The sequence below is a fragment of the Rissa tridactyla genome, chromosome 4, assembly GCF_028500815.1.
Source record: "Rissa tridactyla isolate bRisTri1 chromosome 4, bRisTri1.patW.cur.20221130, whole genome shotgun sequence".
NCBI lineage: Eukaryota > Metazoa > Chordata > Aves > Charadriiformes > Laridae > Rissa > Rissa tridactyla.
This window is the reverse complement of record NC_071469.1, coordinates 88,351,144-88,490,091: the sequence shown is the minus strand read 5'-3', so window position 1 is coordinate 88,490,091 and position 138,948 is coordinate 88,351,144. Positions and strand designations below refer to the sequence as shown.

The following is a 138,948-nucleotide window of genomic DNA, read 5'->3' as shown; positions in this document are numbered from 1 at the left end:
TGCAAGAATAGTGATTCTAAAAGTCACGGAAAGCTTCTTTACCTGATTGTTTTCACATCAGGCAAGATGAGGCAAATAGCGAGCAATTAACAAAATGTTTGCAGAAAACTGAAATAAAAATAATAAAAACGTCCCTGCTTTAGCTCGGTTTTCCAGGCAAGTGAGGGAATACAATGAAGAATTTTTGTTCGCTGGCTCAAAAATCAGAACTGGAAAGCAGAAGTGAGCTAATATTCATGGAATAAAAAATATGAGTGTTTCTTTCAAAGTTTAAAAATTAATTTCAGTGTGATACACCTGAAAATAATCTGCTTTTGGAAACGAGGGTGTTTGTAGTATATCAAATAAAATATCTCTCTTGGATTTTTTTTTTCCTGTGGTCACATTGTTTAAAAGCTTTTTAATTTATGTTGTTGTTCTGGCAAAAAAAAGATGAAATTGATGAAAAATTATGGCTGACAATGCAAGTTGGAATGAATAACTACAGATATATGTTGATTTTAGCCGTTGATTTTGAATGGCAATAAATCTTGAATTCTACCAGCCCAACTTATGGGAGGCTTTCAGCGCAGTCAACCACAAAATGCAGTTGAACCACTCACATAACATAATTAGAGCAGATGCTGGTATAACATGCAACTGCTGTTCACGCGTTATTGTGTGAAATCCTGCCTTTCCTGTTTATTTGGGGTTTGTTTTTTTTTTTTCTTCCCCCACTAATACTGAGACAGCTTTTAGAAACGCTCCATTAAAAGCTGGGAAGGACCGTGCTATTTTTTCCCAGGAGCAGCCCGGGACAATTTTGTGACTCTGTGCATGTGTGTGATCTGTTCTGTGCAGCGTATTTTAAAAAAGGAAAGGAAATTTTTTGCTGGGGATGAGGGACATATAAGTGGGCAGCATCAGGAACACCGAGAAGCATTGTGATTGAATACAGATTGCACTGAGAAATACAGGTTTCATAAGTTTCTAACCTGCGAATGGGCCTGGCATTTGCTGCTTTTCTACCATTCCCTTCCCAAACATTTCTGTTTTGATGGGTTGAACTGTAAACTAAGCTGCGCAGAGGGCTGGAAACTCCTTTTCCAGTATCTTATGTAGCAGAATGGGGCCCCGGTCTTGGTTGAGAGATCGTCAGTACTGTGATTTAAATAAAAAGTAAACAGAATGAACATAAGTTGGGGAGGGGTTCATAAATTCATCTCACTGAATACAGAGTGGGGTGTTTTTCGCTTTTTTTTCTTCTGGATTTGTTGCAAATGGTTTGAAATGAAGCTCTCCAGCTGACAGAATATCCTTCAGCGTTAGCTATTTAAAAACTTTCCCTGAAATGGAGTGAAATAAGTTTGTTATTTATGAAGTTCATCTCACAAGTTCCCAATTTGGTGAAAACAGTTTTATTTTGCTTCACATTTAAAACCTGCAAATAGCTGAGTTAATTTAACTAAAATGAGCGTTCTCAAGATGACCCGTAAAGAGGAAAAAAAAATCCGACCCAACCGTACTTTAATCTAGAAACCATTAATGCCTTCTTGACACATGTATTATTGTAGGGCTCAGAAAAAATAAACAGTTTATGTAGAAGATTAAGAGACAGTTTGGATTTTGCTTTTGACATATCTTGTCTCCAAATCTTAGCTGAGGATTTATTAGAACACTATCATGTCAAAGCTACCTCATTTATATGATAACACATCTGTAATGTTTTACAAGTGCAGCAGTCCTCGTTCAGAATGTTGCTTTTTAAGTCCTAAATTACAGTACCTGGAGAGGTATGCATAATTATAGTGCATGTTAGCAAATGATAGGATGCATTTTCCCCTAGGCTCTCTGCATTAATCATCGGCAGAGTGGGTGCAATAAAATCATAATTGCTTCTTCAAAAGTTATAATCTAACTTATACAACTTTAAGTTAGTTGTATGGCAATATGATATCGACTGTCATGTAGCAAGCCCGTTTCCTTCATTTCCTTAAAATTAAGGCAGTGTTGCTCGGTGGTGAACTGTAATTAGCATCATTTTCATTTACAGATTTCGGTTTTAGATCCTGAGTGAGTGCAGGATGGTGTAAGCTCTGAGCTTGATGAAACGATGCTGATTTACATGCGCCAAGGGCGTCTGGGCTGATCTCTGCTTATTTGTTAGGCGGCTTGCCGTCACCCGGGTGGATGATTAACCTCTTCTGTCTCCTTAACTAGCAATTGTATCTGCAGAAAAGACCGCGTTAAGGAAAGGCGTTATTTTACATAAGAATCCTGGTTAGCATTCTTTTGCTGAAATATTTGCTTCGAGAGAGGAAGAGGAGCGGGAGGGTTCTGCTGGCGAGGGCTGCGGGAGGTCGGGCACCCTCCGTCGCCAGCGCCTGCTCAGGTAGCTTCCCGGTGTCAGCACTGACGACGGTTTGACCTCACCGTGATTCAGTTCAGAGATTTAAACTGGCAGGCAACTGAGTCCCGCCCCCTCTCCTCCGTTGAATAGTTTTGTGCTAGTTTTGCTTCCTGAATTCCCTCATTTTCTTGTCAGATGAACGCCAGTGACCCTGTGTGAGGCTGGGTAATAGGTGAGCGTAGGATGGAATCATTTAAAGATACTTACATTAACTGTCATAAACCCAAGCCTACAATCAAAGATCAAAGCAAACCTTTAATTATTTAGGAAACATCACTGATTTAATCAATACGTTTTACAAAAACAAATGTTTAACTCTAATTCATCACCTCTTAAGCTGATACATATGCACGCACACATGGATGCATGACATGCATATGTACACACTCACACACGTGTGTGTATGTATATATATAAAAATGTATATATATATACACACATAAAATCAAGTTTTTGTTCTTTGAAGGTTGGCCAACTTTTCGGTGTGGTTGCAACAGCTGTGTATAAAGGCATGTCCACAGGGCCTGTTGCAGAGTATGTGTTCCCAAAGGACTTCGGGAGGGTAATGGATGTGATAACAAAGCAAGTTTTTTCAGCTTTGCACAATCTTATTCCTTAAGATCAGGTCTGTAAATTAAGATCTAAACCTACGTATTGAAGGCTGGATCCTGCAAGTGAGGCATTCTGGCTCCAGTCCAATAAAGCACTTAAATATGTGTCTTAACATTAGGTGCATGACTTGTTATGGTATGACTTCAAAGGGACTTCTTTTGCTTAAAATTAAGCACATGCTTAAACACTAAGTTATATATTTGAATGAGCCACTGCCGGAGAGCTCAGCATCTTGTTTCTTCACTGAGTGTGTATAATCATAAAGAAAAAAAACAACCCCAAAACACAAGCCTCCGCCTTTTCTAAATAGTATTTCCATTGTTGTTCTGCGCCTGATTTGCACGGAAGCGTGGAAGCTCACGCGTCTTCCCAGACCTCTAAACACCCGGAGGAAGGTGCTCAACGTGGCAGGAGTTGTAACATGGAGGTCAGTGGAGGAGCTCCCTGCCCATCGCTGCTCTCAGCACTAGCAGTCTCCTGCCGAACGTCTCGTTCACAGCCTCTCCCTTGGCCGTGGGCAGAGGGAGCCGAGGCTGTGGCGATCCCTCCCGACATCCAGAGATGCCGTCGGTACGTGAAGGCATATCCCCAAGTTGCAAGGTACATGCAAGTTACACTCAACCACCGCTTACGTCCAGTTTTGCCCTTCTGCAGTTCTGGTTCATTAGCATGGCAATTACGTACTGTAATACTTAATTTGCATGAGATTAAGCTGCACACTTGTAAAATGCATTCTGTTGCTAAACAGCCTCATACCTTAAAAGGGTTTAGAAGCATCCAAAAAGAATGTGTTTCACAGCAATTGAAATATTTGCTGAAATGCAGAAAATTGGAAAAGTTATTCTCTGCAGTTCACCATCTTGTTCAGTTTTTGAAGGAAACTGTCCTTGAAGATGCAAGGCTTTTATGCCAGAAATACAAAATACAATAAATAGAAAGCCCGGTAATATCCTACTAATCGGGGCATCTTCACTTAATTTTATAAAGCTTTTAAGTCTCTTGGAGATGTGTTTCACTCTGACTTGCTGGTGTTAATAACCAGTGCTATTAAGCAACCAAATTTCTCAAAGTTAAAAATAGTCTTTCGTTAGCTAACACGTGCCATGCAGTTGTGCATCTAAGCACCATGTACAGTTTGGGGGAAACTAATCTTAAAAAAAAAAAAAAGATGTTGACATCATTTTTGCAGGCTGTAAAATCAGTGTTAAATTATTTTAAAATGCACCCCAAGTCACAGCAAGCTGCTGTGTATCAGGGCACACTGCCTCCTCCAAAACCATGCTTATCTTTAAATTTTCCTTTCGTAAACAGTTGGCAAATATGACATCAATTTAAGCTATAATGACCACATTTAATTTTCATTTTAAATTTATTCTGTTACTATATATTGGTATCCCGGTGGATGCCAAGTCAGCCAGCCACAGGTCTGTTTCTCATTTATGCGTTGAACTTCTTTAGGTTAGACATGCTCAAGAGTCCTGGTTTAATGCATAACCCTAATTATAACTTAGAATTAAGCTACTGCTGACTGCAGCATTTTAGGCAGGGGAATCAAAGAATGTATCTAATGAAAAAAACACAACTCCACCCCTCACTAGAGCCTTATCTTTATACGTTTTTTTATGTTACTTTTTTTTTTTTTTTAGATTGAGTGCATAATACGGCTATAAAACAGCAGTTTAGATAATATAGTCAGCCTGTCAGTTTATATATGTCTACTCTGAGCTTAAGGGTTTTCTCTTTACTTTGAATTGGGCCTCACTTCTTATTAAAATGCTCCAAGCTTTTAAGAGATTGTAGTATCACAGACCAGTGATAGCTCAACATACTAATATATCATTATGTTGGACCTCTATCTGTGCCCTATAAAATTGCATTACTGTTTAAGCTGGTTGAAGTATTTTTGCAAAATGTTTGGGTTTTGATGAGAAATGCCTTTTCAGCCACGTACAACTTTGATGAGGAAATTCCTAGAGTGTTCTGATAAAATTGGCTTTGGTTTTTTTATGGCAAAACTTTAAAAATCCAATTCAGAACGCTGTTCGATGAAGATAGAAATACTGGGTTTCCCCTACATTTTTATAGGAAGTGAGGTATTTTTAAGGGCAAGCTCTTGTGGTCATTTCAAACTTGTCTGAATTTCACATATTGGATTGAATTGGTGGTAACTCAATGGACGGGAAAGGTAGCGTGGTGTCGTCTGGGTCTTTACTCCCAGAACAAATCTGTTCGTATTAATAGAAGCAGGTTTTTAGAGGGGGAGATGATTAATTCCGAGCTGACGAGCCATGCTCCATGGGTCAGAAGGAAATGTAGCCTGGGGAGATGCCACAGTCATGAAAAGTAAGACCAAGAAGAAGACTGATGAGCTGGGAGGAGCATCGTGCTCCAGTGGGACTCCAGGAGAGTGTTACTAAAGCTCGAGTGAATAGCTGAGATCAGAGCAGCACCACGCAGGGACAGCCTGTATTAATTTGCACAAAGCCAAAACCTTCAGTGTGAGATGGGGAGCAAGTGAAAGTCATGGCAAGGTACCTTTGAGCACCAGCTTCTCCGCCTTCCCTTTTCTAACGGTGCTGTTGGGCCAGGGAATCGCTCTCCTGCTCTCCAGGAATGCTTGGAGACACTGCGCCTAATTCTGCTCATTTTCACTGGCTTCACACGAGGGTGACACCTCCATTTCCTTAGAATTAGCCCAGCCATGTGCTGGGCTGCGTGCTCGGAGATGACGATCCTTTGCCACTGAAATATGAGACTATGGGGTTTCATTCCTATAATGGTTCTTACGCTTGACTGCCGTCCGTAGGAGGCTAGTCAGTAAGAGTTATATGCTGCATGATAAAATACTAATGTTTTTCTTCTTTGGGAGCAGCAAAATGAAAAAATTCTGGGTTTGTACTAACATTCCACTTGTTCTGCGTGGGCATTCAGCTGGACTGCCAGGAGCCGGTAACGTTTACGGTCCTGGTGTAAATGAAAGCAGACAGAAGCGATGGAGGAGCAGGCTGCGCCAGCGTGGGGGCTTGTCCACGCACAATAGTAGCATCAGTTCAGCTGCAAAATCCATTTAGCTAAACCAGTGTCTGTCTCTGATTGGACACACTTAAATTGGTTTGTAACCAGCTTACATCGAATTAGTTTAAATCAGGAAGTTACCATAATGGCTGCATCAACCAGTAATTGTCTAATTTTTGTATAAGATGGTTGCAAACCAGTAGCTTTTCCTTTGTGTCGGCTTTTGCACTGCTTTAGATTAAAAAACTGTTAAACCAGTGCAACTTTTGTGTGTAGGCCAGCCCTGAAGCCCCAAGTTCGTGTGAGCTGGGACGGGGAGCGCGCGGGGCTCTGTGATGGCTGTGTGCCGCAGCACGTTCGCTTGAAACTAGTGAAAAAGAAGACGACAGACGCTGTAAAGCACGAATGGGACACAAGGCGCTCATTTTCCAAAACAGTTTATTGCTCTGTATGATGGAAAAATATGAGGTAAGGAAGTTCTGAACTCCTAGCTGTGACCCGGGGGGGTTTAATGAGCCGCCTTCACAAGCAGGGAGAGGTCAAAGACGAGCTGTCCGAGAGCTGCCCCCAGCCAGCACCGTTCGTGTTGCGCTGCGCGACCCGGAGCAGCCGTGAGCCTCCTCTAGGTTGAATCAAAGGATAATGACACCCAGCAGGCAGTGAGGCCAGCGAGACGTATTCCATCTCTCGAGCTGCTCGGGATGGAGCTGGAACAGGAAATGCTGCTTTTAATATATGTTAATGGCAGTGCAGAGGTGTTTTGGAAAGGCGAGACCCTCTGGACGGCAAAAGCAGGCGGCTTGAAAGCGTGACATTGTGGAAACGAAGGCAACAGGAGAATGACACCGCAAGCGGGGTTATCTCAACATTTCTGCAACTAAAAATGGTCTAAATTGTTTTCCAAAATGAGCTTTTGCAGAGCAGAGAGAAAGCCTCTGATTTCAAGAGTTCCTAAAATACTTTTGGAATGAAACTCTCTGAAATGTTCTGTGGGTGTCGATCGCTGGAGTGCTCAGTAGTACTCAAGCTCTGAGTTCACACCATTAAAGCTTTGTCGACAGTACTGAAAGCAGCCCTCTAACACACTGAAGCAAGCTCAAGAGGCTGTATTTATGTTCTCAGGCTGACTTTAGGGCTGTCGCTGGCAAGTTGTCAATAAAAGAACTTATTAGGCAGGGAGACAGCTTGGAATGGAGAGTTGTTTCAGCAGTTCGCTTATGAATGGGACACAAAGGTGAACAGAATGAACTTTCTGCTCGTTTAGCAAACAGCAATACACCGGAGCATTTCTATCAAGGTAACTCTGTTCTGGATGCCCAGCAGTAGATGTGCCAGATAGCTTTTTCCTGAGAAATGCTCCTTCTCCAGTTCTGCGAGTATATCTGGTAGAAACTATTTTATCCTGTAAGAAATAGAAGGGGAAATTGCTTTTCTGTTCTTCCCTCTTACTTTTTTTGAGCATGTGGAAGAGCAAGGCAGTACTAGTTTCTCAGCAATAGAAAATGTAACGATGCATTTCCCCTGAGTGAAGCTTCTGGACATTTTCATACTTCATAGAAGTGGGTTGAGATGCCGTGGTGAGGAGTATTGTACCCACCAGATAATCCTACTGGACCTGAGAGGAATGCCCTTTGGAATAACACTTCTGTTAAAGAGTAACTTGCAGAGAAATAGAAATAGCTGTGAGAAACAGTGCAAATCTGATGGCCAAAGGAAGAGCAGTGCTTGGAGAAAGGAGCAGTCTACTTTTGTAAGAAATGTATTTCTTGAAGTATGCAAACCGTCCTTAAAGACTGACGTGGTCCAAGTGAAAACCATGTGAAATAGAAAATGAGTAGAGGAACGAACGGACCCCTAAGGGCTCTGACTGAAACCTAAATCACAATTTGTGGGAATCTTTCCTTCACTCCAGGTGGTTACGTGTTGGGCTAAGAGGAACTTTAATGATAAACCAAAGATGTGGAACTGGCTTACCACTTTTCATGTTGTGGCTCAACCCAAGGTATAGCTACAGCACCTGATATATATGTGTGTGGTACCCTATCTGCAAGAGATGGATGGCTTTCCAGAAGCCCACTTAATGTAAATTTTAGTCAACCCACGGCTCTGAGAAGGACAGCAGATCTGATTATAGACATACAGTTTCTGGATCACGGTTGTGGTGCTTTGTTTTGTTTCACATTTTGCTAACACCAGTGGGGAGTCACCCCTCCTCGGTTCATACTAGCAGTGGTCTTGGCCTTTTTTGTTTGCAGCAGGAGGGCTGGTTGCCAACGTGCAGTTCTGAAGTCACATTTTCACTTGCATTCTGGGCAATACCTCCCACATTTTGGACTCTGCAGTACTCAGTGTAAATGGTTCCTTAGAGCTACTTTGGCAGCCAAAAAGAGCAATATTGTATTTAATTTCTGGCACTGCCACTTGCTGAATTGTCGACACAGCTGTAGCAGACCTCCAGGTCTGGATATATCTGGCTAAAGCAGAAGATTGCTACGTATCCTGATTGGACTCCATGTAACCCATGCCACTCAAGATCTGATCTGGGGAAGCCAAGCAGAAATGCGACTCCTCTCTGCCAAAGGCATTTCAGCAATGAATTCAACGTTGTTCTGGAGGAAAGGGGGGACAGAGGTGAATTCCTGGAGAAATTAGCCTTTGCAAGGCATGATGCCTTCTTCCAGTAGGGTCTACCAGAAAGCTCTGCTGTGTACAAGCCGAAGTTTTATTTTTTTATAACACCATCTGCAACTTTTGAGGAATAAAACCATCCCTGCCCCCAGCAACACATTTCTGCTTCCCCCTTGGGTCAGACACTAGTGTTCATGCAGCTGGGTAGTGTGATATATCAGGGGACTGATGTGGTTGAGATCTAATTGTGCATTTTTTAAATTTTTTTTTTTTTACTGTGCACAAAGGTAGTGGTGTGAACATGTTGGAGGCCTGGGAACCACTTGTTTCAGCAGCAGTAACCCTTGTTCACCTTGGCTTGGATCATATCCCTACCACAACATTAATAACCTAGCACGGTCAAAGAAAGAAAGAAATATGAAAAAGTACAGGGCATGTTTGCTATCAAGCTTCAACTTTTCCTCTCCTAGCGTTGCCACCATGGTAGTCGATCTAATTTGTGTCCAAAATGAGCATTTGAGAATTCATCTTCTAGGCAGAAAGGGCCACCGCTTTCAAGACCATTTTCTGCCCCTAGAAGCCATCCAGGATAATTTATGCTGGTCCTCCATAAATTCAACCAGACAGGAGAAATCCCTTGAACACAGGAGTCTCCAGGAAGAATGTGTCCCTTGGCTTAGCTCGGCATGGATGGTGGCAGGCACTGTAATATACTGATGCTGACACTGACAAAAGTTCCTTAGAAGTCTGCTTCAGACTACAGTGCAGCCCATGCAAGAAAACTGTTGCTGGTTTAAAAAGTACTGCGCCGTTGGCAGTGGGTCCAAGCCAGTTAAGCTCCGTCATCTTGCTGCGATAAAGGAAGAAGATGGAGCTCCAGTCCGTGCTGGGCTCCATTTCCTACAACATCCAAACGCTTCGAGGTTCCCAGAGCGAAGTGTCTCGCAGGGTGCTGCTGGGATAAAGTTCCCTGAAGACCAAGCCAAGCGGTCACAGGAAGATGTTGGTGGGGTTGACTTGGGGCAGCAAAGCTGTTGGAGCTGAAGCGTGCTGGAAGCAGAGCAGTGACCTACGTGGGGCCACCTGTCTGACATCCACCAGGAACAAGCAGGCTGAGAGAGTCCAGCGAGCCAGCCTGCTGTTACAGGGGATGATTTTGTCCTTTGGCCCAGACTACGGTGTATTAATGTTTTTCTTTCCTGTGTTGAGAAGCGACACCAACACCGACCGTAAATTGCACTGCAGAACACCCTCGGCCTCATGAATCATCTGCTGTAATGCTTCAGGAATGGACAGGCAAGAGAGGTACTGCATGAAACGGGCATTTCTTGTGTTGTTCCCATACTTCCCGGCATACTCTGCCATGTGAATCTGCCCTCCCGAAATCCATAAAACCCGCAAGCAGGCTCTCAAACATTTAATTTGAAAGATCTCTGTTTAAATCGTTTTTGACTTGTGCCAGGGCAAGCCTGTCCTCCAGTTAATTATGTTCTAAGCACACAAAGAGAGCTAGTGAAAACAGTCGCTTCATAACCATTTTCTTTCTGTAAACTCAGAGTACTTAGATCTGCATCATTTAGTCATAATAGAGCCATATGCATGCAGCTTAACTTTTCTGGAAACCAAAATTAGCTAGAAGACGTTTTGGCCTATGTCTGAAATGCTTGTGTAGGGGGAAAAGTGCTTTGAGCGCTCCAAATGGGTACGAGCTCCCAGACCTTGGAGGAGTGGAGAAAAATTCATGTCAGGAACGTTCCCCACCTCTGCACTGGCCACACTGCAACAAATACGTCCTCGATGCAATTTTCAAGTGAAGTTTCCTGCCTGGTGGGGTGGTTAAGTAGCACAAAGAAGCTAAAAGAGGGATAAGCTGCTGGATGTAGGGCAAAGATTAATCTCGGTTTTGGGCAGTTTTTGGGATGGGTATGCCTGGTCTAGGGAAAGTTATTTTAGCTGTTTCAACATGACTCTAAAATAGAGCAGAGGAACATTTCTTTATGAGACATTTGTATATTTTGCACATGTTTGGAAAAAAAAAATAATAGCCTTAATAACATTCAGACCTATTTACCTAACTAGGCAGTGCTTTAATTTGCGTGTCGGTTTAGATATATCGCTGGGTACCTTGAGAACTCTGTCTAAGGCACATGCCCCAGTCGTTGTCTTAAAAATGAGTAGTGAACAGCCACAGGAATGATTACATGCAGAGGAGATGGCTGTAGCACACCCACCAGAAGCTGCAGGGCTTGGTGCTGAGCTTGCAGTCGTGTCTTGCCAGCGGGACTTCGCAGCAGTCACAGCGGCTTTATTCCGCTGGGAGCAGCGTCTGAGTCAATCCAGCCTCTTCTGCTGCTCTTTGATACCCAGCAGTGCTTCTCTGCCAGAATCCCAACCCATGGAGAGAGAGAGGATGGTGAAACCATAGGGCATTCCAAAAAGTTCCTAAAAAGCTTTGGATAAGCTTAAGGAAACAGTGTAATAATCTCTTGATAGATATCTTGCTACCACCCCGCTTTCCTGTATTAAAGATGTCAAAACTTGCTGAGAAAACCTTTAAGAGAATTTACCAATATGGCTTTAGTTTCCAAAATACTAGTTACTAACAGGGCAGATACTCTTGAGTGTTACATGGATGAAACTATTAATTAAAGGTCACTTACAGAACTCTCTGTGGCTACAGAATTGCAACACAAATTTGCAGAGGAAATAAACATTAAAGGCTGCAGCCCATCTTGCAGCCAGCTGTTGGCCACCAGCTGAATACTCCCTCGCAGGGATAATGCGGAACATACCTTGGTCAGAATAAAAGGCATATTTTTGGGATCCCCTCATTTGGGTGGGATTCTACTAATTTTTACAGTAATTCTTTGCCCAGCTCTCAGTTCAAGAGACTTAATGAATTTTCCTCTGGCCAATGTGGCTTTTTGTCATCCAAGCAGCCTCCAGCCTGCGCGGCTGAGCCGGTCCTGCCAGAGGCAGGGATTCCTGTACGCGGCCGGTCACACGCAGCTCTGGCACGGGGGACCGGTGACAACCGAGGCTCCTTTAAATGAAGAAGGGAAAAGGAGTGAGTGGAGGACGGGAGGATGAGGAGGGAGAGGAAGTCGGTGAGAGAGGAAGGGAGAGTAAAGCCAGGGAAGGGAAGCTGTTTGCAAATGCATTTATCCCTTCTCAGGAAGTTCGTTCTAGGAGCAGCCCCAGAAGGTAGTGCTGGTAACTGATGCTACCTGGGCCAGGTCTCACTCGCTGTCTTGCTGACATGGATCAGGAAATTAAACCCCCTCTCTCTTGCCAGTGCTCCTGAATATCGATTCCTAATTCCACAACCTGGCCATTATTTGAAACTAAAGCTTGCCGCAAAGGAGAGTGTTAAAACACAGGTCAAGGACAAGCTTGCCCTCCATGCCTGCAGCAACTTACCAAGTGCTTTGTGAAAGCCAGTTTGCCATGAATGGATGGGGGGAAAAAAATAAAGCATATTCAGCATGAATAAAACATGACAGTGATGTGCTAGCAAGCTGTGATCTATTTTGACTGTGATAACAGTGTAAACCTCAATGGGTGAGGACAAGAGCACGGTGCTCTGAAACCATGAAGTCAGCTTAACGTGACCACGGTCCACTCGAACCTCTCTGTCCCTCCTGCCGGTGCCCTGTGATGTGCTGTGACTGTGATGTGCATCCAGAGAGAGCGAAGTGACACATGAGCATGGCGTGACAGCAGTGCCAGAAAAGATTTGGTGCTTGCCGTTCGCGGCCAGTTAGCCGTGTGAATGCAGAATGTATGGGGCAGTTTGTAAAGAGCTGGTAGGAATCATTTGTATGAATGGTTTTGACTGAAGAGCATTTGGGTTTGAATATACGATAGAGATTCGTGCTGTAGCAAGCCTCGGTAAACATTCAGTTGCCACAGCTGTTGGCTGGAAGATTCACCTTATTTAAAGCGCTTTCTGATATTTGATGCTGCCCTTTTTTGTCTTCGCTTAATACCGTGCAACACTGACGGATTATTAACCGAGCTACGTATGAAGATCGATATAATATAAAGATCAACGTGTCCTTGAGTTTAGTGCACATAATTTTATAGGGAAGTGCTTTTTCCCCTCTCCATTTGGCTTGATTATTCAAGAGTTCTTTAACCACTACAACAGAATCCTTTTCAGAAGAAGAGCGTTTTTCTTTCACCCTAGTTGCTATGAGAACATGAATCATCTCTTTAGCACAATAGCAACAACTGTAGTGCTTAAGTGCATCCACTGATTTTTTACTGTTTGTTCTTTGCTCTCAACAAGATAAGCTGTTGTTATTTCTTTCTTCTTGAACAAGCATAACATGATTGCTGAAGTAGTAGGAATAATTGGACCAAATAGTGAGGCGGTTAATGTAAACAGAAAGAATTCATCTCTTTCAAGTACAGTAAATTGTCCTCCAAAAATATGGAAATCTTGTCTATTTCTTGTTGTGCCCTAGAGCAAATTTTGTTGAGTTTGTTGTCACATCATTATTTTCGGACTCTGTGAAATTGCTAATGAGGAACAGGCTGCTTTCATTGGAATAGTTGTGTGTGTTTAAGGCTGTGATGAGATGGATATAGACCGGGGCTGAATCGCTGGCACAGGAAAGGTTAATGTTCTCCTTGAACTAAACATCTACCACAGGTGCCAGTTATCACCAAAATTGTTGCCAGGGAGCCCGGTTGTGGGCGGGTGGCTCTGGCTACAGCTGCAGTGAATTAGCTCCTGAGAAAGAGGGTATAAACCCTGTAATCTGCTCTCTGAGGCTTTTTTTGGTAGCTGCCATGGGAGTGAGTTCTGCAGTGGAGGAAGAAGATATCAAGAACTATTTTGCTGGATCATTAAGACCCTGAGCTGTTGCTTTAGATGACCTGCTTTTGGAAATTGTAAGCATGCTTTTCAATTTCTTGAGTAACCTTCCTCTGAGAGGGAGGATTTTTGACTGCACTTGGTATATTCATTTTAGGCTACTCTTTTGTTTGCTCTGTACCCGCTGTTAAAGGCAGTATTTTCACAACATTAAGTCAGCTTGAGCAAATGGCTTCTCTGGAGAAGGATTGTACAAAAACAAAGGGTGATGGACTTGTTTTGACAGTCTCTTGGTGTTTGCTAACCATCGCCTGCCTCCCCAAAGCCTTCCTTTGCACCTCCTAGTCTTTAACTCCAAAGGTGTTTGTGGAAAGCAACGTTGTTTGTAGATGAAAGAGGTGGGTATCTGTGTCAAGTGGAAGAGAAATGTGTTCTAGATGGGATGAGACAAGAGGTTGTGAGAAGTTTGTGAAAGCACTTAAATGATTTGAGGCCAGTGGCTCTTGCTGCAACTTGTGTGCCTGACTTAAAGATGCTTCTGTTCAGTCCTTGTTTGGCACCTGTGGTTCATAAAATATATGGCCCCTTTTAAAGACAGGAATAAATGCTATGCAAATATGTCTAGACAGGTGAGATGGCTGGTGATCAGTTGAGACAATTTTCCCAACAGCCCTCTCAAATTTTAATTATTTATAGATCTCTAAGTACATACTAGGCACTTCTGTAGCCCAGGTGAATTAGAATGGAAAAAATGAAAGCTTATATTCAACCAGTGTTTTCAACAGTATCAAATTATTATGCCAATAAAAAGTGTATAATCTCTTCAAGACCAAACAGGCGTTTGATGTGCTGATTCTGATTTGGAAAAAAAAAAAAGCTGAATGATTGTTATCTGGTACTTGTAGCTTTGAATAGATAAAAGCAATGGCCCAGACCTTGGTTAAAGTAAATTAATATAACTCCATTGACTTCAGGGAAGCAGCGTGGATTTATACCAAGTGATGAATCTGTTCTTACTGCTTGATAAAAATCTAGAGATTAGGCTTCTTCATCAATTTTTGTCTAAGAACTAAAGAAGAAAAAGATAATGGGGCTACAAGTAGGGATATGATTCAGTGTTATTTTGATCTTAAACTTCTAACCTCAGGGGAAAGAGGTCTGAATACTTGGCATGGATCTTCCTTAAGTTTGATGAACGGCTTTACCATTGTATTTAATTGTTTCCAGCTAGTATTATACTGAACTAAACTAAGATTATATGCAATTAAGCAAAAGAAGAGTATTGTTCAGAGTGCCTCATTAATTTGTATTATGTTGTTAATGTAGGGTAATCCACTAACATTACTTAAACATAAAAATACCTAGGTAATCTGGTAGACCACACTAAGCTTGTAATCACTCTTTTTTGGATGCTTCCTGAAAATAACTAGGACCTGATTAAGCTATTTTTATATGTTGTGTTTTTTTATGGGGAAAAAAAAAAATAATCTTGAGGCTCCCATTGCCTCAACAGCAAGAAGACAGCAGAAGCTCTAATGCATAGGCAAGCAGTGATATTAATGGAAATAAAATATATCAAGAAATAGTCCGTATTTGGTAGCAAAACCAATTTCTTGGCGTTGACTTGATTTTGATGGCTTAGTCATAATTTGTGAAAGTTGACCTCAAAGAGGTGTAGAATCATGAGGAGATTTATAGAGAATCTAGTGAAATGTGGCACTGTTACTCTTGACTGATTATGAATCACAATCTACTGTCAGGGATGTGGGTATCTTTTTTTCTGGGATTTGGTGAAAACTAGGTTTTGGGAACTAGGTAATTGCTTTGAGTGTGGGCCTTGTTATGTCTCATCAAAATGAGCAGTGAAACTCCAGCTAGTTTCTAAGGAAGCGGGTCTGATCTTGATGGTCCTCTTTGCAGGCAAATTCCTTGGGGCAGGTCACGTTTTATGCAGTTGTATGAAAATTTGGGTAGGCAAAGATTATGTCACAAAGCTCTGATAACCTTTCCTTATGGCAAATGAAGATCAGTGGCTGACTGCAACAAAAGGTATTTTAAGAAAATTGTGAAGTCCTGCAACCACTTTGTTTCATAAATACATAGTGCCTCCCATCATTGAAGACCCATTTTCAAAAACTTCTCTTTAAAATTAGCCATTAAGAACGTTGTTTCGGGCCTAAACCGTATTTGAGTGGATATTAACTGCCAGTGATGACCGATTTTTTTTTTTCCAAGAGCTCTGTTTTAAATTATGGGCATATTATAACTTACCTAATGCGTAGTTTATATATCTGAATCATTAATAAAACAAATATCTTAATGCTTGTTTGAAATCTTAAATGCAATCTAGAAATATTATTATTTAGCCTATTTTCCAGTTAGTATTATCTCTTTATACTTGAATACCCATTATAGCGTTCCTGAGGGCTGATGCGAAGACCTTTAATGCAAGGAATGGCTTCAATAGGAGTGGGCCTTGGACTGAGATGTTTGGGTTTTTTTTTCTAGGTCCTTCGTGTCCCTTGTGCAAATTGATGGGGAAGCTCCCCAGCGGCACAAGAACAAGTTCCTAAGCCAGCAGGGCTGTTGGAGCCTTCAGGACATAGGTTCAAGCTCCAAGATATGTGGCTTGAACCTGCTTTTCCCTGGGAGGCTTGCTTGGCTGTTTAAGTACTTTGGGCGGAGGCAAAAGGTGGAGGAGTGATGTTTCTTTACTTCCTGACTCTGCAGTGCTTTTGCCAGGGGGTGCAGCCCCTTGATTCACAGAGCACAGCACTCCAACCATGTGAGGCTGCGGAAGCATCTTCTCCGGTCCTTCAGATGCCTACGCATGTGGAGTTCATTGCACGTGGCTCTCATGTGATATCACTGAGCAAGGGAGATATAAAATGTCTTAAAGGCTCCAGCTGTTATAAAAATAAATCTTCCTGATTCTGATTCAAGTGAAACTTAAACACTAACATAAGCTCGCTATCAGCAGGGTCTTAATTTGATTTTTCTTTATTTTTTTTCTTTCAGACTTTTAAAAGATGTGTTCACCTTTAAAATCTCCACATAATAACGGAGAACTGGTTTTCCCACCCCTTGCACACTGCATCATTGAGACATAAAATATGTTTCTGGCCATCTGAGTATAATAAGGAGGCAGCTGTACAGCTCACTTTGGTTGTTTATACCTATTTGGGCCCAGACCTGTTGCAGTGTCCTCTGGATGAACCTTTCTCATCTCGGACCCTGCAATTTGATGTCTGCTCCAAGCATTGGTTAAAGACCAAGTTTCAGCAGTTCGTTTACTCTGTGTGAATTTTAGTAGATTTAAATCATCACCTTTCTGGTGAAACATGCCAGTTTGAGGCTTGGAGATCTTGTGGCTTTGTTTTAAATAATATTTGGGGCTGGGCTTCAGCCTTTGGCTTTGAAACCTGTCAGTATGTTGCATAGACTTGTGAAGTAGATCAGTACAATTTATGTTATCATAAACCATTGCACATGGGATTTTTTGAAAGAACCAAGAGAATTACAGATATATATAGTGTATGTGTATATGTACAAGCACAATGAGGTGAAGTGTCTCTAATTGTTTGAATTGGTAGTAGTTCATTTAAATGGCTTTCATGTACCCCCAGCTAGTTTTTTATTCTAGTTTAGCCGTCAGTCCTTCCAATTCCAGAACTGGGGAGGGGATTTTTGTCCTGCTCCAGATCTCATGCTAATGTGTTTCTGATGAGTGTGCATCCCGTGCAGTGCCTTCAACTGTAATTAATTAATGGATGTTCACGTAGCAATTCTTTTTGCTGTGAAACTGATCCCTACCAAACTGTCTAGATCTTATGCGAGGCTCCTTTTCCTCTTAAAACTGAAAGTCACCTTCATCCAGTGTGGAAACTGGTCTAGGTACTCAGCCCTTTTCTTTTTTCTTTTTTTTTCTTAGCGTTTGCTTTGAGAGGGTCAGAATTACCCCTCACTGGGATTACAGCGTGACAACCTGGGGAGTTCTGCTGGAGGAATATTTTGAGGTATGTGGAATTACTATGAGAGGTTTGCCACTGACCATGTCACTTTGTATGCAGCGTATCCAGCAAAAACATTCATATGCTGAAATAACTGTGAACTTACAGGATGTTAACGTGGGATAACTGTAGCTTTTCTGTGCTACAGTCGGGCTTTTAAATTTTTATTCTGCATACAAGCCCCCATATACATGCATAGCACATAACTTAAACCATGTTATCACTACTACACAAGCTAGTGCTGTAAAAATGCAACCAAAGCTAAATTTAAATACATGTGTAAGTGCGAAGCACTCAGCTTCTGTAACAAAGGTAAAACTGGGCTCCTGTGATAAAGATATATGTCCTTAATTTAGCCTGAGAAATTGCCAAACTCATTGTGTTGATGGTATGACCTAAACTAATCTTCTGTCCAGATTTTCAAAGATGAAAAAAATTCAGAAAACTAATCTAGTGCAATGCTGATAGCATATGATGGTTGAGAGGTTGTAACATTATTTTAAAATATTATAATGCAGCTGATGTGGGATTTTCTGTAGTGCAACATCAGTTGTCTGTTATTTGCTTCAGACTGTATTTACATGGGAGAATAACACTACAAAAAACTCAGCAGGTCTGTTAATACTCAAGGTGCAGGTTATCATAAATGCTGGTAATGTTTTTCTATTCCTAGGGTGTTTTTTTCCTGTTATTACAAGGTTTTATGAAATATATAAGATATGTGGCAACACAAAACATAATGTAACCTGGTATTTTCCTTGTTTGATGCTGCTTTTCATTTCCCCAAATCAAACGGGAGTGCTACAAGGTGCCCAGGCCCTTTAATATTGTTATATACAGTCTGCATAAACAGAGTAAGCTCCAGAGCACACCGTATGCCCACCTTACATCTACATAAAGCAAATTAAACACACATCAAAACGAACACTTCAGGGCAAAGAGCCCTGGAAGAGAAGCCTGGTCTCTTGGTAAAGAAGCTGAACTCAGTCTAAATTCACTGGTTCTAAAAACATCCCTTTTTCTTGGAGGGTTTTTAGGTCTGAATGCTTAGGTCTTCTATGCTCAGGAGTTGCCTCTGGCTGGTCTTCCCATGGTTGAGGAAGGGATTTGTTACTGAGGAACAGTCTGAGAAACTAATGGCTAGAGGGGCTGAAACCGTCCTGCTTTGAAGCAGGAAAAACCTTGAGGCGTTGACACTATGGACAAGAGGGTTTTTTGTTTCCTTGAGTATAATTTCTCTTGCTTTGAGAACCTGGGCTACAGCTCCTGTTGTCAAGGCTGTTTTTCATTTTTTGTGTAAAGGACTTTTTTTTTTGTATTATCTACCTAGTAACTCTGGCCAAATATTTACATCTCCCCATAAATGTGCTATATAGAGAAGCTGAAAAGAAAGTTCTTCCAGGCCTGGGAATCTTATGATAGAGATATAAAATCTAACAGGCCAGATAAGTGTGGTGGTGGGAGAATGGAAGAATGAAATGGCAGTAGGAGTGATAGAGTATCAGAGTGGAAATACAAGTTTCATTCTCAGTCCCTGCCTATAGGATATCTTGGACAAGTTTCCAGTACTGAAATCTCTTGACTATCATCCAAAACCGGGCCACAATTGATTGCTGTAGTTTCCAGACTCATCCTGCATGCATCATAAGAAACCAAACTACTGAGTTATTTTAAAATAATAGTATAGCATTTGCAAGATTCCCAATTTTCCCAAATTGCATTGTGGGTGAACCACAAGAGATGCATCTTACAGGACCACAGTCTGCTCCAGCAAACCTGGAGATACTCCACTAACTCGAATGGAAAATTCAAAGGATCCAGAAACTTTGATTTTTTTTTTTCCTTTTTAAACTCTGGACTGTTCTATTAAAATGGTAAAGAATTAGAAAAATATTTCTAGTTAATGTGTTGATTGAGAACATGTTAGGGAGATGGAAGACTGAAAGGCAAGCAATAGCCTGTTTTGCAGGCAGGGTATTTTGTACAGCTTAAATATCTGCCACTAAAAAGTTGTCATTCAGCAATGGTTACCACAGCATCAACAACTGAAATACCACAGCTGGTATAGGAAATATAATAACTAGTTGTCACAGGAGTTTCAGGGTAGGAAATAAGCGTCCTGTCTCCAAGGATAGACTTTTCAATGCCTATTTTCATAGGCAAGGTTCATCTTTGTACTGATACTGACTCCAGATGTTGCTTCCAGCAGGGCATAGCAAAGCAGAATCCAATGGGGAAAGTAGGCAAATGAGTTATGATATAAAGCACTTTTGTTCGGACTTACTCTGGAACGAGATGGGCATGTGATGGAGTCCCTGTTATTGCAGTCTTTCACTCAAGCTTGGACACCTTTAAAAAAAGTTGTGTTCCCATGTTTTTAGGCTTTGGTCATCCCAATTCAATAGTCGGAAGGATCCTTCTGACCTTGGATGGTTATCTTCTGCCTGTTGGGGTGGGTTTTGTTAGCAATTGTGTATCATACAAGAGTTCCTTAATAAATCAGTAAGTAGGAGCTTGATCTAGTCAGGTTTCTAATGGCTCTACATGCTCAGTGAATTAAATTTCAATTCACCAGGCCAGTGAAGTTATCTGAAAATGTTCCCCATCTGTGTGTCAAATTAACACACCCCTTGTAATAAACACTTATCTTTTCGCAGGTCAAATTATTCAAATATTACTCCAAACAGAAGAAAGTTCATTTAACTTCCTTTTTCTTATCACCCAACTTTTACTGCCAGGAACAAAAGAAAAAAAAAAAACCACCAACAACAAAAACCAACCCAAAGAACACAGACAAAACCCCCCACGCCACTCATCTGAGACTATCAAAATCCCATACCTTGAAAACAGATGGAATAAGGATATGGTACACACAACTATGACAGTGCAGTAGAAGGGTAGCATTTAAGAAAGCCTGCCCAAATGGAGAAGAGAAGTTTTCTATTCTGTGCTGAGTTTCAAGGATCCTTTTTTTACTTTTTAATCTTTGCAGTTTTGTTTCCTTCTGAGAAGGCAGAAGTTCAATTACTTGGTCCCCCAACTTTGTTCCAGGATACTGGCGGTCTGAAATACTTTAATACAGAATAACAACTCTACCGCTGCAGCTAGGATTTAACCACCTACGTTACACCCTACCAAAATCTAATACAAACCAATTGTGGCCTAGTGTCTAATTTCCACAGCTGTAAAGATAAAGATTCAAAGGAATGTTTCCTGGATTGCACCAACGAGAGGTCAAAATCCCTTCCTCAGGATTGCTACAATAATTAGATTCAGATTCTTTTTCCTGTGGCTGAAAGGAGACCTCCGGCTATCTAACTTCACATTCTGTTGTAAGGCTTCTAATAAAATGTTTTACTCTCAAAGTGTGTTAGATGTTAAAATTCCCAACAATAGCCACAAAATATGGCTCCTATGCTGAGCTTAATTGAATCTGGTTATTTATTATGCAACATAAAACACTTATTATATGGGATGTGTTCAAGAACCTCTCCGTTTACCATATGTTTTCAAAAGTGCTTTACACAGTGCAAATTGAAAAGATAAATCTGAGGAGTGAAGCCACCAAGGGTCAGGTAGTCCAACCTGAGTTTTTGGAGCCCACCATGGACTAATCCCTCTTGAGATGCCTCGGATGCCTGCTGCTTGTGTTGGGCTGTCCTTTTTCTTCCTCCCAAATTGTCTGTGTCCCTTCTGCAGTTTTTTTTTATCTGGTTTTTACAGAGTTTGTCGAGTATAACCACCCAGATTTCATTCACTTGCACATGATTTCCCATTTCTTCCCTCTCCTGTTTTCTTGGTTGTCTGTTATGAAATGTTACAGTCAGTGCTGTCCTGGCATAATCCAGCTGTGTGAAAGGCACTCTCCAATCACTGTCCATTTATTTTGTTGACAGCATGTGAACAGCAGGAAGACTCGTGTGTGGCATAGCGTTGGCTGAAACCAGTGTCTAGGAAGCACAGGAAAATGGCTTTATTGTTGTTTCAAATCCTGCAAAGCTATTTACTCTTCTGTGCAATTTCGCAATTCCTGGCAAGTCACCATAAATGTATGGTCTCACTCTGTTATGAATCCAAGACCATAAGCATTAACATTTCTTTTTCTGCTTTTCCTTTATCTTTCTTAACACTAGTTAGGATGAATTTCTGAGTGAAGGGGAAGGAGGTGGTAACTGTGTTCTGCTCTTTTGCAATAAGCTTGTGCATATAAAATCATACCAGTTAGATCCTAGGTCGTCTTTTAAATCTGTCTGGCCTTTTATGTCATCTTGTGATGGGTAACAGAATTCAAAGTTCTCTGAGGCACTCTCTTTTAAGGACATTGTAAACTTTTCCCGATCTATTTGCACTTAAATGTAAAACAGTGACTCTTCCATATTTATTTAGCAAATCCTTTCTTGTAAACACAAATAATTTGTCTTGTTAATTATATCTGATCTTATATAAAGGCACACATGACCTGCCTATTTCAACAATGCTTGAAAGGAGACTGTCTGGATAGAGAGAAAATCATACGCAAGGTTTGATCTTCTGTCTCAGATTAAGGCCAGTGAGCTCCCAGTGAAATAAATAAGAATGGGAAGATGCACATCCCTGAGCAAAACGTGACACAACAGATGATAGAGTCCTTCCCAGACACTGGCGCACGTCTTCTGTTTAGATTAGCATAGTTAAATTTGAGGACTAAACCTTGCTGAAAGTTTTCCATTAAGTTTTTATTTATGCTTGTACTAAAACAGTCACTTGGGTCAAAAGATGTTTGTTATATTGCTATATAATTAAAAAAAATCTTTGAATATTTGAGATGAATCCAGATGAAAATAAATTCAAGTGATCTCTGTAACAGAAAATGACCCATTTCTCTGACCTGGAGAATCTTTTAGCTGCAATAGCTGCTTCTGGTAAGTTTGATTGATAATGGCTGTTGAATCATGGTGAACTTGTGCTTCTTAAACCAAAGACCAAACCGTTGGTGCCTGAAGTTTGATTCTCGTGTTTCCTACTGTAATATTTAATGAAACGACTGCTCAGTACAACTTCAGTTGGGCTGCTGACCTTGTACAGTTGTGTCAGATGAACTTCAGATGGTGAAATCCATGTTTAATTTGTTTTGTTTATTTCCCAGCCACATGGCAACATTTCATTGACATGGTGATAGTTGTTGACTCCCAGCTACCGTGGTTTTGAGCAGTGGGGTTCTGGCCTCTGCGTACTACGATGAGCCTCTTCCAGTTGTTGCTTGGAAAATAATTGTGCATCAAGGCGAAAAGGTCAGTTCTAGCTCTCTGACCCAAGTGGGGAAAGGCACGTGGCTTTATGCCATGCTGTGCTACTAAGCAGATGTTTAGACAACTTTGCCACGGAGTTCCTAACAGGGTAACTTGCTGTAGAAAATATTCACACGTTCAATTTGTAGAAAACTTACAGGAAACTTAAAAACTGTGTTCAGTAATGTACTTGTTCCCATAAAACTTACATTGCATCAAGCCAAAACTGAAATATACTGCTTTTTAAACAGAAACAGGAATAAGTATCCCACACTAGGTTCATTTAATATTACATTCAGATGCTCTGGAATTGAGCGATGGAACAGATGGGACAGTGATGACCAACTCCTAATAAAATAAAAAGACAGATGATACTTTTAAGCTTATTTATTCTTAAGAGCCATCAGGAATGGCTATGGATAATAGGAAAAGCCCATTTTTACTCCAATTCTTTTAAGAGTTAGGATTATACTTGTTCGTCTGTCAACCCCCTCTCATAATAATGTCTCTTGCTTACAGTACTCAAGTATCCACATTCATTTAACTCACTGCTAATAAAAGTAATACTCTCTGCTTTCTGGAAGGGTTAGGGGAGTAGCATAGCTCTAGTCTACAGTAAACTTCTGTGGACTGTACTTTTCCAGTACATAGAAGACGACCCTCTTTGGCAGCAGGGCGAGGCATATATATATATATATGAAGGCTGCATCAGCTACTAGGAGAGCTCGGTAAATACTCCACTACTTGTTAGTCAAACACATTTATACAAATAAGTTGTCATTTAAAATGGCTGTAATGTTTTCCTTGAAGATGGAATTAGCCATACCTGAGATGTCCCTCACTTTTGTCTTCCAGTTTTCTCTCTGTATAGCATCTAGATGACCAAACATGCTCGTCATGCTTCTTAAATTTCCCAGATTAACTAAATATCCTGAGGCAGCCATGTCTGCGGTCCTATCTAATCATGGAATTGAGTGGGAGAATAACAGGACCAAATTAACAAAGAGCCATCATTAGGAGTGCTGCTGGTGGTCAACCATGATTGAAATAGGCCCAGTTTTTAGGCATGTGTGGTGTTTCAGGGTCACCAAACCCATGACTACTTCTCTTGCTGAAGGCTGGCTTTGAATTTAAAGCATGGAGACACTTCGTAATACAAAACCAGAATAAGATAGATAGTGGCAAAGCCATTTTAGTGGAGCTTAGAGCGAAGCGATGATTAACGGAAGACAAAGCAGCACCCAGGAAAGCTGGATTTCAACGAAGAAAAACCCTGTCTGGAAGTAGGCAAAACAAAGCAGAAGCTTTTCCATATAATGTGACAATGGAGAATAAAGATCAGAAAGTAAAGATAAATCTGTTTTACTGTTCCTCTGGGGAAAGGATGAAAAGCAAGCAAAATGCTGTTGACGTGAATAATGCCTTAAACACTGGAGTAGCTGATAAATGTTCGAGTTCTGTGAACTCAAACAGAATAGAATTCTATGTTTCTTTTCTAACCTAAACCCAAGACGTAGAAGAAAGAATGGATGGTCACAGTGCAGAGCATTGGTATGGGGGCTTGAGATCTGAAAGATGGTCTCATTAGAGACCACATCACTTATGAAATGAGGTTCCTACTGATTCTTGGTAAAAAGCTGCAGCTAGGGAGTGACTGTGGCAGGTGCAGAAGCCTTCAGTGCATTTCCACCAGGGAAGGCTGGTGATGGGATTGCTGGTTTTGCAGTGTGCTCTCAGCTCACTGAGGGACTAGTTGCCAGTGAACCACAGAGCCAGGAGCAACCTTTTCTGAACAATGCTGACAGACTTCAAAAATACTAGCAAGTTATGTTATTTTATTGTCTGCTGACTGCTTGGCTAGAGACTGTCGGCAGAGAAATCTGTGAGTTGAGAAATAGCATCTCTTGGATTGTGTCTAGTTGACAGACTGAGGTATCACTGTGCAATCAGAAAAACCCTTCTGGTGTTAATATAATGACATTAAAGTAAAGGTTAAAATATCTGAGCGTATTTCTGAAAGATTGACACTTCAAGGAGGTTAGTTCTAGGCATCTAATGTAGATGTGTGCATTATGGCTGACTTTGTGCCAGCGGTGCACCTCTGCTGTCTAGAGAGGTCTAACCATGACATGAGGTCTAACCAGCCACTGAGATTAAACACTTAAAATTAGGTGGTGCAGATAGGCACTTGGGACGTGGTTTTGTGTTTGAATGTCTGTGCAGTAGAATGAGGTGACCATCTATGACGATTTTACCGGAGTTGTTTTTTTTAGATGTAAAATTCACTTATGCCGAGTATAGACCAGCTGAAGCTGAAAAGAGCCAAGATACGCACAGACACTGGGTGGCCTGTGAAGGTTTCCAGCCATACTATAAGACTTGTCTGCAAAGCGTGGTTACCTTGAACTATAGCTTCAGTTTTGCTGTTAGACCACCTCCCATCCGTATATTGTATCTGTATGAAAATTTTGCAGAGAAAGGATGAAGTAAGGTCTGTGAACTCAGAGAAGCAGGAGAGGAGACCTGCAAGAGGTGGTGGAAAGTAAATCCTTGTGCTGGAAGGGTTGCTACTTTGGAGGCGTCTCTGTTAACAGCTCTCTTAAAAGACAGTCTGTTGGCTATGGAGACACTATTGCCTTGTGTTATTACTCTGGAAAGAGTCAACAAAATTGTATTTCAGGCTTTATTTTGAAGGATATATGTGCATTCTGCTTGAAACGATTTCTAATTTGAAAGAAATGAAGGTCATGTAGTTCTCCCTCATCCAAACTCTTTAAAGAAATAGCTTCCCTGTTGCTTTTTGCTTCTATCCTCATGTCATAACTAAATGACAGAAGTTAAGTCATTAGTACACTCTGCTGGTCTTCAATATTCTTTGTACGAACTTATAGGGAAAGTAATCAATAAACATTTTTGTTTCTTTTAGTCTCTTGGTTGTAGCGTGATTGCAGTGGAGCCGAGAGCAGAGATCCGTCTTTAATGCTGCTTTTTTCCCAATAGAGCTTATGAGCCGATGCACACTGTTTGCTCAAGGGGCCATATGCAGCTAATCTTTATGGAAATAAAGGATGAAAATATTCATATTTAGCAACATTTAGCTAACTTGTTTTTTCCCTATCTAAGTAGGGCAGGTAAACACGTCCCTGATATAGAGTAAATCACTTGTTTGAAGGATTTTATTATTTTTCCTATTCTTTTCTGCATGTCTTGAACTAAGAAAAATAAATCCATAAAAAGAATACATTAACCTAATATAGGTGCATTGAATATCTGCTGCTACTTTCTGCACGGTATAATTCTCATCTGATTTACTTCAAAACACTGTGATCCCAGCTGTAGAATAGCAACAAATGCAAACTAAAAATACTTGGAATTACCGAGTTAAAAAGCTGTCTCTCCTTAATAGTATAAAATCGGCTGGGGCCAGATGGTATAGCACAGTCTCCATCCATGCTCTTCAGCAAGAGAGCAATGGATGGTTTTTAAATTCACATTTTTAAAAGTCAGATCCTTAAAAGCCAGGTTGAAGGCCAGAGCTGTAGGTTACAGTTTCGGGGAGCTCATGCAGGGACCAGAAAAGCTCAGACAGTCACCAAATAGCGATAGGTAACATGTGTTTAGGGTGTGGAATCTTCTACGGTTCCTCTCGCTATCATCCTGAAAGGAAAAAGTGAAAATATTTTCGTAGCACTTGGGAACTTCCTGTGTGTGAGCTGAAAAAAAAGTGCTGTTTCTGGCAGGAATGACCAAATATTTACTGAGTCCAAAGGAGGTGACACTCTTTCAGTTTGGGTGTCAATAAATAGTGAGGATGTTCTGTAGGAGCTAGTTGTTTAAAATGAAAAAAAATTGAGCTGAATGATCAGAAAGGTGATTTTTTTTTTTAAATTTAAAAAGGAAAGATAAGTAAGGGGAAGTCTCTCTGAAGTATTAGATTTCCAAAGGACAGGCACTGGAAAATTAATGAAACAAGTGGAGTCTGCTGGATGAAGAGCTCTTGGAGCTGAAAGTGGAGGAATCAGGGAATTTGTCACAAAATCTGCCTAGAACTTGTGTCCCAAAACCACATGAGGATGGGCCGCAGCTCTCCCTGGAGCTATGACCATTGCTTATGGGCCTCCCTGCTTTTTTTACTTTCCCTGCTCCCTTCGCTTCCAGGTAGTGTGCTTCTTCCAGGTAAGGCAAAGACATTTTTAAAAGCCTTATTAGAGCAAGCCACATGCCTGCAAGGAAAATGTGAAACGAAACAGGAAAAGCAAAGCCCTAAAACAAATGGCTGAAGAGAAGAGACAACTGTGTCTTAGAGGTAAAGCTATAAATAAGCCAGGAACAGATGACCTTCACCCTCCCCCCAGAGGACCTCTGGAGAAGCCCTTCTTTGCCCAGCTGGCTGCTGCTTCACCATCATTTTTAGGCAACGCAGCTGCCCAGCGGGACAGCTTTCTTTCCCTCCTGCTGCTCTCCTTTTGTGCCTGGCTGCACACTCCTGTCACCTCTCCCAGGCCAGCGCTAGCATTCATTGATCTGGTTAGCCCAGCAGTAAGAGATTAGCCTGCAGCTGAATTCCTTCTCTGCCATCGCTCACCCTGCAGCCATCAAGTGCTAATGCCCCTGGGGGCGAAGAGAGGGAACCTGGGCCTGGAGTGAAGGGGTGTCTCTTCCAAAGGGGGCTTATACTGGTGGAAAGTGTTCATCGACCCATCCCTTAGGGTGAGCAGAGTAGTTCGACCTCTCTGTAGGTGCATGCTCCAGGTGGCGAGAAAAGAACCTCTGTGCCAAGCCAACTGGGGAGGCAGCAAGTGTGAGAAGACGTGCAGCTCCATTTGTTCTAGCGTGGCACAATTATTCCGCATCTGATCCAGTATCTTCAGAGAGTGAAGTGATTCACCTGCAAATGACTGTACCAACAGAAAATAATGAAAGGAACAAAATTGGGTTTAGCTGAGCAATGAGAAGGGTGGAGACAACGCTGCCTGCAACACCATGGAAGACAGTCTTGCTTTTTTGCCTTTATCAGATGGACGACGATGAAGTGCATGCTAATCTGTCAGAAGGGTAGGAAATAGGTAAATGGTTTTAAGGCCTCATTTGGTTAATGAATTGAAATGCAGAAAAGAATCCGTGTGGATATACCTACTTGGTCATTTATCATCGCAAGCATTCCGAACAACCATGCCAAATTCAGGCTTCAGGTTATTTGCTAATAGCCATAGGCAAATGAAATTAGCATACTGGTGAATAAATTAATCCTAGTCCAGGAGGGAACTTCTGTATCCATATGAAGCACTGAAGTACAGTGCAAAAGTGTTCTTTTGGGTGTTTTTCCCCACAGGGTGTGGATAATACACCGGAGAGGAACTGGACATGTAGAATGAGCAGAATGTCTTCCAGGTGACACCTGTAGGCCGGGAAACGGGAACCTGGCAGGAGAGTGTTGGGTTGGAAAGGACAAGGAAGATTCTCAGCAGCATTCCTTTTAAAGTGCTCAGCAACTGTTTAGATCTCACACATAGATAACTGCATTATTGTACCAAAGAATCCCAAAACCTCAAAAACCTAACAACAAAAAAATCATTTCACCTCTGAGTGGAGAAATCAAGGAAATAAGGAGAGAATTCATAAGCTGCCTGTTTTTTCATGTCTCTCCTGTTGGTATCACTTGAGACCTGGTTTTCGGCTGCAGAGAAAAAGTGACTCCCAGTGTTTGGGGGGGCTGTGGGCAAGGAAGGACTCTCATTAATCCTGGGATTTTTTTAACTCGGGGTTTTGAGAAGCAGTGCCAAAAAGAGTACGCTGTATAGTGTCACTATAGTTTCCTATCACACTGTCCGAATTGTAGTGAGGGTAAAAAAAGATGATGATGTGCCCCCCTGGAAGGTCTGATGTGACATTGTAATGGGTAAAAGAGGAGGAAGAGGGGAAGGAGAGAGATAAAGCGATGAGATGATGCAGTTAGCCCCTGCAAGTACCTCTTGAAGACGGTACTATTCAGAAATTATTCTCCTCTTAGTAATATTTGTTGACTTAAGTATTTTTCAAAAAGGGGAGGGGAAAAAAAAAAAAAAGAAAAGAGATGACCATATCCTTTCTGTTGGGAAACTTGTTAGATGTTTGCCAACAAGTGAGGTAAAACAAGGTAACATGTTTGGCAGCTGTAATTCTTCAAACAGTCACGGTGGTGTTACTCTCTGCCCACGCGTGGTATTCCCTTGACTTCAAAGGCACTTCCTATTACTCATTGGCGCTGGTCCCTGCTGGCACATTTGCTGCAGGGTGAAAGACTCAAATAAAGGAATAGATGTAAGGGACAGGTATCCTCCTTTTACTAGATACTGGTCAGAGAGAATGGATAAAGCCTCTCTGGGCTTCCTGTTTGCCGGAACTATGCATTTGGTTATTAACGTTTTTTCAGTACTTAGAAGACAAGAAGTGTGTCAGTCAAAGATTGCTAGACTGGATGACTATGGTACCACCTTATACATAACAGAATTTTTTGTGTTTAGTGTCTCTGACATCTATATAAGCTACCAGATGTCCAGAAAGATACTGCTACAATCACTTAATGTACTATGAAAAATTGCTTCGCTATTACGTTAAGAGCAGGGTACAGAAAGGGCCTGGTGGAGCACTTGTGGTCGGGGGGGGTGGGGGGGTATATCTGCATTGTATGGGGCCCTGAGAAGATTTGATCTAGCATGTTTATATGAGGACTGAGACTATAGGACACTGGAGTTTTCTTTATCTTCGCCCCGCAGTGTGTTTTTACTGGTCTTTTACCCCCCCCCTTAAAATCACTTCTAACTGGGGCTATCTTGAATTTTCATTTTGCTGGGCACGCGGTGACAGCTCTGCTGCAAAAACAAACATTCCCTGTGCAGCGTAGTCCATCACTGTGAGCCACTCAGCACTGTTGTTGCAGTGATATAAATGGATCTCCGTGCAATGAGATAGTGATTAATAGCAGGTAGAGCACAGTGCGCAGAGACGTGGTACTGTATTCTTCACCCCCCCAGCAGTTGTCATTTAATGCACTCTATCAGGAGCAGTTTTATATAATAGACATGGGAAGATCCATAAAAGTAACATCTGAGACTGCAGTAGGGCAAGTATTGATTTATTTGTTACAATAAAATTTTTGTCATTACTATGCAATTGCTCTATCTCTGGAAGAATTGATATATGCTGTTGGAAGCTACAACCCACAGTGCAAAACTTTTCTTTTTTTTTTTTTTGTCTTCCATAATTTCCTGTAACTCTTCTAAAGAATCATTATTCCTTATTACATAGGCCTGGCATGCCACCTATTTAGATAAATGCCTGAACAAGTGTGCAGTAAATATTCACAGCAGCTCATGTTTCAACTATATATGCCACTAATTAGATAATTTAGTGGCTCAAATAAATAAACACAAAAATAGAAGCAGACCTGAGAAAACAGTCGAGTAAAATGTACTGTCACTGTCATTTCTGTGGACCGAGGTGCCAACTTTTAGTCTGTATGGTGTGGCTCTAATATACTGTAGATTTGAAAAATAAAGAAGGAAAAACAATGAGAGCCGAAAGGAAAACGCCAGCTTACCCTCAGTTACCCGGGTAGAGTAACAAATGATCAGAGAATAGTCAAGATCTTGACTCCTCTGCATTGCATTTATTTATCCGTGTGTGTTTGGCACCTTTCTTGCCACAAGCCCAGGGAACGTGCCAAGCCGAGTGTACCCAGGATTTCAATATCTCGCATCCTTTGTTTACAGATCTCAAAGCGCTTGTCAAAGGGGAGAAGCATTATTGTCGCTCGTTTGACAGAGGAAAAATAGCGTGTGGCTCACCCAAGGCCGTGGCAGAAAGCTCCCATGCAAATAAGGCGCTGGGGTTTTTCTGCCCGTGGTTGCCTTTTAGGGCAGACAATGCAGAGCTTAAAAGTGCTGGGGACTCCCCCATCCGAACTCAGATGATGCGGAATTGATGCAAGAAACATAGCAAATGCTTTTTCCATATCGGAGACTTTTTTTTTTTTTCAGAATTTTGACCTGTTGACAGGTTTTACAGTTTTCCTTATGATTTCCTTACAACTTCATCTATCAGCCCTGCGGAATCCTTAAATTAGATTCTCCTTAGATTAAACCCATAGATCCTGAAACTGTTAAGCAATTGAATTAAGCAGGATGGAGACAATAGATGGAAGTTTTATTTGTAATATCGGTGTGAACCATTGCTATCAACAGTGAGAGTAGCTGTGTGAAGGCCCCTCGGATCCTCAGGTCGGCACAATTTAGTCTTGTTTATTTGAACAGCGTGTCTGATATGGCAGATGTATCATTTGTCGTATATTAGCTGTCATTTTCATTGCTGGGCCTGATCCTAGTAAGGCCCATTGTTGCTCGTGCAAATTTTCAGAAGCGAGTGCTGGGCGGAAAGGAATTGTAGATTTTTCCAAAGTGGTTTGTTTTTAATCTCCTTTACATCAGTAATCAGCAGTGAGCATCCTAATTCACTGGTTTTTTTCTTGATTGTAGTTTTTGATGGAAAACAGCTAGCAATTCCATTGATCCTAGAATGCTCTCTGGTTAGACTGTGGATTTCCTTGTTTTCTTTCCTCAAAACGTTCCCGGTGTTTTAAAAAGAGCATATGGCGCTTTTTTCGAAAGACCTTGCTTCAAGAGTTAGGCGTTTGGCTGGCAACATTCAGTGACAGAGAGATACATCACCCGTGTAACAGTGACGGCAGCTCGCTCCTTTTTACCGATTAGGACCAAAAAAAAAAAATCATGTTCAAAATCTGCTCCAACATATTTCAGAAGGCTCCCAGCTTCCCATTTAGGCGACCCCTTTATTCAGAGCTTGAAGTCTTGCAGTCTCACTGAAAGGTTTGATGGTAAGAGCAGTGTTCCCATTGCCCAGTCGAAGCACTGGGATTCGCTCTGTGGTCAGCAGAGATGGGGCTGAGGTTGCCTGGGGGGCGGCTGGGAGCATGGAGTCAGACGGGAAGAAGCCCAGGCGGAGCGTGGCTCTAACCTAGCGAGGGATGCTTTGGCTGGTAAGAGATGAAGAAGCAGTGGTTGTGCTGTGTGAGGAGACCTTGCCTTGGGCGGTTGTGTGCGGAGTCAGAGAAGCCGCTCTTGGAAGGTCCTTGCGTTGAGCTAGTGAAAATGGGGTGCCTTAAGGACAGTGTTCCAGGCTTGACTCTGTCTTTTATCATCTTAAGGGTTTTAAGGTGGTTTCAACATTGATTTTTCATGTCTGAGGTTTTTTTTTTTTTTCCATGCTGGATTTTTGTTATTGCTAGGATAACACAAACTACAAATATTTGTGGTTACCAATCAGCTGATGGAAATATGAGGATTGCGTGACTTGGTACTTGGTTCCATCTGAGGATATTCAGTATCAGTTAAGGATAGCATCCAACAGCAGCCAAATGAACGCTCCAGAGAGGTCAATAAACTGCAAATAAGATCTCTTCTAGATTATTCTTTTTCCAGCATCAAGCTGTTTGAGATGAACTTTTCTTCACATTTTACACAAAGAGGCTTACTAGCACTTTGTTGTAAGTTGTAAACTGATCAAAACAGAATCATCTACCAGCCTATAATGTTCATGCCTGTGCTGCTTGATATAAACCCACAAAAATATGTAATAAATAAATAAAAGAGACCATTTTGGCTTTAATTCTCAGCATCCAAAGAATATACTGCTTTTCAGTAGTGAGATAATTTCCAGCTACTCAGAGCTAAGCAGAAATATCATACCACATCACTAAACATCCGCGGTTTATATAAAAATATAGATTTCCTTTAAGTGCTTTACTTAAGTCTTTGGTAAGTCGTATTTACGTTGTTATTGTTTATGTTCCGAGAAGTCAGTAGAAGGACAGCATTGTTGCAGTTTATGCGGTTCCATGATTCACACTTGATGAGGTCGCTATCAAATGAGGGAGGAGGAACCACCAACAAGTTCATAGCCATGCAGTACTGTAGGACACACGGCAAGAGCACAATAGCACAGGCAGGTCGCTGTGGTTTCGGAATCGGTATTTTATTTTCCCAAGCATGTTACTGTTTTGATCTGCTAAAACCAGCCCACCCAGAAAGGCATCATTTTTACCTGAAGTTTGACTTTGCCATGGCTTGAATGCGTTAATCTGGTTAAATACCACCACCTCACAGCTAGTAACGCTTGGGATTTGTGAGGTTCAGTGTTTTCGAGAGACTTCAGTCGAATCCTCAAGAGAGGATTAAATTAAAGGTGCCAGCGGAAGGAACGGGGAGGATAAAAAGTAATGATGGTGAACGGTGCAAGAAGCAAGTGTCTGGTTCTTATGGTGATGTAATTGGGCAGATCCAGATTACCAGGGTTTTGGCTCTGACCTTCCTGATGCAGGCTTTTTTCCCTGCGATGTCAGAAGTTTGTTTATTGCATTGTCACCTTCTGTCTGCCATGTCCAAATTTCAAGACAGTGCTTGGGAATCTCAGGGGGGCAAACAAAAGTGGTGCAGCAGACACGGTCAGAACAAACAGATGACACGGGCACAGCAGCAAGCCTTATGTGCAACAACTTCTTTTGGGACAAAGTTATTTCTGCCGGTTGGAACTACTTTTATTTATGCCACCTCTCTGTGGAAGGTAACTTTGCTTAGGGAAAAGGACTGTTACCCTGTTTAAGGCACTAATTTGAATATCTGGGTGCTATTCTGGGGTTTGTGTTGACCCGTGCGTCAATGTTAAGATAACAGCCGCGCGTTTCTGTTTCTCCATCTGCCCCAGGTCGGTAGGAACCAGCTGTGCTCCTGGGTGAAGGATGTAGCAGTAGATGATGATCGTTTTGTGGAGATGGCTGCGCTGAATCTCTTGTGGTGAATCTCTCATTCATCTCTGGGTTGTTGAGCACAATCCGCTGATGTTTCTCGCCCTTTTTTGATGTCTTGATTGGGCAGCGCTGGATTACAGCGGAAACTTGTAGAATGTCCGGTTGTACTGCTCTACAAAGTATTTGCTCCTTTGTATATTTCAGAAACTCACTCATTAGGTTTTTAAGCCTTTGCAGGGGTCTTTGGAGCTCAAGTCTTATGCTGGAAAACTCCATTCAGAGTTTGCTGCAAATTCCTGGTGAGATGTAGGTGATGTTTTGAGTGCCTCCAGGGAGGATGTGGATAGTTTCTTAGAACTACTTTCTAAGAATGTGTGTAGGTGTATTTGTGATGTTTCACAAGGCCGATAAAGCAAAGGTGCCAGGAAGTAAATTTTAATCAGATAAAATCCAAAGCCTCTGAAGTTTGTTTCTACCAGCTTTACTGAGTTTTTTATCAAACTACATTAGAAGTCTTAAAGCAGTTCAGAGTAGTGCATATAGAACTGCTGATAGATGGAGCTGGGACTTGTTTCTGAACCAGTAAACTGTCAGGAGAGTCCATTGTAAGACGACCATCACACGATCCCTGTTTCCATGAACAAGAAAGGAAAAGACAAGAAATTGCTATCAGGATAACTTAAGAAAAGCAGGGCTAGATTGTGCGGTGCTCCATCCCTCAGTCTGTCCAGCTTTTGGGTAACACACCAACGGGAAAGGCAGAGTGGTTATTAAATGCTAGCCAGAGGTTAGACTTACCCTGAGCTGTGGGAAGGGGAAGAAGAGCATTTGCTGGTCTGGCTCGTGTTGTACCGTCTGAGAGAGAGGGGCAGGCAGGGTCACGCAGCCCTCCTTCGCTAGGCTGGAAACCGAAGGGATGTGAAAGCAAGGCAGTTCTTGGAAACATCTTCCTTTTGGCTCTTTCCAACAAGATTCTTCAATGTGTTTATTATCATTTGGATGCTTAGGGATCACCAAGTAGGGAGTTTTATCTTCGATTGAGTTTGCAGGGCTTGGACTTTGCTCTTCGAAGCTGGTGTCAGAAGCACTGTGCAGAGCTGAAGTGAACCATGATCATTTCAATATTTTTCAGCTTTCCCATTTGATATCTCCCTCTCATCTTTGAGGTTTTTTCCTCCGCTCCGTATAGAGAAAAACTTAAATACATATTTTTCTAGGAGATTGCTGTCTAAATTTTCCTTAAGTTAAACCATGTGTTTTGTTGGAAACTTTAGATGTTTATCTGTTTCTCTTGAGTTTTTCTTTCCCTTTTATACTTTTACCCTCTCCTTGGGGAGCAACAAAGCAAAACACCCATGTCTCATCCAGACGATGTTAGAAGGACAAGAGATAAAGCAGGGTTATATTTGCTCTCAGAAAAAGTTTAAGACTCCTGCTTGCGGAGCTCTGTATCTGTGTGGATGAAGAACAGTGAATGCAGAGCCATGCACGTCGGCTCCACGGGGACCACCACGCTGAAGCTCCTCTTTCTTGTTCCTCAAGGGAAAGCGGACGGGCTCGATGTAGACACCAGCAGAAGTACTTGTCATCTGTAAAAGGATTAGAGCTCTTAAAATCTTCTTTAGCAAATGCTTGCCTTTCTACCTGTGGAAATAAAGTGCCCTATTCGTGTTCTTGATAGCTGTGAATTTGGTACATTCCAATAGTGCTATATAACTTCTAATTTTAATAACTGGGTGCATTTTTAGAGCAAAGAGGAATATATTTAATATACAACAGGCCAAGAATAGAGCAATGGATTATATTTTCAGATTGAATTTCTCATTTACAGACCCAAAATTTCTGGGAGTTATGCGCATCATCTGTGTAGCCATCCAGGGACAGTGATTCCCCAGGAGGAAATTCTCCGCTGGTGGAGAGGATTTGCCACCCCCATGCAAGGTCATTTACGAATCAGAAATAAAATGCACTTTGTGTCTCACCTATGCACTTCAGGCGGAATTCAGCAATCGTAAACCAGTCCTATCTTGGGCTGTTCCCTGTCATCTGAAGTTTTTTATGCTCTAAAAGCAACGCTGCAGTTCTATCCATTTTTTTAGCCAAAGGTTCATGTAGAAATCTGAAATCATGGTAGGGGATAAATGTAAAATATTTCTGCATAATTGAGTTGCTGTTCCATCTTTTTTGTTCTTCAAGATTAAACCAGCTTCTTTCCCAACAAAACACACACATTCTTGGCTTTTAAGAACATTCTTATTTCAGGAAATCTCAGTTTTCTTCTGCATCCCTTGTCCTTTTTGAACATTGCTGTGTGGGGAAACTGCACAGAGACTGGGGGGAAGAGAGGGACGGGGCATCCTGGTGGGAGATGACCTTAAAGCAGCAGGGTTGGCCAGATGTCCTTGGTATGGAGCGTAATATTTAAAAGATTTTAAAAGGTTTAAAAGAGAAAATCATCACAGTAGTTCCTAACAAAGGCTTGGGGCAACATCCTTGGTGACCCCAGTGTGAGTTATATGGACTCTTGGGGTCACTCATGTACCAAGAAAACCCATCCCAGAGCAAGAAGGGTCTGGAGGGGCCACTGGAAGGAAACTCTCAGGCTTTTGGGCTCCTGGCACAGGGAACACCCCCGACTCACGGGGCTGATGTTTTGTTGTGGCGTTTAAATACGCTATAAAAGCCGTGGTGAATATCTCTGGGGTGATGTAGCTGCAAATGTCCACAAAGTGGGGAAGCTGCAGACTCTTGTTGTAGCAACCAACTGACTTGTTCCAGCAGACGCAAAGCCGGTCACGTTGATCAAGGGTAAAAGTGTATCCACCCAACCAGTAAGCTTTGGCTGTGCAGCTTTTATAAGCAGGTACACATGGATTTGCAGAAAGAGCGAGCCATAAAGCACGGAAGCACTGTGGCAACACAGAACGAGACCTAAATTTTGACCCTAGGTAGATAGGTGACATTTGGTGGCATGGTTTGCATTGTTAAAAGTTAACGTATCAGAAACGTGTAGCTCACTAGTGGTGTAGGTTTGGGGATTATTAGGGAGGATATTAATTTAAGTAGCTCAGGACTTAATCTGGGGAGGTAACTTAAAAGGAGTTGGGAACAGAGCAAGCAGGAACCTAGCACTGCTGGAGAAAATGAAGAAACAGCTGGAGAACAGGACCAGCCTCGTGTTTATTGTGCATGGCAGTGAGCGGCATCGGGAATAGGTCAGGCAATAGTCTCCCGTTCAGCCTGTGGAATGTATTTCCTACTCCCGAAACCTGTGTTGCGATCATCACTGAAATGATAGTGCAACAGATAATCCCATGGTTTGGGTGGCACAAACTCCTGCTCTGCTTCGGAAGATGGAAAGAGCGGAGTGAAACCAAACTTCACTGCAAAAAAGAAAGAGTTCGGGGGGAGGAGGGTTAAATTAGTCTCACTTCACTGAAGCGAGTCATGCTCCAGAGCTTTATGCTATCTGAGGAATGGGCTTGTGTAGAGATAAAATGATGGGAGTATTATCATTCTGCCTTAAACTGCTGTAAAAGGAGGATTTTGTTTGTTGGAAATTTATGGTGGCGTATAGGAGTGTTTATGTGAAGAACACAAAGAAAAAATATGTTCTGCAATATCCTGACCATGTGTGCCTGCTTAATTTTCCTGTGACTGAATTTTAATTTCAGGCTGTTTCCCCCTCCAAATATCTGGTTTATTCTCCCTTTCTTCTGCTTGTTACTGTGTTAACAGTGACATGATGTGTGGCAAGAAATGTCTCTTTAGTGTGTCTGCAAAGGGCCGTGTCCGAAAGGACAGCGCAGGAGATACACAGAGCATAAAAATGCTGTGGAGATTGATGAACTGTGCGTACACCAGCACGTGGGGATGGACGTATGTAAAGAGAGGAAGTGGAGAAGGGAATTGGAGCAAAAAGTTTTGAACTGTGGTCAGTTATGAGAACTGACCCCGCAATGCTTTTTGCAGCTCTTTGCATCTGTATCTTTGATTCACTGTAATGAGTAACATGCTTATAATGGATTATTTCATCTCCCAGGGGGACAGTCTGACCCTTCTCACCTCTCCTTATCGTAGGCGTAAGCAGCGGCGGGGGAGGCGAATTGTGTTTTGCCCTTCCCCGCAGGGTGTGTGCAGGGATGGAGTCCGGCAGACTGCAAAAAGTCCTGCAAAATTAATTTGCTGGCCCTCTATGGGGCTGGCAAGGATTTAATCTCGGCGGCATGGCTGCGGATGCTGCACCTTGCGCGTAGCCTGGGCTGGGAAGGGGGACATGCCGTCGGTCCCCTGAGTTACCTAACCTAAACACGAAGTTACCCATAGCACTTTTAATTTACTAGATTAAGCTCAACCCATAGGTACTAAATCCTTATGTATGTTTTACACCTCTTTTCCCCTTGATTTAAATGTCCTGATGAATATTTATTACGTCCAATTAAATTTCAGTAGCATATTTGGTTGTCTGAAAGAAAATCTTTATTATTATTTACATATTCTTTTTTATTTTCATATCCTTATTTACATATGCAGCTTTATTATTAATGCACATATACAACTTTTAAAGTAAAGACAAAACTTTGACTAGATGGGTGCTTAAATGGAAGTATTTACACTGCTGATATCTGCCAGAGAAAGTAGAGAACAGAAGCTGATGTCTATAAAGTGGCACATTCAGGAAAATAGGTATTTCTGATGTCCTATTGCTATTCTTTTTTTTCTTTTTCCTCGTGATGAATTTAAAATATAGAAGGTTGGCGTGTGGAAAAACAAAAAGTGAATTTCTGCGTCTGATCTAGATCTACGCCATGAATATCGAAGAAGCAAGCAATTTGTCAGTTTTCAGACTTAAAGTTCCTATAGCACATGGCTTGTAGGGAACAGTGATTTACAGTTCCCTGTGAAAGCTTTTCTGGGCTGAAAAGCTAATAGATGATGTTGCTATTTAAATGCTAAGAGAATGTTTTCAGCCCTCAAAGGTTAGAATCAAATAAAAAGTTGTGTTCCCCGAAACACACGAGAGGTTATATCCTGAACCGATGTGTCCCTGTTATTCATCTGTTTGAATTCATTGAAAAATAAATGTTTTCACAAGGGAAGTATTTTATTTTAGTATGAAGAGTCATTGAACACATACGTCTGCCTCAGAACAAAATTAGCTGTGATATTAAACTCGTGTTCAAAGGTATATGGGCAAACATTCATGTGGAGTCCAAAAATGCTCGTTACTCTTCTTGGATTCTACAAAGCTGACAGAGGTTTTTGGTATTAATACCCACAGAGCTACCTGGTGAATGAGAGATGGATTTAATGCCTTAGAGATGTGACAATTCCTTGAGGACTTTTGGAGCCTGTCTTGATATGGGGGTCTTAAGTACAATTTATGAATTCTGGTTGAAGTTATGCAGTTGCTCTTATGAGAAATGGTAGCATCTTGGATTGCCACAGATAGTGAATCCATCATTTTCTCACAAGGTCTGTCACGTACTCCAGTGTAATGACCGTGGAGAGTCACTCATCTTAATGCCCCCCGGGTTCTGAACGACGAGTCAGGAGAATGGATTTTCTCCCATAAAGTCAGGAGAGGGAAATAAGGACTTCGGTAATTTCTTGGACAGAAGCAAGGGGATGAGACATTTGTTGAAAGAAGTCATGGAGGAACAAGAAACGCAGATATAGCTCTGAGGAATGAAAAGATGATTTCTTAAGAGAAAAAGACAACCTAATGGCAGGACCCAGAGTAGGCCAGGAAAAGCTGGCAAGTTGGGCTGAAACTACTTCTGAGAAGAAGCCGTGAGACAGCAGAAAAAAATCCTCATCAGCTAATGAGCTCAGATTCCTGTCCAAGGAATTCTCCAAAGTGCTGAGGAACTCGAGAGGAGGAAATAAATGTAAGCATTGTTATTTTTGTTTATGTGTCTTTTGACTTCATGATAAGTGACAGGGATATTTTGTACTTGAACACACATGCAGATGTCTTGTGTTTAGAGTTTGCAGCTTCTGATGTTAAGATGCTCTGGTTGGAGAGGATCCCCCTGATAATTAACCCCCCGCAGATGACACTTTGCCTTCTCTCCCAGCAGTGAATTTAGGTTCTTTCTTCAATGCTGGTGTAAAGGTGACCACTTTTTGCCAGGATGTCTAGTTTTCTGTCAACATTGAGAAGCTCTTAACCAGGGGACGGAGAGCAATGGAGCGCGGTTTGGGTTCGCTTTGCCAAGAGCCCCTCCGTGCAAATTCTTTTTGACAGTTGCAAGTCTGGTCTGAACCGTGCCTTTTGCAACTGAAAGAGAAGGGCTTCCCCACACTTTAGAGGTGTTTGGGTTTTGTTTCCCGCATCTCTCCGTTTAACCCAGACTGCGCAGATTCGCGTCGTTTGGATGTGAACTTTCCCCAAATTCAGAAGCTCTGGAGAAGTGGGGGAGAGGTGGAGTGGGGTGAGAGGAGAATGAGGAGAGGAGGCAGATGCAGTGTTTGTTCTGTCTTGGGTCCTGTCCCGGCCTTTCTTCCGTTACACCATGGTATCTTGTCCAAATATTTCAAATGAAGAAGCTACCATTTTCCTGGGGTAAACAGTTTGGAGACTCTGCTGCCTCCCTCTTTGCTCTTGCTCGGTCAGATCCCACTTTGTTCCTCAGCCTTATGGTCCAGATGGCAATTTTCAGACTGAATTTATATTTTGTAAACTAATAGAGGGTCAGGCCCTCCGTTCCTGTTTATCCGTGCATTTGAGGATGGGGAAAGGGTTCTTGAGGACGGGCTCTGCTGCCTTTCCAGCCCCTGTCCTGCGCAGAGGGGTGCATGGGGCAGGAGAGCTTTGCCTCGCCTCGCACTTGTCTGTGCGTGTCCTGTCTGCACCGGGGCCAAACGCCGCTCCTGCTCCACGTCAGCTGCTGTGGGAAATGGCTCGCTGAAACGGCGCGCTGGCCCTTGAGGGGTGGCTGATGGGCAGAGGTAGTTTTTGCGAGGGTATGGGTCACTGGCGCTGCTGTGCTCGGAGATCCCAGAGTAGTTGAGGTCCTCTTGCTAACGGAGGCTGGACTGTGTCCGTCTCTGCCCGTGTGTCCCCCAGGACCGTGTGGGTATGTGCAGGAGTGGAGTTGTTCGTGGAGCAGCGGAGCCTGAGGCTGTGCTGAGACGGGGAAAGCCTTCCTTACACGTGTACCTCCATTTTGTCGCGTCGGAGCTGCTGTTCCTTTCCTCTGCAAGTCGAACTGCATCGAGCCCCAGCGAGAGGACTTGCAATGCGGTTTTGAACTTGAGAAATGACAGGGACCTCCAGCGTAGGGTGTAGAACATAATTCCTGCTGCTTCATTTCTTTTCAGCGACAGCGTAGCGGAAGGCAGAGCTGAACGCACAACGCAGAGTCACTTTTCCCTGTCTCTGCAAGATACCGTTTTAAAATTAGGTGAGATGCATTGATTTGAGAAAGCCAGGAGCGGAGGATGGGGGAGGTGGAAGAAGAGATGCTACTTGCTCTCTTACAGAGCCATTTACTGACCAGCTATTATTTCCGTCTTTTGTATTACTGAGAAATTCATACATTGTATTTGCCTTTTGTATACAGCTCTCAACAAGTATCTCTTTGTCAGCCTTACAAAGGGCAATAAACTCTGTGTTGCAAATAAGCCTCAGTAACTGCTGGACATTATGACTAATTGTAATGCAGCATATATCCTTGAGGACTATAAACCTATATTAAAAGACAATGGTTGAGGGAAAAGCTATTGAATTGAGATAGTACTCATGTAACCCCATGGGGGCTCAACAGACAACAAGGAGGCCATTGATACAAGCTCTAATACAAAAAGCCGCATAGACAGAGAGTCATCCAAACCAGTATGGTGTGGGGATGACCACATAGTTCAGTTTAATGCTGCTTTTGTTTTGTTCTCACTTAGAGGCAGACAACACACACTGGAACACCAGAATTAGTTCTGTTTAGATTGCCGCAGAGGGAACAAAGGGGCAAACGAGAAAATTAATGGAGCAGTGCCCCCCTCACCTTCTCTCGTTGTGCACTAACGCTTCTGAAATCTGTCCCAGTCCCAGCGTAAACTCTGTAATGCAAGTGAAAGAAAGCAGGCTGTTGTTGTGGGGTCTTTTTTCCTAAAAGACTGAGCAATGCTAAAGTTTCTTTTGCTCTGTGTCTGTCTCTCTCTTTTTTTTTTTTTTTTTTTTTTTTTTTTTTTTTTTTTTTCCTGTGCCCCTTGCATGTCCTAAATAAGTTCGGGTCTGATGCTATAGCTGATCTTCTGAAATCACCAGCTCAGTTTTCAGTTAGGGTATGAAAATGTAATCAGTCAGCGTTTAAAAAGCAGTGTCACTGAGGGCAGAATTGAATCAGAAATCGGGAAGGATTTCAGGTTTGGGAATCCTGGTCTCTACTCTCATCTCCTGGGGTGGGTTGTATCTTGGGTTTTAGTGCGTCTCTGTACCCCAGTATTGTATTAGTTGATGAGTTATGTTAAAAATCACTTCCGTCTCTGGAGTGATACTTTTTCTCCTTTGTATGGCTTTAATTACTTGAATTGTAACCTGTGTCTGTACAAAGCCAGTTTTATACTGAGACCATTCTGACATGCAGCTGATTCTTAAAGCTGCGTGTTTATCTCTGCTTTTGTTCCAATCCAAGAAAAAGAGCGTCCCTGTAATTTAAAGATGACCAAACCTGTAGTTAGAACCTATTTGATATACTAATTAGCTATAAACTCCACCCAGAAGAATCCCAGTCTATTGCTTTGCTAGCTTTTTCGGGAAAGCCAAGGAAGGATTCATGAACATTTGATCTTTAAGCAGGAAAAGAGCAAGAAACTACCTTCCTTTCTTCTTTGCATTGTTTTAATTACAGATAACATCCTCTGCTAAATATTTGGTTTCTTTTGTTGTCCCAGATCTCACCTCTGAGTCACTCAAAAATCCTTTTAAATTCCATGTAAACTTCCTGCTTCTGAGAACACCACCTCAATCTGTCCCTGGGGTGTATGTTCTCCTTCTTCTCGTGCTTTTCCCCACCCAAATGGCTGACAAAGTTTTGTCCATTTGGTTGCGTGCTGTCCTGCTGTTGGAGACCACCTATGTTTTGCTTAAATATTTTCTACTTCTCCAGTGAGTCTCCCATCTCTGAACTCTTCTTATGGATAAATGTGGGCTGGTGGCATCTTCATGGCTTCATGAGAAATGCATTAGGTGCACTGAGAATGAGAACTCCTCGTGGTTGCTCCTTCTGCTAAATGGGACCTGTCTTCAGTGCTTGAGCCCGTTTCCTGGCCCAGAGCTGGAGGTGTCCGTGTCCTACCTTCAGTTGGTAGCGTGGGGAGGGTCATAGTTCTCTTTCCTCAGGTTTTTGTTGTCTCATCTATTTAGATTTAAATTTTTCAGGGCCTTTGTAAATACAGTTGCTGTCACAACGGGTGTCTCCCCACTGCCCCAGGACAGGTAAATACGCTTCTTCAAGCAGGCTTGCTCAAGCTCCATGGAGGCCCCTGTGTTTCCCCACTCTTTGCTAACACCTTTTCGCTATGGCCGGATGCCCCTCTCGGACTTTTCTGCAGACTGTTATTTTAACTTCCCCCAAGTCTGATTTTATTCCATACTTCATATGGTGCTTTTTGCCTGATACCAGTTTCTCAGCGATGTCTGCCTGGCACCTACGTTTGCTTTTGTCCTGCAAAGGAGCTGGCTCTAAAGAGTGGGAGTTATGCTTTTATTGAGCCAAAATTTTACCCGGTGAATTAGTCCTAGTGGAATGAATGGGACAATTTGCATGCTTACCATTAGGCACACTAAAGTCCTTCACTAAATCAGGTCTAATGTGCACATTGAACTTCCCCTGACTTAGTAGAAAGTTTGCGGTCAAAAAAAACTGCAGTTTAAAGTCACCATGTGAAAACCTGGCTTTTTTGTGGCCAGTGCCAAAGCTGGCTGTGCTGTCTGTGGAACCGGGATGTCACTTCAGCTGTTAAGTCCTCAGACAAATGCCCCAAGAACACAAAACCTGCCGTCAGGAGTCTTCCGGCAAATGAACCCTGTCTTGTGTCGAAGTATTAGCTATTATAAGAGTTAACCTAAAAATTTAAACACAGAAATTCCCCACCAATCTCACTGCCGCCTTTTTCCTGTTTAAATAAATTTGTTTCTTTTTTAACTGACTTCAAGAAAGAATAAGAGAAAAAATCCTCCTATTTGTTAAATTAGCCTAAAGCAAACAAACTGAAACTTCTCGATGTTGTCCACTGTAATTCATTATTCTGGTGCAGTACTCTTTTCTTTTTTTTTTCCCTTTCCATTGCCTGAATAATGTTCTTTGAAGACTACATCATCAATAAACCACTCTGGTGAGGTTTAGAGGGCCTAGAATAATGAATAACAATTAGGGGCATTTAAAAGGTAATATTTTTTTCCTGCAATTTGGGAATTGATTTATGAAGTTGGGGATCCTCCAATTTCATCAAATAAATGGTTTCTTAAACCAATTCTTCTTACCGTCATGGTAACACCTTTAGATCTGGCACGGTTAGTGAGCTTTCTTGCCAATTTATTGTTTTTGATGCAAACGAAGCATCTCTCAACTTGCGCAATTAACAGAATTCTTCTCTAAAAGCGTTATAGATTTTCTACAGCCCAGTTAAACTAGCACAATATCTATCAGTTTTGCACGGGGAATCCTCCTGTTGAGCTTCATCTGTGCCGTGTTACATTTATTTTTAAAGCCATGGATGTTTTTCCTCGTGACATTTCTTGAAACTGTGTTGGAATTTACAGGCCTGATGAGCACACCTTGCAAATGGAGCTGTGTCGTTGGCTTAGATAAGCGAGTAAAAGGTCAAAGTCCTGCTTAGCAGCTCAGAGGAACAGATCATAATGCCAAAACCACTCAGTGAAATCAATAAGCAGATGTGTAAAACACATGCAAAAAAACTAGAGAACTTGGAGTGAGGGGTAGGATTTTCATAATCACCCGAGTGACAAGTATCCATGTCCTTAGAAATAGTTATTGAAAAGCCCATCCTGAATCTCACGATGCCTATCTGACCTTCATCCCCAGCTCAGTCCCGGCAAGCTTTCTGATTCACCTTTAAACAACCAGCCCCTGGGACGTTTCCAGTATCTTGCTGGTGGGTCTCCTAATGGAATTAAACTATAATACCTTGCAGCCTGCTAAGGATGAACATATGGATAAAAAGATGCTGAGCCAATAGTCTTTTTTCACAGATCCTTAACCCTCTTTGGAAGTACAAGCCAGAAATAATAATTTTCTGGAGGCTCTAGGTAGAGTAAAACCCCAAGGCAGAGCATGTGAAATTTGGAAAAATAGGATAACTTCCTCGTTACCTTCAAAATGGGTAAACAATGCGTCTTGTAGTAAAACCAAAAATATTGCTAAATAGTGCATTGCAAATAATATGTGAAAAATGGGAATTAACTTGCGAATAAAATCTATTTCTTCTATAGACTTCTCCCTCTTGTGTTGGGTGGTGCATTGAATGGTGACATTTGTACTTAAGAGCACACCTCTGCTGTTCTTCCAGCGGGGATTTCTCAGCCTAGGTAGTGTATGTGCAATGCAGAGGAGGGAAGATAGTCCTGGAATTTCCCGGAATTCAAGAGCAAGGGCAGTGTCTCCCAAAATCCTTTCAGCAAACACATGCTCAGGGATCACCTTGTGTTGCATAGCTCCCGGCCTTGAGCTAAATGCTGACTGTTCCTCTGTATCCAATGTACAAGAGCATGAAAAGCATCACCTCTCAGTGTCTGCAGGGCTCTGAGTGGAGATGTCCATGTGTGTTCTCCATAAAGCTGACTCGTACAAGGATTTACAAGTCTTCGTGTACTTCCTTTCCTGTTGTTCTTTTTTTTTCTCACCTCTTTTTTTTTTTTTTTTAACTGGGAGAAAACATGAGCTTAAAGTTACAGCTATTCAAAGCTAACTATGTAATTTTTATTTGCTTGTTATGCCCTAATCCTACCCCACTCTTTAGGTTCATGCAAACACGGGCAAGTAACTTCTGGGTCTTTGTGAGCATTTCTGGACCCTCTGGATTGTTTTAATTCCTGGGCATTTCAGCTCACTTTGAGATACCAGGTGTGGTAAGCAGGTTAGGGAAGCCAGTGCTAATTCATTTTGGAGGCTGTATTTGGTAGCAATCTGATGGCCAGTGCAAGAATCCTTTGAATCATCCCGGTGGTGGGTGCAGAGTTAGATGTCTGGTCAGACACAGACAGGGGGTTCTGCTTTACCTTTCTGAGGGTTTAGGTACGCTTTGACCAAGCTGAACTGAAGAGGATGGCTCCCACCTTTCGGCTCAGTAGGATACAAGGAGCCACTCCCAGAAATTTGACGGTAAGCGTCAAAGCAATAGGAAATAAAAACATTTTTTACCCAGTCCCAGTCAGGGCTCTGTTGGTGTGCCTCAGGGAAAGTTGGACAAGAGTTTGGAGAGGCTCGGTAGGAGAGAGGTGTGCAGAATTGTGACATCAGGTTTTTCAGCGTGGCACCAGGTAGGTAGTCCGGAGAGTAAATAACTTTGTGCTGGCTCAGACTGGCTTCACACATTCAAGTGTGTGTTTCCTGAAAGAGGAAAAAAATGATCTTAAACCAGTTAGTTCTTTTAATTTAGGAGATCTTTCCAAATGCTGTTGCATAGAGAAATGGTACGGATATCACAGTGTTTATGAATCAACAACTTTTATGGAGCTTAAATACGAAAAGCAATTTCTTTTTGCTACTTCTAAAGTATACGATTGGAAAAGCAGAAGGTTGATGTTTTCCCCCACTGCGGTTCTATAGACTGAATGTCTGTCACTCCTTTTCATGAGATCAGCCTGGAGCTACTAAGCCCTAATTCCCTCAACAGACAACAGCCCCAGTGCCAGGGAGGGATTGCCTGGGCTGTAGCTTCCAGAAACATGTGAATCACCCCAGCACTGTGCAGCTTTTTGTGCTTCTCTCTTGCAATTTCAGCAGGAAAATAAAAGTAATTAGAAAGCTCCATTTGGCACCAATGCTGCTAGTTTGAAAGTGACCTATTAAGCTGCAAACCATTTCCCCCCCTCTCCTTTCTTCTCCACCCCACTCGCAATCTAAATCTAAAATCTGGTCATCTCTAACATGGTGCTGTTTGGAACTGGGCTGCTGCAGTTCATTCACATTCCTGTTGTGTTTAGAAACCGTTGATAAAAGATCTCGAAATATTTATGTTGGACATCTCTATGTATGTCAATACTGCCATGTCCTTGCTGTTGCCAAATTCTGTCTCGTTTTATTATTTTGATATATGGTGGGTTATTGTAGAGCACTTGCTTCTGTACTCCTTCAAATGCTTGAGTTATTCCATAGTTCCTCTCTGAGAGTCATTTGCTGCAGCTGTGACATTACTCATGGTTATCCCTTAACCTAATTAGTTCGGTTTATTTACTCGGGGAGAAGGGAAGCGCAGGGTAGAGAGTGTGTTGTGATACAGCCCATACTGCAAGCTCCGCAGCGGAGGTGGGCCAGGAGAGTTTCCATGAATCTGATTTTAGAGGTCTTTGCTGGCTGGAAGGGGGTGGGTACTTTCGTTGCTGCTCTTTAGAGGATTGTCCGACATCTAGTTTGATATAAATAGAGCCACCGGGAGAGACAGAAAAAGATGAACTAGCTGACTCGATGTTTGACTGATTGGCCAACATAATGAAAGTTTTGCAATCCTTTGTAAGCAGGGGTAATATGATAGCAAAGGAACGCTAGGGGATCCATTAGATTTGCATACTAATAATCCATCACAGTGATGAAATTAATTCAGTTGTATCTTATTGCATGCTCCGTATGATGCTAGAACGGTAAAAATGCATCTAAAATATGGATTCCTCAACATTTCAAGGAAATTGCATTTAGTAGGTATGCAAAGCAGTTGAATATTGAAGTGACTGTTTAAAAAGTGAAAAATGGAAAGAGGACTTTCCTACCGAGAAGTAATATTTTGATTTAATGCTGTCTGTTCGACACAAAAGTTTTTAAATATAGGGATTGGAAGTCATCTAAATATCCATTTTCAGGACCTACAGATTGATTTACGAGTCCAAATGTACCCAGCTCCCCCAGTCAGACTTTGGTTGATGAGAATGACGTAAATTTTTTCTAGCTATAATTAAAGTATTTGTTTATTTTGAGGTAGATTTAATGTGCCATATAATTAACTGGTGCAGAGAATTAAGCTATAAAGCATACTATTATCTCTCAGGCTTTTTTCAGGGCTATATGAGATTGTCACATATGGCACTGGTTGTTGATAACTAACCTAATGAAATGATACCATCACACAGAGGCTGTTTCTCAGTATCCGTTCCTACTGATAAGAAGTTATCTGTCTTGATATTGATTTGACATCTATCTGCTCCGTATGTGACTTTGGAAACTAATGACTGAGGTTGTACTGAATATTCAGAGATAAATTTTCAGATGAGCAGGGGCCAGCCTTCCTATTTCTCAGAAGCTTTTTTTTTTTTCTGCCTGCTAATGAACCGTGGGTGCAGCCATTAGCTCTGAGACAGCTTTTTATGATCGAAGATCAGATCAGCTAAGGGCTAATATTTGTGCTTGCGATGCATTGTATAGGAGGAAACCAGGAGCGTAAGTATCAGTGGTATTCTGGCAAAATGAAGGGCAGTTTTCTTAGTGTCAGCCTTGAGATACTACTCCTTTCCTTAAATTACAGCTCGATTTTAGCTGAGCAACTTGACGAGCTGAAAATTATGAGGGCATTGCTGTTGTTGACTGCCCCACGAGGGATCTGGAACAGTTGGAGAAGAGGGAACTGGTCTGATTTTGCAGGACAAGCAGGCCATTTATATGTGTACGTGCCGAAACAGCAGCAGAGGGAAAACGGAGCATCTTGGTCCACGATGGGGTGTGAACAGCGCTGGGATAGGGGAAAACACATCATTAGGTGGTCTTGATGTCCATGCCAGTTTTACTGGCGTGGTGGTGCCTGCTGCAGAGGTGGGGACAGGAGAGCAGGAGGCTGCCTGGCCTTGCCTCTTCACTGCTCACCTGGCCAAGGGACGACGGTGTGGGCATTTGTGTTGAGAACGCAGTGCAGAGAGAAGAATTCATTTTCCGTGATAGTCCCGTGGGCCAGGTAGGAATTCGGTTGCATTGCTTCCCCTGGATTGGCCCAAAGTGACTTTGGAGAGCATCAGAGGGTGACAGCTGGTACTTCCACTCCTCACACGCAGTCATATCTGTCAGACAATCCAGGACATCTTTGATTCTGGTCTGGCATGTGTCAGGAGTCTCCCGTAAGGCAGAGCTTTGAGAAAAACGCCAGTAATGTGAAACCCCTGAAGTCAGTCAACATGATTTTATCACACCCGTTTATGCTGCCGAACAGCTGTTGCTGAAAGACAATGAGAGTGAAAAAATCCTACCGAGGGCAGTACAGAGTGAACTGAACAGCATCCCCGTTTAGGTGAACTATCCTCTGGAGAAGCCTTTGGAAGAGCCACCTCCAGCCTGGGCTGCGTATGGGCATGTGGGGCAGTAGGAGCAAAGCCCTTGGTGCTGAGTACCCAGTGTCCCCAGGGCTCGTTAGTGACGATTTTAGTTTGGATTGCCACTAGTCTGAGCCCAAGAACTCGGTAGTGATTGTGGCACTTCAGGTGCATCCCTGGAGTATGTCCTCTGGTTTCCAAAGGGGTTTGTACGCTCCAAGACCACCCGTGCTGTGAGCCAAAGCGTGGTAGGTGAGGACAGTTGGGAGGTGGACTTCAAAAGTGCTCTCCTGAAGCAACCTAGACTACTAACGAGGGCGTGTTGTCGGTGCCGGACAAAGCGGGTAGGAATACTTTCCTTTGGGTTCATATGCAGTGTCAACGAAATCCCGGGGGTGAATAGGTGACGGATGTTTGCATCAGCTTCCACGGAGCTGGTGCCGTGTTAGAAAGCTCTGTTCTTCAGTGCTCTTGTTTCGCTATTTAACCTTTCTGAACTGCCGTTGCCCAGCCTGCTGCATGCTGCATTCTTTTCTCAGTCCATTGCGTTTTGTTTCTGTATTACACCATTTTTTAGTGTTTCCATATTTATGAATTCATCCATCTACAATAACAATTACAGTTGGAATGTTTACTTTGCCTGATAACATTTACAGTTCATCTACTGGGCAAATACTTGTTATTCTTTGCTTATTTTTTTAAATATATATTATTAGAAGAGCTTTTGTAAAATTTAATTCATTCCTTCCAAATATGTTCCATTTCACACAATTGGCAGGAACAAAAAACAAAAGAGAACAAAACAAAGCAGCCCCATCTTCCCCAAAGAGAAACTAAAAAAGGGGAGCTGAGAAAGGTACCATATTGACAAAGATAAAACCAAGGTCCAGCATTTAATTTTTTTTTTTTTTCTGGTGGTTTTACAACATGGGGTGCAATTATGGGTGACTTAAGACCCCATTTTCTTTTATGTGAAAAAACCACAGGGCTGACATTCCCCCGTGTGCTGGATCAAGTGCTTGATGCCCACGGGTTGCTCAGCAGTGATGTTCATTACAGGGAGTTCCTGGTCCCTGAATGAATTACAGCAGCCTCGGACAGGCTTTTCTATGTTGATGTATGGATATTTGGACAACTAGGCTCAGGGCAGCCAACAGCGAACGCCTGGCCCACGCCGGGAGAGGAAAGGGGTGGACACTGGCTGCTGGTGCCCACAGAGGTGTCCCACCTTCAGCCACCACAGTAAATGCCACTGAGATTCCTCAGGGCCGTGGAATGGCACTCGCCCAGCTGGGATTAACCTCAGCCCACACAGTACTGCCTCCAAAAGTGCCAGGCAAAGACCACGCTGTTGTAGAGGTGAGCGCAGGCATTTTGGTGCCCGTGGAGGACTTCTCCAGCTGAGGACCAGCTCCACAGAGCAGAGCATGCCCTGCCCTGTCCACCCCGGTGCATTAAAGTGGTTAATGCTCTGCGCTCTGCATGGGAGTTAATTTAGTGCAGATAGCTGAGAGACTCGGTTTTAATGTGCACTGGAAGGATGTTGGCACACATTTTTGGACTGCACGTTGCTCTCTGCCTTGATGAACTAAGCAGATACTGTACCATGAAAGGGAAGAGGAAGCTGAAACTTGGAATAATGTCCCTGTTTGTCTCACAGCGTGCTGCTGCTCATGATGTTGAGTTGGCGACAGTCCTGCTCTGCTTGGAGAACGCAGCCGTAGGCTCTGGTTGTGGGAGGATGAGCCCGTTGTTATCTGGCAGGGTTGGTGAGAAAGGAAAGGAAGGTTGATTCTGGCCAGATGGGAGATGCTTTCTCAGTGTGAGAAAACTGTGCGTGGAAGCAGATTATGTTCTGACAAAAGAAGCAAGCGAGAGCCCTACAGTAGGTGTCATGGAGCGAGGAGCTGCCAGCCAGGCAGGACAATAGATATTGTCAGGAAACACCTGGCTCCGAGAGGAAGCTGAGGGGACCTCTCGGCGAATGAACGCGTCTGTCGTAAAATGCGCATATTGACAGGTTCTGCAAATGTATCAGGCAAAGAGAATCCAACCCTTTGTGGGGAGGCAGGAAAGTCCTTCAGCTGAACCGTGTTTTAATTTCAAACAGTTTCGTATATATATTCTCTGGGGTTAGATCAATCAAGATACTTTCCATGTGCTGAGACTGACTATCTGGGGGAACAAGCTCACAGGGAGGAGCGCAAGGCCCGTACATTGGGACGCTGGAAGGAGTCTGCTCGATACCTTGGACGTGGGGGTTGAGTAACAGGAGAGAACAAGACCTGCATGTTCGTTTTCCCTGAAATGTTGCTGCCCTTATGAGCAGACAGGTGGTAACAGATGAGTAACCCAGTCACCACAGGCTCAGAAGTTCTCTATTGAACTTCTAGAGGGTGGTAATGGTCGTGAAGAAAACCTCTTTAAATAAAAAGATGTGAAAGAATGCAGATAAGAGGGTGTGAAAATAAGATAGGGAAAGTAAAAGTGGAGAACAAAAGGGAGGATTGCCCAAGAGGTTGAAACAATAGCAAAGCCTTCCAAGCACACACAGAACCAAAGCGTGAGCAGAGAAGCCATCAGCGCTCTGACTGCTGCTGGGCAAACACCGATTGCTGATGGGGCAGGTGGGTGTCACTGTGGGTGCTGCGTGGATGCGGACCCTTCAACAGCAGGATAGCGGTGGAACCCATCTTCCAGATTTCTTGAACTTTTTTTTTTTTCTTCTGCTAAAATCTGTCCATGCTGTTGTAAATGGAGGAAGTTTGCCCAAACGCAGGTATTTGGAAATGTTATAGGTGGTAATAAATCGCTGATGGACATGGAGCAGAGCAGGACAGCATCACCGGTGTGAGAGCAAACCCCAGTCTGAGACATGATGGCTGTTGCTCCACGCTTGGGACCACATGAATACGGTCCTGCTGTTTGCAGATCTGAACTCACATCCCTGCGCTGTCCTTCACTGGGCTCGTGGAGACGTGACCTGGAGAGGACAGTATCGGGTCAGCGAAAGTCAGCCTGACAACATCGTTATTGTGTTCTGGTGGATTTATTGAGGAAGAAATAAACTGCATGGAGAAAAAAGCAAAGAAAAAGGGAGGTGTGAAACAGGAGAAGGGTGAGGGGATGTCCCAGAGAACAGGCTGAGAGGGTTAAGCACAGACTGAATATGAAGCAAGGAGAAGGTGAGGGGACTGGAAAGAGGGGGTGAGTGCCACCACCGAATGACACGGGCAGGGAAAGGGGGCTGGCTGTACAAACGTCTGCAAGTCCCAAGTGACGGGTCAGCCTTAAGGCGGGGACTTCAGATCCAAGAATGTCTGTGAACCCTTTTTTTTTTTTTTTTTCTCCCCTCTGAGCCATGGATTGAAGTTTTCACTTTCCCATTTTTACCTTTCCCTTCTTCTCTGTTGCTGTGATAATTTCTGGTGGTTTATATTTGCACCGCTTTTATGTGAAAATGAATAAGGAAACAAAAGGGGAAACAATTTTCATTTTCCGTTGCACCTTCCCAGGACAGTGAGGTAGGTGTGGAATGGGCTACCTCCTCGTCTGTGTCACGATTTTCCTTTCAAACCGAAAGGACTCTTCCTACATATCTGTTTAGAAGTGTAATCCAGAATCAATTAGTCAGAAGATTATAGGCGGTGTGAATCATCTCCATCCTATCCTGGATGAGTAAAGTCAATTTTCCTGCTCCGTCTGCACTGTCAGATCTGTATTGGTGGGCATTGCCACAATGCGCGCGGTTTTCATCACCGCTAAGTTAAATCCACCATGTCTTTACCATGCCAAACAATAACAAGAAATCATGCTTTAGATATGCACCCGTGTAAGGTATTTTTATGAGTCAAAAAGGCTTCCTGGTCCCTTGTGGGATCATTTATATGATGGAAATAAGAAATATGGTATTGTTGGCTGGGGGGGGTATAATTCCTTAATTACCTGAGGCATGATTTTGGAAAGGTTGTTATGAACAGCAAGGTATCAGCTCTGCGACTGTAAAGAACAAGAACCAATAATGTAAGACACAGTTTATTCTGGCAAATAACAACCCGGGTCATAGGGGCTGGGGGGGGCAGTAAATTGAAGAATTTACCCAATGGCAAAGGACTCAGATTTTCTTTCCGAAAATACAGTTCCAGCGGTGTTGATGCTGAGGTGCTAGAGGTAATGAAGCGGGGGGTCAAACAGCGGAGGTAAATGAAGTGGTTGTGCGGATGGTGGTGGTGCTGGCTGCAGGCTGGGGGAGGACCGCTGCCTCTCTGCCAGCAGGATGGCTGGGATGCTGGAGAAGGACTAGTGAGAAAAGACTTCTTCCCTCTGCTTTGGGGCATCTTTGTCAGCTTTTTTGTTCTTTGGGGGTTTTTTGGTAGTTTTTTTTTTTTTTTGCTACCCAAATGTCTTTGTTCGCTGATAAATCACACCTGTTGGGGGTCAGATTTTACATTCTTCAGGAGCTTCTGATAGTCCTACAAAGCCTCTGTGGAAATTGGCTTGATTCACTTTAGGGCCTTATGGGTTGCGCGCCTTCCACGCTTGATGGTAGTTGAGACCTTGACAAAGGAGAGCTTGGCCATGCCATCCCTTTCTGGTACCGGGGGTCCTGCTGGGTTTGCCCAGACAGCTTTGCCCTTCCGGTCTGTCATTATTTTATATTTCTTTCCATCAGCTCATTCAAAGGCAGACCTCACTTGTCCGTGCAGCAGTAACTTCACCATCACATTTCTTGCAGAAAAAACAGCGAAAAATAAAATCACCTTTGGTCAAAATAGGATGATTTTCTAATGAGACTTCAAAATGAGGTTTCAAAATTGTGGTAGAGGGCTGCGGACAGAAGAGTTTGTTTCAAGTGTTTCCAGTGATAGTATGGCCGAATATATATGATTTATTTCATTTTTTTAAGAATTACAAAACTATGAATTTGTGATGAAAGGTTTGATGGCTTTATGAATAAGTGCTAGTTGATGCTATTTAAGTAGGATTCAATTAAATCTTCATAAAATGAACAGAGTGAAAAGGCTTGACGTGAACTGAGGCCCAGGAAGGCAAATTGCCATGTATGAACTATTCCATGGAAATCAGATTACTTTTCATAGCTGCAAAAATGTGCTTAGCTTAAACATATTGGGCCAAATTCTGTTCTCATTTATGCGTGTGTAATATGGAACCAAGTGCAATATTTGGGTAAATCTATTTCAAATAATTAGTTGATAGTCTTGGAGGGAAAAGAAACCATTGCTAATTTAAATACTGGCATATTCTATTTTTCAAACAGATGTTCAGGCTCTTATATTTTGGCATCCCAAGATGAAAAGATAGTGGAGTTGCACAAGAGGGTTTTTATGGAGACTGTCAAAGGAAATGAGAAAACTCTTGGGCCAAAATTCAGACAAGTTCTATACATAGTTTCCCACAAATTTCTGATCCTGAGAGCTGTGGGGAATCCCACTGACTTTAGAAATTCCCTTCTCCATCACACAGTTTGCAGGACTGGGGCCCTACGAAACACAACACAGTTGTCCTGGCTCTGTGGAGGTAGATGGCAAAATGCCCTTGGCGTAAGCAAAGTCAGGCTTTTCACTATTCTCTTTCTCAGAGACTGAATTAAACCCGCCTCCCCTCTACTTTTCCCTAAGCTAGTTCAATCTCCTGTTATTTTACCAGGGTTTTAATTTGAAATCTGAAGTAATTTTTTACCTTGATATGCTTCTATAGCTTTCAAATGTACAATAAAGTAGAGTAGGTGCGTTATTGCCAGAATATGGATCCATGGTAACTGATTCGTTTAAAAACAAATCTAAAATCTTCCTTTTTTTTTTTTTTTTTTTTTAAATCAGTGGGTATCCCTGTTCTGCATTTAATCCTGACACGTTTTAATACAATTAAAAAAACAACCTTAAAGTAGCGTTAAAATTCTCTCACTCTTCTGAATTTGCTTGTAAAACTGCATTGGTATTTACTAGAAAAACAATATCCCTGGTTGCTTTTAGATTTTCTAACTTTATTTTTTTTCCCCTTTGCAAAAATCCTTGGTGTTAGGAAAACATTAAGGCAGCTTCATGGGATGCTGAGGTACGATAATGCTGAATGATCTGCCCAAATTGTAGTGCCAAAAGTCTGTGGCAGGATGAGGAGTAGAGGCGCGACTTTGTACTCTCAGTCCGGCCTCAAACACCACCTTCCCCTTTTCATCTGGGCTTCAAATAAGAATATATACTGACCCAGAACTAAAATTAAAAAGTAAAATAGTAGCTGTAATTCTCCTTTCGCCCCAGTCGTACGGTGGTACAACAATACTGACGTCAGCAAAGTGTCTTTGGATTTAGTGCAGAGTAAGAGAGAAGACCAGTAGATTTTAAAAAAATAGATAAATCCATTCACGTCAGTTAAAGATGTTTACACTATCAAGCAGATTACCAGCATGTAGTAATAATGGAAAATGAAATCTCACCACTATTCTCTTTCCCTGAGGAAATCCGTATTCAAATCTCTATTTATACAATATCTTGACTTAAGATATCACCAGCCTTTGCTTTCTCTGCAGCCTGCCGGTGAACACATGTTTTTCTCTAAGTATGGTGTAATCGTAAATGAATATAATAAGGTAGGGGACGCGCGGGATTAAATTGCATGACTTCAGCTTGCCTGATGTGACTCCCATTTGCTTCAGCTGTTGCTTAGAACTCCGTGTTCTGCCCTCCAGGAAAAAACGGCCTGAAAGAGCCCCGAATGGTTCAGCGAGTCGAAGGGCTCAAAATATTTTCAACCAGTTTCTGTCACCTTGACTTTTACCATGGCATCCACCTGTACGTGTAGATTAGAAAAGCTGTATTTCTCTGCTTTTAGGCTTTCTCTGGATACTTTTGTCTTCAATACCTAAATTGCCTCCTTTTAAATGCTACAATATTTGACTTTTCTCCTCGAAGAGAGTGAACATATGCTTTACTAGCTCTCCCAAACTGCTGTATTTCCAGAGTATTTTATGGATTGAGGTAAGGTTTAGGGTCGTATAAAATGGCTGTTTAGTTCACCTCTAATCAAGGTAGTTAAGATAAAGTCAAGGCGAGCGGCTCCCAGTCTTTCATTGCCTTTTTGGAGTGCATAGCCTTTCTGGTGCCAGATTTTCAGAGGACTCCGCATTTCAAAATTCTCTATTTGGGCTGAATTTTTTATCTGTTCCAAAGTCATGCGAAGGTCTTCTTCAGAAGGTCTTAAACCAGATGTTGAAAACTTCGCTTGACCTGCTCAGGTGAACTGCACAAGGTCCGGATTCTCACTGCTAATCCTGCCAAGTTTACTCTACTTTATCTGGGGCAAGGGACAACACAGAAGAGTGGACAATTGATGATTAATGTAAGTTTGAGGATGGGTTTATCTCCTACAAGAAAAGCTGGTCCCTGCTGAGTGGCCAAATCCGTTTTTAGAACTAGTAATAATAAAAAATAATGCCAGTTTGGCAGCCCAGCATTGCACCAATTGATTCATGTTGACTTCCCTGAATTACTGGTGTCCAATCAAAATTTAAAAGCTAAAAAAGTCAATGTTTAATTTCAGCATTCTCAGCTGAAGGGACTTTTTCTGCAATTTTTACATGAAGTGTGATCCAAAATCTTTTGTTCAGCTTGACTGAATATTTTTTTTTTTTCCCCTCGGCCAAGCAAAAAAAAAAAAACCTGCACCAAACCAAAAAATAAAACAAAACAAAACCCTCAGCTACTTTTGGATGTTCACAACTGGATAATGCTCTTGTATTTACAAGCTCCGTAGTGCTGACCCCACCAGCAATTAGAGTAGCTCAGGTGCTGGGTGCCAGCCATGAAGTGGTGTAGCTGAGCTCTGGTGTGCTTGAGGTCCTTCCTCTGCAACTGAACTGTAAGAAGAGATTCCAGGGATTCAAAGCAGTTGGAGCCTTCTCCATAGTTGGGGGAATTCTCAAACATGCAGTTGTGGCCATCTTCCATCCCCTTCACGTGATTCAGCCAGCGTAAAAGGGCAGCTAACTGGGGAAAAAAAAAAGAAATCTGGCTCAGGTTTGGTTTGGAGAAGAACCCTGGAGAGTAGATGCTTGTACGAAGTTAATCTGAACCATCCTCACTTCTTGGACCTATAAATCTGGGCAGTAAATTGTTCAAGAACAGGTTTCTTTATAAGATCTCCAGGACTTATTATTTCTCAGTGGGATAGAAATTGCGTGAAAAAAACCTGCTTTGTTTAGGTATTTTGGCACTCCGCCATCTTGTTTTAGAAAATATAATGGGTAGAATTTAAAGGAATTTTTCTGATCTGCAGTGTGTTCTGAATTCCTTTTATGTTTTGGGCAGTGGCTTGGGGAAGTACTGTTTGCTTCTGAACAACTTCCACACCCCCATGCTGCTTTTCTTTCGGCAAAGGTTGTGAGCGTGGAGCACACATAGGTTCATAGGTGGGCATTGGACGGGCACAATAACTAAATGTACAATTCTAGTGCTTCAGAATGCTCCTGTTGTTCGGCAAGAGAGAAGTCTCTACTGATTAGGATCAGACTGCTCCATGACAAAGTTCATGAGTGACCTCTCACCGGGATACCTTAGTTGGTGTAATGCTAAAGACCTCAGCCCAGATAGTAGAGAAACTGGATCAAGGCAAGAAGAAAGTGTTAAGAGTTTTTTGCTCCTCTATAGACTAGATCATATTCCACTCTTTTCTATAGACTACTTGGCTACCGCAGTCCATCTAGCTCTGCGCCGTTGCCAGATCTCCGCTTCCCTATCTGCAGTGAGTGACAAGTCAGTGATTTGCTGTCTCCGCAGTTTTAGGACCCCATGAGTTCTTGGGTGCACGTTGCCTAATACTCAGAACTAAGTAACCTGTTGGCACAATGGCATCTCTTGTGCCGTTCGTTCACCTGCCAACTTTTCCCTAGCACAGGCAAATTCTCTCTCTCCTTCCATTAACGCACAAAACAAGACTTTTAGAAGCTGCCAAGAGTCCCCTGTAGGACCGAAGGACTTGGATGTCACACAGCATCCTCTCTGGTTGCCTGAGATCAACAGTAACCTTACTGTATTTCCCCACCTGGATGAAAGGCAGCTCACAAGATTAAAATGACAGGCTGCAAAAGCAAATACGGTGTTATACCACATTAATCCTCTGACGCAGCATTCACCTACATGTCACAATGGCTGCGATACTCCCGCACAGGCATGTGATTCATTCACCGTTATTTGCCATAATTATCTTGCTCGGAATTAGAAAGGATTAAATGAAACTTGGTGGTCCATGCACTCAAGAGAAGCAATGGAAAAGAATTTTAAATTAAGTGGTCCTAATCACCTTTGTTAAGCATTTTCCCATAATCTCTGTTTTTAACAACAATTCATTGCAGTAAACGTTTACTAGTAGCCATTTGTCATCAAACATTAAACACGTATTTGATTTTCTTGTGATTTATCTTGATGTTTTGAAAGAGTGGCCGTGTGGTTAGTTGTGTACTACAAATTATGATGGTTATAAAAATTGTAAATTACCTCCCTCTGTGATGTGAGTGGCTGTTCAATGCAACTAATGGAGCTTGGTCATAGTGGAGATGTTTGGAACAAATTCTGATCACCATTGGTTTTGATGTAATCCTGGAGCGGCCTCACTGAACTCAAGAATTTAAGCGAGTCCACTTTTGGTTTGGCTCAAAAAAAAAAAAAAAAAAAAAAAATTTGGGCTATCCATTTTCCTCAGAACTTGCACTCTTTCTTTTCTGATTCTTAGAAATTTTTTTCTAAGAATTTTTTCTATTTTTTTCTACCTGAAATGGCATTTAGAAAGCAAGAGGATTTGAGATGAATATAACGTATTTGTTTAAGAACCGGGTAGATCAGAAGATTTGAAGGAAATAATTTTTAAGTCTATATACACAGTGATTATGACAATAATAAAAGTGAAATAGATGTTCAGATGTGGAGACTAAAAATACGTTAGGACCTAATTTCTCATTTCACTTATCAGTTTTGTATTAGAGATACCAGTTTCTGAACTACAGCTCTGAAGAGGTTTGGGGACTGATTCCAAGCCTGTAGTCAAGTTCTAGTAATCTCTCTGAGCCACTTTTCACAACTAAAATACTGTACGCAATCCCCACTCCCTGCAAAATAGGTGTGGACATACTATATTTGGACATTTGCCGTTTGGAAGAAAAAATAAAAAAATCAATGTGGTCAAAAGGGGAATAAAGAATTGGATCTATTTCCCGTCTTCGCTCTGGTGAGAAGAGGTGACAGCTGTAGTACTGCAGGTCCCTCTGTGGGTACCTGTAATGGTCATTGCACTGGAAGACGGGAACAATCTCCTTCTCCACTGTTATTTCTAAGAAGTCCCTTGCGCTTAGGCAAAATGCTCCCCAGGACGGCAGTGACTCAGGTTCAGGCTGCTGAGAGCGGAAGCTTATTACCTTGAGAATAATTATTCAGGGCATGGGTTAGGTTCGCAAAAGTCTGCACACAGCAGTTTCAGAAATCACACCAAAAATGTCGGTGGTGCGGTCCGAAGAGAGGAGAACGTGGACCCTTACTTAATAAAGATAAGGCAACAACTTGCTGTAAGGTAGCCACCTGAAAAAGGTGAAATAGCGTCATAAAAAAAGAAGTTGTATATTCTCTTCCATAAGAAAAATAAAATCTCTCCGCCAAAGGTGCAAAATTTGCAAAGGGTGAAAAAAAATCAAAATAGTTTTTCAGTGGAGCCATATTGTCCCAAACTTTTGCTTCTTAATAAAATACTTTATGGATGTTTGCGATCAACAGGTCACCAGCATCATTAAGTTTTAAGTCATGCCTTGTCGTGACCTTAATAAAAAATGTTAAGATCATGTAATATCTTAGTTACTCAAGCTTCCAGATGGCAATGCCTCAGCCTGGCGTTGAGACACCAAGGATATGATTTTTTTTTTTTTAAATAACTCTGTTTCTGAATTAATTAAAATACAGTTAAGATTGATTGTGCTGCCTGCATTAGGATAATAGGCAAAGACAAACGTAGATATCATTGAGATCCCTCCGGTGAATAAATGCTTCAGCAACATGCGTAGCTGTTGCACGGTTTATGATAATTAATATGTCTTTTATTTCTTAATTCTGGTATCTCTGTGCTGTTTTATGAATCAGACCTTATTGACTAAGAAAAAGAAGACTTAGAAGAGGAGCAAAGAAGCCCTGTAAAGTCGGAAGCCAGGCATAATTAGTTTGCACAGGTTTTGTTGTTAGAGTTTTAGGTATCGAATCAATAGAGTCACATTAATAATTAAGGACTTGGATAAATATACCAAGTCCTAGATTAGAGCTTTGAGCTTTAAAATGCTCACATAAAAGGTTTTTCTTAGGCTGTAAATGTTCTAAAGTGCTATAATGTGACTTCTCAGCTACAGATACTGTTAAGAAATACCAGGCTACTGTACCAGGGAGAGATCTGGGTATCTCCAGGTTGGGGAGTACCTACTGCGTGTGCAGGGAAAGAGCTGGCATCGCTTTTGCATGCTTTGTCTTTCCTCGCCTGCAACTGGCGGGGGGAGCGAAATAGGAAATAAATAATAACAGACAACAGAAATGTTAGGCATGTTCTTAAATCTGGTGTCCTGTGGCAGGACATCAGAAAGCCACGTGGATTCCAAAGAGTCCAAGGGACAAAGATGACTCTGGTACCTCCGGCATCCCCCAGCAGAGCAGTCCCTCTGCGACTGTCATCCTGCAGCTCGCTCGGAACAGGGCAGGGAGAACTCCTTCTTCCTAATTCAGCGCGAAGGCAAGTGGGCTCCTTGCTTTGCTGAGTTTCCTCTTCGTGTATCGTATGAAGATACAAAAATAATTAAAAATAAGTATAAGTTTTCTGGCGTGACAGTCTGTAAGTCAGGAATAATGTTAATATTTCCTCTCCAAGTGGTTTACTTTTCACCATACTATTTTTTAGCAGATAAACTAAACCAGATGTTTCAGTTTTGGTGTAATTAAGTGGCTTTTTGGGTAAACTGGCTCACTTCAGATTATCAAAACATATGTGTATCTTACTCCTTTTGAATCCCTTCTGTTAAAACTTTGACTTGGAAGCACATCCAAACCACTCTTGAGTAACTTACTTTAATTGTTAATTAATTTAGCATACTGACATAAACTACCCAAAAAGCCGTGCCGTAAATAGGTTGATAATGCACTGGGTGACATCACTGAGACATTTTCCATTGGCATCGCTTGTTACGAAGAGTGCAGAGAATATTCTGTTGGACTTGTCTGGAAGGAACATAATATTTCTAATTGCTTTAATAGTTCCTAAGTAAGTAGGAAGAAGATGAGTGGGGAGAACACAGGGGATGGCTGATAATACGATGATCCGCACAGCTATACTGATGTCGTAATCTGTGAGGATAGGAAAGAAAACAGAATATTTTCCTTCTGGAAACACACGGGATGAAATTGGCCTAGACTGCGAAGTCTGCTGGAGGAAATGGAAAGGTCTGTGTGGCTGTAGCTCTACCCCTGTCGATGCAAAGTCAGTCAAATTACTTCAGATCGTGACTATCAGCAATTTTTGATAAGCTGTCTGACTTTGGAGACTTGTGTGACTCCCGGGGCTGGCGGGGCCGCAGGCTGGTGAGCTCTGCCTGGTGATGAGCAGTCTTCCAGCTTCTGCAGCTGGATGGGGGAGAGGTCCCTGCTTTGCACCTGCAGTTATTCGGGTGCTGCTTCTGGCTGGAAGCATGGAGCGAAGCTGCAACCAGGACCTCAAACTATTTATTCTGCTAAATTCCTGATAACTGACTTAAAAATATAGCGAGGCTAATATAGCAATGCATTTAAACAACTTCACAAAGCCGCCTGGAAAAATACTTCTAATTCGGAACTAAAAACCTGGAGTACCTTTCCTGCGTAGGGATGAGGTGACTTTTTTTTTTAAACCTATTGCTTCATATTTTGCATTAGTTGGGATATTGTTTCTCATTTCCCAGCAGAAATGGTCTTTAATTTGTACAAAATAATTTTGCTTTCTTTGAAAGAGTAAGAGAGGTCAAATTACTGACGTTGTTGTTCTGGAGTGATTCATTCTGGTTTTGTTTATTATGAAAATTACAAGGAATTTATTTGTTTCTGCGTGCCTGTTTGAAAGTCATCTGTTGCAGGCATAGACTTACTGGAGGAGGGTCTTGGAGGCTCTTCTTTCTCATTCCTGCGCAGGCGGTGGGACTGGCTCCTTCACATGGTGGCCCAGGTTGTAGGGAGCCCCAAGAGCTCAACAGAGCTCTGCAGCCGCTGCCAACGTGGCCAAGGTACTTGGCAAAAGTTCCCAACTCAAGGTCTGTAGCAGGGCTGGGAAAGATGTTTCAGAGCTGGTTTCCACTGGGCTGTGGTATAAGTGAACTAATTAGCCATGTGGTTCCACCAGATTCTTGAGGAGAGTTCACTAATTACTTTCATTGTGTGATTGCAGATGGAAAATGTATTTCAATAGAATTTTGGGTGGTTGCAATCTCTTAAAAAGTTGACCAGAAACCGAGAGATAAGTCTGCAGGACAGCCTTCTTAGCATTAGAATTGTGTAACTCTGCACAGACTCCCCAGTGTGAGTAAGACGGCGAGGATTTAACTGGTAGCAACTTTTCATTCTTTGATCACAAAAAACTTTACAACCCCCCAGTTAGGCTAGGAGTCCCACTACCCAGCCTAGTGAGCAAATATTCTCTTTCTTTAATCTCGGTGGCTCACGGCCATGCATTGCATGAAAAATAGTAGGAAGACATTCCTTTCATTAAATGGATAAACCAGAGGGTTCAAAAATTGGGGCTCTAGGTAGGGTTTCATTTTCTTCGCTTGAATAATACATACACACGTTTGCTTCTGCACTGCAATATGTAGATGCTGCAGTACAATATGGGGGTATTATTCCACTTAGCTCATCCGTGTCTATTTGGAGAGGCAGGTGGAGGTGCCAGTTCCTACTGTTTTTTGTGGGAGTTGCCTCTAGGAAGTGCAGCACTAAGCCAGGAGGTCAGAGGGTGTGAAGAGGGTAGGCATTGTCTCATCCTGTGCCCTCCATATTTTCACACAATTGCGGAACGGTTTGGGTTGGAAGGGACCTTAAAGATCATCCAGTTCCAACCCCCCTGCCCTGGGCAGGGACACCTCCCACCAGCCCAGGTTGCTCCAAGCCCCGTCCAGCCTGGCCTTGAACACCTCCAGGGATGGGGCAGCCACAGCTTCTCTGGGCAGCCTGGGCCAGTGTCTCACCACCCTCACAGTAAAGAATTTCTTCCTGGTACCTCATCTAAATCTCCCCGCTTTCGGTTTGAAGCCATTACCCCTCGTAATAATTTTTTAAACAAAAGTACTTCATGCAAAAAAAAAAAAAAAAAAAAAAGTCGTCTTTCCTTCATCATCTTAGTAGCAGAATCTGAAAATCCGAAAATCCTCCACCGAGGCCACCCACGCTCAGGGTTGTGAGCGCAGCAAAACAAATACTTAGAAAAGGCCCTGCAGAGGCTGCACATGGATCACAACAAAACCCCGCCAGACTTCCAGGCTACATGACAAGTCCAGCAAAACAGTAGCTGTTATCTGCAGAGCTGGGGCAGCAGAAGATAGTGGCTGGGAATGCTTGGGCAGGGACGGATGGATTCCTTCGTGTCAGAGCCTGGTTTTTACGTGCATCTTTATTTCTCATCTGAGTGTGGTGAAGTTGGAACTAATAAAACATAATGGCTAGCTTAATTAAAACAATTTAGTGGAGACTCCTAGATGCCTTCTGATATAAAAGATACAATTTAAACACAACATAAGAAGCTGGTCATTACTATCCCAGCTTAAATTTAGAAGAGTTTGTGGATATTCGGTGGATCTAGGCTCAGCCAGTACACACTGGAAATTTCCATTCCAAGCCTTTATTAATTACGTTTATACAATTTACTTTCATTATCCGTATTTTTTGACATCAGATTCTTTCACTTATTTGTACTGTGTATTTTTATTGTGGATTGTTGGCACAGTCATTCCATATATTATCCGAGTCTATAATTTTGGCTTGAATTAGTGTTTTATATACTGTATTTTAATGGCAAAAGTTAATCACAAATCCACAGTGGACAGAACTGGCACCCTCAGCCAGCTTGTATCTTCAGCTCTGTACTTTACATTAGGGACAGCGAGCCAAACGCGCAATGGCAGCCTGTGTGCGCGGTCGCGGTGGGATGAAGGCACCTGGTTATTAGTCCCTGGTGCCGGCCTGCGGGTCTGGGATCTGCCAAACCCAACTGGGAGGAGAACAGCATAAGCAGGTCAGTGAAGAGGCAGGGACGCAGCATCCTCTGTACAGAAAATTGACAAAGAGATGGTGGGGGGGAAAGAAATGAACCTTTTTTTCTTGGGGTGAATAGACAGTCCCATGCAAAGTTGAATTTCCTCCCATTTTGGCCTTATGCTGTTATGCTGTTGGCTTCCATGGAGATACTGCTGATTCATGTTGGCGTAAAGGAAGGGTTAGGCCTATGATGTATTAAACTTCAGGGTCAGAAGCACTTGTAAATCACATTTCTGATGTCTCCTGTTTGTCCGTGGAAGAGTTACGGATGGGCAGCAGCAGCGCAGACGGCCCCGCCGGACCCAACCCTTACTTTGCCACTTCGGTTTAGACTGGGAAAGAAACTCTGCTGTACGCGCTCACCCTTGGACCTCTCAGACGAGCCTTAATTCCTTCCGACTTCTTAACTTGCAATGATTATTTCACATATTTTTGACCAAATCCTTCTCTTTGACAAACATAACTATTTTGGCAAAACCGGTCAGATTTTCCTTGTAGCATCGGTCTAACAGAGTTCAGTACAGCTATTTGAGTAAGGAAGGGAGCTTTGGAAGCTTTGTACTCCCTGACGTATACGAATAAGCAATATATTCTGGCTGAAATAATGTGCAGCAACCTCTTTAAGATGATGTATTTGCAGTTAACCTCTAGTTGTTAGCTCCTAATGCAAAGCAACCTCTTTTTAACAGTGTTCTGCACAGTTACCTTATGATAGCAAAAAATTGTTTTCTTGGGGAAGCATAGTTGTTTGAATATTGAGAATGAACTGTTTGTCCCTGATGTCCCGCCACCTCTCGGAATCTTACCAAAATAGTAAAAAATAACTTTGTCTGGATGATAGCTTTGGCTGTATTCAGTATCCTCCCCGGAGCTTGCTGCCGCAGTATCAATGTATCAGATGAATCGATGCTGTCGGTGCAATAATTTTAGGCAGAAGACAAAACCACTTCAAAGAGTATAATGACTTGAGAGTTTGTCAATAAGATGTCTTAATGTTTTTGACAACACCCATTTTGTTGACACAGTGGGTGAGGAAGCCTGACATCATTTATTGTGTCAAGTGAACAGATTTAGCTGCTGGTGAACCACATGGTAAATTACACTTTTCCCCCTTCCTGTTTGTTTGAGCCATCAATCCTGTTTTCCTTTTGGAAGCTGATGATTACTTTTTTTCCCCCATCAACTAAAAGACAATTTCATTATTTCTCAGGAAAGAAAAGGAGTGTAATTTCTGAATCCCTCTGGAAGGAGTCTCTGAAGTGTCATTAATTCATATGTAGCAAACTAGTTGAATAAGATATCCCATCCCATTGCTAAAAGAAAAAGTGAGATAGCTTTATTTATAAGCACGAATCTTTTATAAGCTAAAATCTGTTTTACCATGCGTGGCAAGTTCCCAGCTAATTTAAAACATTTAAAGTTATGCAAAACCACTTAGAGAGTTGAAAAATATGTAAAGATATGTAAAGACACTAAGTATCTTGTTCACTACTATAATAACAGAAAAATCAAGACCATGTTTTGACTTGGGATTTTATCTTTAGAGCTCTTTGCAGAGAGGCTTTTTTCTATACCTGTGCGTGGGTTTAGTTTCTTCTTCAAATGTTTTCCCTTCTTGTCTGCTTAATCCTTATAAACTTTGATAGTCTTTCATAATGATTAATATTATTCATACGGGGAAGTCCATAAAGATTGTTGTTCATCAGTATTTGTCTTCAAACTTTGAAGTCTCCTAATTGCACGAAGATAGATACATTAAACAATTACCTAAATGCTCAAAAGAGAAAGAACAAAGGAAATAAGGAATGATATAATCCCCGAGGGAATCGCCCTTCTCTCTCCAGGAGGAAGCTGTTCTCGTAAAGTTGGCACAACTATTGGGATGCTCAGCTGTCGCTTTCTTCTCACATTTATTCTGAATGAACACAATCCATCCATCAGTGCTTAAGGAGTTTTCTAACAGTACATTGACCTTGAATGCGGCACATTGATTTTCAGTAACGCATCGCAAATAGGGTCGTTACTGAGTCATCCAGCAGTGGATGTGATTGGGAGCAGATTTCTGAAATTCCAATACTGTGCCACCTGCCTCCGATGATGGATCGTTCTACTGCTCCCCATCAATCCTCACCTCCCGCTAAAAAATGTGACACCTGTATGAAATTTATCATTATGTACAACGCAAGGCAAAAACAAACAGCTACAGTGGGGGCTTTTTGATAGCCTCCACTCCGCTTGTAAGGATGGTTTACAGTGGCATTTATTGAGAGAGGTGCTTCTTGTAAAAGGGCCGGGCGGCGACGGTGACAGAGATGTAAGCACTATAGGGAATTAATGCCACAACCGGGGCTGAGCAATAGATAAAACCAGCCTGGATCTTAAGCTGTTAGAGGTTAACACTAGATCAATTAGGGTGATTGTTCTGTAGATTGTAATGGACAAATATACGTATACAAAAAGGGCATTAGTGAAATTGGGGAGGAAGAACAAATAGAAATTAACTGATGTTAAAGTAAAAATCAAACTGGGAAAGATTTTGTGTTCTTCTAAAATGCCTGACAGTCTCACTGAGGCTGGGAAAAGGAATCTTTCCAAATGATTCTCTAAAAGTACAAGTGAAAGGTGCTTGCATTTCTTCTGGAGTTTGGCAGGGTCAAGTAAATGATTTATTTTTTTTCCCCCCATTAGGCATATAAATGAAAGGGTAAGAACGAAGGCCTGGATCCTCGGAAGTTTTTAGGTCTCTGACGTCCGCTGAGATCAAGAAGGATTTGGACACCCTTTAGATTTCAGGTTTACGACTTCTGAAGCGGTAAAAGAGGAATAATTCTTCCTTTTCTTGAAATTGGCATTTGTTTTGGGTACAGCAGTTCTGTAACCAAGCTGATGCATCGATGTTCATTTTTTCAGTTAAAAAGCTTAAGAATTAACTGCTGCATTGAGCAGGCTGGGAGAATAAATGGCCTGGTGGCTTGTAAAGTGGCAAATTTTACATTCCTCCTTATTTCACTCAATTGCAGCTGATGCGAAGAATCTTGAAAAGAACTCAATTAAATAGCCTGTTAATTTATTCTCTCTCCGCCTGTGGGTAATTTTGCAATGATTTTATTAAAAATATGTATAATATGTACTCCCCAAGCAGAATAAAACCTGATACCAAAATAGGAAATGACCATCTGAAAATGACATCAAATTGATAATATTTCCTTACTAGGTATTATTGCTGCTCTCTAATGTCTAATTCCTAGTTAAATCAAAGGGCCTTCTTGGCCAAAGTACAATGTAGTCAGGCTATTACGGACCACGACGGAAAGGGTTAATATCTGTTTTGCAGCTGCTTTATAGCAAAACACATATGCCTTGCTCTCTTTAATACTAGCTTCAGCCTCTCTGCTGGTCACTGCAGCGGCACCGGCTGTTTGAGAAAGTTCTCCGCGTCTTTTGGGCTTTACTTCAGACTTGGTCCAACCTTCTTTGAGTGCATGGGGACAGCTCACGGCGGTGAGTCATCATCGGGCAAAATAAGCCCTGAGCGTGCACCCAGAGGGTGCCGGTCAGCGAGCGTGGACCCTGGAGCGCTGGAGTCAGATGCTCCTTGTGTGAGACACATGTCTTACCGGGATGACGTCCTATTTGGCACTGATGGGTTGTTACGGGAATGGCCCCTAAACATCATCGTCATCATCTGAATGGAGATGATAACAGAGAGGTCCTCCTTTTTCAAAGGATAGTAGCTTTTGGGCCAGATATGAACAAGCTTTTCTTGACGTTGCTGCAAGTTCTGATGATGTTGAAGGGCTGTATGTATATCTAAAATCTTCTTTACTTCTTCCAGCCTACTTATGTAGGCTACTCTTCCCCCAGCTTTTTTCTGAAAAAAATCTTACAGCTATTTGGCAGACAACTACGTATTCCAATTAAGTATTAGGCAAGCCATCCCGCATCTTTAGGTATCATGTGGCATATTGCTCCGAGGTATGCATCTTCTAGAAACACTGCAGTCTCTAGGTAAACAGGTAAAATGACCTGTGCTTCTTGCGAAATCTCTCAGTAAGCCACAAGTATTTTAAGCATGAGAGAAGGAAAAATAAAGAGGAAAATAGAATCCTGCTGGTAGGGAGAGAAGAGAGGAGGCTGTGACTCAGTCTACTCCCATCTCCGTTATAAACATCGCATAAAGCCCTGGACATCTCACTTAGTCTCATTGTATCTCAGATTTCTCATCAGTAGAAATGGCATCGTAAAATGTGCTATTGTCAAATAGGTCGTTTGAGGTTTAACACAGAGCAGTGAATCAAAGATAAAGCACATGAGGGCAAGCAGACATCATCTAAGCAGAGCCCAAGGCACAGAAGTCTGATCTGGGTTTTAGAAATTGTTTCAGGGGAGAAGAGGGAAGTTTGAGAAGTGGGGTTTCAGCTGTGGGTTTTGGGCCTACGAAACCTCTTGCATAAACAGCTGTTTTCTGTGGGATGGCTGCTGGAACCTCATCTACTTGGGCAGAGCGAGGCCGCGAGGAGGGAGAGGTCATCAGCAAGATTCAGATCCATACCTTGAGTTTTCCCAAAGCGTGAGGGTTCTGGATGCTCGCGTCTGGGTTTGTGCCCACCTCCGGTTCAATATAGGTTAGCGTGTGTGCACTTCCCTGTAACAATTACCTTTGAATTCTATTAAATTTATTATTACCTTAGTCTAATTATAGGTTAATTGCGTGAGAGGACTCGCTTTGACTGATCTGAGTATTAAAATTTATGGTTTATTGAAATTAAAACCCAAAGTATGTGCCGATGTTAGGCTCGTCTATCTGTAGGCTATGCTGGGGGATGATAACTTGGTGAGAATTAAAGAACTGTCGTCGCTAAAGCCACCGGAGCTCTTCTGGCTGATCAGTGGAGGTGGAGGGACAAAGCCATGGATGGGGAGAGAAGATAGAGCTAGGTTGCCTGGGTTTATTTTGAGCTAAGTATTTAACCTCTCGGTGTCTGACTACTGTAAGACCATATTTAGAATTTTAAAACAGATTATAATCATGCTTGCTATTCATCTGGGATGTCGCGAGTTTCAATTTTTTATGTTACCGAGTACTTTGACCTCTCCAGATAAGTGTTGCTATAAATCTAAAAGATACAGATCATCAGACGAGCTAGTGGAAGATGTTTTATTTGAGATAGTTTGAATATACTTCTACATGTATTTTATGAAGGCATACATTTGGTTTGACTCCGGCTATCAGAATTATGTGGAAACAAATGCAGCTGATGTACTAATATAAACCTGGTTCAGTTTTTTCAGAAAGCAATTCATTGTCTGTATATTTTTCTTAGGCACGTTTTGCATATATCTCTGGTCACTCTAAACAAACAGCAGAATTTTCTCCCAGCGAAAGTAAAAGCCATTAATATTAGAAGAATTAAGTTGATATTTGAACAATAAGTCTCATTTTTCAGGGCCATATAAGTCAAGCAGTTGAAGTCCCTCAAGTCTGAAGGACTAGGCCAACACAAGAAAAAGCGAGAGTTTTAAAGTTGAATTTTACTTGATTTTGTGTTTAGTCCTACAAGTTACAGTGTTACTCCAGTGATGTCGGAGGCAGTGCTCACAGTTTGCTTTTGGGTCTGCAAATGAGTGTTTCGTGTGCTGTGAATATGTCTTAATATCCTAATACAATTTAATACATCTTAAGACCCCAAACATTACTGGTTGCGATACAATTTTCTTCCTTTCCTTGGGAGGTTCTCCCCGAATTCATCGGGACTCCAGTGTGAGCCCTGAGTGGCCCTGAATGTCAGTAGCGTTGCCACCTGGCGAGGGGTGTTTCATGGCTAGCTCTTGATGGAGGGCAGCAGCACTGGAGTGGCGGTCCCTCGGTGTCCCCCTCCTGCACAAACCTCCAGCTTGCAGCAGAGCAGCAGCAACGTGGAAATAACTACCAGACCTCTCTGCGTTACCCGTCTTCAGCCGTACGGACAGAACGTGTCTGAGTGGGAACAGAAAACCATGCTGGATGTCAGAGGGGTGTGGGGTGGAAAGGGGCCAAATGCCCTTAGGAAGCCCTGGCCACCAGCTCTCCTTACTGGGGCAAGAAAGAGAAACTACTCTTGACGTACACAGGTATGTCAATGCTAGTGCAGGAGCCAAAGCGGTTTTGTTGCTTGAGTTGTGCTGTTTTAAGGTCAGTGCATCTTCCTTGCTGTGCCTCCCCGCTCACAGGGGATAAATCCTTGCTGCAACGCCAGTGGTTTAAATGAAGTTACTTCACATTTATATTATTGTGGGAGGGCAAGCCAGCCTGGGGTTTCTGGCTAGGAAAGGGTCTTATTTAGATTGATGACTACTTTAGGGAGTTAAAATGAACCCACCGTTACAGGTTTCTTACGTTTTATTTGAAGGCATCTGGAGCTGATGCTGCTGGAGAGAGGATACTGCAGCACACGAGCCTCTCATCCTAGTAGGTGAGGTGCTTTGCCCCTGTCATCATCCAGAAAGGCTCAGTCCCGAATTTCCAGGTCTCCGTGGCTGGACCTGGTTTCCCCTTCCTCTGTGTGTGTGTGTATTCAATAAATGGCAGCTTGTTGTTTGTTCCACAAGTAAGCCTTTCGTTTAAATCAAGTTCGTAGTTGGAAATATCAATTAAAAGATTATAATTTACGTGTTAGTAAGAGAGTGTTCACTGCCAAGCAGCCTACGATCTTACCGTATGCCTTACCTCAGCCACGTTGGCAATTAGGCCATCAATCCAGAGAATTAACTTCAGCAAGACATTAGTTATTCTTGGAAATTACAGTGCTCGTTTCTCTCTTTTTTCTCTTGTATTTAAATGGTAAGGTTTTCAAGCATATTTTTACGGATGTAATTAATGCATGTGACAGGCTTCTGATGTAAGGTGGAAGAAATGACAATTAAACATCTTGGAATAAGCACATTCCAGAGGGTGCACAAGCAAGTCTTTATGCGGGGCACTGTGGGAGAAAGTGCTCAGCAACAAAGCAGCGATGTGTTTTCATTTGAAACAACAGGATTGGAGCAAAAAAGAGAAAACAATTCATTAGCATTTGTGAGGGGAGTTTGCAATAACCCTCGGAGTTTTGTAATCCTGCGGTTTTGTAGTCTTCTACAGGGGAACTTTCGTGCTATAAAAAAAAACTTATTTAAAGTTCCTACTTTGGACCCTGGAGATCAGGATGAGGTTAATGGCAGTGACACTGGTTAGCCACCGGATTTTGTTTTGTGTCTGAAGGGGTGTTGCATTGCTGACCCGTCAAATTCAAGGTAGATTTGAGTTTTATCGCCATGCAAGTTTAAGCTTTTCTTTCCATCTGCTGCTGACGTGCCTTGTTACGTTGGCCGTATTCTCTCTAGCTCCTGCGGTGTAACCCGTTCATCATATAACCAATTCACCTTGCTGTGCAGGACTCTGCTCAGAAAGGAAAATGTAAATGAAACCAGAGCTAACATTAATGGAAGTATTCATATTTCCAGACATGTCATCTCTGGAGGCTAAAGCTGGAGAAAAGCTGATACCGTAGTACATAACAGACTATGACAGATTATACCCCCTCAGTCCCAGATTGTTCTCCAATCATAAAAGAATAAATGGGAACAATATACGGTGTTTTAATAGAGCAGCCGCCTGAATTACAGAACTCTGGTGTGGTATATGGTGGCGTAAAGAAGTAACCAGGTATTCTTTTATATATTTTGGGTATCCAGATATACCGTCTGTTCAGGACTTTTGCTTTTTCAGATGTTAAGCGGAGAATAGCTGGATGCCATGGGATTACTGTGGGACTACTAAGATTAAACTAACAGTTTTGGTTTTGTGGTATTTGTTAGGAAAACAAGTGCAAAGTTCAGGCTCTCTTCAGAGGCGATGTCCTTGCTCCCTTGAAGGCAGAGGGAGCATCACCATTGACTCAGCCCAGGTGACATCCGCCGTTTAGCTCAGTCCAGCCGAGGTGAAATATCATCTCCAGCTGCCATGGGCTGATAGGAGCCGAAGCCAGGAAACGTGTTTGTCATTTCCCCATCTCGCTCAGGTATTTCTGCAACCTTCCTTGTCTGTGTTCAGCGATGGAGTTAGAACAGACAGTGGTTAAACTGCATTATCTCCCCGTGAGCAGGCAACCGCAGTACTCTCAAACTGTTTACACTGCGAGATAATTAATGGATTTAAACACAGGGAGCTCTGCGATACACGTGCGTCCTGGCCGAGGCCCAGCAGCAGGCTGGCTCTCGCCGGGGTTCCAGGCACCCACCCTGCCCAGCAGAGCGGGGCTGGGGCATCCTCCGGACCTGCCCTGGGCTCCCCTGGGCGAGACACCGCAACCCCGCTGGTGCTCGTCTTCTCCCCCTTGGTCGGTTGCACTGGAGGAGCTGGTCTTCACGCAAAGGGCTTCGCATGCTGCCAAGGTCCGTCTGACACCTACCACTAACGAGCTCTACCTCGGATGAGGCCCCTAGAGCTCCGGCTAAGTGATTTTTTATAAAGCTTACATCAGCAAGCAAAGTACACAGAATACAAAAGTAGCTTTTCTTGGTGCTATAAGACAAGTCTATATCTTGTTTTATGTCTGTATGGAGATACAAGTAACAGTATCTTTAACTTTTAGTACATGTATGTACACACCAAGTTGTCACTTTCTTGGGATAAGATTGTGCCTATAAAATGATTAGTGTTCTACTGATTGTTTTAAAATAACTCAAGCAGCATCTGAATTTATTTACATACATGATATTGCCTTTCATAAACACAGCTGTACGCAGAATGCCAATTCAAGGATATTTTTGGAAGTTCATCCAACAGTTCAGCTGGGATACGGGCAGCTTACTAACCTAATCTCCTTTTCTCTCCCAGGGGCTATGGACCTAGCAGGTAGCCACCACCTCTTTGTTTCTGTGCCCTCAACATCGGGAGACGTGAAGGGGGTCGGGATGATTGACTGAGCCCATAGCGTTGCTGCTGCAAAGATGTTGGAGGAACTGGTTGCTCCTGCTGGGAGATGCCAACCTGCTCTGAGCAGTAGCCACCACCCACCACACCGTAGCCTTTTCCTAAACGGCAGTCAAAGCCAGCTAGCCCAGGTGTCCAGGGCTTGTGGTTGGGGCAAAGGCAACGTGGCCATGGCTGTGCTTCCTCCAGGAGCTCTGCCGCTCCGGGCAGCGCCCTGCTTTGTTCACACCCTGCTCATCTGGCGGCTTTGTGCTCTGAGAGCCGGCGCTGAGTGACAGCAAAATTATGGATATAGGTCAAATTCCATTAAGGCCACACCTTTAGCAGCACACATTCACCCTCTGGAATTTAATATTGCTCTTCGTTTAGCGATTTCCTTCTCCCCAGTTGTTTGCTTTTGAATTTAGGATAATATAAGTCATTATTTGAAGTAGGCTATTTAGAAAGCCCTGCACTGTTATTATTTAGTAAGCCAGAGTTGCATTATCACTGGCTTCAATCTATGTTTGATGAAAAGATTTTTCCTATTTAAGAGGCAGAAAAAAAAAAGTAAAAGTCTTTAATGGTTTTTGTACCTATTCCAAGATCATCAACATGCGGTATAATTAGAAAGTTCTTGTCTCGTTTAAAATCTTTTTTCTGTCTCATGGGACTTCAGCATTAAAAATGCAAGATTTATGTATATCATATAATTATTTATTTGTAGTTCAGCAGCACTTAGAGGTATCATTCAACCTTGGGGCCCCATTTATGTGAAACTCTGTATTAGCAATAGCGCTATTGAGTCAGATGAAGAAATCCCAAGTTGAAATTGTGCTGTGTGTCGTACAGGCGTATTGCAGTGATCACCGGCTGGAAGAATTTATATTAGAGGTAGTTAAGATGGACAAATAGTTAAGACGGGAGAGAGGAAGGACTACTCACCCAAACGTGTCAGATGAGGAATTGAAGAGAATCACAATCCAAGCCCAGATTTAGGTGCGTAGGAGGTTAACTTAGGAACACGAAGGCCTTTGTCGATCTGGTCCTTGTGAGGTTTCACCTGCCTTGCTTGGGGTGCTGGCCGCTGAAGCCGGGACTCTTGGAGCCTGCTGCGGTGCTTACAACCAGAACACCAGGGATGAGATTTTTTTGTTGTTGTTGTTGTTGCCTGCTTTTGTTTACTGTGAGTTTTGTAGGTCTGTGGTCTGGCTCCCTAGAAAAAGGACAATGATTTCCTGGCTAATCAAACCTGTATTAAATCTAGAAGGAATCCATGTCACCAGGCAGCCTTCCAGACCGTTTTGAAAGCTAAATACTAACAAGATTTATTATGCCCGTGCTTCATTCTCTTTCTTGGAGTACTGACTGTAGCATGTGACTTTCTTTGGTTATTCAGGCTATTTGCTCTTCATAGTTTACGTTTCTGAGTTAGGGTAATTCTTGGAAGACAGAAAAAAAAAAAAAACATTTTCATAAAGACCGCTGTGCAAAAGGCAGCTTTTTGAACCATTGCTAGGAACACAAAGGAATTAGTAAATAGGAGAGGTTATTTTTCTGGCTAACTGACAAAATTAGAAGTAGACACTTAGGGACAAATAGTCCCAAGGTTTATCTGTTTAAGATCTTCCCAAAGAGCTAGTAACCGACCGAGAGTCAGCGGACAGCTGCCTTCAGTTAAGCGCAGGGTTTGGCCTGGTGGGCCCACGAACACAATAGAGTAAGTTTAACTGGTCAGCTGGGAAAGGGAAACGCTCACTGGCTTGGTTGAAGGTCCCCGGAGCTACATAAAGTCCGTATCCATATGCAAGTCAGTCCTCCTTCATGAAAAAGCAGCTCTAAAAAGGCGGGGGGGTGTGGCGTGGCGTGCGTGGAATCAACCCAGATGTAGTTTAGAGATCTCATTTAAAGGTTTTGGACTGGGTTTGTCACTCGAATGCTTTATTTTAACAAAGTTAAGTCCCAAAAGCTATAGGAGTGAATAGCAAATTGGGTCACTTTTCTTCTGATTCGCGTCGGGCTTTTGGAATTCAGAAGCAGATGTCTAAATTAATATATGTATGTGTTCCTTGTATTAACAATCCCATTAAACCGTGCTGCACTTCCCACCCGCCCCCCTTTCCAGAAATATATCCTATCATTAGCTGCTATCTGGAATCGACAGCGGAGTAATTTGAACTCTGGCTCCCAAGGGCCTCCTCCTTTACTTCCTGCTCTAGGAATAAGGTGTGTATTGATTAGATATCAGGCTGTAATTGGGCTCCAATCTCTCTGCCTCAAGATATATGATGGAGATGACAGGAAACAGATACCCTGTTGCTACTTGTAAATAGTCTGGTTGAACAAAATGGTTTGTAACCACTTCAGTGCCACAGTCTTTTATTACCCGAATGGGGTTGCTTTATCACTTAGTTTGATGGCTTTTCGAAGGGAAATAATATCTCTCTCTCTGAAGGAGCTAAAATAATTTTAAACAAATTGAATTCCTCTTTTGAGGACCAAAAATAATTATCTAATAGTGCACAGCTTGGTATAATTACACAGTGAGCATGTCACAGACATAAAATTAATTAAGTCCATAACCCCAATCTGGCATCCATTGACTAATTTTTTTATAAAAAAAGATGCTGTTCAGCATAAGGATGTCGAAAGAAGGTGCTTGTAATTGTTGAAGATCTGGAATTATTCATGGCTTATCTGTTCCAAGATGTTCTCTCCTATACATCAACTGCACTGGGCTAAATATGAGTCTACTGGAAACAAAAGTGCAGAGCAGTGCAGATGTCTTGCTTCAGTAGGTCACAAAAGCAACTTCTTAAATACTGGTCTGAAGAAAGAGGTACATAGTCCATCTTGGCTCCAAATTAAACCCAAGCTCGTAGTCTTAAAAGTCTATTCTGATTGTGGGGCGATTGTCCCACAGCCTGAGAGAAATGCAGCTTTTTACCATTCATACAGAAGACTTGGAAAAAAATCCCACATGCACAGGCTGAGGCTGAAAACCCACCGCCTTTTGAGAAGTAACAGACTTGGGTTTGTTTTCTGAGCTTATCTTTTGGGCTTTCTTTTAATCCTACAGAAGAGAATCCAGAAGAGACAATCAGTTTATTCTCATCAGTGATTTATCGGTGAGATTCTTAGGGCCTTGTGTGAAGGTTTCAAAGCTGTGGACCAAAGCAACTAATGTGTTGCAATAATAAATTTAGCACATGATAAGGCAAACCACAGGGAAAATAGAGGGAAGAGAAAAAAAAGCACATTCCCTGGCTGAGAAGTTATTGAATGTTTAAAGCTTGGGAACAGATAGTTTAGGGAGAAGTAGATTTCAATTACTTCCACTCTGTAAATAAATTGCGAAATCTAATGCGCTAGTACTTCATTTCTCTCTTTCAAGCATATTTTGGATGGCATTTGTATCACATTTATACCCCAAACATAGTTTGATTTTGCATATAAGACATTTATATTCTGCTGCTCCTCAAAGTGACCTTAATGTGATTTACTGACCGAGAGGTTGGACTATTCTAGTTTTCGAGCAATAGCAGAAGGGAGAAGAAGAAAATATTTGTAGTTTTTAATAAGATCTACCATGCATACATATATTAGCTCTGCTGCATATTACATGGATTCCTGTTCTTATTAGAGCTGTAATTTTCTGTTTCCTTTTCTGTAGTGCCTGATTTTCTTAGTTGCCCCAGTATTGCGCCAGCGTAACTCCCCGTGCTTCATCTGACTTTTTTTTTTCCTACTGTCTTCAACAATGGAGAGAGACGTGCTCTTTTTGTCCCTTCCCTTTCCCACGTGCCATATCTTCGCTCTTGACACATTACATTTAAATCACCTAATATCCCTCCTCACCAAACCTGCGAATTCTTTGGCTTTCAGGCAAAAAAGCAGCAGGGGAAAATAACTTTCCCAGCGACTGATCTGTAGTAGCGTTAGCCCTGTTTGTGAAAGGAGCCAGAAAGCAGGCCTAGAAGTTCAGTGCTCTGCTTTTAGATCTGAGGAGTTAGAATAAGAAAATCGATTGGAGTAACACTGGAGTAGGAAGTAAGGAACGGAAGGAAAAGCTTTTAGCGGTGATTTGCTTGGATCTCAAAACAAGGTGTCTAACCACAGTGAGGTAATGAGCCTGCAGAGCTTGACACACGTGGACATGCCGAACAGATGCTGTCATGTAGCAGCTTTTAATGTTCACCTCCTTTGTCTCAGATGGGCCGCTCTGAGTCGAAACAGAGCGAAGGTGTGTTAAACAGGCTGCACTTTTAGGGAACTGAGGGTCCTGACTGGCATTTGCAGGTCAGCTGATGGAGGTGCCTGAAGTCGTTCCTGCCCGCCATGGCGGTGGCCACCCTGATGCTCTCCTGGAGGTCGCTGCCTACATACCATGCGTAACTCCTGCAGATCAAATCGCTGCTTAGTCTCAACCATCAGGGTTTCAGACTTGCGCATTTCAGCCCTTTAGTCTGTGACCCAGTCTCCATCCCTCTGCTGCTCCCCACAAAAATTCCACCAGAAATCCATCAGGGAAGGTTTGGCTGGGCACTACTTTAATTTCGTATGTTTGTAGCACTGTCAAACAAAAATGAAGCAAGACAAGATCCACTTAATCACATAGCTAACCATAAAAGGTTAACATTTCATGCTCACTCATGCTGTACTGGGGTGCCTGGAGCAGGGACCAGGGAGTGAACCGTTTTGAAGGGCTCATGGGCTTGGTATCTTTATTCTTAACCACTCTTCAGGATTGCTTTGTGATAATCAGGTTTTTTTCATTAGGACCAAGCGGAAGGGGCAACGCAACAGTGTTAAACACACAAACGTGCATGTGAACATACCCAAGCAAGCACCGATAGGTGCGTTCCTCAGAGAAAGCAGAAAGAAGCCACTGTACTTTATCAAACTGCTGGTATCAGCACAGTGCCTTCAGAAATCCTGTTTGGACCACAGAAAGGGTAAGGCAGAAGATCTGTGGAAATAATATATTAGGATACTTGGAACACGGGAATTTATGGATGTCAAGGTTAATTTCCAGGGTTATAAATTATGGAAATCATGGCAAATAGAAAGTTTGGTTTAAAAAAAAAAAGAGCAAGTCCTTAATTTCTGGTTTGAGTTGTGGTATTTGGGATTCTCGCTTGCTCTTCTGCGTGACGCTAACAGTATTTCTAGATGGCAGACAAAACTGCATTACGTTTTATTAATATAATTACTCTTAAAGTAATTTGTCCCATTTCATTTCTTTGTCTCCAGGCAGTTTCAGACACTCAGCATCCCAGTCAATTAGAGACCAGTAGAATACGCATTTTATTATGAAGGATCAACTAAATGCTGTCAATATAGGATGTACTTACCTTAAGAGAACATGTCTACACAGTCTGGTGCTGTCACAGCGTAGCTCCCAGCCGCTGGGGCAGGAGCCAGCTTTGGTCAGGAAGCCATTGGGACACGTTAGGGTATGAACGGGTCTGCAGTAAAAAGTTTTGCCTCTCAGGTGGATTTCTCTCATCTTCGCAGTCGTGTGCTAACGTGGCTGTGTGACTTCCAGACTTCCAGATTTGGAGCCTGGGCAGATCTTACCGTGTGCCTGTTGGTGTCTAACCGTAGACGGGACTGTAATTCTTCTCTTGCAAACTCTCTTCTCAGAGAGTAGGTCCCTTGGCTTTGATCTCCTCTTGTCATGCAAATCAAGCTGAAATCAGCAGAATTAGGTAAATGTAGATGAGATGAGTAAGCCAGCACTCTTCTTCCATTAGGACTGCTCACTTGAGTTAGGACGATAGATATGAGCAAGGATTTGCAAGATAGGGCCTTTAATCACAAGAAACCCACATGGAAAATCTGCTTAATTGGGAAGTCTCCCAGGGAACTGGCTGAATAGCCAATGATTCTAAATAGCTTTGATTGATTCTTAATGGGGACAATAATTCTGTTTAATGGGAATATCTTCAGATGATTTAATGTTGCTTTGGGCATTTTATATATCTTGGTCTTATGCTGGTCTTGTTTGTTTGCTTTTCTACCAGGAGTGTTTGATGGTTTTAATGCTATGATATATGCAGGAGGGGCATGTGTTGGGGCACCCCTGCCAGTTCCTGGCTGTTGGCTTGCTCCTTTCATATCAATTACACGTGTCGGGTTGCCTTACTAAGTGCTGCAAAGCTGCTATTGGCTTTGGAAAGCAGAAGTCTGCGTTTTTTCCTCCATGCCTTTGCCTAACTGCGTCAGCCTGTGCAGCATCCCTAGAGCACCCCCATGGTGGGGTATGGGCACATTCTCCTCACAGGGAATTCCTGCCAGCGGGGCTGGGAAGTGGTACGCGCAGCTCTGTCGCGGGTGTTTTGCTGTGAGCTGCGCTCCCTTCTCTTCAGCGCAAACATTGTTGATAAATCAATGGAAGGGAAGCAGAAAGTTGTTTGGACGAGGACGTGCTTGGTTACCCCCCTGACTAAGGGTACAGCAAATCACAGAACAGAATACAACATTTTGGCCTTTTTTTTTTTCCCCAACACATCACAAATATTCCTCATGTGATGAACATTGTGTGCATCTGTCAAAAGCCAGCTGTGTCAGAGCAGATCAGAAGAAAATAAACTGGTGCGAAGTGGAGCAAGCAGTCCAGGTAAATGGGAAACTGAGTAGACTTACTGTCTTAGAAGAAAATCACGTTCAGTGTGCATCCCCAGTGCTCTGGAGATGTGCTTTCTGTCTTTGAAACTTGGCCGTGAATTTGCAGATGCCCCAGCCTTTCTTAAATACTGGCTACAACAAAAATCCCAGAGGTGCTTGGATTTTGCAGATGCTCCGATCTCATCTGAAGCACAAAGCTCAACTTCCCCCTCTGTCACCAGATTGCCTTAGTTTATCTTCTAGTGCAAATGCTACAGCGTTAGCTACTGAAAGCACAATGCCATGAAAGGAAAAAAAGTTTCTCACCATTCATCCTTCCCCTGCTGTCGGTTTCCTAATTTAAGAACTAGTCCTTGTGTCCATTATTGCACTGTATTTCTTCAGGATGTAATGGTGGGAGGGAGGAGCCCGAAGGATAGGACACGTTGATGAAGTTCCTCTGTCAGATGCCAGATTCTGGCTGGATTCTTGGAAAATTTTGCTCTTTCTATTAACTGATGTGTAATTCAGAGTAGGGAGATATTGTGTGCTGGTTTCTGACCTTTGCAAACATTAAATCATGAAAATATCTGATTTATTGAATTTCTCCTCCCTCCCCGAAATCTTGCCAAAGTGGTCATGACCACAATAAGTGAACTGAAGTGACTTTGGTATTTGTATCCTATACAAAATGTTTATTTTGGGATGTAGTTTATGAAAATATTAATGTAAGATAGTTTTGGCCAGAATGAAGCTTATAAAGAAGTAACATTTAATCATTAGAGACTGAACTGCACTCAGGCTGAACGGTGGTGTTCAAGATGACTTCTTGAATCAATTTATTCTATTTCTGGTATTAAGCTTCAACCTGGCAGGGTCCTAGGGCTGTCCATAATTCTGTAGATAGTACTGTGTCAGTGTGCTCTTAAGTGCTGTCTGTAGCATTCTGCACTGGATTTATTAGAAAGTTACCATCCTTAAAAAAGTAGGGTTGTTTTTTTTTTTTTTGTTCTCTCTCAGCTTGAATAGGCAATAGCGTATTTTAGAAGAATGATCCAGGTCTTTCTGTTCTGCACCAGACCATTAGCGTGTTTCTTCAATACCAAATACCTTGAAGGAGGGAGAAGCATGAATTAGAATATTATGAATTAGCCTCTCTGTGGAGTAAAGTCCATCTAAGTCTACCATACGTTCTTTGGTCTCGTAAGATATTAACTATTTTGGTCACAACTGGGCCTATATATAAAACATGCTTAGTTTTAAACACGTGTGTGATCTGCTTGCAGGCTTGTAGTGCCAGGGATTGGTATGTAGGGTTAACACAGGAATTTGATTTTCCTCTTCAAAACAAAATATCTACTGAGATTGTCATCTGCTTTCTTGTTAAAGTCCTTCAGGCCCATGTGTAGACAGACATGTAAAATGTACAGAGTGTGCACAGCTCAGAACGCTAATAAATGGGGTGTGAGCACTATTCGTACATTGTTTCCTGCTCTTTTGCTGTCCATTGTGTTCCAAAGGTAAATTTAGGACTGTTTGGGTTTTTTTTTTTCCCCCAATTTTACAAGATTAGCTTCTAAAGTTGCTGCGTTTTTGTAGTCCCTCTTAACGCGTACGTCTTCCCCGTGGCACATTTGCATGTTTGTGCTGTTCGTCAGGAAGAGCAGCGTTTTCTGCTGGGCCAGCCAGGGCAGGAGGGGGCCCCACCAGGTCATCGGTGCCTGGTGCTGCAGGCTGGCACCCAGCCCTAACGAGAGCCTTGGCATGTTGTTTTGGGTACCATGGGATAGGAACGGTCATCTTACGTGTTTGGGGGAATTTTGGATTTGGTAAATGGAAACTGGGGAGGGGAGGTAGTATCTGCTCATAGGTCGGGTAAGGTTATGCGTTGCCTGGAGTGACTTTCTTTTGCACAAGCATTGGATCACCCATATTCTGAGGCTTAGCTCTTCTTTTTTACCCTAAAAAACCTCTCTCCGTTAGCCTTTTGGAAAATGATAACGTCAGTGAGGTCATTGTGGAATTAGATGTTAGGCAAACCACTGGATATTTTGTTAAATAAAATGGTCCTTGCCAATATTTTGCAATCGGTCCTTTAAGTTTAAACCACATCTTAAAGTTAAAATGTGTCTATGTCTATGGATAGATAGATAAACTTGTGTGTGTATACCATAAGGCCTAAACTCCTCATTAATTATAGTTCTTTTTTTTATTGCAGAGATCTTTAAAATAGATAAACAGCAGTTCCGAAATCTGAACTGTACAGTGAAAAACTTGATGTGTTTTTAAGATACTTAGAAGGAGACATATACAAGGAGCTGGCTATTTCTTAACAAGAAAAATGCCTTTGAAAAATCTTTCCATAGTCCAGGTATCTTCTTTAAAACCACATCTGATAGGGATCTAATCTCTGTGTTCAATAACAGCATCATTAAACATTAATACATCGCAAACAACATGTTTATCATTTTAACATTACTTTTCAGGCTCAGGTTTAAATTATGGTTCTGTAAAAACATCGTGGGTCTTGTTCTTTCTGTCTTTTTTTTCTTTTTTTTTTTTTTTTTGTTAGGAAAGATGTATTTGCTTTCTATAAAATGAGCATTTAATACCAAGTGAAAAGATGAATTGCAAATGGTCTTTGTTGGCTTTAACACTTTGTGATCATGGCTCTGCTAAGGAGAAAAAAGCTGCATAATTAAGGGACAAACAAAAAAAAGATGGACAGAGTTGGCAGCAATCAGAAATAAAGACTCTGCATTTCAGACAAGCTGTTACTTATTGTGGGAGAAGAAAAGGCTTTGGTTCCCTCACGCTCTGCACGTGACAGTGAAACGCTGTGCACATTGTCACGCAACTTCTGGCTGTGGATTTCCTGTGTTTGTGTGCTTTCTCTGTGTGAAATGATGCTCAGGCTCTGTGGTGGCCCTCCTGGGCCACCTCTGAGCAGCTGAAGGGCTTTTCCAAGGCTGGAGTTACATCCCGTGGGCGGTGGCAAAGTTCTGCTGCTGGGGTGTTGAATGGGGAGAGTCGGTGGTGGTGGAGAAGACACAGCTGGGATCATTGTCCTCCACTGCCTGACAGCCCTGCCTCGTTCCTCGAGTATGCGGCACTTGTTTTGTTGTCCTGGGCCACAAGGATGTTTTGAAACACGACTTCTAGACACTTCCCTGGTATACAAAGTGATAACTGTCTCCCAGATGGTTAAATTATGCCCTTTTAGACAGCTGGCAGAAGGTAGACTGCTGCCGTACATCTGCGGGAAGTGTTGTGATGATGCCTTCTCTATCTGTGGCCTGCTGGGAAAGACGAAACCATTGCACAATGCCATCTTGCTTCTTAGAAGGAGGAGGAAAAGATTCTTGTTTTCCTTCTTAGAAGGAGGAGGAGAACATTCATGCATTTTTTATTTTAACCAACATTCATGGGGGTTGGACTAGATGGTCTCCAGAGCTCCCTTCCAACACTATGATTCTATGTCATCTCAGTTTCAGGGGTATGAAACAGCCTGAACTTTTCTTGAGCTTTTGTCATCTGCGGTTTGCCCTCTTCCTAGTAATACCTCCTTAGTAATTACCTCTTCTTAGTAATACCTCCTTTGCAGTACTTTATCTCACTGTCAAAAGAAGCTTGAAAAAGTATTTTTCTCCTTTTCTGACCACGGTAGGCCATATTAAACCTTGCATCCAAGCAGGCCCATACACGTTGGTATGTGTGCAAGTTCTGGGGCTTCCTCAGCTATCAGACTTAGCAGTGAGAGCTTTAGATTGCCAGGAAATAATAAAAATAACCCCTCCTACTTCAGCAAGAGGTTTTAAAAACACTTTCTAAAAAGTCCTCAAATGTAATTATTCAGCTTGCTGATTATTATTTTTTTTAATTTTTATTTAGAAGCTTTCAGGTAAGTTTTCAGTCTGCCAGTTCAGCTGCTCGCTGTAGCGCCAGTGTTTCCTCCGATTCCCCCAGGCGCAGGGCTGTGGAGCCCTGGGTGTCATCACCTCCTGGTTCTCGGCCCGTCGGTTGGTTATGTAGTGGATTGCAAAGGCAAACACAAAACTTCGCAGCCTTTATGGGAATGAAACACGCTGAACTCCTCTGTAGGAGCTGACATAAATAAATATACAGCTGTACGGGGTGCTACACAGGGAGGTGGGTTTGCACCCGTTGCACGTGGCTTGCCCAAGCACGTTCTCAAGCAGATCTCTGATTTGAGATGGCTTCTTGCGTCCTCTGAAAGACCTAAACATCCCTCTGTGAGTACCAGGCCTTAAAAGGTGTTCCAAATTGAGCCTTCAAAAATAATGATTCATTAATGGCACTTCTGGTCACGTATTTCTTCATTTACAGAAAGGAAACATTTCTGAATAAGGTCTGAGGATCATCGAGGTCTGGGCAAGTGAGGACTTGTCAAACTTTTACCAACAAATGTTCTTACAATTGAATAGCTTCTTTAGTGGTAAGAACCATTATTTCCTTATCTCTGGTTGTTCCTTTCTTTCTTTACTAAGATATTGTTTTCCTGTTTTCCTGTGTCCAGTTAAATTCCTCATCCTGTTAAAAGAGGAGTAAAAAAAAAAAAAAAAAGGAGAGAAATATTGTACTGAGCTGCACGGACATATTGTCACTGTGGTTTCCTATTAACTTTTTGCTGATTCTTGCTTACTTATCATGTGCTCTAATGTTCTGTTACATTTTCCGGCAGCAGCGTGTCTCTGCAGTACTAAAACTTACTGTTCGCTGCTTTGCTCTTGTTGTCTTCATCATGTAAAATAGCCTCCTTAGGAACACAAAAACAACGGGGGCAGTTATTTTAATCAAATGATGTTTTTCAGGATCTGGAAAGGTTGCAATATCAGCCTCTGCTCTGACCCCTAAAACAAAATCACTTCCATTCACATTATTATCTTCGGTGTGTGGGAAACAGCCGGAGTCTGAATATTCTTTTTATCCTCCCTCCATATTTTTTTCTTTTCTTTTTTTTGTACTTGCTCGGTTCCTGTTGAAAATGCATCTAACCTATAAACGAACAGCCTCCTCTGTGTTCATTCCCCAAGCATTCTCCAAATAGTCACATTCTTAAAATACCATCTTCTTCCTTATTTTCTCAATTCTTTATTTGTTTACACTCAAAAGCTTCTTTGTAGCTGCCTACACTGAGCTGGGAAAACATATAGTCTGGTCTTCCTTTATTTAAATGTACAGTAGATTGTTAATGTCTTTGTTACCAGATACTAGCAAGCTTTATTGAGGGCAAACCCATATGCCAGTGAAATTGTACGACAAGAATGTTCCCAAATGTATGCAATGTTCTTCAGATTAATTGGATTCCATGGAGCATATTCCCATCACGATGTGCAGAGATTTTAAACATATAACTGCCATTAATGTTAATGGGAGTCACATGCTTAAATCCCAGCACTTCTAGATAGGAGTAGCATCGCTTTAAATGAAACCAGTGTCCCCCTTACTGGGAACTATTGCAAATAATGATTACAGTTTTCTCCGATGGGATGGGAACAGGTGCTACCAAATCACCTCTTTAAAGCACTTTGCGTTGCTGACATTGCTGGACAAAATACCCGCGCTGAACTGCACAAGTAACTTCTTCCTGGAAATTTTGCTGTGTCGTGTTAAAAAGTAAACTATACCTGTTCAACAGTCAGCCTTAAAATAATCTAAGCGAGCATGGAACAACATTCTCTTTAGCAGAAGGAAAGAATCATCATCTTTCTTGGTAGCACACATCCTCGTTTCGTAGATCTGAAATTATATATGTATATATACACATTACCAGGATGTCCGTTCATTGGTAAGGATCCTACTAGCTTCTCAATGTGGGCTGCTTAATTGAGTTTTTTTGTAAACCAAAACAATAACTTTGGTGGCAATTTTGTTTCCAGGTGTTATTTCACAATAGTTAATGACACAGTTCTTTCACAGCGCTGGAAATGCAGACGGCATGGCATACTGGAACTGAAAACAGTTCTCGAACTGGACAAAATCATTTACTACGGACCATAAATAGATAACTAGAGAAACTGCACTCTGAGATCGTTAAGGAAGCTTTGGATTACTTTCCGTCAGTCTTTTCAAATTCGTTAGTTAACGTCAGTAAGTTTATCAGTTAACTAGTCACTTGCAGACTAGTCATTAAGGGAATGAGTAACAATCGCACATTTATTGTTTGATCATAGCGAACACAATTATAGCACTATTATGTGTCTGAACTTGAACTACCAGGACTTTAAGGTAGTTTGAGGGTCTCTCTATCTTACAAGAAGTAGCTGAAGCGTGCCATAAACTCAGCTTTACGTTTTCAACGTGCCATTTTTTGTTTTGCGATGTCCACCATGATATGACATAGGCTCTCATCAGTAATTTGGTCTTGAATTACGATTAATGGGTTTAGAGGTCTCTGGTAAAAGAACTCCTCCACTTTGAAGTCATGTGCTACTTAAGAGGAAAAATACTATGGGGAGGAAAGAAGACTGTCATTGCATCTTAGGTTTACTGGTCGTGTACTAAGTGCAATTGTGAAATTGCTTGGTTTTGTGGAAGTTTCATCCTGTTTCCCCATCAAACAATAAGGGCTTTATATCCTGAAGCATGCAATATCTATACCTTTCTTTGATTCTTTTGAGATAAGGGCAGTGGTTTGCATGCTCTGCTCAAATGGCTTATTTTCATTTGAATCTTGTCAGATTGTAAGCTTATCATTTATGAGTAGGCTGGGTTTTTTTCTGACTAGATTAAATATTGTAATGAACTGACTAAATAGAATAGCTTCATGGCCTAGGCCAGATACTAACAACTTTGAGCATGGTTTTTTTTCCAGATGAAATGATAAAAAGTGTATGGCTATAGAAGGTAATGTGGCACGCACTGCTGTCGTAATGCTTTGTGCATTGCTTGTCCATCTTGAAGCCCTGTAGAGCTTGATTATGGTTATTCATGAATTATTTAACACAATACCTTTTTCATTTGGTACCACGCTCTGGTATGAATATGCAAGGGATGAACGGTAGCAGTAAAATAATGGGAATATGTGAGTCTGAGAGCATTGTAGAAGAATGAGATTGAAATCGATGGTGAGCTGAAATGAAGCAATGGGTAGGGGGGATTGGGGTCGAGCACAGAAAGACTCTTCAGAGATACAATGCACGTAGGTGGACCAGTGTTTTAGGTGAACATCTTTGTGTCTTCCTGGAGTCTGTGTGAGCAAAGTGTTCAAACCTAGGATTTGTTCGTATGGGACTTGTGCCCATGAGGATCTGTGCCTTTGAAATCCTACTATGGAGTAAGGAGAGTGGATTTCTGACATCGCATAAATTCCCATGGAAACTGATTTTGTAGTCTCAAGGGCAGGATTATGTTTTGCCTGCACCACGATGCAATGGCCTGGGAAGAAGAAAGCATTTTCATGGCAAGAGTAGATGTAACTGCTAATGAAAATTACAGCTTGTTTCTATATTCCTCACTTGCTCCTGTAGGAAAATACTACTGTAACGTTATGTAATCATAGGATAGGTTTTATATTCCTAAAGCAACGAGGTCACAAACGGAAGGGACAGAGAGGGGATAATTCTGTGTGACATAATTGGATATGGCAATAGGCCAAACTGATTCTACTGGAAAAACCCCAAATCCTGTGTATGGAAGATTACTGGGGGAGGGAGAAGCAGCATCATTGCTTGGTTTACATGGCATATGTGTTGGAGAGGCTGAGGAGCAGAGCACAAAATGCATCTGGTCTTCTTGAAAAGGTCCTTGATCTTTGTCTCGGAGGAAACACTCAACCTCCTAACACTTTCTTCTTCAGTCAAATGTATAGGGGCTGAGGTTGCTGTGTGGGAAATCTAAGGGAAGAAGCCTTTAATCCCTAAAAAATATTTTGGCGGGTTGTCCAACTTTGAGTCTCTTTTGGACAGTAGTGGACTTTTTCCAACTACTCCATTTCATCTTCCAGTATCATGTTTTTCAGTCCGTTCCGCTGGTGCTGGCAGTCCCCTGTTCCTAAGAAACAAGGCCACTCAGACAAGCAGTAGATCTGCTGGTTTGTACAATCATACGTACAGAGAAGCATTTGGAGGTTGGGAGATGGCTATCACTGGTCACGTGTCAACATCTCGAAAACTCATCTAGGTATGAGCAAACTGTTGCTCAAATAAAGCTCAGTTCCTTCCTGCTTATTCAGTGCTTTGCTTATTACACCAATTTTCCAGCTTTCGTCTGCAACATCATCTTTCTTACGCTGGCTTCCCTACAATCTACTGATTCATTTACGTCTCAATACAGCCATCTCTGTTGCCTGAATGCATGAGAAATTAATTTAACCTCAAGCTCAACACTTGTGGAAACCGGAGTTTTTATGTAGTCTTTGTCTTTCTCCTCCTATTCCTTCTGTATCATCAGGCTTTTTACTCGCTTGTGCTTCTACCACTTCCATGCTTGGAAGGGGTGGAAACTTTTTTATTTCCCCCCCCCCCCCATCTTTTCTTGTGATGTCTCTGCATCTTATCGCTGATTGATTTGCATGCATGAGTCACAGCAAAAAATTGAATGCCTCATCTTCCTAACCAACCACCTCCACTTTCTGTCCTGTCTCCCAGTCCTGCCATCTGAGTGTCATACTCGACTCATCTCTCTTCTTTGCGTTGCTTCATCACACAAGTGGCCAGGAGCCCTCTTGAAACACTTACGTTCATAGATTCATAGATTGTGTTGGGTTGGAAGGGACCTTTAAAGGTCATCTGGTCCACCCCCCCCTGCAGTGAGCAGGGACATCTTTAACTAGAACTTGTGTTGACTCAGGATTCAGTTGGTAGATAGAGGGGTCACTGGTACTTTCCATTAGGTTGGACTGTTCCAAGAACTAAACCAATCCTTCTTCAGCACCTTTGTCCATCAGGTAGTATATCTAGCAGGCGTTAAACTGGGAAGAGATTAATTGAGGTGGTTTGAATGATTTGCCCGGGGGCCAGGAAGGACACTGCACAGGGCCACATTGTGCCTTAGTATTGTTTGAGTGGAAGGAAAGGCACCAAATTATTTTTCTTCCCTTCGCTGGTTTTGGCGCACAGTGACCCAGGATGAGCATGTCCTTGTAGTCCAGCCAGATACAGAAATTGTTCCCTCTGAGCATCCTTGCGCAGGCTGCAAGCAAAGACATCAGGAAGAGCAGGGAGGGCTCACAAACAGTTGCCTGGTAGCAGTGGTGGTTCCATAGGTGAAGTTCTCAGCAGTGGAGTTAGTGCTTCCAGGTATTCTAAGGTAAAGTATTAGCCTAATTTATCAGCTCTGTATGTGGCTGGCGTCAGAAATTGGAGGAGAGATGTGAACATTGAGCAGCCTTCAGTGAGCAAACCTGGACAAAAATGCTGTGTTCTTGGCCAAAGCTTGCTACAGAATTTTATTCTTATTTTGATTGGCACTGACCAACACTCCCACTCTCCAATGTTTCTGCTGTTTGTGGAGAGACGTTGACCATCACACTGAAGGATGCCTCATCTTTATTCCTTCTAATCTGCCTTTCTCTGGGTGGCTTCCGCTGTACTACAGCTCCCATTGGTAGACATTATACTTGGGAAAACTGCTTGCTTGTTTTTTTAAAAAAAAGGCTGGAGGGGGGGGTGCAGGGAAGAAAGAGAGGGGAAAAAAGGACTTGAGAGCCTATGGCGAACTTAATTAATATCGCTGGAGGGACAGCAATAAAGTACTTAACAGGGCTATAGTAAACCTTGCAAGACATGAACAAGTCAAAATATTATTGACGTATTCAATTATTTGCAGTTGTGGGGGTTTTGTTTTTTGGGTTTTTTTTGGGGGGGGGGGTGTTTGTTTGTTTGTTTTTTCTCTGACGACTCCTGAAAATAATAAAGCGCTTGAAAGTTCCGCTTTCACTTGGCTGACCCAGCGCTCTCGCAGCAGCACGGTGCCTTACCCCGGGAGGGAGCTGAGCCGGAGCCAGCGCGGGGCGAGGAGCGCTGAGAAAGCAGAACGCGCAGTCCCTCAGGAGGGGAGCAGCTCGCAGTCATCTCTAGGGGCTCTTCCTGCCTGCCCTGTATTATTTATTTTACTATTATTAGCATTTCTGAGACACCAATCACTATGGTAACTGGGTGCCCGTAATAACTTTGCATTTCTCTGATTCTTTTCACCAACGGTTTCTCTGTACTTCACAGTTGCTAATTACTTTCACCACTCGCTCATGGCCCCTTGCGCGCTCTCAGTTATTAAACCTGAGGACTTCTTACGGATGGGAGGACAGAGGTGCGGAGGGGTAAGGGCACCTCGCTCCTGGACCCGCCGCTCCGCAATAAACCTGCATTTCAGCGTCTTTCCCTGCTTCCTAGAGGCGCGTTGCGATAGGGACTTAAACCAACAACCCCCTGTGGGCTTCATCTTTCTCTTCAAACTGTACCCGTCACTTTCCTTCTTGTCGAGCCTTTGAGACCTGGTGCTGGGAGCCGGGGAAGGCTTTGGCTGAACGGTCTCGATGCAGATATTTCTCACAGCTCTTCACGAGTGTGTTTTGCATCCAGCCTTGCGTAGACAGGCACAGCGAGCGTGGTGGCCCCATGGCGAGTTTAAAGAAGGACGAAGGGAGGACCTCAGCAGTCCTACAGCTCAGCTGTGCCCCCGGTCAGCTTCAGGGGTGCAGGCAAGGCTTGGCCGCGCGGTGTTCAGCGTCCGAGCCATTCGCTGAGGGACGACTGCTGTGACCCACGGGAGCGGGTTGGCTGGGTGCACCTCGGCGGAGAACCCCCGCACACAGCGGGGTCACGGGGCAGCACTCTCATCCCTGCGTTTTGCCTCTGTTCTCAGCAGCAGTCAGGACTCTGTGGTTGCAGTCACCCGCTGGCTCAATAGTGTCATTTTTAATCCTTTTAATACTTCTCTTTTTTAAGATCATCTTAGCTCGGGGCCCGTGTGGAGGCTGAACGGCAGGAAGCCTGTAAGCCCTGGGCTGTGGAGGGGACGGAGGCAGTCTGCAGCAGCGCCGCGCTGCACATCACGGGAAGAATTATGGCTGATTTTCACATGTATCTATAACATCTGTGTGGCTAATAAAATTGACAGAGTTTGTCATAATCAGCCTGTACTCTCCAGTGAGAGAATCACGTCTGAGCATTTGGAAATCTCATGCACAGGCAGTTACGGAGGGAATACGCTGCGAAGATTAAGTTGTTTCTGTGTGGCGATGGATACCCACGCTGAAACGCAATACCTGCTCCTGCGCTGCAACGGCGGGGCTCTCTGGAAGAGTAGGTTGTTAAATGGAACACGGATGTTAGCTAAAAAAACACACATTTACGTGGGCAGCCGCTGTCACAAGCGTGCGTTTACATGCACACTATTGCACTAGGGTAACATATTTCTAATCCAACTGAAACTAATGTTGCATTGAACAGCCCAGTCCCCCCAGTCTGGGTGAAAAAGGGAAAGCCCCCATCAAGAACGACATAACCTGCTAGTCCTCTGAGGGCAGAAATGTGAGAGATCGGCACGTTTGGTAAAGTTGCTGCTTTGTAGAAAATCGTACAGTAGCATTTTGTAATAACAATACTTAATGTGCTATTCAGTGGCTTGTTTTTTTGTTGTGGGGTTTTTTTTGGTGTTTGTTTTTTTTTTTTCCTGCTGTTGTGATGAAGAGTAGGTAAAATCCGTGTTGTGTTGCCGGATCAAATGTAATCAGCTGATAGCTGTCAGGTTCCCCAGGAAAAAGTGGACAAATAATGCTGTGATGACAAATTCTCATCCCATTCATTTTATAAGCAGAGATATTTGAAGTTTCATATGTGATGGATTGAAAAACAGTACTCAAGAGGGATTCATGCGTTCTGTATTTATTTGCTGCATTTTGTTGGCTGTGGGTTTAAACAAAATTGGTTTTGCATCCAAAATGTAATCTGAATGCCTGCGAACACAAGAAGGCAGATGAACACAAGTCATTTGGGCATCCAATTCCTTCGCATGTGCGTGTAAACGCTTCTTTTTGAAATATCGGGGTGGGCAACATTTAGCAGTTTGTTAAAAATATGAACTCTGATTTTTCAAGGTGATGACTTGATTTGCCGTTAAGTCTGGAAAATGTGGATTTCTGACTGTGCCGGTTCTGTACGTCCCGCCTCTTCATAGCCCTGGCAGCGCTGTGACTTAAAAACCTCTTGGAGCGCATTGGAGTCCAGAAAGGATCCGAATCAAGCGAACGTCTGCCGTAACTCCCCTGTCTTTCTGGGGTGGATGTAGCCATTCCTGCTCCACCTTTTGAGAGAACGTTTTGGGGCCTGACCCAAAACACAGATTTCTGAGGTTTTCAGATCAAACCCACGTTGCCATAAGAAGCAAGCGCTGAACTGCCATTTAAAAGTGAGTTCAAGTCTTTTATTGTTTTAGGTCTAATGATAATAAAGACGAATGCATTGGATTAATAATGCTCCTACCTTGAAATTTAATTTAAAATCCCTTGTAATGTAATCACATTTGGGTGTGCCATTACCCAGATGGAGAGAAATTTGTTTTGTTGAGAAATTACTTTAGCATAAGAATGACTTGAGTTTATTAACAGGGAAAAATCATGACTCCCCTCCCCAGCCACTCCCCGTGCATTCCAAAAATAAGAAACTCATTTCAACATGGACATTACTGGTTAAAAAATAATTACACATAATGAAATGTCATATTTCACACATACTCCCTGCAAACCACGCTTCTTAGTCTTCCCCAAAACACTGCAGGGTGTAACCAGCTCTTTCTTCCTCCTTCATGAAAAGAATATTTCACAATGGAATTGTGTGATGACAAAAAAAAAAAATGATGCTGGAAAAGCATCGCTACCCAGAGAGGCATAAGGAATTGCCACAGGCCACTGCGTATAATCCCACACAATATTAAGTAGTCATTGTATCTCTTTCCAAGGCTTCATTCTTCTTTTGCGACCTACAGCCTCAATGAGAGTTTTTACAGAAATAGAGCGCCATGGAACAGCAAATTAGGGAACCGTGTCATTTGACAAAAAAAATGCTTGGCTTAGAATGTTGGCTTTTTTTTTTTAACGTATCTTTCAGCCGCTGTCATTAAAATTGTTAAATAACTTTAGAAATGTGTTTTGTCAATTACCTTGGGGACAAGTATAAAATATTGGCCTGTTAAGTGCGTGCCACAAAAACCCAAAACTGCACAGGGCGAAGGCCGCGTGAAGAACTTCCCCAGGTGGGGGTTTGCCGGCCTGGATGCGCCTCAGCACACCTCAGCCTCCTTACGCGCGGGGTTTCCACTGCGGGGACAGCGCTAATTAGTTGCGATTAGATACTCGCAAATCAGGGAGACGCTTTCCATAAATGTCTGTTTGCATTTAAGAGCGGATTTCTGCAGAGGTTCCGGCGCCGACAAGCCTCCCTCCGGGAGCACTCTGCGGAGCGCGGATGCCGTACCCGTACGTGCCCAACGTGTGCAGCCCCCGGTGTGCACCGCAGCCTCTTCACTGCCGAAGTCCTCCTTGTTTCTTCAAGAAGGGCTTTGCTGAGACTGATGCTCATTTTGTTAAATACATCCAGTACGTGAAGAAACGTGTATGTCGTTCTGCCCGAAACGGAATCTCGCAAATAAATTTTGTGCCTGAGAACGAGAATATTCAGCCCATACGGTAGTGCTAACTCACTTCTAATTTTGAATTTCTTAATGTGGGCAACGCTGAGTATCTTTGGAGACGGGTATTGTAGTTTTATGCACTTAGATTTGCTTGGATAACATGGTTTTATTCGTTCAATATTCCTTTTTAAATACAGAGCTGAGCCCGTGACGTTACAAAGAAAAGAGACTGCTGGAGATTATCTATGATTATCACAACTGCAGTAGACTGGGCTAACGGTACTGAGTTCAAGTTCCTGTGGCAAGATTTTAGCAAATTCCAGGGATTTTTGAAGACAGCAAGAGGGAAACCAAAACTGTTTCAGTGTTCTTTACTCCTTGAAGCTCCATCCTGAATTAAAATAGGTAGAACTGTTGGAAAAAAATGAAAGGACAAACCAGGCAGGTGAGGAACTGATTGGAAACCACAGGAACAAAATAAAGACAGGGAAAGAGATCTGACAAAACATTTTTAATTCTTTTCCTTGAATAAAACAGTTATGTGGAAAAAAAATTTTAAAATGCTCATTTAAATACGGAAATTTTTAAGATGTTAAACAGACTGAATTCTCTCACTTTAATGCCCCGACCTACTCCTGCCTATAATTAACAGTACCCGATGGCAGCATTTATTAACTCCTGTAACAATTTGTTTAGAAAATTATTTTGTAAAATTGCAGTCTGTTTTTTATTGCTGTGCTTTGCTGGATGGCTGGGAGAGGTTGTACAGCCACCCATAACCCACTCCATCCTCAAATCCAGGCGTGCTTTAGATTCTGAGCTTTGAAAACCAGCTAAATTTACACCCAGCTTGCTCTGGAAATAAATCTGCTCATTTAGATGAGGTCTCATTTGAAATGGCTTAGCCCAATAATTAATCATTTCATTCTCTTTATATATTTGTGGGTATTTGAAAGAAGTTTGATTAGTTACCAGTGATTACACTTCCCAACACCCTGCAAAGGAAATAATAAAATAAAACCCGTCAGGCTTTTGGAAAGGATTGCTGGGGCTGAATTTGGGCGGAATTTAATAGCGACTTACTAACTGGCAATTATTCGTCTGCCTTTAACAGGAACTCCATAATGAAAGAGGTTATCGCCCAGGAGTTATACCCAGTGTGTTTTTACATCCTGCGATGGGAAGATAGCGCGTTATGAACGAAGCAACGACGGCTTTGACGTCCCCCCTCAGGCCGGGCCGGCAGGAGGAGAGCAGCGATGCTGTTTTGGGTGGCACGAGCGCAGGTACCCACCGCCCCGGCCTCCTCCCGCTCCCTCATTTGGGCTAGAAATGCAAGAAAGCAGACAAGCTTCCAGCTGCTTACCTGTTGTTTCTAAAGGCACTAAATTACTTTAAGGAGTCCTGAGATTTGGGTCTGAAGATGTTTGCCTAATCCCAGGGTTTTTTTTGCTTGGAAGGAGCTGCGGGAGGGGAAAAGATCGTGTCGGTCTGAGTAGATATTACACACTAATGCTGCCCGTCGTTTCTTATCTATATTGTGGCCACAGTGGATGAGTGTCAGAGTTCGACATACCCGTGCTGTTTAACCCGGTGCTATTATCACAATGACCTTAACCAGCTAGGCAGTTCACAGAGTAGGCACTAAACAGAGCATGAGATGAATTTAATGGATTACTAGGGAGTATGTTATTGCAAGGAAAAGCACCTGTGGAGCAACATATTTACCTCAGTTCCACTGAATGAGCATGTTGAAAGTGAATTGGCACAGCCTTCTGCTTTATGAAAGGAAGTATTTTGTCATTCTTCATGCTTTCATTAAAAGGATTTAAGGCAGAGGATGCTGAAATGGTTCTGTGTTGGCACCAAAAAAAAATATCCCAGATTAATAGTGAAGCTTGAAAATAGTAAAGCATCTGATTTTTGCTTTTTCATCAACAAGCCTAATAAACCAGGATGAAACTATTAACATACAAATAGACAACCCTCTGATTAAAACAGCAGCAGCCAGCCCAGCCTGGAAAAGACCTCTTCACGCGGAAAGCAATTATGATGGCGAATGTTGTCCAATTCACTTCCATTTGCAGCAAACCTAGAAAATCAAAATGTAACCAATCGTAATTTTGCAGAAAACACTGGTGTTATTTAAAAACTAAGATGCTCTTGATTTTTATGATGAGGATTGGCATTTTAGAGGCCCCTAAATCTCCTGCAAGGTTTTACTCCTTTGAATTTCTACTCTAGACATACACTGTAAACAAGGAAAAGTAAGCCCTCGGGATGAAGTGTTGTGGGAAACCTCCCCAGGGTAAAGGCAGAAATTATCCTAGATTATACAGCTATAGTACGCTTACTTTCCTTTCCTGCATCTCCCCCAAGATGATCTATGGGAAGAATATACTTATTGACTTAACCATCATTTAACAATCTGCCTCCTGACGATGATAATCTAGTGGAAAGAAGTTTCCTGATTTTTAAAGTCAATCCAAGGCAAGTGATACCTCTAAGCTATTTCAGCTTTTGCACAAAAGAAATTTTGTTTTGTCATGAAATGAATCACTGGCACAGGAGAATTGTCCCTCGTGACAAAGCAAACCCGGTTTCCTGTTTACATGGACCCGAGCGTTCCTTGCAGGAACCATCGGGAAAGCCTGGCCAGAAGCATGTACCAAGCCCTTTGGAATTCCGTCTCGCCCCGGTTCAGAAAGGGTGTAAATACATGCCTAAATCCCTCCTCGTTTAGGAAAGTGCAGAGGCTCGTCTGTAATTTAAAGCATGTGTTTAAGTCCAGTTGATTTCCGAGGTGAACATGTGCGTATGTTGAGATGTATTTTTTCCGTGTCTTCAACCTCCATAGACCCAGCTCCTGCTGGAGGAAGGAGTCAAGGTGCATTTTTCCAGGTGGAGGTAGGGGTACCTATAGAATTATCTGAAGGAATCCATTTCACCTGAGAGAAGCAGTTCTCTTGGATGTTTTAAAAAGAGATCTTAGCATGGTAACTCCAAAATGCTGACACTTTTTGGTATCTGCCCTAGTTTTGACATGGAGAGAAGCATGCTTTTAACATGTCCATGAGCTCACCGTTCAGTTTCCTTTTCTTTTCCTAAAACTTATTTTGAATATTCCTTTCTAGCAGGACATAAAACGGGTAACTTCTCACTTATTTAGGTGGTCCAAACCCTGGTCGTCATATATTACAAAAGAATTCGGGGCTGGAGCACGGTGGAACATGATTTCTGTGTCACACATAGTTAAAAACCCAATTAGACAGCTAAAGTAGCCTCCAAATGTGCAGACGCTCTTTTGCGCTCCAAAATAGTTGCATCAGCTATCAATCAAGTGGACAAATGATGCAGACAGGCAACTGAGGGTTTTCATTTGCGAGTGATATTAATTGTGGGTGTAGAATGAAAGATGTAATAAGTGATGAAGGTGCCACTCAGTACTTGGATGAAACACTTTCTAAAGTTAACTCCAACTTACAAAGAGGACACTTTTATAAGTAAATAAAATTTCATCTCGGCACTGACCACAGTATGTTCTTGAAAAAACGTATAGAAGTGCCCACTGATTACTGTTCTCCTTGATTTTGGTTTTCGAGCGCTGTGTTCTGGCTCACTGTTCGTTAGTCTGGAGTATGTGGGCTGGGAGAGCAGCGTTCAGACTTCAGTTCAGTATGCAAGGCAAATAAATCATGCAATTATCTGATACAGAGTCACAGAGTAGCATCATATGGAAACGAATGGTGCCAAATCAAGACCACATGTTTTTAAGAGGATTATGAACTTAAGTGATACGCAGCTAAATGTCATCTATTCGCAAAGAATGGAGGAATTTGAAAAAAATCCTTTTGAAGATTCTAGTGAATATAGTAATTGTAAAAACACTTGCCAGGATTTTTCTGAGGTCAGTGTCAAGAAGTCTGAAATTCATGCAGCCATGACGCTGTTCTTGGTAATCCTTTCTGAACAGGATTCCTGATCGCCCTTCACTAGGGCAGTCTTTTCCCCACAGAAGATGGGACATCTGAACCAACGATTTCAAGTGATTGCCTCCACAAGTTTTCAATTCTTTAAGTTTTTTATAGATCTTTTTAAAAGGGACCACTCTTTAGTTACAAGGATTTAAAATCTAAAAGTCTCAGAGATGCTTTCTGTCGGGTTTTTTGTTTGTTTTGGGTTTTGTTTTTTTTAATAAATAATGAATTTATGGCATTTAATTCCCTATGTATGCAGCGCCTTGACAAAAGACCTTTATATTTTCCCTCTCTAGATACTGAACAGAGCTCTTCACCTCACGTCTGTCGCTGAGGTCTACATGCGGTTGCTAAGCCTCCGCTATCACATAAAAGGGTGGAGACAGGGTAGCAGTTTTCTCTGGAAGAGAGACAGATGATCATGCCAAGTCGCATAGAAGTATTGGCAATAGCTTTCCTGGGGAGAGATTGAGACAGCTTTTGACAGGAGCCAACACCCATTTTCAGATGAAAAACGTTCATCCCACCATCTATCTCCTTAGTCTCTTCTCCAGCAGACGCTTCCCTGGGAAAACACCCACTGCTGCGTGTCTGAGGCCAGTGGAGATCCTGTGACTTGCTCTGCGGTTCCCAAATCTGCAGTACCCACCCTGCCTGTGCTCGTGCTCTCTTTTTATTGCATTTTTGCCTGCATGAAATAGTATGAACGGCCAACTGGCTACATTTTAAACATAAGAATGTGAGCGAAACAGGTTTCTCCCTGCTTGTTTTCTTGTTTCCATAGGCTTTAAGGTGGTGTCTTGTCTTATTTGTCCCAATACGAGTGTGGTCTTCATTTCATATCATCTGACAGTTTGGGGTTTAGAGTGTCCCATCTGCTGGCAGCAGGAGTCTAACGGAGCTCACATCTCCTGGGATTGATGTGGAAGGGATGAGAGGGAGCCTGCGGTCGGTACGTGCACTGCTGGTTCAGGCAAAGTAGACTCTGCATACAGAAATGACATAATTTTGGCTAAATTCAGGCCCAAAGGAGTGACTCTTTTCTTCTGTTTTTCTCTCACGTGTGTATTTTTAGACTAGCTATTGTTTGGATACTAGCTCGCAGAAGTCCCATTCTCTGAACGGTTTGGGGTTGGTCTTGGGACAGGGTCATACAAACCTGTTCGTTAGTTAACTCTTGTCAGCTGAATTCAAAGCCATTTGTCCAGGTCTGCTATAGAGACCCGAAACACGTAGCCAAGAGGTGTTGGCAATTCCCAAATCATCTAAACTGGCATGGACAGATGCAACCAAGTAAATAGTCAGTTTTAAAGCTTCTGTATAGAAGACACTAAAGATCCTTGTAACTAAGTCATTAAAGTACGTTTTAAGAGTGAAAAAAGGATGAGAGAGTATTTCCAAATACACAATTCAAAATAGACATTACAGGATTGCCAGAAATTTTTGTAAATCGAGGAGAGAGCGGTATATCCCATTTAGATAACGGAGCAGGAAACGAGTGCTGCGAGCTTTGGAAAGCCCGTGGAGCACAGGGATGGGGATCAGAAGGCAGAGGTAAGGGAAGGGCACTTTGTGGGCTTTATTGTGTCCCAAGACTCCGCATCCTATTTTCTACACTAAAGGAACACATCGTGTTGGTTTGCTGCAATAAGCAGGATATTGTTTAAGGTTCTTTTCCAACAAAGTATTATCAAGGCGGTTTTTTTGTTGTTTTGCTTTTAATTGAGGACAGCAGTAAAGTTCAGAGCACCATATGCAGATGTTACAGGGACACGAAAGTACAAGATAAGGTGCTTCCTACCACAGGAAGGCTATTTTAACAGTTGGGTTTTAAGCTGATATTTATGAAGGAAGGAAAGTCAAAGGCAACAATAATTAATGTCATCGTTATGGTCCAGATTTTCAAAGAAACATAGTGGGATTAGGAGCCTCAGTTGCTTCAGCTTTTCAGAAGCCTTTAGCACAAGAGTAGGCAGCATTTGCAAGACAACGAGCACCAAAATCTTGGGATTTTTTTTCTAATTTTTATATAAGGAACCTATGTTCTGTTCAAGTATACGGATTGCAGATGGAAAAGAGCGTTAACAAAAGGGAACGTGAATTCACAGGCCTCACCGTTTTCCCTCATTAATGGTTCTCAGCGGAACACGCTGAGCTTTGTGACTTCTTATTTATCATTAAAACAATTTTTGTTATTTGCTGAATGCTTAAAATTTCTTTTCTTGATAATTTGGGGAGGTTGCTGTTTATCATGGGGAATGATAAACAAAAGCAGCGAAAGTCTTTTCAGATGGGTTCGTTTGCAGCCCTATAGAGCTATGCTTCATGAGTTTATTTGCATCGTCAGTAGAATCTAAACTAATTTACTTCATGGTAGGGAGCGCATGTTAATGACTTCACTGGGTGGTTAAAGGTAGTGCACGCCTCCCTCCTTACTCAGAGGTTCTGATCTACAGGCGGGTCAATAGATCAAAACCACGTGCTAACTCATGGGTGGTAAGGACCCTTTGCCAACTGGATTCATGGTGGCCATGTCATCCTCCGTAGATACTCTTGCACATCACAAAAGCTGCCAGTGTCTCTGCTACCACATCAAACAGTCCAAAGGCAGAATTAGGTGCAGAAACGAGCTATCTTCCTACCCAGCAGGACGAGGGAGAGGAAGGGAGGGAGCTCCGTTGGCAGCTGAACAGCATTTATGCTTTCCCAACTTCCTCCCTTGCGGGCTTGTTCTGACTTCAACAACTCCCCGGCCTTCACAGGCTTGAAAAACTGCATAAAGGGAAGCAAAAGAAAAGGTATTTCAAGGAATGAAATTAAGAATTGTAAAGATCTTTGAATAACTAGTGTTTTCAAACTGGGTTAAAGCAGACTTAGAGTAATCTGACATGATGTAATCCTAGTGAAGTTGCAGGAAAGCAGAAATTAAGTATTTATTTGGGGTATTACAGTGTCTGGTATAAGATATTGTTAAGTACTGTCAGTAACTCATTATATATTTATTTTAAAAAATAAGAACTTAAAAGAAAAAAGAAATTTCAGATTAGAATGCAGTTGCTGTACATGCATTAAACATGCTTCTCCTTCTGTTCCACTAATGGATCCTGACTGCCAGAACAGCGAAACGAACCATTGAAATTAGCGGAACTAAGACCCAGATCTATTAAAAATTTTCATTTCCCTCCAGTGTAGAATTTCAGACAGATCCCTGATTTCTGTGAAGCATTTCCAAAGTCTCGCAGCTATGCTGTGAAATGAGTTTTCTGTCAAAGGGAACGAGCGTGGTGGTAGAAGCCATCAAATCTTCTGCTTTCCTAATGGCCAGGCAGCGAAGACATGAAAAACAAAGGATGAAGCATCTCTAGTGGCATCTCATTAATGCTGGTGGCGAGTTGAGGAACTACTGGGGAAAGAAACATCAATAGCAGAAGAGGCTGAGAAGAATGAAGCAGTAGTCATCGGCATGGAAATATGCCACCTTAATTATACCGGGTTCTAAAAAGAACTAAATCAAGGCAGATGTATTGTACTGACAGCTAAAACTAAGAGGCACAAGCCACCCATTTAGGCTTTGCCACCAAGCAGGAGAATCTGAAGTGTGGTTCCCCAGTCTCATCAGAGGTGCCGGAAAATAATACCTCTTATCTCTCAGGCCTTGGTGATCTCCCGCTGCTGGAAGAGTCACCAATCCGAAGATTTTCACATTCTGAGCTAAAATCAGAGATGGAATATTATTGCAGTTGGAAACTTATTTATGAGTCATCAAACAAATAAAACATGCAAGGGAGCTTACTGACTGTACCAGTTATCCTCTTAAGGGGAAAAAATATTGAGGAAATTAACATTAAAATATGCTGCAGAATTGTCAACAATCCGATCTTCAGTACAGAGCACTTATCAGGAAACCCTCCAGTATTAAGTTATGCTTCATTTTTGCTGCTGCCCAAGCACGCTCTGCTTTTGCCAAAATAATGGAAGTCTGAGCCTTTGCTGGGAATTTCCGTACTTCTGTGGCTTTAAGTTATATCCTTCAGTTTTTTAGTTTTTTTTTTTTCTTTTTTGGTAATGGGAAGTTTTAGTGCCTGGAAAATTTGAGACACTAAAGGAACCCAAAAAAATCTATATGTAGGAGAGGGTTTGGGTTTCTTCTGAATCCTGGTCAGACTCTGGAAAACAGGACCAAACCTCAGAACCAAAAATTCCTTCATGATTTTTCGACGTTTCTGCTACTGCCGAGTTCCAGGGTCTGGTTTACATTGGGAAACCTTGACTCTGGCTCCAAAGGGCTCAATTAGTCAAAATGGTTGGCAGATGGAAAAAATAATTAAGTTCCATCCAGTGTTTTGTACAATAAAAATAGACTGAAGACACAATGGCCTTACCTTGAACTTTGCAGGCCAACGTCACGTAATGATAAAGAGAGGGTCAGCTTTTCAAACCTGGATTATCTACCAGCACGCGTACGGAGTGCCAAGCTGGGCTGCAAGGGGGAGAGGCACCAGCATCGAGCAGGCTGAGGGCGTGGTTATTAATTTAATGATTTTTTAGCTCAGATTGAAGAGTCAAATTCTGTCACTGAGAAAAAACTTGACATGGATATTATGAGATTACCAAAACCTCACAGTAGCAGTAATAACAATAATCATCTGTTATTTGAAGAGATGCTGAAATCCATGGAAATTTTAAAATATTATTCTTAGAAATCTTTCTCCTAGGTGCTTTGTCTTTCCTGAAAGTGACAGAAAAGCAGATAGATAATGCTTTTGACCAACAAATTGTTTTTATTTTATGCTTAAATACAGACTTAGATGCCCAACTTTAAGAACTTGACTTTGAAAATACAATCATGGAGCAGAAACATAACCTGTGCCCTAATTTGACATCAAAATTATTTTTATTCCAGCTATCCCATAAGATGGGTGGGGCAAAGAATTATACCTGACATTAAACAACTGATCATTCTGAATAATTAATATATTCACAAAAAAGGAGAGGCATGTAGGGAAAATTTGCAAATTGGGAAGTGTGACTTATTGCACAAATGATTTATTACAAATTAAGGTCTAGGGAAAATTTCATGGCCAAACCGATGTTTCGGATAATAAATGATATAATACAGACAATAAAAAGTGGACAAATTCTCCACCATTGTCAATGACAGCACCTGGCAGTACAGGGCAGATGGACTTAGAGATTTACCTCTAAATTACTAGAGCACAGCTGAGGTTCTAGATTGTAATGTTAATAATGTTTTCCAGAAAGCGTAAGAGCTCCACGTATCCGCACTTGTGCGTCTACGGTTTTACATCCGCTCTTGGCCATCACTCAGTGTTGGATGGAACTGGATGCTTAACATCTAAAGAGGTGGAGAAAGAAATTGCATTGCTGTCCGTGCAAGTCTGATCAAGCTCTGAAAGGTGAGGTAAGTCTGCTTCCTATTGCTCCCGTCCTTCCTTCTGTTCCCTAAACCTTTACCACGTCCGATTGCTGTCTCTTCACCATCTCTTTCGCTCTCCCGTATGTCTCCTCCGAGGTTACACTGCCTCAACGGGGCTCTAGCCCCCGTTGCCACCAGACGCTCCTCCATGGCAGCAGGGCTTTGCTGTGCGTCTGAGCGGCGGTGCTGATGCAGGGTGAGGCCAGGCGTCCGCGGGGTGGCTCCCGACATGATATCATGAAGTGTTTTGGCAGCGCTGGTGTGGTCGAACCACGTGACTAGTGCTGCAATGCCAGCATTTTAAAGAAGTGATGTTCACATGTTTGCGATTGCTCTGATGGTTTGGGCTCCTCTGAGTGTACAGCAGATGGCCCCCACCTTTATCTTCAGGGAGTGTCTCATGTTCATTCGTGGTGGTAGTCCAGAAAAGCCACTGAATGTATCCCAAGTTGTATGGTATTTAGAGGGATAAAGATATTCAACTAAGCCTGGGAATCATTAGGTGGCTGCCTTGGAGCCAAGGCTGTTTGGATGGGGCTCAGTTTCACAGCTGGCAGAAGAAGGAGAATCGTTTTCTCCTTCAACTGCTAAGACTGTCAGCAGCAAGCTTGCTGAACCACCTCACGGTTCTTGGAGGTTCGTGGGATGATGGGGTGGATGTCCTGTTCAGTGGGCTCAAGACATCTTTTTGGTGCATGTGTGTGAGGGAGTGTCTTTAAATTTGGAGCCTGCTGTCTGTTGTTTCATGGTTTGGGTCAGAGCACGGGATGTGTCTGATAGTCTCCTTGGGATAACAGTGGTGGATCCTGGTATTTAAAGTAGGAGGTGGCAAGGGTGGAGGGTCTCAAGAGCCAGAATTTTTCCTTTGAATCATAATATAAATTCACTCCACCTGAACCTCCAAGTGAACCTTCAGAGCCCTGATTTCTCTAATCTCTCAAGGACCAAGCTCCTGGGTTCAGCCTGTCCCGATGCACGTGCTTCTGACTTGACACAGCCGTCCTAGAGGCCAGGGAAAAATCGATGTATACCATTGCGTTAAACCCAGCGAGGATTAGCAGAAGGGATGTGCTAATGATTTCCATGTGAATGTGCTGCATCACACCAGTCCTACAAAGAACAGAAATAGTTTGGTAGAAAACCGGCCTGCTTTGCTTTCCACCTCGGACTGCGCACTGCCAGGCTATTACTCAGGGCAGGGGCTATTCCCTGAGGTGCTGCTAACATCACCGGGGCGGTGTGAGGTGTGGTACCCTGCCCTGCGAAGGCAGAGCCGGTGCTGCACAGATCAGAGCAGGCAGCACATCTTGATGTCTACTGCGACTCAGAAGGTGAAGGCTTTGATGTATGTCCAGGACCTGGCCGCTATGATGCAAGATGCACTGCAAAACCTGCTTTTCAGGGAACGCATCCGTAACCAAGGGATCTTTGCAAACAAAATCTTGTCCATTAGGAAGCCTGTATCAGTGATTGATCCTTGGGAGTTCCTGAAGAGGAGTTCCTTGTCCTAGATTTGACGCTAGTATCCTCCAGCTCCTGGGAAGCCCAAGCCTGTCTCGTGCTGTTACATGAATAACCAAAGCAAAGGCGCTTTGGGTTTTCCTTCCAGCTCAAAAGCACTTCAGTTCCAGCATCAGCGCTCCCGTAGAAAACGCTAAAATGTCTTTTTGGGTGATGTTTTGTAATTGAATTTCGTTGCAATACCTCGCTTACGAAATGTACTGCGCTGAAAGCCTCTAGGTTTTCACTAGCGGAGCAGCTATGCCAACTGGCTAAGAGAAACTGTTGTGACAATTTTTCTACTTTTCTCACCTGCTTCTCTGTAACTCACCATCCTCAGGTTTGCTTCTTTTCACTAGCCTGGCTCCAGCTCTTCTCTTTGGCAATGCTGCCGGTTGCTCTCCTGTGCCCACGTGCCCGCACGCACACACACAGGCTCGGGCAGATGCTCGTAACCTGACTTCACGATTCACCCCTCTCCTGTGCTAATTTTAAGAAAAAAAAGGGAAGGAGGAGTGAAAACACAAGTGTTACACAGAGGACTGAGGCAAAAATAGAAATCTAAGGATGTGGTGGTTGTAAGGGATGCCCAGAAATTTCCTTCTGGAGTCTCGAGTCTCTTTTAATCATCTCTCGTACTTTGCTTCACTGCTCTCCTTTCAACTGTTCAGGCCAGGTTGCTTGGTAGACTTTTACTGCCAAATGCTGTTATAACCAAGCTGCTCTGATCTTTAGCCAAATCTTAGGAAAGAAGTGGGTGTGCTGAAGCATTGGTGAGCCAGTGAGGGAACTCTACCGTGGCTGGAATGGCAAACATGACTGTACAGATGAGAGCCGCTGGAGTAGGGCTACAACGCTACCACGATTTCGGCTGCTGCATGCAGGAAAGAGCAGCCCTGAATGTCTAGAACCTGTGGCCGTTTTGCCTACAACCACCCTGATGTTAGCACAGAACCCGGATAACACGAACAACATCTTTTAAGGTACTGGGTACCTGAGACGACCATCTGGGCTTTGCTGACGTGTCCCCGGGCTGTGCTGACTAAGTGCAGATCCCCGGTAGGAATAACTGAGACTGACTGAAACTCGTGCCCACGCCGTCCTGGAGAGGAATCATCGAGCAGGCTGAAGGGCTCCTGTTGGGCTGTCAGGGCTGCGTGCCCCCTCCTCAGGGCTCGGGATGGGCTTCACAGCGGTGCCCGGGTGGTTTTGGGCAAGGGCAGCCGGCAACGTGTGGCTGGAGAGCGAGGAGAGGCAGAGCTGGGAACACAGAGGCTTTCCAAGTTCATCCTGCTACAGCACGTTAAAGAAGGGCTGAAACACCATTTAAACATATTAATTTCTGCAAAACCGTGATCCATTCTAATTATTAAAAGAAATACTCGAGCAAAAGAACAACAACGAAAAAAAAAACAAACCCAAACATGCTATTTACAAATGCAATGAGCTTACAGGTTCCCAGATCTTACGCTGACTCTGCGCCGTACATCTGCAATAAGGGTGGCTCTAGTTGCTTAGCAGATGCGCTGGAGTCATGTAGAGTTCAAATTTACCCTACCCATCAAGATGCAAATCCCAAATTTCATTTAGCATCGTCCCATTGGTAAGGATGTTACGCGCAGGTCGGGATTCTGTCTCCCCCCAAGCCCTTTAAATGTGTTTATTCATTTTGTTTATTTTCATTTCCCAGTTTCCACATGTCGCTCAGTCAGATTTTCTGTTAGCAAGACTGATAGACGAATAACATATGTTACCCCACAACTGACCTTGAAGGGGAACTGAAGAAACCGTCTTCCCTAGGGCTGAGATGTAATTCAGACACGAGCTTGCTCTGTAGAGGTCCTTTCCTGAAAAGACGCCGCCAACTGCATTGCAAGCCCTCAAAACGTTTCTGCCGGTATTGATAGCAAAGCGTGAAGTGCGTACCAGGGGGATGGCGAGGATTTAGCCTTCTGTGCCATCCCTCCCTCAGCTCTCATAAGCAAAGCAAACAAATTATTTGTGTCTTAGAAGAATCGGATAATTCAGCCAACTCGAGTTGTTTCCTTGCAGTCCTGGCTTTTCACCTGGGGGAGTTGGTTTGCTGATCCTGCCCAGGTTAAAATGACTGAAAATCAATGTGGTTTGACAGCTGCGGGGGGAAAAAGTAGATAAACGTATGTACAAACTGTTGAGCGACAAAGGCTCTTCAAGCAGATACAAAAAGAGACACAAAAAGAAATTCTTGTCTATGATCTTCCTTCTTGATTCGTGGTGGTGTGGCCGGTTCCAGCCCCATCTGACAGGGTCAGTCTCCCTCTTCCCCAGTGCTGGCCGCTTCCTCGCACACCCTGCTCAGGAAAAAGTCACAGGTGGGCCATGCTCCTCTCCCTTTTCCTTGCGTGGCCGAGCTGGGCATGTCGAACCGAGGACGGGTATGGACGCGTTGCCTTAGCCTAATGTTGCAGTCTGATTTGGTGGTACCCCCTGCTCCACTGCTGAGCTCGCTTTGCCTTTGAAACAGCAAAATGTGGGAGCCCTCATCCATGGGGCCCAGCTCCTGAGGTCATCTGCGGGGGGGTGTTGTGGGTGTCACTGTGAAACGGAGGTGGTGCGAGAGCCTGTGCAGAACTGGAGAGTAACGCCACGGGTCTGGTTAGACCCACTTGCATTTACCACTTAGACCAGTGGTCTGGGTCATGGAAACAAGGTCTAGAGAAGCAAGTCTAGGTTTAATTCGGAGTCACACAGCTCCTGCAGGCCAGCTGGATGCTCAAAAGTTGCTGAATTTCGAGCCTTCCATGCTGGAGGCTCCACCTCTTTTGCCTGTCACCCCCCATAGGCATCAGCTTTCCTGGTCCTGCCACCCTGCATTGACCCCAGGAACTCAAATAAACTCCCCCCTTTTCTTCTAGTATCTCCAGGCCGTGGTCACTTTTCATCCACAGTTCGCTTCTGTACCTGGGGAACATGATTGCTCTGCTTCCTACAATAACTCAGAACTGAATTACGTCTTTGCCCCAAGGGTTGGGCAGTTTGGGAAGGGGCGGTCCATGTGAGCAGGTTTCATATCCTTCATACCCTTCCTTGTTAGCTTGCTGTCACCCTCATGTGAAATTTCAGCTCAACGCTGAATTACAGGACAGAGAGGAGATAAATGTTACGTTCAGCGTGACTTGCCGGTTCTGACACACAGGAGCGCTAAACACGTACCCAGACAAAATCCTGAAGTCACGCAAATTTGAATCCAAAACCCTGCCTCCCCAGTTATCACGTAGTAACAACTTCATATAATTTTTGCCGTGTAATTAAAACGCCTTTCCTGAGCCAAAAATGAAATTTTCTTTGCAGCAGGCAAGTCTTACATAAAATTAGTTTTCTCTTTAGTTTCTGTCAGTTGAGTGTAATTTCTTTAGCTGTATTTGAAGGGACCCGTTGTGGGAGGTAACAGATTTCTTATCCGAGTACTTTAGGTTAGTGGGGAAGGAGAAAAGCAAACTGAGTACTTAGATTTCATCTGGGCCCCGTATCAGCCGAGGTGCTAGGTTCAGTGGATGTTTCCACAGGTTTGTGGCTACCACGTATCGTTGGCACTGTACGTAGGCAAAGTATCGCTAACGAAGCTTTTATAAACATTCGTTAATGCTCACGGCATCCCGGTAATACCTCCTGTTATGACATCTATTTTAAGGAGAGGTGAGCAGGGTCACGTACACATTTTCTTCCTATTTTCATACTGGGGCTGCTGATTTTGGCTGCTTTCACTTTTTTCAGCTCACCCATGACTTGCTCTCCAGCAGCACTCAGCAGCTTCTGGGAGACCCGGAGCTTTTGATGGCCATCACCTTCTGCCGGTTTGGTGTTTGGAAATCCTCCCCTTGTTCCTTTCCCCCTTCACCCCCCCCTGAAATCGCTGTATGGCAGTTTAGTAGCCACTTTTGGAAATGTGGGTTCCTGTGATCTCTTAGATGTGCCAACGGGCTCACTGGCATTACAGGTCAGGGTTGCTGTCACCACCCTGAAAATGGCTGTATTGGCAAAGGAACAAAGCTCAGAAAATAACATTTTTGAACCTGTCAAGTCTGATTTACGGAAAGCTTCCATGATCTAGAAAAGCAACAAGCAATGATTGCTTTCTGCTCCACCCTAATTTTAATTATAAAAAATGCTAGTATAGTTTTCCAGTTGACATCCCTGTAAAGGAAATAAGTAGGGTTGGAGTAAATCTTCCAAATAAACATATCTCTGAGATGTAAACATGGTAAATCTTTTCTTTTGAGAGAAATACAAAGAATGGTTAACGTAAAATATGCATATAATAACATATTACCCACAGCTTCTCATGTTTAAAAAGATTCCATATGCTGGGAAAACCCATAAAATAAAACCCAAGAAATGCTGCATCCCCTTTCTATTAATTTGAAACACTCACTTAATGGGGAAAAGGAAAAGAAAAAAAAAAAACCAACCCAACAAACTGGTGGAACAGAATTATTTTATTTTTTTCTTAGAAAATCCCAAACAAATCAGCAACTCCAACATTCCAATCTCTTCATCCTGTTTTTAGTGGTGTATTAATATGTAAACTCAATACTTGTGTTGAAAAATAGATTTGGGTAAGGAAAAATGGTAGCAAATTCCAGGGTGGCCTTGCTAGCATTTTTGATTGAAAAAACTTGGAAAAATGTTGTTGTTTTAGGATGATGAGAAGTGCTGCCATCTTTTGTGGTTTACCCAGGATTGTCCCAAGTTTGACTGTTGTCTCTGGTTTGGTTTAAAACCTAAAAAGGGGCCAGTAACCGTGGCTCCCTCTCTCCCCCCAAATCCCCCATTCTTGCCCCATATTTAAATGAGTAATTGACTTCAAAATAGGCTCGCTGGAGCAGCTTTCTGCTAAAGTACCCCGAATAAAACAGTCTGCTTTTCTTATGTTTTTTAAGAGGAGTTTCTCTCTCCAAAAAGGTCTGTTCCCTATGGTTGTAGGCTGCATCGCTGGGACGGTGCAAGCTGGGGAATAACACTGGGACTCAGCGGACTTGGGCCCTGGGCTGGTTCTGCTCTTGACTTGGTTTATGAGTTGGAGCAAATCGCGGTGTTTCACTTGACGTCATTTGTGATCCCCCCGCGCTGTTTTGTCTGATGTTTTCACACAGAGAACGCTTGATGTGCGGGTAGGACAGAGAAAGCTTGATGTGTGGGTAGGTGCTGGTTGCTCCCTGGCAGGGGCACCCAAAACACTTCCTCCAAGGAACGGAGCAGAGTCCAAGAGTTTCAAGAGGTAGATGATGACTGTCCTGTTTTATACCACAGCCCAGTGGTCGGAGTCCATCCTTGGAGACCTTTTTTCAATCTTTTACCCCCAGTTTTGGGTATTTCCAGTTCTCATCCATCACTCTCCTGGGAACCTCTTGATTTTTGAGCTTTTGTCTTTGTGAAGGGTCCGGGCTCCAATGCAGCTGCAAATTCAAAGCTCCTTGTGCCTCAGAGAGGCCACGAGCGTGAGCAGAGCTGGGGACACGGCCGGGCTCAGTGGCCTGGAGCTCTGCCCTGGGAGAAGCAGCACACGCTCACACCCCACGCTTAGCACCTGCAATTAAACAGAGGGGTGTTTAACCACTCCGATGGCAGCCAAGGAGGTGCTTTCCCAACCTGGGCACCCCAATTCCACCTCCGTGCCCCACTGATCATAGAATCATAGAATGGTTCAGGTTGGAAGGGACCTTAAAGATCATCCAGTTCCAACCCCCTGCCCTGGGCAGGGACACCTCCCACCAGCCCAGGTTGCTCCAAGCCCCGTCCAGCCTGGCCTTGAACCCCTCCAGGGATGGTGCAGCCACAGCTTCCCTGGGCAGCCTGTTTCAGTGTCTCACCACCCTCATAGTAAAGAATTTCTTCCTAATATCTCATCTAAATCTCCCCTCTTTCAGTTTAAAATCATTACCCCTCATCCTGTCACTCCACTCCCTGATCAAGAGTCCCTCCCCATCTTTTCTGTAGGCCACATTTAGGTACTGGCAGGGGCTCTAAGGTCTCCCTGGAGCCTTCTCTTCTCCAGGCTGAACAACCCCAACTCTCTCAGCCTGTCCTCACAGCAGAGGTGCTCCAGCCCTCTGATCAAATTCATGGCCCTCCTCTGGACCTGTTCCAACAGGTCCGTGTCCTTCTTGTGCTGAGGTCTCCAGAGCTGCAGGCAGGACTGATGGGGCTCAGCTCCGACCACAGCGTGCTGCCGCCGCCGGGGAGGGGGTTAAAGCCGAGGCGAGGGCTCCCAGCTGCGTGCACTGGCTGCCGGCGCTGGGCTGGGCCAGCTGCCCCGAGTTAAGTAATTCCCCCCAGTCAGCTAGAAGAGGGCCGTGTCTCGAGCACTGGGATTAGCGCGGGGTGGGGGGGAGTTTGGTTTTTATGGTGGGGAAGGAGGTGGAAAAAAACCCACCCTGCGTTCGGCCGATTCCTTGCTTGTGCGGTGTCTAGGGAGGGTTTGGGCTGTGCAAAAGCTGTCCTGAGAGCAGCTCTCTTTGGCAGCGGGGTGAAGGGAAGCCTGACCCACTGACTTCGTTTAGTATCTAGGCTGGGGAGATGCTCGTTTAGCCCAAAAGCTTGGGTGAGGCAGTCAGCTGGAGTTCAAGATCCAGGGACTTAATGTCCCATGACTGAGTGTAGCTTGTTTGACCTGTACTGCAGATCTCGAGAATAAGGAGCAGAAGTATTTTTATGGTATGTGCTGAGCCTGCTCTCCCTGACTCAAACACCTCCTGGAAAATGAATAATTGAACATACATGTGACTGTGTATAGCCCCTTCTTCAAACACAGCCTGAAACGGGGCAGAACATCTTCCGACTTCGTAGGCTTTTTCTCCTGCTAACTGCATAGGACTGGCTATAAAATCTGTAGGGACAAGGCTTTATAGCAGGGAGCAGGCTTTTCAGCCCACGCTTCTGAGCCGTGGCCTTCAGTTCTGAATTTTTTTAAGCTAAGCGGCACGGTGAAATTCTGCCTTCTAACTGAGCTGGAAAAAACAAATCAATTCTGATTACTTTTTTTATTTTTTTTTTTTTTTATTTATTTGCCAAGCCACACTGCTCCCTGCTAAAATCAAGCGATGTTACTATTGGCACAGCGGGTTTAAGCTCACGACTGTGTTTTGCATGCTTTAATAAAGGAGAGGCTGATTGAATGAGATTGTCTATTAGTTGCATTAGATCAGCAGTTTCCTCTTTGTAGTGATGCAACAGATTGTTCGCCGAATAACCCAGTAAGAATAGACTCAGCGTGCAGAGCCCTGTAAACTGTCTGAAGAAAAAGTTGTGTCCTTTTTTTTTTTCCCCAATTGCTTCCAAGCCAGTAGCTGCTTCTAATATTCCTGTAGCCGAGTACAAGCCCAATGCCGTGCCTAGCACACGTCTCGTGTTTGTCGAGAGCTGTAGCAGTTTGTTAGGGGAAAGGGATGCTGAGGAAAGCAGAGGGGTTGGTTGTGCGAGGAGCTCCCTGGGCTGCGTTTTGGGGCATCTTGGTTCGATTCCTGGCTCTGCTACATCCTTCTCGCGTGATCTTGGTAAAATCTCTTAATCTGCCATCTCAGTTCCACAGACGTCTGATAAGAGGCACCATCTTGTCTCTTATACGTAGTATGTATTGAGTAAATGCCTGCAGTATGTATTAAGTATAGGCACGTAGTATGTACTAAGGCGGTAAAGCAAGAACCAATTCTGTAAAGGCTGCTGCGATGCCCAGGACACAGGGTCCTGATTTCACTGCGCATCAGTCGCAGTGCGAAACCCAAATGAATTCTGTCCTTCTAATTCTTGACAACGTTCGTTATCTGAATGCCAAGTTTGGGTAGATGCTTATTTTTAGCCTGCATATTAGCGTGCAAGGGAATGAAAGGGGAGGATCTCCCACACCAAGCGTTTTGTTTTCCGTATAAATACCTGTCGCACAGTATTACGGACAAGTGAAGGGTTCTTACTGCTCATAAGGTGTTACGGTAATCCTTCAAGGAGTCCTTTTAATGAATAAACCAGGGATGCTTCGTAAGTCGTTTATTAAGGGTTAATGATGTATCTTCTCTCTTTGGCATCATTCCCAGCCTAAATCAAGCCTGCTTCATCTCATATGGATATGAAAGACAAACTGTACAGATTGAAAACATCTGTACACTGAGTGAATGAACCACATGGCAGCAGTGTCATGCAGAGATTTACTTAAAACTGTCCCCTTTTGTTTGACTTTAGAGGAACAGCACAAATAAATACAGTAGGTTCTGTTTAAACAAAGAGGACTCTGATCAATAGAGGTTTGTATAGCTTACGACCTTCAACTATAAACAAAAAATTGGGGTAAACCCCACATGTCTCAGGTCAATTGCCATCTTATTTACTTTATTACACCACTAATGTTCAAATCTGTCTTGCATATAAAATGCTTTTTACAAGCCGCCTTGCTTTGCTTCTCCATTTTCACCAGCGATAAAAGGGAGGGTTGCGTTTGTTATTCAGAGCAACCTGTGAGCGTGAGGATGAGTGTGCCGTGAATTTGGAGTATCGGCGTAAGCTGAGAACTCAGCCAAACCAGTTCAGGCAAATTTCTAATTCCAGTAGATTTTGGTTGAGCTCTCCCGTAGCTTTCTGTGCTTTTTGAGGGGCTTGAAGCAGCCGCAAAGAAAATCCAAATGGTTTGTGGCTCACCGTGGCCAGACCTGTGCACAAGGAGCAGGACGGAGGCAGTGCTAGATGGAAAGTGTTCTCTGCTCCGGCTGCAACAGGGGTTATCCCTTCGGCACCGACACTTGAAAATATTTACAAATATCTGCTAGGGCCTGACCCTAGCTGTGAGTCTTTATTGTTATTATTTTTGTTACAGTCTCCCAGCAAGATTAAGTAATTCCAAATACTGAGGGGATGACACTCCTGCATGTGTTCTGCCCTCATATCTCCAAATAGCTAACTTAAATTGTAATTACTTTTTTTCTGGCACGTTTTCTCATTTTCTAGAGGGGAGGGACTGTTATCGTGTCCTGTGTCTGTCCATCCTTATCTTCCCTGGCTAACTTTTAGTTCTGTTGGTCAATTTTAACAGAAGACGAAAAAGGGGGCTGTCAGGGGGAAAACGTGCCTACACAGGTTTATGAAAACCGACAGCAGGTAGAGGAGAAAGGCTCCAGTCGTGCCTTCCCCAATGGATAAAACTCAGGAGGCGTCAGAGGAGCCAGTCAAGACACACAAAGCCCCAAGAAGCCAGATTTATCAGCTCTGCTGCTCAGTTATTCAGATGTTTTTCTTTGCTGGGGGCATTCCTGTTCCCATTGACTCCAACATTTTCAGCTTCAGTGTTATCTGCTCTAATCTAGGAAATACTTCTCCTTCAAGTGCATTTTCTCGTGGAGTTCAAATACTTTGGTGGGTAATACGGAGGGGTAAGTCCCACTGGGCATGTGTCTTTCCTCAGAGCTTCGAGAGATCTGGAGAGATATTTCTGGAGGTTGTTTGATTTTGAATTTATGGGTTGGGTTTTTTTTTTTTGGTTAAAAAGAAAAGAGGACCCAGGCTGCTTGCCTGTCTGTGATCTCGTTCCACTAGCCAGGTGACTTTTGATCCACGAAGCAGCGTCTCTGCTGCATACCTCACAGGAAGAAAATCTGAGAGACGTTTAGGTTTTGCAACTGAACAGTTGTGCTGCTTGTCTTGCTTCCAGCGTTTCTTCACCGTCCCCATTTAGGCCCAGAAACTAGAGCTGCAAGTTCTAGTCTCAGCAGTAATGTCTCCCCCGTCATTAAATAATTGAGTTAGTCCTGCAATCTCCAGCCCGGCAGTCAGAGACACTACCTCATAGCTGGTGGGTCGCTGGCAGCAGGTTTGACAAAACCCTTCGGGGATGGCTAGTGGAGGCTCTTTCCTGGCAGGTCCCAGCTTGGTTTGTTAGGCCAGTGGGGAGACAGACGGGGCTAACCACGCCGTGCCCATGCCAAGCCACCCCGGCCAAGATTGGTTACGTTTTGGCTGTACCTTCCGGCACAGCCTTAGAAACACTGAAGAAGAGGCTGTAGTTCTTCGCTGAATAAGGGAAACAAATTTAGGTCCTGGAGTCCTCAGGAGATGCTGTTTTGCTGCCCTCTAGGCAAAGATGAAAGTTTAAAACGTGGAAACTACAGAAAATGCTGTTCTGAGCACACCAAAGCAAAGCAAGGCCTTGGGAAGGTTGAAAGACTTTTGCGGGACTTCATTAAGGTGTGAGTATAAAATCTTTAAAAAGATCTCTGGGCTCAGATAATGAAGATCCAGTGGTGTACAACAAAGAATTATCAGTAAAGGCATCATAATTACAAAGCACTTTTATATTAAAATGATGTCATGTAATAGGTTGAAGAACAAGAAATAAATAAGCTGTGCAGATCTCCTTTATCGCAATAATTGGTTTCTTATGCGTTAGGCTGCAAACTTCTCATATAATTTCTACCCTTTAATGGTAAAAACATATTAAATAAAGACTATGAAACTATTTTAACATTTCAGTCGTATGCTTCATCTTGAGGATCCCAAAGTGCATCACTGAAATGCAAATCCAAGGGAGCCATGGAAATAGAGAACAGAATGTAGAACGAAGGCTTAACAGGGAGTGTGTCACAGGGCTCCGTGGGAAATATCTAACCTCGTTTAAAAGTGTATGAACTATTGCATGGAGGACCAGAATTTTTAAAATCAAATATGTAGCGGTCTGTCTTTGAATGTTGAGAATTATCTTGCAGGTCTTCTTTTTCCCTGATATCTGCTCCCCAGGATAAATCTTCATTTCTCCCATGTGAAGGATGATGCTGAGATCTGCCCGTGGAAGATTACATTCTAGGAGCAAGAATCAGAAAGGACCTTTGCTTTCAGACTTTCCTTTAAGAGGTCCACAACTTATTGAGCAAAGTGGAATGAGATGTATTAACCTTTGGAAGATAAAAGGTAATCAGGACTGCACCAATGCTCCCCGTGGTTAGACCACAAGCTTTTATGAAAGCTTTACGATCCTTCTGTGCATGTGTCTCAGCAGTTCCTAGGAAGACATTTTCCTAGGTCATACGTTATTGGGAAAAAAGCCAAAACAACAGATAAAAATAATAGTTGATCCAGAAGTCTTTAAGTCTCATCTCCTAAACCAAAACAGATAAAATGACCTTAGAAACAATTGGCTCTTGATGGCTACCCACACAATGCAGAAAATGTTAAGGAGGTGGAAAATGAGCTCAAGTTCCTATTATTTGTGAATCAACAGGTTATTGTGTTGTGAATGTTTGCTCCTCTTTTGTCTTTGTAGGCAAAAGATCAAATTTTCTTCTCAGTTTATCAGGGTAAGAGAACATTTTGGAGATAATTTGGAGAATACCACCAGGCAATAATCTTTTCAACAGCGCTTTGGTGGTTTCTTTGACAGTCTAGGGCACCGAGACAGCCTTCCAGCGAGCTGCAGGAGAGCCGTGAGCTGCGTGACCTTCCTCTCTTTACTCGGTGGGGGCATGTCTCCATGCTGTTGTTGGATCTTTTTTATCTACTTATGCCACTGGTGACCACAACCCCCTTCTTTCTCATCTGGGTTCGAGACTGACCTGCGTGACTCCTGAGCTGCGTTAGATCTTGACTCGTCGTATTTCTTTGGCTGCCAGGAGTGGGAATCCCTTTCATTCAGCCCTGCTTACCTTCGGCGACTGCCGGCGAGCAGCTGTCTTTTCTCCGATGGTGTTATTTACCCACAAGAGCCATCTACATCAATTTTAGTATTTGCAGGTTTTCCAGAGCTTTCAGTTTGTGCATAATCTTGGAGTGTACTTCTCACTCCCTGCAGATTTCTGATAGCACAACATTAGAAGCTGCTCCTTAGGGATATCTGCTGTACCATGAATGGATTCAAATGTACTTACATTGGATTTCTCCTGTGGTTTGGTCACTTTGTTTCAGTGGTCAGTGTGGACGTATGAGTGTGGTCTGGTGAACCAGAAGTGCATTTCCAGAGCAGGAACAGGTTAGGAATATGTTCTGTTCTTCGCTGAAGAGAAGATGGATGTTTGATGAATGCACATTTGTGAAAGGATTTGTACAGCAAGAATGACATTAAGCTGCTCTTTGTATGTCTGGGAGGATGTAGGTGGCTCGTGGGAAGAGAATACAGGCTAGGCCTGTGAGATGCTGGAATGAAATAGTATTTCTCCAGAGGTTCCTTCCAGCCTAAGTTTTCCTAGAAACGGGGGTTTGAAGGTATTAGTTAATTCCCCCCAGAAGAACAGATATAAACACAGAAAGAAAAGGGTGCAGGGAGAGTTGCTGGAAACACAGGAGAGTAAATAGTCACCCCTTCTTCTCACAGCTCCTGTCTCCATTCAAAAAATGTCTCCTCAAGCAACAAACTCTCTGTGTTTTAATAGATGTGCTACCAGCAAACGAGCAGTCCTTATGAGCCAAAACTCGCTGTCACAGACACAGTTTATCCTCAGGAGATACACAGGCCATTTCCTTGGGGCACAAGCGTTGGGGTTGTACCCTTGGAGGCTGAATTCTCTCCACCTGCAGAGGTGACAGTGCCCAGACGCACAGGAACGGGTCTTTGGCTTCTTGAGATACCTTTAGACTTTCTCTCAAAGCCTTGCTGCACTGTGGTCTACATCAGCCTCGAGGGTATTTTCCTTAGCACCAGATTTAAGGTGTGTGAGGACTTTCTCCCTTATCCTCACACCATACTCTCACGGGCTGATTTCATTACTAATGATGCCAGCGTGATTAGACTTCAAATCCTGGGAAGGCTAAGTTTAAAAAAAAAAAAAAAAAAAAAAACAAAAGGCACAGAAAATGAAAGAAAATTGAGTATCTCTCAGGAGCGATGGACTCCTTGCTGCCAGCAGGGCAATTGCACGCATTTCTTGCTTTGGCTCCTTTAGTTGGGTTAAATTTCAGCAAGGGATTATTGCGGTGATGGGACAGTTCAGTCCAAATTGCTTTTACCCGAGAAAGAGCTGTTTACCTGTTCGAAAGAGAAGGGCTCATCAGTACTGGAAGGATTTGATATAGCTGGTCTCGGGATCTCTTTCCCCTCAACTGCTGGAACACAAAACCTTCCAGCTGCCTCTCACCACACTTTGCTCAGAGAAGAGAAAATATTACGAATGAATGTTTCTAAATCCCTCATTCAGCACCGAGGGCCAGAGCCTGAAGTAAGACTCCTGATAAATATGGGGATCCAAATCTGGCCCTCTGAGAGCTATCATCTATTACGCTCTAGCGAAGGAGCGAGCTGATGTTAAGATCTGACTGCTCGTTGCAAAGCTTATTTTGTTACATCAGCAGGCCACAAGGTTCAATAAACTATGTGGCCTTTATCTGTTCCATATGTACTGGCTGCCTCCTGTAGTTCCTATGTATTTACACTGCGTATGAGCTTTAAGGGAATCTGATGCCTTTAGACAGTAGAAATGCAGATAATTCTTCAGTTTGTAAAACCCAGTTTAAATTTGATTCTGCATCAAAAAACTGAAGCCAGTAATGGCGATTTTTTGTTTGCGAGATACAGGCTTCCAGAGGGGCTTGGGGCACGGGGGATTTTACAGGCACTGAAATGTGATGGATTAATTGTTAATAAAAGTTAGATTGGGTAAGTGAATACAAACATCGTACTGAGTTTAGTGTTTATATTGGCTCCTAAATGTTTAAAAAGGGCAGTTTTGGATTGAGATGCCTGACAAGAGTTTTTTAGTTTTGTGCCTAGAAAGTCACTGAACTGGAGAACAATCCACACCGTCAAAACCAGAGTTTTCTTCAGTGGTTAGTTTTGGGGTTTTTTTTCCATCGTGTTATCACGATCTCCGATCAGGATCTTACTGTACAATAGTGACCTCTGATGTAAAGGAATCAAGAGTGCCACTTGCAAACCTTACCGTACAGCCTTACGGAGCAATTATAAGCCTATTCATCACCAGCTGAACAGCTTGGGAAGGAAGGGACGTGTGCGTGTGCACCCACACACACGTACGGACACCTACACACACAGACAGCTGAAAAACTGGTGATAAAATAAAATTGAAGAGCACAACACCGAAGGATCTGGAGCTGTTAATTTTTATAGCTGATACAGACACTAATATTTTATGAGGTTTGGAACTATCAGTATTAAAAAAAAAAGTAATATCTAGCCTTACCCTCTTTGTTTTTATACGAAGATAAAACTATCACTTGGATAGAGCAGCATTATGGTTAATAGACCTCTTCTTCATGGAAAGACCTATCTTCCTGTTTCCTTTTGTCAATATTTATAAAAGCAGAAGGGATATTTTTGCCTAATCCTATTCAAAATCCATACATTCGTTTCTCTAAAGAGGCACCTCCCCTGCTCACTTACATCTCAAGGCGTATTTCAGTGAAATAGCGGAGTCGGGCTGATCCTACCCAGCTTTTACATGTTGTAGTTTGTGAAATGGCTCCCTTTAAATGCAGACCCTGAGTTGACACCGGGGATTTGGATGAGAGACTTTTCACTGCAGAATTTACATGACAGCGAACATCTGAACTCTTCAAAAAAGCGCTGTCTCCTTCCTCTAGAGACACACGAGGGGTGTCTCATTTGAGTGCTCTCCGTCGTCATTTCCAAAGGTTACAGCTGCCCCGGAGGGCTCACCGGTGGGCCCGTTGGTGTCTTTGCAGAGGCCACAAGGCAGTCCTTGAGGTCAAGGGAATGAACTGCCAACAGGATGGAACAGAAACTGGGAATAATCTTGGCCCCAGGTTGAGATGTCCGTGACCCTTTGGAATAAATACTAAATATTATACCTTAGGAATAATAACAGAAACATTTATTTCCAGCTTACTCAACAGAAAATGCCAAAGACATAATACTTTGAAGAAACGAGGTCTTTGAAGAAATGCGATATTACATTGGATGCAGCTTCAAGAAATATCTTACTATGGTAAGAGTCTCTCAGTAAGATGCGGTTTTATTTCATGTGTAGAGCAAGGGCGATCTCAGAGGCAGGGTGTAGAACTGGCATTCAGGTGATCCACCTTCTGCTGTCACACAACCACAAACTTCCTCTGCGACTTTATTTACCCCTCGTGGCAGCTGGCAGCCTTTAAAAATATGAAAGACTTATTTGTGCTTCCCAGGAAAGTTATACGACCAGACACAACAATTTGCAAAGTTTTCAAATGTTCAAGTGACGAAAGTCATGCAAACGTATGGATAGATCAGATTCCTGGAAAATATGACTAGTTATGAGTTTGTGGCAATACAGTAGCCATTACCTCAAATGCAGGAGGGCATAATACAACCTAAGCTCGTTCTTTATGTTTTCTTACAGGATTTCGTTAAAACTGCTAAAATCCTGAGGAAAAAAATATGAAATAATTATGCCTTTTAAAAGTAGAGTAGTCCCTGTTTTCCATCTTCTGGAAAAGGAAAGCCAGAGTTTTCCAGAGTCGTTGCAATCCCAACGTAAACATTTTGGAAAAACCACATATGTTTAGGAAGCACTTTGAGGATATGTAAGGTTGAGTGGATTCTTCAATATATTGAAAGAAAGATGCGCGTGCTTTGTAATCTGAGTCCTGGCCGGGCATCAAGCTTCCCATAAGGCAGCCAAGAGACCTGATACCAATAATGCTCCGAGAATTCAAGGTGTTCGTTAATATTCAGCTATAATGAATGCAGCATGTGTTTTTGAATAAACGACATGCTTGAACGAGGACCTCTCATTCAGGAAGGTGAGGCGCATAGTATAGTGATTAGACTTGGCAAAAAGCAGTTGTTTTGTACGGGTGACACCAGCCAGCTAATTGTCATTGCTAACAGCACGGCTCCTCCAGCGTCCCTCGCAGAAGCAAGAGGCTGAGCTGCTTGGTCGTCCCAAACCACGCCACACTGGTAAATCCCGAGGGAGCGCCATGATGGAGAAGTCCCTGCAGGTTGGCACAGATCTGCTTTGCATTAGAGCACAGTTGTTTCAAGCTTGATATATGTTCGGCTGAATGCTCAGCCTTTTTCACTCGGGTTGATTTGTTAAAATTTTACTCGCTTCCAGTAAACTGCAAATGGCTCTGCTTTCTAGAAACCATTTGTTTGAGCTTCAAGGGAGAATCAGTTTCAGTTACACCGGATCAGCCCAGTAACCCACCCTAGCAATGCGAAAGTTTGAATTTATCATGGAAGAGGGGGATTAAAAATAGAACCGAAGCATCTATCCTTGTGAGACCTGAAATTCCACCAACCTCAAAAGAGGTCTTCAGTCTTGAAAGCAAGAGGGTTCCGTCCCCGAATAATCACTTAGGTCCAGCCTGTGGTGCATATTTCCAGTGGTGAACATGCAAGGGAGGTGGTTTCATCCTGATGTGTGCGGGTTTGGGGCCAAAACATCTTCTCAGTTGCATAATGGGGTAGTAGGGTGGAGGCCCTCATTTCCACGCTCTTCAGATGATCTTCTTTATACAGGGAAGTGAGGTGTTCTAATACCCTTATCTTACCTTACATAACTCCAGATGTTAATCATCAAAAAAAGGATCCAGCCCTTTTTAATATTAGGGAATGAAATGATAAGGCTTGACTTAATTTTTCAGTTTTCTCTTGATAAACCTTAACTTTGAGATGCCGCAGGAGGTGGATTCAGTAGACTTCTCAGTAAACTTCAGATGTAATTACATCAGCCTAAGCCTATATATTCATCTTTTCTCCTCATAAAACATTTTTGCATTCAGTTTAGAGTGGAAATTCTTAAAGAATTAATTGGAAGTAAGCATTCGGTGGTCTTTTTAAGGATAAGAAAGTAATATTTTTAAGAAATAGCAATCTGGAAGAATAATCAAAATATATTTATAGCATTTAGCAATAGTTTAATTGAGTTTTCAGCGTTTCCATTTCCAGTCAACCAACCTCATCAGCCACCAATACTCCTAAAAAGTGATTTGAAGCGATTATTCGCTTTGGTACTATTCCTCATTAAGAGTAGAGCAAATGCTTCTGAAACCAGTGTGGAGGGGGTTTTCAAAGTGAAACCATTTTTTTTTTAAAGTATGATGGCATATCTCTATGAAGTTTCTTATGGTTCCACTTTCCACACCCTATAAATAATAATAATGATTGAAAATAACAAAAGCTTCCCACTCAGACCAATTTACTGCAATTTTCCTTTCACCATCTTATGCAGTTTATTTAATCTTTAAGCTATCTCGGAATTGCCTCTGGATTTCAGACACATGTATGCGGATAATTAGCATAGATGCAGATATTACACAAGATGATCAGGCTTATCAGATACAGGCTTTTCTAATTTGTCGGTCTTTTACAGTTCCTTTTTAGATCCCCACTTTCTAATAACAGCAGAAATTTTTCAGAGGACATACTCCTGGTCTCCTTTCTCCAACCAATGCAAGAAAAGTCTCGCAAGATGGGACTTAAATGCGGAATGAGCACTTAAGGAACGGCTCCAATCTGCGTGCCACACCTCTGCCCTCTCTTGTATACAACGGAAAGCCTGTCAATGTTATTGTAAATCGTGATGGCTCAGTCCAGAAAAACCATATTTTGCACCTCATCTGGTCTAAATATTGAGTTTACGAGTGAATGTTGCTTTGCATTATGTGTTATAGATGCTTTATGTTTATTTAAGAACTCAGTTTGCAGGAATGTTTTCCAGACATGCGGTTTACCGCAATAGACAGTTGTTGATATTCTGATCCCAAGAGCATTAGAATATGTTTAGAAATTGCGACACTTTTAAAACCAGATGTTCTACATAAGCTACACAAAAAAAAGGGGGTGGGGGAACAAATAGAACTGTCATTTGGCATGAAAACAGCCTGTGTTAAAGCAAAGGCAAACACATACCAAGTGAAATAAACGTGGTGAACTGCCCTCAACCCTTTCCTCCTTTTGTAAGTAACTATTTTAACAAAAGATGGAAAATCCCAGCTCCCAGATGGCGCGGGAAGGGAGAAGGAAGGCTTTCAGGTCCAGATTCGCATCTGAGGGAAGCTGCTGGATCTTGTTCCTGGGATGGATCAAACCAGAATGACAGAGCCGGGCAACTTGAAGCAAGGAAAGAATGTAACTCTGGATTCAAAGCCCAGCGCAAAACTCGTTTTCTGTGCGTTTCTAAAGGTAAATGGTTGTCAGTGAGGAGGCAAACAACATTATGCTGTTCACGGTGAATCACCGCTGAAAGGTTTCTCCCCACAGCTGGAGGATGGTGTCCCACGCTGCCCTGTCCTCCAGGACGGTTTGATGGAGATGTTTCTGAAAACAGGTGGGGGATCGTCCTGCGCTAGGGACAGTCTCAGAGGCTGAAGTATCTCAGAATACCTCTGGTGTGAAAGCATGGTTGGGCAGCAGAACAGGCAGGACTCACAGCTGTCTCCAGTTGATGATAAACTGTCTCTTTCCATTCAGTCTGTTGCTGGTTTTTTGTCTGACTTTGAATTCTTTCCCTTGTTTATTATAAAGCAGAAGGCAAAAGAGTTTCACATGCACCAACCTCAAGCAAGTTGGCTTGAGTCATGTTGCTCTCTGCATTATTTTTCCCCTTCTATAGCAAGTTAACGTCCGTTAGGGTAATCAGTGATAACACTATAGGTCCCGGCCTATAAAAATAAAGCCAACTGGCAGTCAAAAGAAAAGGAAACGGTGGCACCTCTGCTTTCCTTTACAACAGCATCCCACAGTGATGGAAGCACGTTACCACCAGGTCTGGAGTAATTTGCACAAAACATAGTGGTTTGAGTAACTAAAGCAATGCATGCATTTGCCCAAAGGTTGAAAATGTTGTAGTTGTAATGTAAAAGCAATGTAATACCTAACAAACGGCCTTGTTCAAAAGCAGTCAGAAGGGTGCTGTGAAGAAAGCTGCTGGGCAAACATGGTTTCGCCAGTCGGTTTCCGGAGCCCTGAGAATCAGAGCCCCTTGGACCCTCCTGTATCTCTTCCGAGCTGCAGCAAAGCTACTCTGCACGTTGGTGCTGCGTTTTTGGAGTTTGCTCGACTGCATAGGAATAGGCTTATTTATAAGTCCGTGGTTTCATGGGAAGGCAATTTACTTCGTTAGTAAAAGGACCGAACTGCCCTACCAGCTTAGTCATTCTGCCTTCATTGAACAGAAGACTCCTGGCTGCCTTTAGTGGATGTTGGACCAGTTCGTTAGTCCAGCTTCAAAGAATTAACGCTGTAGTAGGATCTGCCCACTGACTCATTCTGCTCCTCACGAGTACCTGAAAAGCCAGCTCTGAAACTCTTACTAGGTCTGCCTCACCAAAGACAATTTATGGCGGAAGTTCATGTACATATTTATTTTGTTGCTAAAGAGTTTGCTGGCATACTTCAAAGTGTGGGCTATTGCCTGTTCAGGTTTATTGCCTGCTCGAGTGAATTATTGCCTACCTGAACAGGCCTGCTGAGCAATAGTTCAAATTAAAACGTGTCATTTATCATGTTCACACCAATCCAAAATGACCGCAAAACCCAAGGTGTAGTTATTGCCAGGCTCTGAGTGCAGAGCTATCATAGCCAGTTCCCAACCAGTGGGGAATACTCGTTCCTCTCTTTGAAGGAAATCTGCTTCTTTCTTCATAATCAACAAATACAACCCTAGCTTTAAAAGTAATATTGTTTCAAATGCTGATATTCAGCAATGAAACCAGCTCTTGAATATGGCGAAAGAATGTGACATGGATCCCATCCAAGATTAGCTTTGCTGCAAACTGCAATTTTAGACCCAAGGTTTTTCATTAAAGTTTCTTCTAAAAACACATCTTGCGCTTCTCACCAATATTCAGAAAGTAGGTTGTCACACAGCCTGAAACCGTGGTGCTGTTTTTATTATTATTATTGCTGCTAGTGCTATTATTTTACCCCAATTTCAGAAAACAAATGGAAGCAGGATCTCAGTACCAGCACGGGCTGCGGACGCTCCAGTGTGCCTACAGCTGTAGTAAACCAACCCTGTACATCCGTGTTCTGCTCCATCCGCTTCTGTCCCTGTTGCTTGCTGTGTCATCTTTTCGTATTTTTTGATATATCCCAGGGTTTGTGTCCCATTTTAACCTAAAACTTGTAGGACTGCAGCTGCCTATGGTATGTACGTGAAAGCAGGCAAGAGCAGCGATACGTATATTGTGCTGTTCCCTCACATCCCTCCTGAAGCCTTCCTGGCTTCCTTTTGAGCTTTTTTCTGGATAACATAAAGCGTCTGAAGTAAGAGAGAAATAAAGCTTTTTGTCTATGTCTTTACTGAAGCATAGGAAATACATATTGTAACGCTTTTTTCTTTCTTCTCTTCTTGTCGTAGGACCTTAAAGGAAAGAGAATATTCCAACAAGAACCAAAGTATCAGAGAACAAAAATAGGAAGAATTTTATGATAGGTATGTTTTCTCTCTGTGCAAACGCATAAGAGTAAGTAAGTACAGGGAAAGGGAAAAACCCAAAACGTGGCTTTAGGTGCACCAGAAAACTCCTCTGGGATGCGGTTCCTTGTTCACTTGGGATAGAAGATGGACCAGGTTTGCAACATACGATCAGGCTGGCCATAGTTCATACCCAGACCTGGTTCTGAGCATCCCGATTCCGGTCTCGCTTCTCCGTGAACCATACCAGGTCTCTGCAACTAAACAATGCCCAAATTACGGAGTTTGCATCCTGATCTGAATTTTGCAACTCAAGCCTACCTGTGGTTATACAGTCAGACAGAAAAGCCAACAAGCCAAGAGCAACGCCTAGTCACTGACTTTGATCTAGAAATAGTTATTATCCAGCTATCTCCATTACAAAACATCCAGTTTGCTAAACCCGGGTTATCTACTGATTTGGCTTCATTTGATAGACAAGAGCAGGTCTAGCATGGGAGAGCTTCACATCCTGAAACCATGCATCTTTCCAAAAACTGATAAGTGATAAATCTTGCAAAACCTGAGAGTGGGAAATGGCATTTCTGTCCACCTCCCAACTCCGTCTCTACAGTTAATCCGAAATAGCACCACTGGCAGGCTTTGCAGATGAGATGGAAAAGTGAGTGAATTAATGCCTCACCCGACAGAGCTGAGAGTCGCCAGTGGGCAGCGAGAGGAAACGTCTATTGCTAATGAGAAGTATATCAGTGCGGTTACGCAGAGGATTTCAGTTTCTCAAGCTATAAGCTTATGCAGATTTTTCATGAGGGTAAATGACTTATTTTCAAGCAATTTCTTTGAATTTCTTTTTCTTGGAAGCATAGTGGGAAGTTACTTAAAAAGGAAGTCACTTTGCATTCTCTCCTTTTCGCTCCGGATTAGAAGCAGCTCCTCTTCCTCTGAAGAGTGAATTTGGGTCACAGTGCAGTAGCGTTCAGTCCTCACGCTGAATTACTTGCTGAACATGTGGTAGTGTTTTGCGACATGGTCTGTGAACTGGGAAGTAAGCTGAGCTCACCCAACCCATTTCATTTATGGCTTTACACAAGTAAATAAGTATGTTTTCAGCCACTCAACACAAGAATGGCTTGCAAATTGCAACCGCCGTTGCCTGGCAGGTTAAAGGTTAAGCTTTTCAACAGGTCAGACTACAGTGCTAATTCACCTCAGGAGTGAGTCCCAGGCAGCCTGTAATGCATATTTGTGGCGGTTGTGTTTGTATAGCATGCACATAAAATGAAAACCGTATGACAGAGGTTAGTCCTCTTAAATGGTTGTCACATTGGCTTGGGTAACTTTCATACAGTTATCCATATGCTAGCCAAGATTCTGGTGGTATTTTCGTATAAATTTTATTGACGTGGTGAACTAAATTGGGTAATTTCATAGCTATTATAATCAGCCAGTGGCCCAAGCAATGCACTTCTTTGTTTATCGTGAAAATGTTACTAACTGGTCTGGCCAGGTTCAGCTTCCAGTGGTGGCCCTCTTCCAAATGTGGAAAACCCCTTTCTCTGACATAGAGGGTTCAGACAGACAATCCTTGTGTGCTCGCTCCACAAAAGCACCGAAGCTGCGGGCTGAGGGCTCAGCCCCTGTCGCCAGATGTATTTCCTGAACGTTACACAAATAAGGAGCTTGCGAGAGCTTCTTAAGTTCAGTTCACAGCTGCCAAAGCTTGGACTAAGGCCTGGATTAAATGAAATGTCTAAATTAGGAGCCTAAATGAGGCACATAAGCTCCCTTACATATTCAGTCGGGAGAGACAGGCACTCCCAGAGATACCTCAGGGAAGTATGTTTGTCCGCTGTGGGTGCCTGTCCATCCACTGGCTCTAGAAGGAGCCCAAGGTAACAAAGATCCTAAAGCAGGCATCTTAGGTGGGCACTTGGAGCACTGTGGATCTGGACCTAGATAGCTACGTATCATGGCAAAAAGTCAGCTCAAATTGTTTCTTCATATTCTTATATGACCTCGTGTCCTACTTGGTGGACAGCCATTACACACAAGCGTAATCCTGTGGATAGTACTGCTGATGTGAGTTCAGCAAGCCAAAGATCTGTGTTTTTGAATGACCAAAAGAAGTCCTTTACTATCTTTTGTTGGCAGAGAGGTATTAAAATTTCCTCCTCCGCAAGGCAGGAAGAGCAGACACAGCCCTGGACTTCCCCTCCCAGATCCTTCCTGACCAAGATGCCCTTCTCCAAGGGAGGAGCCGTGACCTTCAAAGGCCATGTCTTGGCACATCAGGACCTACTCATGTGCATAGCATACATTTGTTTCTTTGTTGCAAAACAGGTGAATTTAAAAACTTAGCAAATAGGCCAATTTCGAGAGATTTCTGCTGAAGGGCAAAATACGTAGCAAATAAAAGAGAAACCCGGAGTGCACATAGCAGGAGACAACTGAGGTGTTCTGGGAAGCTCCCATTTCCAGCTCCCAGAGCTCCTCTACATTCCCAAGAAAGGAAGATGAGCGGTCCCCATCCTTGGTTGAATGCTTGATGGAGCTGGCAATATCACTCCGGTTTACACTGACTATAAATGATGCTTACATTTCAACAGCATTTTAAAATAATATTTTTCATAAGTATGAGCTAAAGGAGTTACTTTCCACCAGGGTCACGGAGAGTTCACTAAATGCTGATAGACTGTATTCTGTATTAATGGTGCTAAGCTAACTGCCTCACAGAACTGCCAGAGCCCTTTATTTAAAGAAATAGCACTGTATTTCACAAGAAAATATTTTTAAAGCTTTCCCTACCGATACTTTGTCTAAAGAGAGGCAGGTCTAATTATTTATACTGAATCTAGAAGGCCCAGTATTGGATGTGTTCAATAAGATACATGCTTTATTTGAATATACATTTAGAGCAGCGCGCAACGCAGATCATTAAAGCATTTTGTTTTCTTTTTATTTAACAGAATATCAGCAATTAGCTTCTTCAGCTCATTATTGGATTTTATAACTTGACTCTTCAAAACCAGCTATGAGGATTAGGTTGTGGCTTTATACAGAGCTCCGGGTAAGGAGAGGCAAGAGGAGAATCGCCATGTGGGTCGCAGCTTCTTCCCTGCAGCAAGGGGAAGGGACCTGCAGCTCACCGGCGTCAGTTCCTCTGGAGAAGCAAGCCCAGTGACAGAGCTGGGACTCGTCCCTGCACGTGGGACGTTTGTTCGTCACGGCGGGACCTGGGGTCTCGTAGGTAAGTTTCTTACTCCCTTGCACGGGTAATGCAAGTCAAAACCTAGTCCTCGTTGGTACCTGCGCAGATTCCGTAGTGGTGGTGGTTGGAGAATTGTCCCTATCAAGGCAGTGCAACCCACTGAAACCCACGTGATTGCGCTGAGAATCCGTTCCTTGACTCCTTGTAGGAGAGCGAATCTGTAAAGGACGATGTGCTCATGTTTCTGCCCTACCAAGTTCCATTTCAAATCTGTACAGATTTGTAGGGGAGCTATTTCAAAGCAAATGCTTTAAGACAATACACAGGAGTTTCCGCTTTCTGCAAGTCTTCTGACTACCCATGATGGACCAATTTATGAAGCTGACAAAATCTTACCGTTAAAAGTGAAGACCATGAAAGTGTGATGTGTAATACCCAGCTAGACAAAATGACTCTTTTAGCTCTGACTGCCTGGCTTAACAACTGTAGCAAGGCTGTACACAAATTTTCAGAAATATACTTAGCGTATATTCCTCGCCATTAACGGCTGGTAATGCAGCCCAGACCCTGGCAGCACTGAGGTGACATCCAGAAACTGTGCTATCTTGAGAACTGCCAATTTCAGCTTCTCGCGTGATAAACTGTCTGTAAATGTAGTGAAAGAAATGGAGGGTCGTATTTAATGGGAAAACAAATCTTCACTTGCCTGTTAGCTTCCCAGTGTGCGAAAACTGGTTCCAGTCTACTGTTTCAGAGAAGCTGTGCTCTTTCGTATCTGTGTGAGATGGCATCAAGTGACCCCAAACAAACTTGAGTTAAAGTACGCAGGGAGAGAATTAATCAGTCAGGCACTTAAGCATGAGCTTAATGTTAAGCATGCAACATAATTTTGTTAAAGTGGATTCAGTGGTATTATTTGTATGTTTAAAGTTAAGCACTGAATTATCTGTTGTACTATATCAGGGCCTAATAGCCTGTGCACTTAGTTGCAAATTTAAGATGCTTAATGTGTTTATTCTGAACTCTTCCTGTTGTTGCACGTCAGGAATTGATGGTTGCCCACAGCCAAGCGGGGTGACGCAGGCATACGGCAGCACTGCAGCCCAGCTCTTCCTAAGCTGGGGACAGAGGGACGGTGAGAAGCTGAATACGGATATGGAAAATGCACAGGGGCAGGTCTTCAGCAGCTCACTAGCAGCAGATCAGGTTTTCCAGAGCCCTCGAGCAAACCTCACTAGTTCTGTTATTAGCCCCAAAGGCAGCAGAGTTAGGCCACTGCTGAAGACTTCTGAAATTTTTTGCACATCAGGTTGGGAATAGTAAGAGGAACATTTGTGGTTTCCAAGCGGCTGTTGGAGACAGAAGAGCTGAGCTCTGGTCTTTGCTCCCTCGTGGATGTACTACGTTTGTGCAAGTCCTTCCACCCCATCGCTAGTCTGAGGACAACCATATTTTGCTCTCACGACTCATTCCCTCCGTGTGTGCAACGGTGATGGACCCCGAGACCTAGAGACATGAAACCTCTGGGTAAGGGTGGCCTGTGAGCTGGGCCACCCCACCAGGCTCCATCTTGACGGGTGTGGAAGGGAGGTCTGGGGACATTCGGGCAGTAAACCAATATTCCCACCCACTAATGACCAAAAAAGAAATGTTCCCGAGTGATGTACTCAGCACCTTCCATTCTCACTAAAGTAAATAGTTCCTTTGGGACTACTTTCATGTGTCTTTAGGGGATGTAACCAAATTATACCACATGAGAGTTGGTAATTTTAATGTTACGCTGTAAGGGCAAAACTATAAACATAACAGGAAAGACTGGATGTTTTCCATTCGTATTTTTAGAAAGGTTGCTTCCCATCTGTACACATTAGTTTTTCAACATCTCTGGCAGGATTTAAATGAATTATTTAACTGGAATTGAAAAGCAAGTCGTAGTTTTAAATTAAGGCAATAAAAGCTGTTGTGTTGGTTTTGGGTTGGTTTTTTTTTTTTTTTTAAATTCTTAGAATATCACCATAGAAGATAAAGATCAGAACCAGATACAAGAGGCGATAAAGCTAACAAAATACTCAACCTCTAACCTCACGGGCAGGAGATAGATCGTTTTAGAGAAACGAGTGGCTATGATCAGAAGCGCAGGCAGCTGACTCTGATGAATCCAGGAGGTTTTAATCAGAGGCCTTGCCCCACTGTGTCGACCTTCGTGATGGGGAGCGCCGGGAAGAGCGCGGGGGCCACGAGAACCAGCCGCTGCTGCACGAACCGTGCCAGGTTTTGTGCAGAGTGTGGGGGAAAGCTGAGAACGGGCCTCGTGTAGAAAGACTGGCTTGAAATTTCAGTTTCTTGTCCTCTGTTAGTGGGAAATCTGTAAAATATGGTGTGTCAGAACCCAGCAGGAGATTTTTGGTTCAGAAACCGGTATTTGCCTGGGAGAAGCATTTGGGGTTTGGCCTGGCCAGCTTTAAGCGGGGGATGTTTTTACAAGCTAAACGGACCCCTTTGAGGGCAACAAACACGTCCCGCTTTGTGTGAGCGTCGGTAGCACCCGCTCCTCGCTCCACGGAGCTTAAAATTCCCGTTTTCTTGGTCGAGGCCCGGGTGGGGTCTGCTTGCTGGAAAAGTCAATCATCTCAGTTGTAGTCCAGGAGAGCTTCTGTGCCCACCCCCCCAAAAAAAACCCCCTCTCTCCCGTATTTCCACGCTTCCCCTTTCGCCATTAAGATGAGATTTTCTCCTGCAACTGAACAGTAAATGTTTCATAAACAGTTCCTCCGTCTGCAAGTGGACCTTGAAAATTGATTATTTTTTGTTTGTTTCTCTTAGTCTCCAAATGTTTCTACCATTATAAGGCGGGCAGTTATTTTGCTAGGAAGGAATGTGAAGAATTAGAAAAGTTGAAAGCGATTAGGACTCTGTCTTTTAAGACAGAGCCATTCACAAAGCCTGGCATTCAGCCTGCTCAGAGCGAGCATCATAAGACACCCTGAAGCCTTGAAATCCCTCAGTTTTAAACCCCATGGGGTGGCTTTTGCATTATCAGGGAAGAGATTATATTGCAGAGACTATTTTCTTCATATTTTAAAGGTCTCTGAGTTAATATTTATTCTAAGTAGATGTTTATTTTTGGATATTTTTATTGTTTCTAGGAAGGCCACAAAGAGTTCAATGTTTTGGAGAAATGGTTACTTTGTGTTTATGGTTAGAGAAAAAAAAAGAAGAAGAAAAAAGAAAGTGCCAAACAATCCTGCCCCAGTTCTTTATTTAAGGAGACAATGTACTTTCCACCCATGCACAGGCAGTGCTTTACAGGCTGTATAATAAAACGCCATTCCAGATATTGTCTAAATAGAAACAGATTTAACCCTGCTGTTGCGACTTGCATTGCTGGGTAATGAAAGTTTTCAATCTGGTTTTATTTTGTTTCATGCTCGCTGGAGAACTGCGCATCCACCAAACCCTGCCTTGTGCACAGGGACCTGTTGTTCCAGTGCCATCTGTTTGTACACGAAAGGTGAAAACATCCCCGAAAACCAAACAATAAAAAAAACCCTAGGATATGGCCTTTTCTGAGAGGTGACGAATCGTAATCCAGCCCTCAAAGTGGTATTTTCTGCAAAGACCGCGGGTTATAGAACAGAACCCGGTGGTTTCATGCGAGACTTGAAGGTACTCACGACAATGGGGTGGTGGTGCCTATTGCTTCATTTCGTGAGTAGAGGTCTGAAACCCAAAAATTTCTAAGACTAAAACTCTTTGAGGGTGAGTCAAATCATTTACCGATGCAGTCATCCAGTAATGGCATACCCAAAACTGCTGAAAAGACTCTTTAATTTACGTGTGCTTTGAAAATTACCCATTGCTGTGTTACCTAAAGCAACCTCCAAGTGTTTCTCCATAGGGGAAAAGACCTGCGATAAGAGATAGGCCCCGAAGATCTGAGAACAAAAGATGGGCTGCAGCATATGCATATCAGGAAATGGTCCATTACTCATTAATTGCTCCATTTCCGTACGCCAAGGGGGGTCACCCTGTCACTGAGGACCAGAGAGATTATAACAATAATATAAATACTGCTTTATTTACAATTTTACAAGAAAACAACTTTCCATGGTTATTATATGGAGACTGTTTTTTTTAAAGTTTCCACAACTAAAACACTCTGGGAGGGCAGTAGGAAGTTTGTCATTTGAAGCATTTTGCAGTGGGTCTAGAGGCGTATTTTCCATATGTCACAGAGCCACGTCCAGCTGGTGGGGTATGAACTAAGGGCTAGGAGGAACGAGATTCTCCTCTTTGCTTCCCCTACAGATTTCCTCTATGACCTTGAACAAATTCCTGAGTTTCACTGCCTGCCTGTACCGGCAGTTCTCTATTAGATTCCCTTTTGTACTCCATGATGCTCCCTTTTATACTCTAAGTGTCTTATATCCAGAAAGGCCACCCTTGTTCAGGTTCCCTTAGCGCCTGTGCCAGCTGCCTACTGACGGTGGCTTGTGCGAGTACCTGCTCCAGAGGCATCGGGTCCCCGTGCTGATGCTGGGGAGGGTGGAGGGAGGGTGCTGGGCTGGCTGGCAGCATGTGCCCTGCCCTGCTGGGGCTGCCTGGGGCTTGCTGGGACTGGGGTCACGGTGGTTTTCCCATCTGCAGATCAGAGGTAACAGGATTCACCTACCGCATGAGAAACTGCGTGTGGGTTAATACAAGTGACACTAAGGGCAGGTGTTATTATCATAATGCGTGTCTTACAAGTGCTTGAGGTAGTCACTGTAACAACATCCCCTAAAATTTGTGTCCACTTGAACTGCTCTGTCTCTGTAATCGCAGAGCAAGAATGGGCAGGTATGACTCTGATTCTTATCATCCAGGATTAAAACACAGCAATCACCCCAGCCCACCTCTTAGTATTCATTTTACTTATTAAAGCTTCCCAACAAGTCTCTGCAGTGATGTTATCTGCTAAATTGTGTGAGGTTTCTGATCATTAAGTGGATTGGCCTTCAAAGAGCTAAATGAAAATGAGCAATAAATATCACTGTTACTTAGGTCATGTAGTGCAAAACGACAAGGAGACCGAAAGACCTTCTGGCAACTGTAGAACAAACAAATGTGAAATAGATTCACAAAAGCTGCTTGTGGGTTTTTATAAAGTTTCTCAATACTTTTAATTGTTTTTAAAAGCAAGTTAAAATGGAGAGGAAGACCTGGTCTTAAGGAGCAGGAACTCCTGAAAACCCTGCCTTTTTTGTTCCATGGCTGTGACCTGAAGTTACGTACTTTTGCTCCTGCGCTAACTTTCTTCTCTGCAGAGGGGACATTGTAATATTCATGCCTGCGCTGGAGAAGGTATCATTATTATGGCATTTCCTACCGTGCTTTGCACATAGACAGACGCATTTAGGAAGGTGAACCTCCCGCTGGTGGGTGTAAACATGAGCTTGAAGCTTTGCACCTGCAGTTGTACTGCCCGGATAAAACCGAGCGCTTGGACCAGCAGCAACCTGACTGACTGCAGGGGCAAATGAGGCGGCGGTGGCTGCAGTAACTTCTGCTTGTATCTGTGTTTTCATTCACTTGGAAAAATAACCCGCCGCAACTCTTGCCAGGGCAGATTGTATCCTCAACCAAATAGTAGGAAAAAATCTTCCGCATAAAGCACTGCAAGTAACATTAAACGACTGCATGGTTTCTTAGATAGCATTTTAAGGACTTATTTTTTACTCAGTGAAAAAAGTAACAGAAAAAATGTTCAAAACGCGGCAGCATCTTGTGTCTTAATTGCTCTTTTTAGTCCCTTTCCCGTGGTGTAAAATTATGACAGCAGCCGCTGCGAAGGTGACTTTCTCCTTGCATAAGCAGTGTAACCCTGTCGATATTGCAGTGGTGATGCCACATAGTCCTCCTTTATAACATGGCAAGGGAGCAGCTTCCGTAGCAAGAGTTCCAAGATGTCCGTGCACGCTCCAGCAAACCAGGGACAAACTCCTCACCCCACCACAAACCCACTCACCCTGTTCTCAAAGGCCAGAGTTCTGCTCTAGCCAGGAGGATTCTCTGTGTCTTTTCACCAGTGTTACTCCTTCTGGAGAAGCAACGTTTGAGAGGGGTATGGTAGAGGATTTCTCTTGTAATGAAAATACCAAACTTGACTCACTCCTTTGGCTCTTTTAAGGACTTAGCTGTTGGCATCTCTTTCGTGGTGGCTGAAGCACTCTGACTTAGAAGTGGGAGCAAACAGAAGGAGGAGATTCAATTCAAATGGACTTGGAAGATGGAGGCAAACAGAGAGAAATGGAAGGAAGAGTCAACTTTTTAAACAGGAAAGAAAGAAGGCTATAACCTGCAAACCCGCAAGCCTGAAGGTAACAGTCATTTCCTATTTCTGTGAAGGGTGTTGGCGTTTCGCTAAAGGAAGTGGTGGCGGGGGAGAGGACAGTTCCTGGTATTTTCCTCAGCTTCGAAAGCACAGCAAAGTCGTCAGGTTTCCTACGTGACTAAAAAGAGTTGTTACAGGAAGCGTGAACTCTACTGTAGTGCCATCGCGTGCTGTGTGGTGAGGTACCACGATGATGGCAGTAAAGCAGACAAGAAATCTTTACTCATATTTGACCCCACAGCGCTGTGCCCTGTGTATAAGGGAACAGTTCTAGTTGGATGCTCAAATGATTCAGAAAAGGTCTAAAAGTGCCTTGTCTCCATCTTCCTGCCGCTTAGGACCACCTGAGTCCCTTACGCCTAAGGAATGTGCAGTCCTCTGCAGCAGGACACCTTCCAAACACATCTGGACAACGGGACACCTCTGCCGTGCGGTGACTTAGACCAAATGCACCTGAAAGCTTTCTCCGCCTTGGTGAAATGTTTATTCACAAAAGGTGCCAGCAACAAAAGAGTCAATGTGAGATCGCTGGAGAACACCCGTTAATTGGTTTCAGAAGATCTTTGAACAGGACTCAGAAACAAATCAAACCGGTGTAAGGTAACTGTAAAATTTATAGCTCAAAATTAAATTATGCGGTGCTTGTTAAACATAATATTTTAAACTTCTGTGGAAGCATCATAAGGCTTTTAAATTATAACTGTGATCAAGCGTGATGTGAAATACTACGGCTCCCATTCTGCAGATAGGTAAATCAGGCACAGCGCAGAGAAACGAAGGCTTGAACGTGTTTCCTAGGCATGGGCGTGAGGACGCACATCGCCTGGGTCCTCGTGCTATTGACGTCTGTCCCCTCTCTCCCTTTCCCTGGTGCGTATGGAGCCTTTCTTCTATATAGAGATTATCCATCGGCACAGAAAAGGGAGGGGGGCCACATACAGAGGTCTGGGTGGCTCTTAGAGGATCAGATCTCCAGTGACTTGGGCAAGGACACGGAACCGAGTAGCGGCGTTAGGATGAATGCCAAGGGGTTCTGCTCCCATTTTCCAGTTAATAGGTATTCAACTGAGGAGGGCAGTTCTGTACAGGGAAAAATTCATTATATAAATATGTACTGTGGTGAAGCAACCCAGAATGAAGATTAGAAGGAAGAAAATTCTGGTCTCGGGTCTCAGCACCTAAAGTTTGAGATTCTAGAGCTGAAATGGTTTGACTTGCGCTGGGGCCTGGCGTGCAGGGCCCATGTTTTTGAAGACGTCATTTTGCGTTTGTTGCATCAGTTCGGATTCACATACACTTCTATGAAATCTGGGCCATAAATGTTGATTTTAAACAAAGACATTTCCATAGGATCTTTATTGTCTGTGTAGTGGTAAAGTGCTATGAATAATTTTTCCCAGGTGCTTAAACAGGTGGTGTCTTCAAGGGAAGCAGGGCTTCTTTCATGTTCCCTATAATTTGTGCTGTCTTAAGCCTTCATTGTCAATGTCTTGGGTGAGCATTTATGGCTGTTTGAAATGTGCCTTCCCCACAAAGATGCTGGATACCCAGCTCCACGATTGGAGTATAAGTGTTACAGCTATTTATTTACAGGGAAGGAAATAACACAGTGGCTCTATTTGCTACTCCTAAATTTATTTTCTCTTCTTTTGTGCAGTGTAAAAATGTTAGTCATCTGCAATGGCCCTTGGAAATAAGCTTTCCAAATATATTCTCATACTCTATATAGATGCACTGATGATATTCCAGCAGTTCAGCAAGAGGAAATCTGAAATAGTGGCACTAAATGACAAGGGAAAAAAATCGCCAGGGAGAAAACTGTCCATAAAAATCTAAGGATGATTATGGAGCATTGGGAAGTGGTGCCGGTGCTGGACTGCATACTCGTTGAGTATCAGACAGCATTGATTAAAGGTAGGTGGAAGTGTGCCGTACAAAGGAGCAGACTCACGGGCTTCAGCTTCTGTTTCCGTCTGCTTTTGGGCTGTAAGTTCAAATGTGTGTGACGAAATTGGGATTTTTCATTTTGTACTTAGGGCCCAAGCAAAACCGGCTGGACTGAGAAGAGTCCAGTTGACACATAACGCTCGCGAAGCTGTGCCACCTTCGTGGTAGGAGCTTGCGCTCAGAGACGGCATGCAAGCTGTGGCAGCCAGGTTTGAAAATGGGGATTGATCTGACTGCAAGTTTCCATTTCCTCATTCAGTTTTTTAAAAAGCCATAATACTTGCTTTCCTAAGAAGCGTGTGTCACGGACTTGGATTTATCAGCATTTTTAAAAGCAATGGATGTGTCTGCTTGCTGAGATCCATCAATTTTGAGGGCATATATAAGCTGTATAAACATTTCCATGTGGTTTCGGGGTCTCCCTCAGTGATGTCCTACGTCCATCCTGTCCACACTCATTTATTCTGACACACAGAGCATCCCCCGTGACTGATGACACTGCAAAAGTGAGTGATTGACCTTTCCCTGGTGTATTTGTGCAGAGATTATCCATCTGCACAGAAAAAGGGAGGGGAGAACTGCACATAGATTTTAGGGGGATGCTTGAAGGAGCTAGTACTGTGAAAATAAAATTCCAAGACATCGGTTATTCAGCCAAAGAGCTCAAAGAAATAAGAAGCAGAAATATGGTACTATATGAAAATATCACCTCTGCTTCTCCAGCCACATGTAGATCAATCCTAGGATAATAATATATATATAAAATACATATATATAAATATATATATATTTATGTGTGTATATAAAACTTTTTTCCGTTAAAGAAAAAAGCTGTGATCAGGGCATGTAAGCTGAAGCAAGCTACTGAGTATCTACTTTGTTCCAAAAAAAGCCTGAAATACTTCTTTCTTCTTCCTCCTCGTCATCTTACCAGCCATATGGATTTGCCAGTTCACTGCATCATTGCGCGTTTACAGCGCAGCGTTTCTTCAGCAGCTGTCGCTATCTCGGAATGCCACAGTTCATCTTTGCGTGCCGAGTTGCGGGCCACAATGCGGTAGAAAACAGCTTAGACTTAAAGAAAAAAAGGCCCTCTCTCGACGTCCGTTTGGGCACTGGTGGTGGGCTTTAGAGAAGGCAGGGAGAGCGCTAGCTTCTCTCTCCAATACACCCACTGTTCCAGCCATGTGGCAGGGCTGCTAATTCACCACCGGTGCTTGACGTTTAGCACAATCCAGTTTAGGGTGCCTTCGCCAGAGATACGGTTCCTTTTTTCCCCTTTGCTAACCTGTGACACGCCAAGTCGGCTACCGGGATGTAGCCTGGGAGCCTGGCTTGCTATTGGCTGTTTTCCGACTAGGAAAAAAGATGGGTGAAAACAGAATAGGTGCATCTGCAGACAAAAGCTGTGCGCGAATTTCGGAGATTTCAGTGAACTGGGTTAAAATTGCCCTGAGTCTGGCAATAATGATATAGTCACTGCAGGGTTACAACTGAGGTAGCAAAACGTTGATTGATGTGTCATCTTCTTCCCTGTCCAAAAGAGAAAGAATCTGTAAGAACTGCCCTAAAGCGATGTTGTCTGGAAGGGGTAGAGAAGTATTGAGGCTATCTCGTGCTGTTCCCATTATCTTCCTTGCCCGGCAGCCCTCAGACGTGGCCAAGAGCTGGGGAACTGCTCTATGGACTCTCTTGTCTCGTCTCCACTCGCCGCCTGACCGCTTTGCGCCAAAACGCAGGATTTGCTGAGCAAGTGGCGTATGTTCACCTGGTCGTGTGAGAGCACGTGTGGGTGTTGGGTCACAGGGAAAGGAGTCTCTTGCCCCAGTTCTCCTGTAATCCCAGAGAGCTTGAGTTTGGTTGCGTTGGGGCTACCCTAGCTTAAAGCTTGCCCACGCAGGCTGTATTTGACTTTTTCAGAAGTTTGGCGGGTGTGACTTTCGGTTCGTGCTTATCATTTGACCATCACCAGAACAGGAAGAAAGGTTTGGCTTTATTTTTTTCTTCTGTTGCTTTCTAATGAATATTATGACGATAGCTTGAATTATCAAAGTATCTTATAACATGTTGCAGATGGTGGTTTAATGATGTAACATCCCTTCATAGAAAATAAAACACGTACCTGGTAGTTAGATTGAACGTGATCAGATAGCATGAGATCACAGATTGCTGTCGCTAGCTCCTCTCACGTGAGCCTGCTTGAGGAGATTTTACAAAAAACCAAAAGCAACCAGGAAATACTTCTTCTTGTAGCGAGTCGTTAGCAGAGAAAGAGCAACTGTACAGTACTAAGATTATCCAGCAGCAGAAAGAACATCCTAATCCCAGACGTGAGAGACAGGATGTCCATTAGGAATGGTAGCCACTGATCAATAGTCTAATTTAGCATAGAAAGGTTTTATTGCTTTGGGAGCTGGAAGGAGAAGAGGGAGGTATTGCAGTGTCTTCAGTTCTAGTCCTGCCTCTGCCGCTGATGCACCCCAAAGAAACACTGGCTGACTCCACTGCTTTTCCACAGCCGTAGGATCAAGCAATAATTTCAAACCAGCAGGCCATTATGTATTTTGAATGTGGATTTGATTATGTATGGGGCAGCACAAAGGAAGAAAATCCATTTCTGACGATGTCAGGAGTAAGCTGACGTTTGTCTGCAGTTCGTTTCAGATCAAATCCAGCAAATTTCTAGGCCATCAGCAAAGAAAATAATTATGAAAGACTTTTTTCAGGCAT

General features: G+C 42.9%; 2 long non-coding RNA genes across 3 annotated transcripts in view; both read left to right on the top strand.

Moving 5' to 3' along the window:
• The first annotated feature begins 17,395 nt into the window (after positions 1-17,395).
• On the top strand, positions 17,396-94,727 carry LOC128909212 (uncharacterized). The gene is made up of 4 exons (XR_008466283.1): positions 17,396-17,482; positions 91,921-92,231; positions 93,650-93,897; positions 94,567-94,727. It is a non-coding gene; the product is annotated as an uncharacterized LOC128909212 (long non-coding RNA).
• Positions 94,728-98,233: 3,506 nt separating this feature from the next.
• LOC128909208 (uncharacterized) overlaps positions 98,234-138,948 on the top strand; it is a 97,337-nt gene continuing 56,622 nt past the window's right edge. For both annotated transcript variants that reach the window (XR_008466278.1, XR_008466279.1), the window contains exons 1-6: positions 98,234-98,381; positions 102,688-102,851; positions 124,634-124,708; positions 127,657-127,937; positions 134,068-134,257; positions 134,610-134,871. This is a non-coding gene — a long non-coding RNA (uncharacterized LOC128909208). The remainder of the gene's footprint in view (positions 98,382-102,687; positions 102,852-124,633; positions 124,709-127,656; positions 127,938-134,067; positions 134,258-134,609; positions 134,872-138,948) is intronic.